A 144179-nucleotide genomic window follows, 5' to 3' on the forward strand; every position below is an offset into this window, starting at 1 on the left:
CTGCAATCTGCATTTGGGGTAAAAATTGGGAGTTCATAACCCACTTCAATCTAATGTATGAAATATGATATGTCAAGAGCTTTGTAATGTTGTGAACAACCAATAAAAAAAGAGGATATACTATCAATCAACAAATATATGAAAAAATGTTCATCATCTCTCGCAATTAAAGAAATGCAAATCAAAACTACTCTTAAGATATCATCTCATTCCAGTCAGAATAGTAGCTATTATGAAGACAAACAACAACGAGAGTTGGTGAGGATGTGGGGGAAAAGGTACACTCATACATTGCTGGTGGGACTGCAAATTGGTGCAGTCAATTTGGAAAGCAGTATGGAGATTCCTTGGAAATCTAGAAATGGAACCACCATTTGTCCCAGGTCTCTTTCTGCTTGATTTATACCCAAAAGACTTAAAATTAGCATACTACAGGAAAAGGTACACTCATACATTGCTGGCGGGACTGCAAATTGGTGCAGTCAATTTGGAAAGCAGTATGGAGATTCCTTGGAAATCTGGAAATGGAACCACCATTTGTCCCAGGTCTCTTTCTGCTTGATTTATACCCAAAAGACTTAAAATCAGCATACTACAGGGACAAAGCCACATCAATGTTTATGTCAGCACAATTCACAATAGCTAAACTGTGGAGGCAACCTAGATGCCCTTCAGTGGACAAATGGATAAAAAAAAAGTGCCATATACACACAATGGAATTTTACTCAACAATAAAAGAGAATAAAATCATGGCATTTGCAGGTAAATGCATGGTGTTGGAGAAGATAATGCTAAGTGAAGTTAGCCAATCCCAAAAAATCAACTGCCAAATGTTTTCTCTGATATAAGGAGGCTGACTCATAGTGAGGTAGAGAGGGTGAGCATGAGAGGAATTGGTGAATTCTAGATAAGGCAGAAGGGTGGGAGGGTAAAGGAGGAGGAAGGGGATTAGCAAGGATGGTGGAATGTGATAGACATCATCATCCAAATTACATGTATAAAGACATGAATGGGTGTCAACATACTTTATATACAACCAGAGATATGAAAAATTGTGCTGTACACATGTAATGAGAATTGTAAAGCTTTCCGCTGTCATTTTTTTAAAAAAATCAAAAAAGTGCTCTCTCTGGCAACAACATTGTTTTAGCCCTTTCCTCACAAAGGTGAATTCTCTTGGTGTTTAGACTATCATGGCTCCAGAAGCAAGGGGTAGTGTAGGCCCCATGGCAGGGGCTGCAGGAGGCAGCTGGCTCCCCAGGCTTTTGCCACACACACATACATCCAAGTCTCCAACTGCATACTTTCCCCACACCATGGCCCAAACACTAATCCTCCAGTGGTGGGAAAACTAATATCCAAGACTGTTTCCTTTCCCTCCCTCCCTCCCTCCCTCCCTCCCTTCCTTCCTTCCTTCCTTCCTTCCTTCCTTTCCTCTTTCCTTCTTTCCTATCTACTATTCTCTAGGTGGTATAGAAAAATAAATCACTTTGATGAATCTGTGGCCTCTTTGGACCTTTATATTCTGCATTTCAATAACAAAAACAGACAGGAAGAAAGAAATACAGGATTGGGTGAGACAGACAGAGCTTTGATTATTTTCCAACCAATGATTAGTTGTGTAATAATGAGCTTTCCTTTCTTATAAAAAGGTGCCAAGGACATGCACTGGAGAAAAGATAGCCTCTTCAACAAATGGTGCTAGGAAAACTGGAAATCCATATGCAACAAAATGAAATGAATGCCCCCCTCTATCAATAGGCCCTAATCTTTATCATGTGGGATTAGGCCCCAACTTCTTAATAAGACTCCTATAGCACAAGAATTAAAATCATGTATCAATAAATGGGATGGACTCAAACTAAAATTTCTTCTCAGCAAAAAAAAAAAAAAAACAATCTGTAAGATGAATAGACAGCCTACATCTTGGAAGCAAATCTTTACCCTTCAAACATCAGATAGAACAGTAATCTCTAGGGTATGTAAAGAGCTCAAAAAGCTAAACACCAAAAAAACAAATAACCTGATCAACAAATAGGCCAAGGACCCGAAGAGACACTTCTCAGAAAATGATATACTATCAATCAACAAATATATGAAAAAATGTTCATCATCACCAGCAATTAGAGAAATGCAAATCAAAACCACTCTATGACTTCATCTCACTCCAGTCAGAATGTCAACTATTATGCATACAAACAATAATAAGTGTTGTTGAGGATGTGGGGAAAAAGGTACACTAATATATTGCTGTCAGGACTGCAAATTGCTGTAGCGAATATGAAAATCAGTATGGAGATTTTTGAAAAATCGAGAATGAAACCACCATTTGCCCCAGCTATCCCTCTCCTTGGTCTATACCCAAAGGACTTAAAATCAGCATACTACAGGGATACAGCCACATCAATTTTATAGCAGCACAATTCACAATAGCTAAATTGTGGAAACAACCTAGATGTCCTTCAGTAGATGAATGGATAAAGAAAATGTGGTATATATTTAAGAATAAAATCTTGTTTATTCAGCCTTAAACAAGAATGAAATTATGGAATTTGCTAGTAAATAGATGGAGCTGGACCATATCATAGTAAGTGAAATAAGCCAATTCCAAGGAACAAAAAGCTGAATGTTTTCTGATATGTGGATGCTAACCCACAATAAGGGAGTAGGTTAGGGAAGCACAGAGGAACTTTGGATTGAACAGAGGTGAGTGAGGTGAGGTAGGAAGGATAGTAGAATGAATCAGACATTATTACCATATGTGCATATATGATTACATGTCTTGTATAATTCTACATAATGTACAACCAGAAGAACGAGAAGTTATACTCCACTTATGTGTGATGTTCAAAATGCATTCTACTGTCATGTATAACTACTTAGAAAAATTTAAAAAATAAAAAATAAATTTAAAAAATTATGTCAGAATCACAGCAAGTAATCAGTTCCTAAAATAATCTAAATTATTTATTAATCTAAGTAATCTAAAATAACCTCTAAAATACATTTGTGATCTACTTCACAGTGTTACTGTGGCTCACTGTAAAGTCTCAATAAATACGAACTCTTAGAATTATGCTTTTTTCTTCCGTTGTTTTTTGTTGTTGTACTGATGGTGGTTTGTGGTACTAATGATAGAACCCAAGAATGCTCTACTAGTAAGCTACATTCCCATCTCCATTTTCCTTTTTACTTTTTTTCTGGAACATGGACTCCTACTGACTCAGCCTCCTAAGTATAATTTGTCTTTTTGAAGAATATACTCTCTGTTTTTGAAGATGTTGTAGAAAGAACATACATGATAATGAAAATATCCTCAAAATTTATTTTCCCATGTAGAACATATTTAGTTTCAACTTAAAATATTCACTATCCTAAACCAAATTTTATTCTCAGTGTCATATTCTATTCACTATTCCATAAGGTCCAGGATGAGCAAGTAAGGAATATGTTATGAAATGGCAGTAAGAGTTCCATGTTCCAGCATATGCTGGAGTGTACCTGTGTATGCCAATGTGATCTTTCAGATTAGTAGAATGAGTTTAATATGAGTGAGCAATACAATATGACTACAGTACAAAGCACTTCTCAATTCAGGCTGCATTATTACAAAGCGGCATCCCCATTACAAAACAGAATGGGCCTCTTCTGTAAGTAGCCAATTGGGCTATTCTTCAACTATCATTTGTTATTATTCATCTTCTATAGGATTATGTTAAGGCAGAATATATCCAAAGAGATGTGAGTAGGATGGTGAAAGTGCTTGAACTGAAGCCACATAAGTTATGAGAGAAGAACTGGGAATAATTAGCCCAGAGAAAACGGTGCTTGATTTGGTCATGGCTAAATATTTCCAGCTCCTTGAAACTCAAACATAGCTACTTTGTCAAAAACATAATTAGATATATTATTTATGATGTTTCATAATCTATAACTCATTCAATGAGTTCATACTATTGGTTATATGTATTTTTATAAATTCTTTTTCCATATGTATTTATACTTGACTTTCATATTTTATTTGTGTCAATCTAGTGCCCACCCTAATGAAGAGTGCTATATTTTAAATTCAGATTCAAAGAATGCATGAACTTTCAGAGTTTAGAGTTCTTGAACTTATTTACCCAAATTGTGATGTGTGTATTAGAAATTACATAGTTTATACCATATAATACACATTTTCCTTAATAATCTGGGATAAATAAACCATATTCCTGTGGTTGGCTAATTATTATATTTTATTTATTTGTTATTTCTTTTTATTCTGCAATTTTTGAGGGGTGTGTGTGTGTGTGTGTGTGTGTGTGTGTATCCTCACTGTGTGGATAGGTTAGAAAAAATATATATTTATGTAATTTTACTTTCATTTAATTGCTTTCTTTTGCATCTGTTTATGATTTAGCCTTGTTTTGACTTAGGTGGGATATAATTATATATAGGTTTGAACTGTTTTGATCTTACATTTGCTCGTTTGTTTCTATATTGGTTTATGTCCTTAATCCCACTTCTTTAGTTTCTCTCCACCCCAATACCAAATTTTCATGCTCCCACTCCTCTTTTGTCTTTTAATTACTTTTAGTTAATTTTTTTTGTAATTCCTTCTTTATAGTCAACATCAGCTACCTATCTCCTGACTCTCTTTTGTTTACTTAGCATATTTCAAACTTTTCTTGCCTTCCTACCCTATTTTCTCTTTACTTAAGAAACTTTAACTGTCTAATAGAATTAGTTAATGTAACTCATACCCCATTCATGTCGTTGTGATTATTGATAGAATACATGACATAGTAGACACCTGCTGTTTAATTCTTGATTGAGTTCATGATTTTTTATTTTTGGTATTGATGGTACTGATGCTCACCTCAACATTCCTATATAGGTGGCAATTATTGCTCTAGATGTCAAAGTGGACAGCAGAAACTGTACATCTGTTGCTAACAGTAGTGCTATTCCTGACTCCCACTTCCTAAAAGAGGGACTGGAAAGTGATCAGGACATTTCAAGATCATAGAGTCGAGATCTCACTGTGGAGCAATACTCACAACTCTGCCAAGTAAGTAACAGCAAATCTCACTCCACACATGATGATCTAGCCCCACCTGAGCCTTCACATTACTTCAAGGGCAGAGAATTGGGGAAACAAAACTCTCAAACCAAAAAACCAAAACCAAAACCAAAACCAAAAAAACAGGTCTCAAGGAGGAACAATCAGAGGGGCATCTCAGGTTGCACATTGGATATCTACTCATAAAGCAGAAAAAGATAACTATCCACAAGAGGACTTAAAATAGGAAGGAGAATCTATCTAAACTGATGCACAAGTCCAACCAAGACTTCTGAAAACATGAGGAAATAGGCCAAGATTTCTCCTCCAAAATTCAGAATCTCCCAACAAAGGATCCCACAGATATGAAAGTAGATGAAATTTCAAAGATTATAAAAATGATTATTAAAATGTTAAACTAAAAGAAGATCTAAGCAATGAATGAAGAAAGCTAATATTGGAGATAAAAGACCACTTCAATAAAGAAATAGAAATATTGAAAAGGAACCAGTCAGAACTCATGAAAATGAAAGACACAAATCACACATCACAATAGCTCAACTGTGGAACCAACCTAGATGCCCTTAAATGGATGAATGGATTTTTAAAAAATGTGACATATATACACAATGGAATATTACTCAGCAATAAAGGAGAATAAATCATGGCATTTGCAGGTAAATGGATGGAATTAGAGAAGATAATGCTAAGTGAAGTTAGCCAATCCCCCAAAAAACAAATGCCAAATGTTTCTTTTGATATAAGGAGGCTGATTCATAGTGGGATAGGGAGAGGGAGCATGGGAGGAATAAAGGAACTCTAGATTGGCCAGAGAGGGTGGGAAAAGAAGGGAGGGGGCGTGGGATTATAAATGATGGTGGAATGTGATGATCATTATTATACAAAGTACATGTATGAAGACATGAATTGGTGTGCAAAAACTCTGTATAAAACCAAAGATGTGGAAAATGGTGCTCTATGTGTGTGATAAGATTTGTAATGCATTCCGCTGTTATATATTAAAAAAGAAAGAAAGAAAGAAAGAAAATTCCACTGGAAACCATCACCAACAGATTAGATTTCATAGAAAACTTGAGTCCTTGAGGACAGAACTTCAAATTCAGGCCTCCAAGACAGGGTAAAATGTCTCAGATGGGGGTATTCTGGCGGCCAGCATGGAGGTGGCAGGACCAGCTGGAGCTGGGGGAGTCACTAACTCTGAGGGAGAAGTCACCCAACCAGCAGGCTGAAAGTCGAGGGAGGGAGCAGAAGCCCCGCGGGGGTGACTGAGCCCCTGGTGGCAAGTTTCTAGTCAAAGTCCAGGCCAGGCCTCTACCTTTAAGGCAGAGTGCCAAGGTGGCAGGAACCCTGCACTCCCCGGAATTCTGAATGCTTTGGTCATAATTGATCCCTGCAATGCTCCAGGACATTCAGCTAGAAGGTGGATGGTCATAGAGCGGTTTTTGGAGCAGAGCTGAGGGCTCTCTGAAGCTCTAGCAATGTCTTTGTGGTTTAGAGGTCTAGGCTTCGGCTTGGGCCAGTCCTTGGGTCAGGTGGGAGGCAGCTTGGCTTCCCCCACTGGCCAAGTCTCCAGCTGCACCATAGATATGCCTGTGGAGGTCTCCAAATCTGTGGAAGACAGTTCACTTCATTGTCGGAGAAAGAAAATTGAAGCCACAGAATCAAGGTTGAGATCAGAGAATACAAGACTTAATAAGTATTGTACTGATCTGGAAAAAAAGGATGAAGCATCAGAGCTTCAAATAAACCTTCAATCTACAAGTTACCAAAATCAGCTGCAACAGAAACAGGTAGACTTCAGCCATCTTCAAGCAAGCCAGATGGCACTACAGGAGCAGACGTTGAGCCTGCAGAAAGCTGCTCAATCAGTACCTTCAGGAGCGAGTGGTGTACCAGCAACCAGCGCACCTTGTTCATTCGGTTATGGACTCAGCCATCATTTGTCACTTTTCTGTGATGATGCCAAGAACTTTAGTGACATAATTTCATCACAACAGGAAATACACAGATTGAAAAATGAAGTTTCAAGACTTGAATGTGAAGTTGGCCATTGGAGGCGTAACACGCAGGTACAAGGAACAAATGACTCAGATCAAAGTGAAATCAGCAAACTACACCATACAATTAAGGTCCTGGAACAAAACCGAAGTCAGGACATGGATCATCACCAACATGAAATGTCCATTTTGCAGAATGCACATCAACAGAAACTGGCAGAGTTAAATCACCAGCATCAACAGGAGTCAAATGACTATGAAGGACGGATCGCAGAACTTGAAAAGCTGTTACACCAAGGTGACTCAGGAGTTACTGTCACTGATCAGTCTCAAGTCTGGGAGATGCAAAACACTATTCAGGTTCTACAAACTGAGAAACTAGAGTCCACAAGAAGAATCAAAGAACTTGAGGATACAATCAAAGTCATAAAGAAAAAATTATCTTCTGCAGAACACGACAGAGATGTCCTGAAGAGAGAAAAAGAGCAGCTCAGTGTGGAAAAGTTGAAACAAGATCTGGATAATGAAAAAGAGAGAGTTCATCAACTTGAGGAGGATAAAATGGACATAACTAAAGAGTTGCATGTACAGAAAGAAAAGTTAACTGAGAGTGCACTGAGCCTCTGTGATTTGCATTTAACCAAGCAGAAGCTTGAAGTTAAAGTCAAAGATTTAGTAGTTCAGCTAGGTCAGTCACAAAAAAGTAGTTTAAACATCCAGCAGGAAAACCTGGAACTTAAGGAATACATTAGCCAAAAGGAAGAGGAACTATGTAGAGTTCAGAACCAGTTAAGACATGCTGTTAATGAAGACTCTAATTTTAAGGATGACTTGCTTAAAGAAGGGGAAGTCAAAATTACAAACTTGAAGCAAAATCTTGCAGAAATAGAACAGCTCAATGAAAATTTAAAGAAAGTTGCTTTTGATCTGAAAACAGAAAATGACAAGTTGATTTCAGCATATGAAGATGTAAGGCAACAGTTGGAAGAATCTATTGCTTGTAACAACCAAATTTCTCTAGAAAAAGACACTATTATGGAGATGCTGAAAAGAGAGAAAGAACAGATACAAGTAGAACTGTGTCAGGCAAAAAAGAGACTGTTGGAAGAGGCAAACAATTACAGGCAGACTATTCAGGAACTCTCAAATGTATGTAATTGTAATACCTCTGCCTTACAGCTTGAACAGGAGCGTGTAGTGCAACTCAGTCAAGAGAAAGACTGTGAAATAGCAGGACTCAAGAAGAATATTGAGCAAATGGCTACTGATCAAAAAGAAACTAAGGAAATATTGGCATCTTGTTTAGAAGAACAGAAGCAATTGATGCAACTTATAAATGAGAAAGAAGTTTTCATTGGCCGACTCAAAGAAGAAAGTTCAGAACTGCAAAAGGATTTAGATAAGTGTTCTCAGGCCTTAAAACAAAATGAAACTTTAAGGCAGACCATAGAGGCAAAAGACAGAAGTCTTAGCTCCACGAAAGAAGAAAACAGACATCTACAAGAAGAATTGGAAAGACTTAGGGAACAGCGGAATCAAGTTGGAGCTGTGGCTGAGCCTCAAACCCTCGATAGTATCACAGAACTAGAATCTGAGGTATCTCAACTGAATGTCATCAAGAATCATCTGGAAGAGGAAGTTACACATTATCAAAAGGTCATTGAAGATCAAAACCAGAGTCAAATGCAACTACTTCAGTCTCTACAGGAGCAGAAGGAGGAAATGGATGAATTTAAATACCAGTATGAGCAGATGAAGGCTGCACATACCCAACTGTTTTTTAAAAAAGACAAGGAAATTAAGAATTTGCAGAAAACCATCGAACAAATAAAATCCCAGGGGCATGAAGAGAGACAGGACATTCAAACAGAGAATGCTGATAGTTTTCCAGAAACAAAAGCTAAAAGCCTTAATATAGAAAATGGGAGTGAAAACCATGACATGTGTAAAGCCAAAATGGAAAAAATTGTGAAAAGAATCAAAGAAGGAGTACTTGAGATTCAACTTTGTAATTCAAAGAATATATCTTTAACCAAACAGATCGATCAGCTGTCTAAAGATGAGGTTGAGAAACTCACTCAAATTATCCAGCAGAAAGATGTGGAGAGACGAGCTCTTTGTGCTAGAATGTCTCCAGTTCCACACACCTAGGATGTCCTTGACCTCCAGCACCAACTCCAGACCTTCACTATGGAACGAGAACAAGGATTATTTGTTAGTATCCATTTAAATATTTCAATTGGCTACAAAGTCACTTCAGGTTAAATTCAATTTTCTAGGTGTTAAATGTAGGCATTTTGAATGGGAAGATCCAAAAGTGTCCCCAACATACCCTTGAGACCAGATGAGCAAACTAGGCTTAATAGTTCTTTATCAGGACTTTTTATTCAACATTGTCCAAATATTAAAACAAAATTACACTTGGAGGGCCCAAATATGAAATTTAGTGGTTCAATTCTAAGATTCTCTTTATCAAAATTCTTTAATCAAAACTTATCCATTTAACTATTTCAATTGGCTACAAAGTCACTTCAGGTTAAATTCAATTTTCTAGGTGTTAAATATGTCCATAAGGAAAATGGTTTCTACACGTTAAGTGTGAGTCAAACCAAAAGTCTTAATACTTTATCAATCATTTCCAATGGAAAAGTTAATTTGTAAGAATGTATCATTAAAATCTGGACTGTTTATCTAAACGCTTCTCTGGGTTATCAAAAAGTATTTAAAATTAATCTTTTTTTATTTTTGTAAATTAAGATAAAAGATGAATCAAGAGTTTCCAGCTTGAGCTGGGTGAAAGTCGGAGAGGAGAGAAAGCAGATTATGTGGCAATTGCTTCTCTGACACCTGTAGTTTCTAGAACCATTAAGAACATTTTTATTAAAATTAATTTAGTATGAAACAAATTTTTAAATATAAATTATATTATAATTAAATATAAATTAATATTATTACCTTTAATTTAAATTTATTTTAATAATTAATTTTATGATAGTTTTATTACATTTAACTTTATTTTTTTGATGTAGCACTTAAAATTTTATTTGTATTGCTTTTTAATTTAATAAAATTAATTTATATTAAATTATAACAATTTATATTTAAAAATTTATTAAATTTTATTTAAATTAATTTAATAAAATATAAAGAAATGAATTTAAATAAAATTTAATATAAATCTGATTAATTAATATTCATTACATAATTTAATATAAATTTTCATACAATTAATTTTAAGGAAGTGTTCTTAGTGGTTTTGGAAGCTCCAGGTGTCAGAAAGGTATTTGTTGTATGATCTGCTTTTTTCTCTTCTCTGATTTCACCTAGCTTGGGCTGGTAACTTTTATCTTTTTTCTTAAGTTACAAAAATCAAAAAGGGAAGACAAAATACCTGGTAGCTATAAATATATGTCATCTTTTCTTCCTTTTTTATTTCATTTTTAAAAAATTTCTCTGTTTCAACTTTTTGTTTTTTTACACATGATAATTAAAATACCTAACATAGAAAAGAAGGCAAGAGCATTAAAAGCTGCAAGAGAAAACCATCAGTCTCAGTTAGGAGTAAGCCACAAAGGCTCACTTCTGGCTTCTAAACTCAGATCCTAAAGAAGAACAAGGCCTAGAATGAGATATTCAAGAACACTCTTAAAGAAAAATTTTGTCAGCCAAGATTTCTAAATCCAGCAAAGCTCTTTCAAAATCCATGTAGAAAGAATTGCTTTACATGATATGGATAAGCTAAAAGAATTTATGATTACCGAAGAAGCACTACAAAGAATACTCAAAGATAAACTGCACAAAGATATACCTCAAAAATAACTCCCAAAGCTCCTAAATAGATGATGACCATGAGAAGAGCAACCAACTAAATGAAGACAGAATTAAATGTAGTAAACAAACCAAAATATCAGAAAATTACAAATGCATATACATAATAACCATGAATGCATCTGGCCTCAACTCCTCAGTTAAAAGACACAGATTAATGGATTGGATCAAAAAACAAGATCTAAATAAAAGTTGTTTGCAACAACCCCTATCACCAGCAGACAGGTCATCCAAGTATAAAATTAATAAGGATTTTTCTGACTTTAATACTATAAATCAAATGTACCTAATAGACATCTACACACTATTTCACCCCCAGACAGCTGAAATGAATTTACCTTGTTCCAGAAGCTCATGGAATCTTTTCCATTATTGATCATATTTTAAAATGAGTACAGCTTGCAAGACCATATTTATTGAGCTCTGCATATAAAATGTGATCATGAATTTGATGTGGTTTGACAGAAACATGTGTTTTTCCAATAGTAAACAAGTATAAAAATCAAGTGTCGCTACAACTGCAGTTCCTAGAACCCATTTTTATTAAAATGTGACTCTATAATATTTTCAGAAACATGGGTTAATGATAAACCAAAATTTTTCTTGCTATATTGCATGATATTCCCTGTAAAGTATATTTTTAATTTGTTACATTAATGTTCCTCTCAAGAATGCTATAAAGCTACATCACATTTTTCCTTAGAAATAAAATAATATACTTTCAAAGGCTTTTGATGACTATTATTGTGGGACCAAAAAGGTAAAAGGTTATAACTTTCAAATATCATTTTCTAATTATAGTGAGCAAATCAGAAAGTGATTTCTCTGTATATTACTGGTAGAATCTCTATGAGGGCTTTCAGTAGTACTTCCTTCACCATCTATTTTTGAAATGCACAGAATCTTCTGAAACCCAATGTGGGACTACAACTTAAATGTTCTTGTGTATAGCCATGACAGTGCCTGGTACAGAGTTAGCACACAATCAATTCTTAGAGAAGCATGGAAAGAAATACATGGAAAAGATGACTATATTAAGCACCATTGATCCATTCCCTCTTTTAAAGAAAATATTCTGGGGCTATGAATAAGTGCAGTTCAATACAACTTAGGTAACAAAGGTGGCCTTTCTTTAGGCATTAGTCCAGAAGTTTTGATTTTTGAAGATCTCAGTAGAATATTAAGACCTATTTTCATTTTAGAAATCATTAGATTATTTAATTGGCATTCAGTAAATTTAGTTTTTCAGTGCACAGACTGAGTTACTGCCACATCCTTTGTGGTGGTACAAGAAGCCTGGTCCTCTCTTGGAAAGCATGCTTCATTATTTGTTTTGGTTAGTAATGGGAAAATAGTCTGTCTCAGCAGGTCAGTGTTACAGAATTGTTTTATATAATGGTTACGTGTACACGTACCTTTGGGAATCTTTCTTGACCCAGAGAAGCATTGCCTTTCTGACCTTTTCCTGACATATCTCATAGTGATATGTATCTGTAGAGCCAACTTGGACCAAGATGATCTAGGGGTGTTCCTATGTGGTAACCCTTGGCAATGTCTCTATTATTTTTATCACTTACCCCTGTTAGAAAATATTCCCTGTTAGAGAAATCTTAGAGATGGAAGTTTGTTTTGAATCTTTAAGCTTTTCAGGAGTACCCTCTAAGACTGCAAGTCCCCTGGGCAGTGTAGTACCCAGTGGTGTGCAGATAAACCAGCTCCTCACAGGCCAGTAGGGAATGTTAACGATGCCGATTTCCTGGGTATAAGCATTTCCTCCAAGGCTGATGACCAGCTACCAAAAGTTGAAAGTTTGCTTGTAAAATTCCTGAATATTGAGCAGTTATCTCTCACAAGCTGGTACAGTTTGGCTCCCGCATGCCACTGGCTTAATTAAGTCTTTATCAACCAACTGCCTGAGGAGAACGATGACAGTTACCTAAGAGCGAGGATTTTGAGAAACAAGGCAATGGAATGTGAATAGGAAGAGAGAGGTGAAAGAAAAGGGAAGGGAGGACTGAGAACACAGACTAGATGGTGTCATGCTGTCTCTGGGAAATGTAGTTGCCTAGAGTTGTACCAGTTGCAGGTGTGCAGGGCCCTTCTTGAACTGGGAGTTGGTTTGAGCCAAGAATTGGAGAGAAGTCTGTCCTCAAGTGAGATGATGTCCCTGGGTTCATGTGTAGGGGCCTCCTTTCTTATATCCATTGTATTTCAGAACAAAGAAAACCTGCCACTTGATATTGCATTCTTTCCAGAAGTAATGCTTCCATTGATAACAAGATTATCTGAAATTGTCAAATACAACTAAAATTAAATCAGTAACCACCTCCTTAAGACAAGCAAATCAGCAAGTTTGTGATTTTAGGGAAACTGTATTTTCATTAACCTTTTGGGCCATACAAGGAGACTGACATCCCTAAAAACTAAGAAAATTGTGGGGTTTATACACTTTTAAATTAAGGTTAAAAATAGAAATATCAACTTTCACTCTCTAGGAAAGGCCTAACCTTGAGAAATTTCTTTTCAAATCATCAGCAGGAATATTTTAGCTCTCTTCTCTCATGACAAGCTTTAAGATCATTATGCTGAATGTTACCATATCCTCAGCACATATTGTTGAGCAATATGATAAATAAATAAGGCAAACTTAGAAAAAATATTTAAGGCAATTTTCCTTATAGAAGGAAAGTAAATTAACTCAGGAATATACCTACTATAAATTGAGGTGTCAAATGCCACGAATAGGTTCATATTCAATGGCTCTACAATTTTTACAATGCTGAACTTATTTGATGCATAATATGTATAGTCAACACATCACAATGACTATAGAAAGAAACTTTCTTATCATTATGTTTACAAACATAATTATGATTGTTATTCATAAGCAGTATAGCATATTGGTTAAGAGCATGAAATTCGGAGTGGTCATACCAGGTTTCAAATCCCTTTTGAACATTGTATGGGATCTTTGACAAATGAATTATTCTTTCAAAACCTCAGTTTCTTTACTTTTTTTTAAAAGAGAATTTTTTAATATTTATTTTTTTAGTTTTTGATGGACACAACATCTTTATTTTTATGTGGTGCTGAGGATCGAACCCAGTGCCCCACACATGCCAGGAGAGCACATTACTGCTTGAGCCACATCCCCAGCCCTGAAAACCTCATTTTCTAATCATCATATAAAGATAATATAAGAAAAATATATGATAAATGCCTGACCCAGAGTGAATCCTCAGTAAACAATAAAAATTAGAAACATAGGATTTAGGTAATATTGGGCTACAGAATACTTTAATGCTTACATGGAAACAAAGCAAATTAAAATGAAACAGTGTTACCTAAATACCCAACATTAAATCATGACCCAATGAGTTACATAATTCATCATCTATCCTAGTGTTAAAATGAAAGCTTTGTTTGTAATCCTGTTTAGAGAAAGTTTTGTCAAGCCCAAAAATGGAATTGAAAAAATGGCCTTTGCCTAAACTTGTCAACTTGAAAGAAAGCAGGAAATCAATGATAGGACAATTGTCAGCAGAGGATTATAGTGTTTAGCCTATTCTAAAGACAAATTAGAAGACTAAAAAACACACAGCAAAACATACATCATTGAGCCTGAGTCCTGAGAACAGTAAACAGCAAGTCAAATTTGGTGCTGTGTTTCTTCGCTTTTCTTGTTTAGTTTTCTTGCCTTCATTTGCTTTAGGACTTGAAGGCACTGGGTAGTCCTAGAAATTGATGTGTGGGTGGCCCAAGAATTTGGAAGATTAGTTAAAAGTCGGTACAGAGGCCGCCTAGACATCTTGGCTTTCTCCTCTACCTTGTGCTCCTGGACAGCAGCACTCCCCTACCATACAAAAGGCAGGAACTATAATGAAGACTCCTACAGCTTAGGATAGGCCAGGAGTGAGACCATACAAGGAAGAGATGAAGTTAAAGTCTACCCCTTTCCTTACTTGGATCCAAGGAAGCTGCCATCTGTGTGTGTGTGTGTATGTATACATATATACACTTCTTGGCAGGAAATTAGCAAAAGTCTTTTTGGACAGTACTGTGCCCAAGACAAGAATATATTTTTTTTTAAAGGAGAAGAAAAGTAAAATATATTGCAATGGAATTGAAATTATGATAGAGAGTTTGGGGATCATAGAAAGCAGCTCAGTTTGGTTAGATACACTAGGAGGGCTGTATAGGAAAGCTGGAGAAAAGGCGGAAGATTAATCTTGTATCATATTATCAAGGTCATGAGATTTTTTCCTGAAGGCAGTGGAAAATTAAGCAAACCTTTGATTACCTTTTATCACTGTGAGGGAATAATTTTTATTTATCTTTCTATCTGTGTCCACAGGGAGCATACAGAAAACTAAATAATTAGTGAGAGAAAATTCATTCATTAAATGGCAATACATACAGGTTGCTGGACATTCTAAGTAGAGTTCCCATCAATTCTTTTGAAAAACATAGTTTAAATATGATGTAAACACATTCTTAGAGATTAAGTCATCTGGCTATTTCCAGATACAGGGCAAAAGCTTTAGAAAGATGGAGCAGAAAGTAACCATTTTTTTAAATTTCCTTTTTCTGTTTTGATTTAAATAGAATATCTTCTTATTTTATTTTATTTTCTGGTTGAATGCAAAGTATGTTCACAACAATTCGTGTCTTCATACGCGTACTTCGGATAAGGATGACCATGGAGTTCTTTCCCTAAAACTTTACAAAGACTTGCCTGTTCACCAGCCTTACCCTAGTGCAAAAATACTACTTTTTTTTACAAGTAATTTTAAATATTAATGGGTAACTTCTTACATGATGTATGGAATCAAAACAAACAGAAAAAAAAAGAACTTTGAAATATAGGGGTGGTACATATAGTTGAAAAACATTTTACAAAAGGACAATTGATATTCCCAGAGAGATAAGAAAAATATATTAAAATCAAAAACTGAAAATGGATAATATTTTAATGTAGGAAATCTTCAAAAAACAAGGAAGATCTCTAGAAAATTAAAAAGTGATAGAAGGTTAATAAAAGTCCACATAAGGTATTGGATATTAGAGAACACTTCCAAAACCCAAAGAAAGCTAAAATAGAAAAAAAGAAGATGGGGAAGTTGTATCTAATATGAACTCTAGGAAGAGAACAAGAGGGCAGAAAAGCACACAAAAAGTAATTTCAGAAAATTTCATGAACAACAGGTATTAGTGTAACAAATGGGAAAGCATATCCACCTGAAATTTTAGAGATTCATAGATAATGAAGCAATGATGAAATCTTCAAAGTTGGAGGCAGTGGAAAACAGGTCATATAAAATGTGCTAGAAAATTCTAACTATCATGTCTCAAATCCTAATGGGAGTAATATGGGAGTACTGGAATTGTAGCTCAGTGGTAGATCACTTGCCTTGCATGCGTGAGGCACTGGGTTTGAATCTCAGCACCACATAAAGATAAATAAATAAAGATATTATGTCCATCTACAACTAAAAATATATTTTAAAAAGAAAGAAAGAAAGAAAGACTGACTAATGGCACTGGCCTTCTTGGCAGCATTAGAAGTCAAAGGGAAAATCATTTCCAACCTAGAGTTTATATCTAGCTGCACACTGTTAGTCATGTGTGCAGGTAGGAAATATTGTAAAAACACTGTTCAATTTTCAAATCTAAAAAAATCTTGCATTCTTTCTCAGAAAGCAACTCACTGTACAATAAGAAGATGTAGCCAACAAAGAGGAAGACATGGGTACAAAGAGTGGCTTTAACCAGGAAAGAGGCAAATGTAATAAATTCCCAGTAAGATAGTGACAGAGTGTCCTAGCTGTGCAGGGGGCCTGGAAACAACCTCTCTAAAATGAAGAGGGAAGACACAGGGTCTAGAAAGAGTAGATCTTATTTTTTTCCTGGCATGGGGACTGAATCCAGGGGTTCTCTATCACTGAGTTAGATCTCCAGCCAGCCTATTCACTCATTCATTCATTCATTCATTCATTCATTCATTCATTTGGAGACAGAGTCTTGCTAAGTTGCTTAGGGCCTTACTAGGTTTCTGAGGCTGGCTTCAAACTTGCCAACCTCCTCCCTCAGCCTCCCAAGTCCCTGGGATTACAGGTGTGTGTCATGGTGCCCAGTTGGATGTCTTTTTTAACAATAGAAAGGAACTAGTAATGTGATAGACTGGTGACATGAGAAGAACTCACAGGTTTGGTGAAGAATTGTGGAACAATTAGAGATAGATACATAAAATAGAGTTATGAATTAATGAAGAGTCCTTAAATAGTACATTGATTAGTGAGGAAAATGAAAAAGTAAAGTATGTAGTAGTAATATATATAAAATAGTATATTAATTATATAGTAATGTGTATTATTTTAATGGAAATATATATAGTAGTATATAATTACACATTTCTTTACACACTGAAGCATACTATCATACTTATGTAGTAACAAGTTAAATAATTAATCTTTATTGTTTATGATACCACTCTATTAGGAAGATGAGAGGAGGAAAATTGATATGTATTTGAGGTGAAAAGGTAAAATAATCCTTACCTTTCATTGTAGGAAGTCAATAGATTATGTCTGAAAAGTAAAGATAACATAAACCAGGTGCGGTGGTGCATACCTATCCTTTCAGGAGGACAGGGCAGAAAGATTGAAGTTCATGGTCACCCAAGGCAACGCTGTCTCAAAATAAAATAATTAAAGGGGATAGGGATATAGCTCACTGGTAGAATACCCCTAGGTTCAGTCCCCAGGACTATAAAATAATAACAATAATAACAATAGTAATAATAAATAAATATTATTTCAAAATATGGGAGTAAATAGCACAAGTCATAGTAAGCAGAGCTTTAGCAGTTGCCTTTAGGGGTTAGGAACAGATGATGGGACACAAGGTTGCTCATTGAAGGATAGGTCCCACAGGTATGTAGCTTCTCCTCAAGGTTGCAGTTGAATCACAGAAGTTAAATCACTTTATTTTGTTTTTGTAATAATATTTGTAGAAAAGTTGTCTGCTGTGACCCACGTGTATGTGGTGCCAGGGATCAAACCTAGGGGCATTGCACATACTGGGGAAGTGCTCTATCACTGAGCCACATTCCCAGCCCTGGTGGTCTGTTTTTAAGGGTATCTTTCTTAACTGCATCCACCTTCTTATATGTTTCTGCCCAGAGAGGTCAGAAAAGAACTCACCTTTCTGTGCCCTGTTGATATCAAGGTTGTGATAAGTAACATTGTTACTGATCAGCTTTCCAGAAATTGTTTCAAACCTTGCTCCTGCCCACTGATCTCTATCCTCAGTTTAAGGAATATGAATTTTTAAATAATACTAACGTTTGTTGTTTTGTTCATACATATGCAAAATTAAAATTTTTAATTAAAGTTTCACACAAGTGATTAAAGAGACATTATTAGTCCATTTGTGCTCCTTTAACAGAATTCCACGGACTGGATAATTTGTCAAGAACAGAAACTTACTGCCTCACTGACCTGGAGTCTGGGAAGTCCAATATCAAGACTCCAGAGGGTCTAGCAATTCTGATTCCCAGGTAGTGCCCTCATTATATATATATAATCACCTAAGATTGAAGGGCAAAGAGACAAAAGAGAACTAAATTTACTCTTCTATAGTAATAGTAGCCCCAGGCATGAGGGCAGAATCCTGAGGACCTAATCATCTCTCAAATATCTTTTTAATATAGTTACAGTAGCAATTAAATTTCAGTAGGAGTTTTAGAGGGAACAGACATTCAAATGATAACAAGAAACAAGGCCTGACAGGCGTTAAGATGATTTTCTAGAACTGGTTTATTTGAACCTCTGCAGAATTTTCTGGTGGGAAGATGGAGGTATGAGAATGGTCTTCCCCACTATAATTATTGCTCACATTCCAGGCAGAGCACAGCACACATATTTCTTCTACAGCCTATGGCCCAATATCAGAGCCACCCCTGCCCTCTGCTCATATCTAAAAACAGCAGAAAACATTGGCTCTTAGAGAGAAAGATGCAATGCATTTAAAATGGAAAGGTGAAGCCCTTAGCTGCTGGGCACAACAGAAGCCTGGCTGGGGCGCAAAGCCAGGAAACTAGACTGGCTGGTCTGTCCCAGAGGAAGCTGGCATCTCATTCACTTAGTTGCTTTTCTTTCTCAAACTGCTTTGTTTCCGTGGTTTCATTTTCATTTTATTTCAGCCATGTTTGTGTACCCATGAAATAACTGTGATATTAAAAAAGTGAATTATCATTGATACTCAGCATATGAATAAACTTTTAACTACAATCTCAATGAAAATTCTATACTAGGGAATAGCCTTCCAGCAGTCCCAGCCGTAATTAATGCCTATGCATCCAGTATGCTCACATGGGCTAGGAATGTCGCTCAGGAGTAGGGCTCTTGCCTAGCACACACAAGGCCCTGGATTTAGTCCAGCACAAAAAAATTAAAAAATAAAGAACAACAATATTTACATTTGTTTGTCATCACAAATACTTTTTTTTGGTGGATAAGTTTTCCTGTCATGTCTTCATATTTTTTTTATTGGTTGTTCACAACATTACAAATCTCTTGACATATCATATTTCATACATTAGAATCAAGTGGGTTATGAACTCCCATTTTTACCCCAAATACAGATTGCAGAATCACATCGGTTACACATCACATTTTTACATACTGCCATATTAGTGACTGTTGTATTCTGCTACCTTTCCTATCCTCTACTATCCCCCCTCCCCTCCCCTCCCATCTTCTCTCTCTACCCCATCTACTGTAATTCATTTCCCTCCATGTTTGTTATCCCATTCCCCTCATAACCTCTTATATGTAATTTTGTATAACAATGAGGGTCTCCCTCCATTTCCATGCAATTTCCCTTTTTTTCTCCCTTTCCCTCCCACCTCATGTCTCTGTTTAATGTTAATCTTTTCTTCCTGCTCTTCCTCCCTGTTCTGTTCTTAGTTGCTTTCATTATATCAAAGAAGACATTTGGTATCTGTTTTTTAGGGATTGGCTAGCTTCACTAAGTATAATCTGCTCTAGTGCCATCCATTTCCCAGCAAATTCCGTGATTTTGTCATTTTTTGGTGCTGCGTAATACTCCATGGTGTATAGATGCCACATTTTTTTTATCCATTCATCTATTGAAGGGCATCTGGGTTGATTCCACAGTCTAGCAATTGTGAATTGTGCTGCTATGAACATCGATGTGGCAGTATCCCTGTAGTGTGCTCTTTTAAGATCTTCAGGAAATAGTCCGAGAAGGGCAATAGCTGGGTCAAATGGTGGTTCCATTCCCAGCTTTCTCAGGAATCTCCATACCGCTTTCCAAATTGGCCGCACCCGTTTGCAGTCCCACCAGCAGTGTACAAGAGTACCCTTTTCCCCACATCCTCGCCAGCACTTGTTGTTGTTTGACTTCATCATGGCTGCCATTCTTACTGGGGTGAGGTGGTATCTTAGGGTGGTTTTGATTTGCATTTCCTTGACTGCTAGAGATGGTGAGCATTTTTTCATGTACTTGTTGACTGATTGTATGTCCTCCTCTGTTGTCGCGTCTACCCGCCGGCAGGAAAGACGACAACAGCAGGATTCTTCTTTAACACACTTTATTGGAAGCTTCCATGAGGTATAGATGAGAGAAAAAAGGGCCCGGGCCCGAAAAAACCACCCCTTATATACTTCAGCTGCAGCCCTGCTCGTACACCATTGGACAAAGAGTGCATAGCAACACAGCAGCAGCCAATAGAATGATAGACCCAGCACTTGCACATAATGCAAGAGACACCCAGCTCCAGCTTGTGCAAAGCAACAAGCACTTCTTGAAAACAGTTTGTTCCAGGAGCTGGACAATTGATACATTGTATTCTAGGGAGTGGCTGAAAACAAAGAACTGGGTCTCAGCCCAAGAATTAGGCTCACGCCCACACAAGGCAGCACAGCAAAATGGCTCTCTACAGTTCCCCCCTTTTGTTTTCCAAAAACAATACAGGCAAGAGTAGAGGTGAATTGCCATTACTCATACTAAGCCTTCAACCAGGAACCTTATCAGACCCAAGCAGGTCAGGACGTTCCCGCATGACCGGTATTGGCTGAATATGAAAACAGACACCACAGATCTTACAAGGCCTTGTGAGCTGGCCTCCTTGACGTGCATAAACTTCAGGGCTGGATCCAAGCCCTGGGGGCCGGGGGGAATCCACTGCCAGCAGTGTTTTCCTTTTGTTTGTTGCACGTCAAAGGGAATCAAGTAGCCCCTGTCTTAGGTCGTTCACTGCCCTTACATTGCTTACCCGTCCTTGGGGAGGCCCCATTCCCCTGTCTTAGGTTGCAGTGCAAGCGTGAAAGTTGCCCGTCTCTGGGTACTACAAGATCAGCTTGTTGTTGCCAAGGCGTTTAATGGTATCTACTCAGCCAGTCATTATTAGGTCTCTGAGGCTGAACTGTGGCTATAAAAATACAACGACAAACAAGTTGGCAACACCCTAAAAGAAAGGCACGGGTCCTAAAGCGATAGAAAAGCACTAGTGTGGAAACCCATCTGCGTGCAATGGCAGTAAAGCCGGCAGAGTGCAAGGGCTTTCCAACACTAAGAGAATAGCAAGAAGAGACATGTCGTTCCCAGTGCAATGTCCGTAAACTTGGGGTGCAACGACCATGTCAAAGATTCACTGTTTAATTTGCGCAAGCCAAACTTGAGGTGAGTTGCCATTTTCTAAAGCTGCAAGAGCTTGTGTGAGCATAGCCTTATCATGAGCATTGCGGGCCTTAAGGCGACAGAGAAACCACAAGCAGAGAACCATACCGAAGCAACACATTGCACCAATCTCTGTAAAGTGCTATGCTTCACTTTCAGGCCCTTGGAGCGTAACAGACCATCTAGGGCCGAGAAAAGCGGACTTGAAGGTGCGGCACCCCTGACACAACAACAAGAAAAACACAGAAAACAAAAGACACAGACGACAAAAAGAACACAGAAAACAAAAGTAAAAGCACACATTGCAGCTGCAATAAAATATGAGGCCTACGGGGTCCCGCTCTCGGGGACAAGGGGTCCGCTCACGGACGAGGGGTCCACTCAGGGACGAGGGGTCCACTCACGGGACGAGGGGTCCACTCCGGGACGAGGGGTCCACTCACGGACGATCGGTGCACCACTCCTGTCGACTGAAAGTTCTGATTTTCCCGGGTTTCGGCACCACTTGTCGCGTCTACCCGCCGGCAGGAAAGACGACAACAGCAGGATTCTTCTTTAACACACTTTATTGGAAGCTTCCATGAGGTATAGATGAGAGAAAAAAGGGCCCGGGCCCGAAAAAACCACCCCTTATATACTTCAGCTGCAGCCCTGCTCGTACACCATTGGACAAAGAGTGCATAGCAACACAGCAGCAGCCAATAGAATGATAGACCCAGCACTTGCACATAATGCAAGAGACACCCAGCTCCAGCTTGTGCAAAGCAACAAGCACTTCTTGAAAACAGTTTGTTCCAGGAGCTGGACAATTGATACATTGTATTCTAGGGAGTGGCTGAAAACAAAGAACTGGGTCTCAGCCCAAGAATTAGGCTCACGCCCACACAAGGCAGCACAGCAAAATGGCTCTCTACACTCTGTGAAGTGTTTGTTCATGTCTTTGGCCCATTTGTTGATTGGGTTATTATCTTATTGTCTAATTTTTTGAGTTCTTTGTATACTCTGGATATTAGGGCTCTATCCGAAGTGTAAGGAGTAAAAATTTGTTCCCAGGATGTAGGCTCCCTATTTACCTCTCTTATTGTTTCTCTTGCTGAGAAAAAACTTTTCAGTTTAAGAGAGTCCCATTTTTTTTTAAAGAGAGAGTGAGAGAGGAGAGAGAGAGAGAGAGAGAGAGAGAGAGAGAGAGAGAGAGAGAGAGAGAATGATGAAGTCAAACAACAACAAGTGCTGGCGAGGATGTGGGGAAAAGGGTACTCTTGTACACTGCTGGTGGGACTGCAAACGGGTGCGGCCAATTTGGAAAGCAGTATGGAGATTCCTGAGAAAGCTGGGAATGGAACCACCATTTGACCCAGCTATTGCCCTTCTCGGACTATTTCCTGAAGACCTTAAAAGAGCACACTACAGGGATACTGCCACATCGATGTTCATAGCAGCACAATTCACAATTGCTAGACTGTGGAATCAACCCAGATGCCCTTCAATAGATGAATGGATAAAAAAAAATGTGCATTTATACACCATGGAGTATTACGCAGCACTAAAAAATGACAAAATCACGGAATTTGCTGGGAAATGGATGGCACTAGAGCAGATTATGCTTAGTGAAGCTAGCCAATCCCTAAAAAACAGATACCAAATGTCTTCTTTGATATAATGAAAGCAACTAAGAACAGAACAGGGAGGAAGAGCAGGAAGAAAAGATTAACATTAAACAGAGACATGAGGTGGGAGGGAAAGGGAGAAAAAAAGGGAAATTGCATGGAAATGGAGGGAGACCCTCATTGTTATACAAAATTACATATAAGAGGTTATGAGGGGAATGGGATAACAAACATGGAGGGAAATGAATTACAGTAGATGGGGTAGAGAGAGAAGATGGGAGGGGAGGGGAGGGGGGATAGTAGAGGATAGGAAAGGTAGCAGAATACAACAGTCACTAATATGGCAGTATGTAAAAATGTGATGTGTAACCGATGTGATTCTGCAATCTGTATTTGGGGTAAAAATGGGAGTTCATAACCCACCTGATTCTAATGTATGAAATATGATATGTCAAGAGCTTTGTAATGTTGTGAACAACCAATTAAAAAAATGAAATAAAACTGTCCCTATTTGCAAACAATATAAATGCCTACCTAGAAAATCTCGTGAAATCTACCCAATCATTAAGCAAACAAGCAAAAAAATTATTTAGAATAAGGATATTTAGCAAGTTCAAAAATCAATCATACTTCTATAATTTAGTTAACTAATAATTAAAATCTTTATATGCTTATGTACACATGCCCATACTGTTTACAAGTAGCTCCTCCTAAAAATGAAATAATTAGTTATAAATTATAAATCTAACAAGACTTGTACAGGATATGTATGCTGAATACTATAAAACACTAATGAAAGATAACTTAAATAACTGGAGAGAGACAGAGTTCATGGATCAGAAAATTTGACATAATAAAGATGACAATTCTTTCCACATTGACTTATAGATGTAATACAATCCAACCAAAGACCCAGAAAGTGTTTTTATATCTATAGACAAGCTGATTCTAAAATTTATATGGGAAGGGAAAGGAGCTAAAATATCCAAAACAATTTATTTTATTTTTTGCCATACGATTTATTTTTATTTTTTTTAGTCCTACATGACAGCAGAATGTATTTTGACATATAATACATACATGGAATGTACATACATCAATCATATTGTCTATTCTATTCTGCTGCCCTTTCTATCCTCCCTACTCCTCCCCTCCTCTCCCATCCTTTCTCTCTATCCAATCTAATGTGACATACTTTTTTTTCTTTTTCTCATCACAACATCATACATGTATTCTGTATAACAATGAGGTTCTCCTTCCATCTTCCATGCAACTCCCCTTCTCCCTCTTTTTCCCTCCCACCTCTCTTCCCTATTTAGTGGTGGTCTTCTTCTCATGCTCTTCCTCCCTATCCCATTTTGAGTCACCCCCCCCCTTATATCAGAAAAGACATTCGGCATTTGTTTTTTAGGGATTGGCTAACTTCACTTAGCATAATCTGCTCTAATGCCATCCATTTGCCTGCAAATGCCATGATCTTGTTATTTTTTAGTTCTGAGTAATATTCCATTGTGTATAAATGCCACGTTTTTTAATCCATTCATCTATTGAAGGGCATCTAGGTTGGTTCCACATGCTAGCTATTGTGAATTGTGCTGCTATAAACATTGATGTGGCTGTGTCTCTGTAGTATGCTCTTTTTAGGTCTTTTGGGTATAGTCCGAGAGGAGAATAGTCAAAACAATTTTTAAAAGAAGAATAAAATTGGAAGAATCATACCACACAATTTTAATATTTATTATGATACTACAATAATGTAAGATAGTGTGATTGGCAAAAGGATAAAAAAACAAATCAATGGAATGGAAGAGAATGTCTAAAATAGACCTAGAGACATGTTGCCAATTAATTTACAGTCAGGCTGCCAAAGCAGTTAATGAAGATGTTGCAAATTTTCCAGTACCATTCAAGTGACCAAGGCAACAGGATCTGATCTTGATTTCTTGAAGAGCAAGCCTACTAACTAACATGAAGGAGGTGACAACAAGCACAGTAGAAACAGGGTATTTGACTAGGTATCCCAATGTCACTCATAATCCACTATAGCAACCAATTACTTTCTCAGAACTAATGGTAACTCTTAGGACTCCTGTGTTTTTTCCTGGTTAAAAAAAATAGGGCATTGAAGGATAGGTCCCATAGGCAGATAGCTTCTCCTCAAGAATGGAGTTGAGGTCTGGGGTTGTAGCTCAGATAGTAGAGCATTTGCCTTGCATGTATGAGGCACTGGGTTCAATCCTCAGCACCATATAAAAACAAGTAAATAAAATAAAGGTATTGTGTCTGTCTACAACTAAATTTTTTTTTAAATAATGTATTGGATCACAGAGGTTAAAGAACTTTATTTTTGTAGTAAAGTGATCTGGGGTGTGTGTGTGTGTGTGTGTGTGTGTGTGTGTGTGTGTGTTTGTCGCTGGTGATCAAACCTGGAGCATACAGGGTAAATTCTCTACCACTGAACCACAGTCCCAGCCCTGGTGGTCTGTTTTTAAGGGAATCTTTCTTACCTGCAGCCTCCTTATCATGTTTCTGCCTAGAGAGGTGAGAAAAGAACTCATCTTTCTGTGCCCTGTTGATATCAAGGTTGTGATAGGTAACACAGCTTTCCAGAAATTGTTTAAAACCTTACTCCTGCCCAGTGATCTCTATCCTCAGCTTAAGGAATATGGATTTAAGAATAATATTAAAATTTGTTCTCTTTCTCATACGTATACATACATAAAATTTTAATTAAGCAATTTTATGCAAGTGGTTAGTCAATTTGTGCTCCTTTAACAGAATACCACAGACTGGATAATTTTTCAAGAACAGAAACTTACTGGCTCACTGCTCTGGAGTCTGGGAAGTCCAATATCAAGGCACTGGAGGGGTTGGTAATTCTGATTCCCAGGTGGTGCCCTTATTAGGTTCTTAGATGACCTAAGGTAGAATGGCAGAGACAAAACAGGGCTAAATTCACCCTTCTATAGTAGCACTAGTCCCACTCATAAGAGCAGAGCCCTCAGGATCTAATCATCTCTCAAATATCTCAATGGCAATTACAATTTCAATATGAATTTTAGAGGAAACGGACATTAAAATGATAGCAAGAAACAAGGCCTGCCTGACAGGAGTCAAAATGATTTTCTAGAACTGGTTTATTTGAACCTTTGCAAAATTTTCTGGTAGGAAGATGGGGGTATGGGAAAGGGTCCTTCCCAGTATAATTGTTGTTCACTTCCCAGGTAAAGCAGCACACATATAGCCTATAGCCCAATAACAGAGCCACCCATGCCCTTTGATTTCGATGGTGCACACCTGTAATCCCAGCAGCTCAGGAGGCTGAGGCTGGAGGATCGTGAGTTCAAAGCCAGCCCCAGCAAAAGTGAGGTGCTAAGCAACTCAATTACCAAAAAAAAAAAAAAACCCTACAAAACAAAAATTGGCTTGCAGAGAGAAAGATGTACTATATTTATAGTGGCAGTGTGAAGCCCTTGAGCAGCTGGGCAGAGCAGAAGCCTGGCTGGGGCACAAAGCCAGGAAACTAGACTGGCTGGTCTGTCCCAGAGGAAGCTGGCATCTCATTCATTTAGAAGTTGCTTTTCTTTCCCAAACTGCTTTGTTCCCATAATTTCATTTTCAATTTATTCCAGTCATGTTTTTATAGTCATGAAATAACTAGCATTTATATGTGACATTTTAAAAAGTGAATTATCAGTAATAGCCTGTATATGAATAATCTTTTAAGCACAATCTCAATGAAAATTCTATACTAGGGAATAGCCTTCCAATAGTCCCAACTGATGTCTATATATCCAAATATATGTCTATATATCCAACTGATGTCTATATATCCAAATATAGTTACATAGGCTAGGAATGTAGCTCAGGAGTAGAGCACTGGCATAACACGCACAAGGCCCTGGATTCAATCCAGCACAAAAAATCTAAAAATTAAAAAATAAAGAACAACAATATTTACATTTGTTTGTCATCACAAATCCTTTTTTGGTGGATAAGTTTTTCTGTCATGTCATCATATTTTTAATCTATGGCTTTATCTTTAGGATCTCAATTCTTTCAAATTCCATTGGTTCCCCCTGCCCCAGTATTTCTAGTTTATTTATAACTATATAACAACAGTGTTTATAATCTAAGCCTGGCTCCCGCAAGGTTAATGAACCACAATTTCCTAGGGAGATGATGGTGATCCAAGCTGTGTCATTGGCAAGTTGTCATCTATTGAATTCAAGAGGTTCTGGACAAACAGTAGATATTTGAGTCCTTTGAAAATCATTAGCCAGCTTGTTCTGGTGCAGCACTTACCGTGGACCTGCCAAGGTAGGCCCTACAGGGAAATACCAGAATATCAATCATGGTTTTTATTCTTGGGGAGCTTAGTCTATATACTTGGGGAGACAAAACTGAAAATCGTGAACTAGCAGCAAGTGCCAAACAATGTGTAGTTCAATGTGAAATAGGGATTTGGGCCCTTGTGCTGTAGTATTTCACAGGAGAGGTATCTATGCTCTTGCATTTTATAAGCAAAGGAGTTGAAGCTTAGGCTGTGCTTTTTAAATGGATGAACTTAGATAGTTAAAAGATGAGGGAAAGGCATTCCAGCATTGCATTCCAAAGAAACAGGACTGCAAACAGGCTCAACACCAATCATCCCAAGGAGGTAACTAAGCTTATGCTAGAGCAAAGGTGGGGTCAGTTCTGGGTCTGAGCTCTAGAAACACATAGGCTGGGAGATTCGAGAAAACAGGGTATTGATTAGTTTCAGCACAGAATTGCTGACATAGGGCATTTATAAAAGTGAAGGAAACTCAACTTTCAGACAACCCTGGTCTGTCCTCAGTGCATCCTGTAGCCTGTTGTAAGAGGAACCTGACCAAAGCAAAGGCCTCCTCAGGCAGTAGCTCAATAAGGAGCCACAGGCAGAGGAGAAAGAGGACTGTGTGAAAGCCCAGTGAGGTTTTCAGGTTCCCTAAGACTGGGAGTTGCTGAAGCTCATTGCATAGGAAAAGTTTGATGCTGAGGCTGTATTAGGAAGGTGGACCTGATAGTGGGGGAAAGACCCCCCAGTGAAGTGGGGCAACTGTGAGTCCAAGATAATGACTGGGTGTGACTGATGGAAACTGGCTGAGTGTGGGCCACGGAGGCAGATGCTGTGGACGTTTCTAGTTTGGGTGTTTGGCAAATGACAGAAGGAATCAGGAAAGCTGGAGAGGAAACAGGGCTCAGGCATTTTGAATACACTGAGTTTGAGATCAATGGTGGATAGTCTGATGACAGAGTTCAGCTGGTAATTGAAATAAGGAACTAGGGCTGTAAGCAAGTGAGAGAGTTGTGATGATCCTTACCACAGAGAAAATGATCAGATGTCAAGGAGAAAAGAGAGATCAGGCAAAATGCTCAGGACCAGAGAAAACAGGCTGGGTCTTTAGTAATACATATAGAGCCTGATGTTTCTACGTTCTCAGATGCATTCTTCATAAGAATCAATGTTAACTGTTGGGAAACACTATAAAAGTTAGTAGCCTCTTAGAGATGAAGTTATGACTAGTAAATATCTGATTTTGAGCACTCCTTCTGTAAAGAAACCTCTTAAATTTTGTTTAACCCTGTGGTCCCCAAGTATATTTTGACTTATATTTATTTTGATTTTTAAAATAATTCTGAAAGTTGCTAATTCCTACGTCCTGTTCTCTTTGCTCCAGTTCACCATGGACTCTCTTTAGTAGATCTCATAGGATAAGACCCTTGTGCTGATTATAATCCTGACTCATGATACAGCCGAGTTGCATGCCATTTATGACTTCAGAGAATAAATATGGACTGTTAAGGGTAGGCTACTACTTAAAAGAATAACTTTCTCCAATACCTACTATTCTTGTAATTCCAGATTTATTGTGAAATGAACAGATATGTAATATGATGTTATCAAGAGCAGCAAAAGTAACAAAAATTGGTTCATACCAATTTATGTTACAAAAGGGAGTACATTTGCTCATAGAACCAAGAAGTCCTAGGACCTAAAGCCCAGATAAAACCAAGGGCTGAACACGTGTCATGAAACCTCTCTGCCCTGGTTTTTGGTTTTTTTTTGTTGTTGTTGTTTTGTTTTGTTTTGTTTTGTTTTGGTATTGGTATTGGCTTCCTGCTCATGATGCAATTCTCCATCAAGTGGCAGAGTGGCCCTGGTAGCTCTAGTTCTTATAACTGGCAGTCCCAACAGAAGCGACTTGTCAGCACAGCATTCATGAAAAATAATTCTTACCAAATGCAATATGGTAATTAGGTCAGACTTAATTTTCTGGAATGGAATTTAAGAAATACATCCTTCATTTTCCAACTATTTGAAGGGCAGAAATAAATACACTAGTTCAGACTTCTTAATAGACTTTCCACTTGCCAGTGTTCTGAAGGAAATCTGTCAAGTCTTTCCTGACAACTCTATGGTGTCATTAGTATTCCATTAGTTCTTCCCTCTAAAAAAAAAAAAAAAAAAAAAAAAAAAAAAAAAAAAAAAGTTTACTAATACTGGATAATTTTCATTTTTTAAGGTTTTTTTTTTTAAGGAATGCATACCAATTGCTGAAGTCCTTACATTTCACATTGCTGGCATGCATTGAGTAACCTTTCCATAAAGAACAACATCTATAAAGCCCTAGTAGGAAAATCCTAGCCTTAAATAGGTTTTGTGTTAGCCAAAGAGAAAAGTGCTGCATTGGATTGTGAGTCAGCATTGCATCAACTTCATGTTGGTATCCAACATCACTGATAAGGAGAAAACCTGACATAACATCATAAACAAACATAGATTCTAGTCTGGTTTGGGTCAGATGAGCCCATAGAATCATTTATAGCATTTAAGAACTGTTTCACAGCAATCAATAGTGGCTGTTACTATAATTCAACTCTCAATCCTAAAATACAATATTTTCTTCTTTGTAGCCACAAATTACTTTTAGGTATAAGAATCAGATGTAAATCTCTCTTACATCTCTGACTTGATAGTGGGAATAAGGCTCAAGATTGCTTTCCAGGAAAAACAGGAACTGACTTCATATTCTGAATGTAGCTCCGATCTCACCCAGACCCAGTTCAAGAATGGATAGATAGAGAGAATATGCAAGAGTGGGTGTGTGTTCCTTTACAAAATAGATTTTGATTCTTCAGCTTCTGAATTTTTCACTCTGCATAATCTTTAGTGAATTTGAAAGAAGCATAGAGATTCACAAGGAGCATAGATTCACAAGGATAGATTCACCTGTTGATTAAAAAAATAGAAATAAGGGAAAAAAGCATTAGAACCTTAAACCCAATGTCTATTTATAATTTATATCCTCAGGTATAGAGAGGTAACTTATCCTTTTTTTCATTTTGAATGTTTAACAATTGCATTTTGACTGTTTAAAAAATTTCTTCTCTCTCTATATATCTACATGTATATGTAATGTATACCTTTATTTTATTTCCTCAAAACAAGACCACTGTCCTACACAGTTCCAACACAGACCTCAACATCAGGAACTTAACCTTGATACAGAATTAATGTCTAATCCACAGACCTTATGCAAATTTAAAATAACAGAAGAATGCATTGCAATTCATATTATACATATAGAGCACAATTTTTCATATCTCTGGTTTATACAAAGTATATTCACACCATTAGTTGACATTTTAAGGTAAACAAAACCTTCAATTCTGCATTTGTTTTTATTAATTTCAGCTCATGGGTTTCTATCTCATTTAATAGACTCACGTATATTGTTGAGCTTATTTGTTTTGATGATCAAATTATTCCAGATTTAGCTATTGGGAGTCCCCTCAAGCCAATTTCCTTGCCCTTTTGACAAGCCTCAATTATTTCTAAATACTTTCTCACTTTGTGGCACAAAAAAAATCCAATTACTTTTATACCTAATATTCTGTACTGCTATCTATTCCATTTCTTTGGGGCAGTTTAGCATTGACTATTAGTCAACCTGGTAATACAAAAGAAGCATTTATTGTATTGCCAACCTGGTAATACAAAAGAAGCATTCTAACTTCCATTTATCCAACTCACTAAGTTAGTCCACCCACTTGAATGGATGTGTACAGCCCCTGACCATGTATGTGTGGCTCATCAGCTTCTCTCTACTGTTTCTTCACACTTGCACTTACCAAGGGATAGGAGACATCTTGGAAGAAGATGCAGGTTAACCATCTCCTGGGAGGACTCTTACCCCTACACATTCTAGAGGCACACAGAGTTCCAGTAAGCTCTATTATTCAAACTTGTGCATATTAGAGGAAAACCTACAGAGACCTAAGATAATATAGCCACTACTTGAGCATTTTTCTGCACTGTAAAAGATAGTTGTATTGTGAAAGAAGCCTAAGAAAAGTATTAATTATAATCTAGTAGGCTTATTAAAGTTTTGGTCAGAGAGAGACAAACATTTTCCTATAGGCTTTAGCCAAGTATTAAAATAATATAATAACTTTTATGTTATGTTATTTGGCACTTATTTATCCTGTTAAATTTAAGCATTAAATTGCTTCACACTTTTCTTGTTCATTTGACTGGAGTTATTATTTCTGCTAACCACAGGAGGGTGTCATTGAGCTTAGAACAGGAATAGTCCCGACAAATCAGTCTGAGAACTTCAACAACTACTGACAAATTCCTGTCATTTCACTGTATTTAGAAATTATAATTAAAGAATATAGTCAATAGGCTAGCTAGAAGTCGTGGGTCAATGTTCTTTCTCATGATCAAATGAAAGGCTTTTATGAACAGAATTCAGAACTTTCATTGAAGTAGCAGAGCACAAAGAAATCTTCCCAGAATTAAGAGAGCCAGATTCCCGCCCTGATGCCACCACTCACATGTGACTTTGAGCTGTCTCTTCGGCTCTCTGAGTCTTCATTTCTTTTTCTGTAACACAAAGTAGATGATAAACTGATCTAAGGGCCCTTCCATGGAAAGCAACAATAAAGACAAGGTCAGAACATTAAAAGTACACCAGGAAGAATTTGTCCATCCCAGCAGTTTGTTTCTTTTATCCACTGCTTAGTAGGCACTAGCTGCTTCTCATATGATCATTACAGCCACCAGTTTAGGTATATGTATTACTGTTCCTACTCTGAGGTTAGAGTTAAGTCATGTACCCAAGGCTGATTTGTCTTCCTAGGTCTCTCAGAGGTCCATGTTTGTGTTCCTTTTCAATAGATGGCTTCTCTAGCACGAAATGACTGGTTTTAATGGAGGTTGTACCTTAGAGAAGAATACAGATAGTTCTCTGCCTGGTAAACCTCAGACCAAATACTTACCAGTATGTGTAGACAATGTAGATGAGGGACCCACGCCAGGAAGGTCTCAGGTGAACAAGAGGTTGGGCCCCACCCAGGAGCAGATCTACTGACCCATAGCCTCTTCCTCTAATTTTCAAGAGAAGACTTAAAAGTACTCTAGAACCCACAGATCTCTTTCCTTTAACCAGGGTGGAAGCAGGATCAAGAAATGAAGCCCCATTCTCTTCTAAACCTTTTCAAAATTGCCAAATTTGCTTCCTTGCTCTGTAGACTCACATAGTTTCTCCTAAAGATGCTAAGTATTTAAAATAGGAACTGGCAAATTCTGCCAACTGTTTTTGTAGGGCCCACAAAGTATAAATCACTTTTCTTTACTAATTTCCAACAGTTGAAATAAATCAAAAGAACCCTATTAAGTGACATGTGAAAATGATATAAAATTCAGAGTTCAGTGTCAATGAGTAAAGATTTATTGAAACACAGCCACCCTTACACAGTATTTTCTATGGTTGTTTCTGCACTACAAGGGTGGTACTGAGTTAATTTCAACAAAGACCCCTAGGGCCCTCAGAGTCTAAATAAAATATTTACTATTTTTTCCTGTACAGAAAAAGTTTGCTAACTGTGATTTAGAATACAGAAGCCAAAAAAATCAGCTTTCTACCTAATCTAATATAATTTTTAAAATACAATCTGCTCAAGTCACAGGGAAGGGAAGAGGGGAAATAAAGAGAGAGAAATAAACATAAATTTATCAAGTTATTTTTCAGGTATGAAGGGATGAAAATTATGTTTCTCTCCCTGGATTATAACAAATACACTTATTCATATGCTGCTGAAGTCACAGTAGTCAACACCAGAACTGTATTTACTGTTGGAGAAAAAAATCTAATCAGGCCCAGAGTGGTTTTATTTTTTCTGCTCTTTGGGAGTAACAAAGCAAAATTCTATGGTTCTAAGAAGAATGAGAAGAATGAAGAGAGAGCACTGTCCACACAGCCTTTAAACATGCACTCTTGGGCCCAGCACGCCTTCACTCAACATTGTCCTCTGTGGGACAGCCCATACCCCATCTGTGTCTCCTCCTACACAGCTGAGGGCTAATGTCTCTATAAGTCCTCTGAGGCTCCAGCCTGTCCCAGCAGAGCACCTTCCTCCCTGCTTGGCATCCCTTGCTCTGATCACACTGTGATCTCTCACTTGGATGCATGCCAGAGGGGCAGGCTTCCCAAGAGCAGAATTAATGTCCTTCTGTGGCTAGTACCCCCAGCACTGTCTGATACCCATCTGGTTGGTGCTCAATAAATTCTTGGTGCATCAGTGAATCAATAAATGAATGGATAATGTATTTGGTTACTTAAAGCTTTCCAGAGGTCCCACAAAGAAATGGTAAAAGCTGGAACATTTTTTTTTTTTTTTGGTGTTTTCTAGAAAGCTAAATCTTTTTTTTAAAATTTTTTTTTATTGGATGTTCACAACATTACAAAGCTCATGACAAATCATATTTCATAGATTAGAATCAATTGGGTTATGAACTCCCATTTTTACCCCAAATACAGATTGCAGAATCACATCGGTTACACATCACATTTTTACATACTGCCATATTAGTGACTGTTGTATTCTGCTACCTTTCCTATCCTCTAATATCCCCCCTCCCCTTCCCTCCCATCTTCTCTCTCTACCCCATCTATTGAAATTCATTTCCCTCCATGTTTGTTATCCCATTCCCCTCGTAAACTCTTATATATAATTTTGTATAACAATGAGGGTCTCCCTCCATTTCCATGTGGTTTCCCTTTTTTTTCTCCCTTTCCCTCCCGCCTCATGTCTCTGTTTAATGCTAATCTTTTCTTCCTGCTCAGCCTCCCTGTTCTGCTCTTAGTTGCTCTCATTATATCAAAGAAGACATTTGGTATTTGTTTTTTAGGGATTGGCTAGCTTCACTAAGCATAATCTGCTCTAGTGCCATCCATTTCCCTGCAAATTCCGTGATTTTGTCATTTTTTAGTGCTGCGTAATACTCCATGGTATATAAATGCCACATTTTTTTATCCATTCATCTATTGAAGGGCATCTGGGTTGATTCCACAGTCTAGCAATTGTGAATTGTGCTGCTATGAACATCGATGTGGCAGTATCCCTGTAGTGTGCTCTTTTAAGGTCTTCAGGAAATAGTCCGAGTAGGGCAATAGCTGGGTCAAATGGTGGTTCCATTCCCAGCTTTCCCAGGAATCTCCATACTGCTTTCCAAATTGGCCGCACCCATTTGCAGTCCCACCAGCAGTGTACAAGAGTACCCTTTTCCCCACATCCTCGCCAGCACTTGTTGTTGTTTGACTTCATCATGGCTGCCAATCTTACTGGGGTGAGGTGGTATCTTAGGGTGGTTTTGATTTGCATTTCCTTGACTGCTAGAGATGGTGAGCATTTTTTCATGTACTTGTTGATTGTTTGTATGTCCTCCTCTGTGAAATGTTTGTTCATGTCCTTGGCCAATTGTTGATTGGGTTGTTTGTTTTCTTATTGTCTAATTTTTTGAGTTCTTTGTATACTCTGGATATTAGGGCTCTATCTGAAGTGTGAGGAGTAAAAATTTGTTCCCAGGATGTAGGCTCCCTATTTACCTCTCTTATTGTTTCTCTTGCTGAGAAAAAGCTTTTCAGTTTAAGAAAGTCCCATTTGTTGATTCTTGTTATTAACTCTTGTGCTATGGGTGTCCTATTAAGGAATTTTGAGCCCGTCCCCACAATCTGTAGATCGGAGCCAACTTTTTCTTCTATCAGACGGAGAGTCTCTGATTTGATATCTAGCTCCTTTATCCACTTTGAGTTGACTTTTGTGCGTGGTGAGAGGAGGGGATTTAGTTTCATTTTGTTGCATATGGATTTCCAGTTTTCCCAACACCATTTGTTGAAGATGCTATCCTTTCTCCATTGCATGTTTTTAGCTCCTTTATCAAATATAAGATAGTTGTAGCTTTGTGGATTAGTCTCTGTGTCCTCTATTCTGTACCATTGGTCCACCCACCTGTTCTGGTACCAGTACCATGCTGTTTTTATTACTATTGCTCTGTAATATAGTTTGAAGTCTGGTATCGCTATACCACCTGATTCACCCTTCCTGCTTAGAATATTTTTTGCTATTCTGGGTCTTTTATTTTTCCATATGAATTTCATGATTGCTTAGAAAGCTAAATCTTTTTGTCTCTATAAGTGAGCTCATTAGTCTCTGACTATTGCCTCACTTAGCAAAGAACTCAGATCAATCTGCCCTGCAATCTTTACTTTTCTATACTGGCTAGTTTGTTGCTCTGGAGTGAATGGGTGTGAACCAGTGTTCAGAACTGAGTTTGGGTGTCCTGTGGCCTCAGTGAGTGGTTTAACCCTTTAGAAGTTCCATTTCCCCATTTTAAACTGAAACTAACCATAGCATAACCCCACAGGATAGTTATGAAGCCAAATGAGATAGCACATGTTTAAGTGCTTCATGAACTATAAAGTAGTACATCAGTGTATGGTAATTATTTATGAAAATAAATCTGTGCAATAAATGGCAGGAAGATTATAGAGTATAAGGAACTAATTTTAAAATTCACAAAAGTGTCATTGAACTAAAAGTTAAAACTTCGGAACTTGTTAAGTATGTGTAATTACCCTCCTGGAGTGAACTAATACTTAATTCCTAACTTAAATAGATTAAAATAAGCTGTCCAAGGAGTTAGATTCTATCCTATCCCAACTAATTTTATCATGGCACAACACTTGTGTGATGATAATTTTCATTTGTCTCTAATGTGTGTGAGCTCCCACCAGTGGTTTATCCTTCTGAGATGTGGAAGCAAATGTAGGCATAAAACTTTTGGTATATTTTCTTCCAGTTTTAAAATTATATGGTTTAGTTGGAGGGATTTCACTCCATTATAGAATATTTGCCTAGCATGTGTGTCTGTGTTCAATCCCAAACACCACAAAAATTAATAAAGTAAAATTCTATGCTTTGATATGTCTTGTTACTACAAGTAAATTCTATTTTGCTACTAAAAGACATTATAAAGTTAGAGGTACATTCCCGCCTCTACAATGAATCTTTGGAAATTATGCAATTAAAGGAAAAATGAGAAATTTGTGATTAAACACTAACAATATCACAAAATTAGCAATATTTAAAATATCAATGAAAAAAATCTATGGTATTCAATATATTCACCTAGAAACACATACAAAATAAAAGTATTCCAAAAGAAATGAAGAATATATGATTATCATTCTAATATAAGAATCCATTTATTCTTTTGTATCTTATTATTGGTTGAATATCCTTTAGCTGAAATAATTGAGACCAGAAGTATTTAGGATTTTGGATTTTGGAATATTTGTGCATACATGATGAAATGCCTTGGGGATAGGACCCAAGTATAAATGAAAAATTTAGGGAAGATGGCGGCGAAGGGAGTGCATCACCCCCGTGTACTGCGTCACTGTGCGGGAGAATGACGAGTTAGAATGGCTAAAAGCTATCTTGTTAGGAATTTCCAGCAAAATTGGGGTGCTCCAAAACCTAGAGGAAGGATTTTCATCGCACGAGAATCAGCTACGGGGGCTCAAACGCAAGCGATTTGTCCGCACGGAGGGTCACGCTGCTTATTCAGCAAATCACCCCTTAGCTAGAGTCTGCGCTGGGAAACGACGAGATAGCAACGCAAAGATACAGCACTGCAGATTCTCTGGGCTCCTGCCAGCTGTGCAATCACTGTACTCAGTGCTGAATTCTGGGTTTGAGACGGGGGAAGGAAGCGGTCCAGTTCAGTTCTCCACACCGGTCAGACCACAGAGGAAGCCAGCGACCACCATCTTGGAGAGCTGACGTCACCATCCCTGTTTTCGACTGATCGCAGCTCATTCAGCTACAGAACAGGTAATTTCAGGCTGCCATTCGCCTGCGTCTCGCAGACAAATTACTCAGGCTCAGTGCTAAAGAACCCGCGGAAACTGCTTCTTGGAGCCTGCTCCTATCAGAACATACACCGAGCCCAGAGCGGCCGAATTCCGGCTCCTGGAACTGCTCTGGCCCAGGGCTAAAGAACCCGCGGAAACTGCTTCTCGGTCCGGGTCCTGCTGAATACTGTGGAGGTAAATACCAACCGAGCCTTCATAGGCAGTGGCAACAGGATTGAGACGGGGCTTGTGAGGGCTGGTCAGGACTCACCTGTTGCTTTGGTCACCCTGCAAAGGGAACGAAATGCTGCCATTTGCATGGGATACCAACATGGCAGAGATCTGATGTCATCAGAAAGCGGCGGAGGAGATAACTTCATCAATACCAGCGGCAACAGAAACAGTTGGTCTCCTGGTAAAGAAAGTGAGTCACATACACCCGAGTCTCTCTCACTTTGTCATCAAGCCAGAGGGGCAGAGCAGAGCCGCCGCCCGCGCCCGGAACAGGCCCAGCAACCCGCCGGCGTGGCAGTCACGTCACCCCATTTGGAGTAGGGGCCGAGCAGAGCCGCCGCCCGCATCCGGAACAGGCCCAACGACCCGCTGGCGTGGTAGTCACGTCACCCCAATTGGAATAGGGGCAGAGCAGAGCCGCCGCCCGCGCCCGGAACAGGCCCAGCGGCCCGACAGTGTGGTAGTCACATCACCCCAATTGGAGTAGGGGCAGAGTAGAGCCGCCACCCGCGCCCGCAAGGTAGGCAGGCCTGTGACTGACCGGCAGAACAGGCCCAGCGGCCTGCCGGCGCGGCAGACACATCACCCCATTTGGAGTAGGGGCAGAGCAGAGCCGCCACCCATGCCCACAAGGTAGGCAGACCTGCGACCGACCAGAGGAACAGGCCCAGCGGCCTGCCGGCATAGTAGACACCTCACCCCAGTTGGAGTAGGGGCAGAGCAGAGACGCTGCCCGCGCCCAGAACAGGCCCAGCGGCCTGCCGGCGTGGTAGTCACGTCACCCCAATTGGAGTAAGGGCAGAGCAGAGCCTCCGCCCGCGCCTGCAAGGTAGGCAGACCTGCGACCAACCAGCAGAACAGACCTAGCGGCCCATCAGCATGATAGACAGATCACCCCAATTGGAGGAGGAGCACAGCCGCTGCCCGCCCTGCAAGGGAGACTTTTCAACTATACAAGAGCAATATAAATATATAGGGGGAAAATTTCAAAAACACAACAGTTTCACCAAGCAGAAAGAAACACGAGCAGTATGAAACGACAAGGAAAGAAAGGACCACAAGCAATGCAGGTCAACTCAACTTTAGAAGGGGTAATAGCTGCAGCAGATGGAATGTCAGATAAAGAATTCAGGATATACACACTTCAGATGATCTGGAGTCTCAAGGAAGACATTAGACAGCAAAATCAGACAATGAAAGAACTACATATTTTATATTTTAGATATGATAGTTTCAGATTCAGGATGCTCAACCTAGTATTCTTGAGTAAAGAGAAAAGTAGTTGACCCTGAACATTGACTACCTAACCCTTGATTAACCAGGGAAGTTTGGGAGTTCTTCCTCCTCTCACCTATTCTACATAAACTGCTAAATTTAGTCATCATAGATAATAGCTCTGAACATGTCCCTCTTGATCAAAAACCTTCAGAAATTAAGGCATTATTAATGGGAACCAATCCTCCTGGCATTCATTCAGTTCCCACACACACCCCCACCCTGCCAGAGCTCACCTTCATTCCCCGCCCCCCAGCACAGCCCACCCGGCCCCTCCCCTGCACTTTCCTCCAGGTAGATCCCATCTGTGGTACACTCCCTTCTGCCACCCCCTCATTCCTCTCTTGCCAATCACAGTCATCGAGTCTCAAAGGTCCATCCCAAATGCCACCTCCTTCATCCTATCCTTCCCATGTATGTCCTCCTCCTCCTCCCAGCTCTAGTCCATGATATATTTGATATATTTGGTGGTTATCAAACAACCTACCTCAATTTATTGGGCAATTGTCTTATTCTCCTTTATAGTGTTTTAAAGTATTTGAATACAGGGACTATGTTTTCCTCATATTTATTTTCCCTAGTTGTCTGTTACATATTACACCTAGAAAATTATCAGTATTTTTTAAAAGAAAATGCTTAATGTCCAGAAATTATTTGTATTAAAAGATTTAAGCTGAGATGCTTCTTATAATAAACAACTATATGGAAATATTTTTCACCTGTTTAAGTGTAGGGTTTCATGATTTTTAGTATATTCTAGAATTATGCAGCCCTTGTGACTAATTTCAAAACATTCTTATCGTTCCCAAAACAAACTCTGGACCTAACGAGCAGTTGCTCCTCATTTTCCTTTCCTCCCCCATCCTAGGGAACCACAGTCTACTGTATTTAAGATTTGCCAATTTTGGTCATTTCACATAAATGAATTCTATAATATGTTATTCTTTATGAAGGTTTCATTCACTTAGTAAAATATTCAGGTTAATCAATGTTAAAATGTATCAATATCACCATTTCCTTTGTTTCTAAATAATATTCCATTGTATGGATTTACCATCTCTGTATCCATTCTACTTTGGGCTATTGCAGATAAAACTGCCAGGAATATTTTTATATATGGTTTTGTATGAGCATGTTTTCAATTGTTTTGACTGTATACCTATAGCAGAATGTCTGGGTTATATGGAAATTCAGTGTTTGAACTTTGATGGAACTTCTAGAATGTTTTCCATTATAGCTGCAGTGCTTTATGTTCTTTCAGTAGTAGGTGATGAGTCCATTTTCTTCCTGTCTTTGTCAACACTTATTATTATCCTTCTTTTTATTGTACACATCCTAGTGAGTATGAAGTGGCTTCTCATTGTGGTTTTGGTTTGCACTTCCATGATAATAGTGATATTGAAGCTCTCTTAAAATGTTTATTAGCTATTTGCTTATCTTCTTTGGAGAAATATCTGTTCAAATCCATTTTTTAATTGAGTTGTCCTGTTTTGTTATCAAAGGTTTTTATATATAACAGTTATCAGATGATTTGCAAATATTTTCTCTTTCTGTAGGTTACATTTTCACTTTCTTAATGGTACCAATTGAAGCATATGTTTTTAATTTTGCAGATGCCCACTTTATCCAGTTTTTCTTTGATTACTTGTATTTTTGGTGTCATCTCTAAAAAAGCCATTAATTAGACGTAGCCACATCAATGTTTATAGCAGTTCAATTCACAATAACTAAACTAGGGAATCAACCTAGGAGACCTTCAATAGATAAATGGATAAAGAAATTGAGGTATATATACACAATGGAATATTACTCTGTCTTAAAGAAGAATGAAATTATGGCATTTCCTGGTAAATGGATGGAACTAGAGACTATTATGCTAAACAAAATAAACCAATACCAAAGAACCAAAGGCCGAATGTTTTCTCTGGCTAGTTCACAATAGAAGGAGGCTAGGGAAGAATAGAAATACTTGAGATTAGAGAGGAGTGAAGGGAAGGGAGGAGGTATGGGGGTAAGAATGATAATAGAATGAATCAGACATCATTACCCTATGTGCATATATGATTATACAACCTATATGTATGATGTGTCAAAATGCATTCTACTGTCATGTATAACTAATTAGGACAAATAAATTCAAAAAAAAATTTTAAATTACTTAATTCAAGGTCACAAATATCTGTGTTTCTTCTAAGAGTTTTATAGTTTAAGCTCTTACATTTAGGCATACGATCCATTTTGAGTTGATTTTTATGTATGCTATGAGGTAGAAATCCCAATTCATCCTCTGCCTATGACCATCTAATTTTCTCAGCACTGTTTTTTTTTTTTTTTCCAAAAGACTCTTCTTTCCCAATTGAATTGTCTTGGCCCTCTCTCCCATCAATGATCTGTTGACCATAAATTTGAGGAATATTTTTGGACTCTTGATTCTGTTTCATTGATGTCTGTGTTTATACTTTATGTCAGTATTACACTGTCTTGATTACTACAGCTTTTTAGTGAGTTAAGAAACCATTAAAAAAAATAAAGAAACCATGAGTCTTCCAGCTTTGTTTTCTTTTCCAATAGTTCTGAGTGTTCCAGGTCCCTTGCATTTTCATTGGAATTTTAGAATTGTTCTTCCCATTTCTACAAAGAAGACAGCAGGTTATTGATCGGGATTAATTTAAATCTGTAGATCAATTTGGGTAATAACGACATAAACAAGATAGAGTCTTCTGTTTCATGATCATGGATACCCTTCTACTTATTTAGGTCTTTATTAATTTAGTTCAAAAGGTTTTGCAGTTTTCAGAGTGTTGGTTTGGCATTATTTTATCCTTTTTGATACTATCATAACTGGAATTATTTTTAGTTTCATTTTTAGATTATTTGTAGCTAGTATATGGAAATACCTTTTTTATGTTCTGTAATGTTACTGAACTTGCTCTAATAGTTTTTGAATGTTTTTTAGTTGTAGACAGACACAATACTTTTATTTTATTTATTTATTTTTATGTGTTGCTGAGGATCAAACCCATTGCCTCACTTGTGCCAGGCAAACGCTCCACCAACTGAGCTATAACCCCAGCCCACTCTAATAGTTTTTAGTGGAATCATTTGGATCTTCTATTTATACAAAACCATGCCATCTGAAAATAGAGTTTACTTCTTGCCCATCTGGAGCCTTTTACTTAACTTTCTTGCTTTAATTTCCCTAGTGAGATTCTTCAGTACAGTGTTGAATGGGTGTGGTGTGAATATCCTATTCGTGCTCTTTCACCATAGGGTGAAAGCATACAATCTTTCAACATTAGGTATGATATTAGTTGTGTTTTTTCAAAGATATCTTTTATCATATTGATGAAGTTCCTTTTATTCCTAGTTTGTTGAACATTTTTAATGTGGAGTACTGAATTTTTCAAGTGTTTTTTATTTATCTATTAAGGTGATATGGTTTGGATGTGAGGTACTCCCCAAAATCTCATGTGTGAGAAATGCAAGAAGGTTCAGAGGAGAAATGATTGGGTTTGAGAGTCATAATCTAAGCAGTGAATTAATCCCTGATGGGATTAATTGAGTGGTAACTGGAGGCAGGTGGGTGTGGCTGAAGGAAGTGGTTAATTGGGGGCATGGCTATGAGGTATATATTTTGTATTTGGAGAGTGGAGTCTCTCTGTTTCCTGATGATGCGAGCTGCTTCCCTCTGCCACACTCTTCAGCAATGATATCCTGCCTCACCTCAATCCTGTCGATACTCACCTCCTGTAACTGTGAGGTCTCAAATAAACCTTTTCTCCTCTACAGGTGTTCTGATCGGGTTCTGACTAAAACAGTGATCCATGTGGGTTTCCCCTGCTTCATTCTGTGAATATGGTTTATTACATTAGTTGATTTTCATGTGTTATGCTAACCTTGTATTCCTGGGATAAAGCCTACTTGGTCATAATGTTTAATCCTGTTTTTATATATAGTACTGGGTCCAGTTTGCTATTATTTTGTTGAGGATCTCATTCCTATACTCAAAAGATGTATATAACCATATATCTACATTGTTCTTATATTGTGTCTTTTTCTGTTTCTGTATTAAAGTAATACTAGCTTTCTAGAATTGCTTGAGAGGTGTTCCCTCATTTTCTATATTTTAGAAGAGTTTGTGAAGAATTTTTAAACACTTGGTAGAATTTGGAGGTGAAGCCATCTGGTCTTGGGTTTTCTTTTGTGGAAAGTTTTTAAGCTGTTGATTAATCTCTGTATTTGTCCTACGAAGCCTGAGGATTTGAGGATGTCAGGTGATAGTAGGCTAGGACCTAGGAATGTCTACTACCACTTATGCCTTATCTCCACGGGATTCCAAACAAGAGGATCTTCCTGCTCACAAAGATTAGCTCAATGGTATCCAAAGTACCAATGTATTTGTTTTCATTTATTAGAAAATGAATCAGTTCTCAGTTACATTCAATACAGGGATAGTAGAAACAGAGAAAGAAAAATGTGGGCCTAAAAAGTCAAAGCTGGACTTCTTGCATCCCTCCTGTGTTCTCTAAGCCATATCTGCTGAAGACCCAACCCGACCACTCCTAAGTGCAAGCCTAGCTAGGTCTCCCTAAGGGAGGTAAGCCATATACTAGTCAGTTCACTTCACCAAAGTGGGAAGCACCAAAGGGCCTGTTACACATTTAATGTACAAGGACTATGCTTGCTGATAAAAGTGTAGGCCAATGAATGTCCTGGTCTATGACTGATTAGATTGGCAATATTTCCTAACCAGATGCTAGGAAGGAAGATATGACAGACAAAAGCTGGGTGAAGGAGCCTACCTTCCTCTTCTATTATAAGCAAAGCTACAGATTGTATGTAGTTTATTCTTCCAGTCTCAAACAAATAGCTTATTTTAAAAAATCATGCCTGTTTATTATTGTGTAAATCATGGAATGGAGGTACATGGAAATCAGCACAGCATAATTCATAAAAGAACCAACTCTGATATTGGACAGAGCAGTTCTTGAACTCTGGCCCTGCTCTGTACAAGCTATGTGACCATGAGCAACTTACTCTACTTCTACAAGCATCAGTTCTTCAGATAAAGTGAGAATGATAAAACTTAGAAGCTAAAAAAAATGAGATTAATCATCCATAAAGCCTATTTCAGTGTGGAAAATATTAATATACAAGTATTCAGTATCATCACAATTTTAGGAATCAGAGATCACAAGACAGTCCTGATAAGTAAAATGAACTCCAGAAGTTAATGACTGACTTGAGATTATACATTTACTTCATGGCAGAACTAAAATTAGAAGTTGAAAAGACAGGTCTATATTTCTAGAACTCTTCCTTTTGTTAAGAAAAGGAAACTGAGGAAGAAGAATTTTAAATAATTTTTTCTTATTATTTTTAGAGCCTCAACCCCTAATTCTCCTGCCCAACTCACTCAGCTCCTTCCAGGAACCTGGTTCTTCGGGCTCTTCCTTTAGAAATGCTGGGCCCATGTGGCCATGGGTGGTCTCCAGAAAATACCCCTGCCCCCTCTAAATGTTAGGCCCCCCTTTTTTTCATGTGGAATAAATCCTTTGGGAAGTCCTCTAGGCTCTCCTCTATCCCAGGAGCTCTGAGGAACCTACAAGCTCCTTTTCTCAGGGATTTGACTGAGACATTCCTTCAACTTCCAGTGTCCTTGTGATCTGGGGACAGTGGACCTTGCTCACATCCGTGGACATGGACACGCAAGAAAGGATGTCATACAGAAACTGAACTCAGGCACAGAAACCCTGCCTCGTCCCCTATTGTCTCCTTGACTTCCTCACCCCACCCACCAGTGCCTGAAGAACATGTCATTCTAATTTGATACTCATTATTTGAAAACAGAAAACCCAACATAAAAATCTCAGCATCCTCTGACCTCTTGTGTACTCTTCATAGATCATTCCCTAGAAATGCACAATCCTTCTGTAGTGATAGAAGAAAGAACCCCAGGGGTTGACTGCTGTACAAAATGGGCTGATAATGGTGATATACAATGTCTGAGAAACCTGCAGATGGGTGAAGAAAGACCTTTGGCATTTCTGTAATAATTACATAATTTAGTTCATTAGCATATAGTTCTATTAAATTTTATAAATATAATTACCAGCATCAATTTAAATTTATTTGAACTAGGTGGTTTGTAAAGAATAAATCTTTAGAGTGGGAAAATATTTATTTTAGCTAACCAATATCCTTCCTTTCAATTTAAAATATTAAGCTGATCTGTGATCACTATAGAATCACAGAACTCTGTTTAAAGAAATCTGCACCTCTATAAGTTTTAAACTCTTACCCAAAAAGAAAAGCATCAGCCTAATATTTTAAACTATCTCTTAAAGCATATTTTTATTCTTGAAGATTCTAAGCCTAAATGCTACGTGTAATTTATGATACTGTTTGTCTTCAGCAATATTCTAATCTGTGGTTGTTATTGCTATTATGAAAGTCATTATAATTGTCCTTCTCCTGCGATGATAAAAACTTTTTGCAGATCTACAGGTTTGAAGAGAAGATTTTGTTGCCTGCCAAATAGAGCAAGAACTATTGTTTGAGACCTTTTATAGACATAGATGAAATTCTTCTTGCCATTTGAACAGTGTTTACATTCAGGAAAGTTCACAGTTAAGTCTTTGACATTCTCTGAAAGAATCTTTTGTTCTCTAGAAAAACATACTTCCTCATCCTTTGAGTCACCTTGTTTTTAGTCACTTGTTTACCTTTCTGAGGAAATAGTGCCTACCTCCCAGGAATGTCAAGGGAAGAACTGTTTCAGAAATAAAACTCCCTCTCCATGAAGAAAGAGGACTTGGTTGCTGGCAGAAAAAAAAATCAGAAATAGTTTTTAAACCTGGACCAGATAAATAATGTCATCTCAAGATTCCAAAATTATTTGAATAGATTTTTTTCCCAAGGATAAAAAAAAAGAGGGGCTGGGGTTTTAGCTCAGTGGTAGCATGCTTTCCTGGCACATGTGAAGCACTGGGTTCGATCTTCAGCACCACATTAAAAAAATAAACAAGTAAAATAAAGGTATTGTGTCCATTTATTAAAAAAAGAGAAAAACATTTTAAAATCATCATGAATGACATTAATCAGGCTTAGAAATATGAGATTCTGCAGAGGGGACTATGGGCCTGATCCAAAGGCATTTTCTGTTGTGTTGGGAAAACTCTTCTCTGCTACGTACATTCTCTAAGACGTGCATAGCTTAATATTCCCTCCTAGTTGGTGGGATCCAGAACTAATTTGCTGATGAGCTTAGGCTTAGTGATACTTAGTTATCAATCCATAATGTGGCTGATTCCACATGTGGCTTCAAAACTGGTTTTGAAGAAGGAAAGGATCATCACAGTTTTAGTTTTGGGGTTTATTTTGTTTGCATCACTAGGGATCGAAGCCAGGGCCTTAGACATGTTAGGCAAGTGCTGAGCTGCACCCCAGCCCAACACTTGTTTGTTCATCACAGTATGTCCATTGCCTGCACAAGACCCTGAACTTAGTGGACACCTAGTAAACATTTGGTATGAATGAAATGAAATAAACATATATTCAGAGTGACAATTTTAAATAAGATTTTTTTTTACATTTTTTATCTCTTTCAAATAATAGTCTTTTAAAGTGCACTTTTTAAAAAATATTTTTAGTTGTTGTAGATGGGCACAATATTTTTATTTATTTTTATGTGGTGTTGAGTATCAAACCCAGTGCCTCACACGTGCAAGGTAGGTGCTCTACCACTGAGCTACAGCCCCAGCTCACTAAAGTGTATTTGTTTTAAGAAAACGCTGCCTATATATAGATTCCATGTGTTAGTGTATTAATTTATCCTTATCTAATTTGCACAAGTGGAAGATTACTTATGGTTTAGGATTATCTTTAGGAATTATTCAAACTGCTTCAGAAACCCTAAAGATGAGTTATTCAAAAAATATATTCTATGAGCTTCTTTTTTATTTTGATTAGGTATATATGACAGCAGAATGCATTTTGATTCATTGTACACAATTACAGCACAACTTTACATTTCTCTGGTTGTACATGATGTAACATCACACCATATGTACAGTCATACATGTACCTAGGGTAATGATGTCCATCTCATTCCACTATCTTTCCTAGCCCCAACCCCCTCCACAACCCTCCCTCCCTTTTGCCCCATCAGAGTTCCTCCATATTTCCCATGCCCCCCCATTATTGATCAACATCAATTTATCGAACATTCAGCCTTTGGTTTTGGGGGGATTGGCTTATTTTACTTAGCATGATATTCTCCAATTCCATCCATTTACCTGCAAATGCCATAATTTTATTCTACTTTAATGCTGAGTAATATGCCATTGTGTGTGTGTGTGTGTGTGTGTGTATACATATATATATATATATATATATATATATCACAGTTTCTTTATTAATTCATCTATTGAAGGGCATCTAGGTTGCTTCCACAGTTTAGCTATTGTGTTGAGCTGCTATAAATATTGATGTGTGGTGACATTACTATAGTATGCTGATCTTCTAATCCTCATTTATGTCCCAAGTTTATGTCCTCATATGGTATCAAAATCTGTGATATTCATGCTCTAGGACATTTCCATTGGAACTGCTTCTTCTCTGTAAATGCTAAACATATGTGTTTTACTACCATTACTAGAAAGCTGGGTGTGTGATATGTGGAGGAAAGGTAAGGAACCTTTCTCTGCCTATTGCTGTTAAGAACTATATATACTTTCCTGCCTTTACTCTTTGTAGCTTCCCATGTGACCAAAGATGATGGTGCCATTTCACAGATAAAGAAAACAGAATGTCAGAGATTACATAATGTACCCAATGTCCTATGCCCAAAAAGTTATATTATCATATGAGCAACTGGGGCAGGCACTGAGTCTGCAAGTCAAAGTCATGGTCAAGATTGTCTTATAAAGCTAATTCAGGCTAAATAAAAATACTGTTTTTAATAACCTTCTAAAAGATATGCTAGCCCTTTGATCCAGGGTTCTTGCTTTCTAAAACACTGAATTCTGTAACTTTCAAGAACAAATTTAATGTTAAAACTAGTATAACATAGTAAAATGAATCTACTAAACCTGGCTTCTGGAATGAAATAAACTGGAATTTGAATCCTCACTTAATTAACAACTGTGAGACAATGAGTGAGTTGCTATACTTCATTAAGCCTTGGTTTCTTGCCATGCAAGGTAGAAATAATCCCTAATACAGACAATTACAAGTATTAGAATAATATATGTAAGGTGCCTAGACAGGGAGGGCAGAAATCATGATGGCAGAAATGAGGGCAGGGATCGTGGTTGTTTTGTTCACATTATCTTCCAAGTGCATGGTACAGGCACATGGTAGGCACTTATCATTAGTACTCATGGAGTGAAGGAATTTGTGAATGAATGGATGAGTGAATGAGTAAATGAATAAGTGCTCCTCAGCAGCCATGAAAATCAGGAAACTTCTATAGCAATTTTAATGAGAGGAAAAAAATGATACACATTTTCCTCTTTGCATTCTTGGAAATGCATTCTTTTTTCTTTAAGGTACATGCAGAAAAACATAAGTAAATGGAAAAAATACATTCAATATCATCCTCTTTTAAAATATTCTTAATTTGTTAAGCAGATAAGTAGAATAGGTTCAATTACAAATCCTAACTTGGAACTTGTGGACAAAGAACTGCTTTTTCCTTGGCACTGTAACATTATCTACTCTCATTTTTCAAGATATCTGTTTCTGGGCTGGGGATGTGGCTCAACTGGTAGCGCGCTCTCCTGGCATGCATGCGGCCCGGGTTCGATTCTCAGCACCACATACCAACAAAGATGTTGTGTCCGCCGAGAACTAAAAAATAAATATTAAAATAAAATTCTCTTCTCTCTCTCTCTCTCTCTCTCATTAAAAAAAAGATATCTGTTTATCTCAAGTCTTGCTTGGAGCAGTCTTGTGGTTGGAAGTGTTTTGAGTCCTCTTCATGCTACATCTTTTGAAACAGGAAAAACATGTTTTCAGGAGTTCAGAAATAATTGAGTTCTCATTCTAGCTGTCAGAGTCATAAAAGGGCCCTGTCAGAATTTGGGCAGAGCACTGAGTTAGTTAGGAAACAGCAGTCTGGTATTTATAATATTTGCAGTAACATCAAACTTCCTGAGTAAAGTCATAAATGAACAGCAGCTCATGAGTATTAAGAAAGAATTGTACACTGTGTGGAATTTTCATACAACCCAAATTTCAGAAAATATCCTTGTTTAAAATCCTGAGTTATTTTTTCTCAATGCCAATATTAACATGATACATACCGGGCATATCTTTACTGATAAATGAATGTTCTATATTAAGCAGTATATTTTTTACCCTCAGAGGATGCAATAATAGCCAAGCACTGTAATCCCAGCACCTTGGGAGGCTGAGGCAGGAGGATTGTGAGTTCAAGGTCAGCCTCACCAATTTAGTGATGGCCCTCAGCAACATAGAAAGACCATGTCTCTAAAGTATTAAAAAGGGCTAGGCTTTGGGATCAGTGGTTAAGCACCCCTGGGTTCAATTCCAAGTTCAAAAAAAAAAAGATGCAATAATATATGATCTTAACATGGCCAAGCACTATTCTAAGTAATTATGTATAAAACCCTTTTTAACCTCTGTGGTGTTAGAGGATATTTCTGAGTAGAGTAATATACATATCTGTTCAGACTGGACGGAATGTGCATTTGATGATCCTAGAAAAGTACACATGAGCAAAGCAAGCCACCTCCTTAGACCATCTTTTCTCAGGTGCAGCATACCTAGGTTTCACATATAGCTTAAAGTTTCACAGGAAGAAATTCTCTGCAAAAGCTTTCCAAGGGTTTTCCCAAGGCTGAGAGCATTTGCCTCACTTCTCTGAGAAAAGATCCTTTAATATAATACACAATAAAAAACATCCAAGTTAGTCAGCTACTGTCCTAAATGCTTGCCTTCGAATTCTGATGAAGTCTGTCACTTCAGATTTACAGGGGAAAGATACTGGAGTTTACCTGAAGTAAAAAGGAGGAAAGGCAAGAATAGATGCATTTCTTTCTCTATGCTTATTCCTGAAGCTGCACTTGCCAAAACACACTCACACTGTGTTCTTGTAGGAGCATTAGCCTTACTAGGGCTCTTTCAGCACACATGAGCACTGTGTGAAGTTAGGAAAAGATGCTGTCACTGGGAGGATGGATTGCAAAAATGGCCCTCTGTGGGAAAACTAGTTAGAGGAAAATGAAGAACTGTCTCCTTTAGACTGCTCTCTGGAGCCTGATGTTGGAGACAATGGCATTGTGTGACTTCAGCCCCACTCACACTGTGAGACCCACTGTGTACTACCCTGGACTGTCCCATTTAGGACACACCAACTCTCCCATGATTCTTTAAGCTCTGCACCTGTGTTAACTCACCCAAAGCTAATGAGAAAATTAGCTTCTCAAGCCCTGCTGACATTGGAGAGAGCCAGAGCAGAAATGGCCCTTGGAAGGAAATCCAGCTCCAGTCAACAAGAAGGAAGCTCCTTTATTCATGTATTGTTCACTCAGTTAACAACTGTCTCTTGAGGATCTACTATGTGCCAGGCATTGTACTAGGTGTTAGCTCTTCAAAGATGAGAAGTCTTTAGTATCCTTATTGTCAAGAACACAAGCAAAAAGAAGTCAGGATGCCTGATGGTGGCTGGGAGTTCCAGGTCAGAGAGATTCAGGATCAGGCAAAGGAGTTCCCTGAACTTCAGAGAAAGGACAAGGCAGGGAACCAAAGGACAGACTCATAGGACATGGGACCAATTGGAAGCCAGTTGCTGGAAGAGGAATGCAAGGTAGGGGACTTGTTCCCTAGTAAGGACAGGGGTAGTCCAACTAAATAGGTGGAACTGGAGAACACCATGCTAACTAAAATAAGGCAAACTCAGAAATTTAAGGACAGAATATTTTCTATCATACATGGAAGCTAGAGAGAGGGAAATAAAAAGAATTTTAAAAAGTGATCTCATGAAAATAGAAGGGAGACCAATAGAGTAGAGGAAAGGAATTGAGAGAGACGGAGGAGGAGGATATAGGGAAGTACTAGGGAATGTAATCTACTAGATCCTGCTATTTCCATGTGCCAATATACCATAATGAATACAGCTTATATGTATAATTATACTAAATAAAATAATAATAGTAGAGGGAAATCAGTACGGTAGAACAAGAAGATCAGTTTGTGGGAGGAGGGGAGGAAAAAGAAAAGTACTGCGGAATGAAATTGAGTAAATTATATTACCTGCATGTATATTATGCATAATTATAATGAACCAATAAAAAATGAGATTAGCAGTAGAATTGGAGGCCATTCAGCATATGGGGACAAGTGAGCACAGCTGTCTAGCCCACCTTAGCCTAGAGCTTAGAGAAATATCTTAAAAAAACAGAACAATGCCTATTCTCGCTTTTTTTTTTTTTTTTTTTTTTGTACCAGGGACTGAACCAGAGGGGTGCTTAACCACTGAGCCACATCCCCAGCTTTTTTTCTTTTTTCTTTTTCTTTTTCTTTTTTTTTTTTTTTTTTTTTTTTTTTTGAGACAGGTTGCTTATAGCCTTGCTAAATTGCTGATGCTGGCTTCAAACCTGCAATCCTCCTGCTTCAGCCTCCTGAGCCACCAGAATTACATGCCTGGAATCTTAATAAAGAGTCAACATAAGAAACATTGAAGGCATTCCCTCTAAAATCTGGAACAAGACAGGGATGCCCCCTATCACCACTGCTATTCAATTAGTTCTCGAAACACTGGCCAGAGCAATTAGACAGACGAAAGAAATTAAAGGCATAAAAATAGGAAAAGAAGAACTTAAAAACTATTTGCGGATGACATGATTCTATACCTAGAAGATCCAAAAGGTTTTACAAAGAAACTACTAGAATTAATAAATGAATTCAGCAAAGTGGCAGGATATAAAATCAACACGCATAAATCAAAAGCATTTCTGTATATCAGCGACAAAACTTCTGAAACGGAAATGAGGAAAAACACTCCATTCACAATATCCTCAAAAAAATAAAATAAAATACTTGGGAATCAACCTAACAAAAGAGGTGAAAGATTTATACAATGAAAACTACAGAACCCTAAAGAGAGAAATAGAAGAAGATCTTAGAAGATGGAAAAATATACCCTGTTCATGGATAGGCAGAACTAACATCATCAAAATGGCGATATTACCAAAAGTTCTCTATAGGTTTAATGCAATGCCAATCAAAATCCCAATGGCATTTCTTGTAGAAATAGACAAAGCAATCATGAAATTCATATGGAAAAAATAAAAGACCCAGAATAGCAAAAGCAACTCTAAGCAGGAAGTGTGAATCAGGCGGCATAGCGATACCAGATTTCAAACTATACTACAGAGCAATAGTAACAAAAACAGCATGGTACTGGTACCAAAACAGGTGGGTGGACCAATGGTACAGAATAGAGGACACAGAGACTAATCCACAAAGTTACAACTATCTTATATTTGATAAAGGGGCTAAAAGCATGCAATGGAGGAAGGATAGCATCTTCAACAAATGGTGCTGGGAAAACTGGAAATCCATATGCAACAAAATGAAACTGAATCCCCTTCTCTCGCCATGCACAAAAGTTAACTCAAAATGGATCAAGGAGCTTGATATCAAATCAGAGACTCTGCATCTGGTAGAAAAAAAAGTTGGCTCCGATCTACATATTGTGGGGTCGGGCTCCAAATTCCTTAATAGGACACCCATAGCACAAGAGTTAATAACAAGAATCAACAAATGGGACTTACTTAAACTAAAAAGGTTTTTCTCAGCAAGAGAAACAATAAGAGAGGTAAATAGGGAGCCTACATCATGGGAACAAATTTTTACTCCTCACACTTCAGATAGAGCCCTAATATCCAGAGGGTACAAAGAACTCAAAAAATTAAACAATAAGATAACAAATAACCCAATCAAAAAATGGGCCAAGGACCTGAACAGACACTTCTCAGAGGAGGACATAAAATCAATCAACAAGTACATGAAAAAATGCTCACCATCTCTAGCAGTCAGAGAAATGCAAATCAAAACCACCCTAAGATACCATCTCACTCCAGTAAGATTGGCAGCCATTATGAAGTCAAACAACAACAAGTGCTGGCGAGGATGTGGGGAAAAGGGTACACTTGTACATTGCTGGTGGGACTGCAAATTGGTGCAGCCAATTTGGAAAGCAGTATGGAGATTCCTGGGAAAGCTGGGAATGGAACCACCATTTGACCCAGCTATTGCCCTTCTCGGACTATTCCCTGAAGACCTTAAAAGAGAGTACTATAGGGATACTGCTACATGGATGTTCATAGCAGCATAATTCACAATAGCTAGACTGTGGAACCAACCTAGATGCCCTTCAATAGATGAATGGATAAAAAATGTGGCATTTATACTCAATGGAGTATTACTCTGCACTAAAAAATGACAAAATCATGGAATTTGCAGGGAAATGGATGGCATTAGAGCAGATTATGCTAAGTGAAGCTAGCAAATCCCTAAAAAACCAATGCCAAATGTCATCTTTGATATAAAGAGAGCAACTAAGAACAGAATAGGGAGGAAGAGCATGAGAAGAAGATCACCATTAAATAGGGTCGAGAGGGGGGAGGGAAAGAGAGAGAGAAGGGAAATTGCATGGTAAAGGAAGGAGACCCTCATTGTTATACAAAATTACATATAAGAGGAAGTGAGGGGAAAGGGGAAAAAAACAAGAGAGAGAAATGAATTACAGTAGATGGGGTAGAGAGAGAAGATGGGAGGAGAGGGGAGGGGAGGGGGGGATAGTAGAGGATAGGAAGGGCAGCAGAATACAACAGACACTAGTATGGCAATATGTAAAAAGTGGATGTGGAACCGATGTGAATCTGCAATATGTATATGGGGTAAAAATGGGAGTTCATAATCTGCTTGAATCAAATGTATGAAATATGATATGTCAAGAGCTTTGTAATGTTTTGAACAACTACTAATAAAAAAAACAGAGCCAAGAAATTTTATTGGTAAATTGTGGAGACCAAATTCACAATTTCAGGGTTTTTTTTTTTACTTCAACATTTAAAGCATTGCTGTAAATATTCACTGAGAATAAATTTTTTATAGGCAAACATGCACTTCCTTCTATCAAATGGGAAATATATGTCAACAAGTGTTGCCCTTGGTGACTGCTGCCAATAAACCATGTTAAATACCCAATGGCATGTTAACATACCTAAGAGGCTGGGTTTTGTATACAGCTTCAGTTATTATAGGGAAGCCATATAATCCTACCAAATGGTGTTCTTAATTACACTGGGATAACAGCCATTAACATGGACTGTCCCAGGAACAACAGAACATGTGGTCAACTGGTTAGTAATCATTTGATGTTCATTTAATTTATTTACAAAGTAGTTTTGTAAGATCCCTTTGGTGATTTGGAAATATAATTCCTAAATATATGACTATGTAGGTCATATGCATACAAAGAAAAGGTTTCCCATCTCTCCTATGTACCATTTTTTAGATAAAACTCTTCCTTGAACTATAATCTATGGTACATTCTGGAATACCACACAGTATGGAGGTAAATTATCTTACCACCTAAGACACTGTAGTTGCTGGGCAGATATCATTCCCTTGTCAGCATCTCCCAAGACTGATGAATTGCTAACTTTTAATAAGTCAAGTACAGAGCAGGCATCTTAAGAGTAATAAGCAATGTAGCAGGACGGACCTCTCACCAGTCAGAAGACATTAAAACTGTTGAAAAGCTGAGCCAGTACATATAAGAAGGGTCAAAATTCCAAAGGCTCCAGACAGGCTATGTATAACCTTAAGCCGGTGCCCCAAATATTATGTTTCTAAAGAGATTTCAAGTAAAATAATCTATTGACACTAGCATTGTCATTTTTCCAAAACCAGTAAGTCTCTCTAAATGCTTTAGAAAGTATTCTTCATAGAATTAATATTTTAGCTTTCTTTTGTTTCATTAGTTTTTAAAGTTACCTTTTTCTGCAAGAACTGCAGGTCTTATTCCAGGAGTCCACTCTTGTAAGTATATTTCTTTCCCTAGAAAATATTTCCAGGCTATGGATTATCTGTGTCTTGCCCATAAACTGAATAAGTCCCCTGCCAGTTCTCCTAGTCCTTTGCTTTACTCAAGTGTATGGCTGAAGACTTAAAAATTATGCATACATACCTTGGAGGAACAAAGGGTAATAAGAAAAGAAAGTGTACTGTTATGTTAGCATTTTGTTGTAATTCCAGTAATTATCAGAGGTCAGGACTTAGTAGGAGGACTTTTCAAACAGATTCCCTACTCTAATTCCTGTTTCTATCTTGTCCTTTTTGTTTTTATATTTTTCTTTCTAAATAAAATAATCAAATGTTTAGGTATTTTGCTTTCAACAAATTAGAAATGTTACTTTCTTAAAAAAAAAAAGCCTCTACATTTTCATTATTGTCAGCATGATCAACTGAATTGACTTATTATCTGGGGAAGTACTTTTGTTTCAATTGTCATCAAACAATTTTTTATCTATAAAAAGTTTCAAAAAAAGTTTCAGACTTTGAAATTTATTCTATCTTCAGAATCTTCTGTCCAAATCATAAATTACTTTTAGCATTAAGTACCTTAATCACTAGATAAAGCTAACCTAGTGTATTTTTTAAATCAGCAGAGCTAGAAACAGAGATTTTTATTTAGCAAGCATAGTTTTTCAATCACTGAATATATGATAGTCTATGTGTTTCAATCTACCAATAGTCTGAATGATTGCTTTTTCATGCCAGATTGATTTCTTTTCCTTCTTAGTCTAGCCATCTTTCAGGTTTAAAACATTCAAGTTTATTGAGTAAAGGGAGTATTCTTCAAAAAAATTTCTTTCCAGTTTGGTTTATGTAAGTCTACCAGCAGGAGAATTTTATCACTCCCCCAGGGTGACTATGAGCCATTGGGCTCTGGCTGCCTGTTAAACTAGTTCTTTTTATTTATGGCATATGTACATAAGGGAGATAAAAAGTTGGTTCTTGTGAGCTTTTCAAGCCTGGACACTGCTTTACTCCTGCTAAAAGTGCTGATGCTGACGTGAATAGACTGTCACAGACTAAAAGGTCACTTTATCATTTTGTTCATATTGAGAAACACTTTAGATAATTATCTGTCTTTTGTATTTAAAGAATAGAAGCACGGGAAGGGGCTGTTTCATTTCCTTGAATTTTCTTTGCTAGGCTACCCAGGGCTCTCTTGAAATTGTAAAACAGAGTGGCCATGCAGTCCTCATAAAGCACATGGTGCTTCCAAGCATGGCCAGACCATGTGTTTTTGTGTTGCTGTTTCTGGAGACCTTTTGTTCTTGCAAACATACCTTGATCAGTGCCATGAGTCTTCCTCTGCATGTGTAAAGTTAATCTGTACACACCAGCTGACACTTCCTCTTTGATATAAACAGTATTTAACAGATTGCATATAGTGGAAGACACACTGTGTAATACAGCTGTGAACCAGGGACTCTTGACTTGGAGCAGCCTAGGGGTTAGCAGTGAATCTAGCTTATATGGATTGATGAGATTGTTGTAGCCCAAAGACACATTGGAGATTCACGGAGTGCAGGTTTGCCTTCTAGGAGGTACCAGTTGCAGGGTAGTTGCCCTCATGTTGGAATACTTGCAATTTGTACAGAAAGTAGCCTTAGGTTCCACTGATCTAGCCTCCTCTTCACAAAGGTGTCCCCATGCACGTGGCTACTGCCAGACCTCCATTCACTCACCTGTCAATCTGTGACTTTCATCCCCTCCTCCTCCTCTGCAGAGTAGTCCTTGCTCATGTTATGAGTAGCCTCCATGTTGCTAAATTCAGTGTGCCCTTTTCAGTCATCATCTTATTGGTCCCTGAGCTGCACTGAACTCAGCACACTGCTTTGAAGCTCAGTCTTCCTTTGGCTTCCATAGTAATCTCATCCCAATTTCCCTCCTGCCTCTCCTGACTGCTCCACCTCAGTCTCCTTTGCAGATTCATTTTCCTCCTGGGCCACTGTCCTTTTCCTTCTAAATTCTCTTTTCAAACAACTTATTTGCTGCCTTGATTTCAGGTGGTCAGTGATTGTCAATTACACAAACAAAAATAATAGAAATGACAGGAATTTACAAAAATGTATAGTAAATATGTAAAATGAGTTCTCTTTTATCTGTTTTATTTTCATAATGTTTTTAATGTGTATATGTTTGAGTGGTACTTCACATTTTTTCAAACCATTCTTAATGTAGCTATAAACAGGTTCCAAGCTAGAAATGATTAGAGTCCTGTCTGAATGCAACCTAATAATTCTGTAGATGAAAAAACTGAAATCCAAAGAGATTAAGTACTTTTCTTAGAAGTCACACAAATGGTTCATGTCTTATTCAAATAACACAATAGCTCTGTGAGGGAATATGGATTTTTCACTATTTAATATATAAGAAAACTGAGGTTCTGGGAACTTGACTCTGGTTTCAAAGCTCCTAAGTTACAGAACAAGAGCTAACTACCAGCCACTGGTTTCTAGGCTGCTGGCATGGACCTTACTGTTTCTCTGCAATTTTAGAAATGTTGCAAGTAAATCATACTTGAAATCTGAAATTATCTTCTTAAGAAAGTCCAACTCACAACAAGTGCAGGGAGTACTTTTACAGCCTGGCAGGATTGTGGGGAAGAGGACAGGGAGGAGGAATTGGAACATAATAAGAATTCTAAGTGTTTATCCAGATGTAAAGACTGAGTTGGGTTTTTTTTTCTTTTAATAAATGCACATGCTGATTACTGGTGAAGCAGTGCCACAATGATGAACACATTTCTCCCTGACGTTCTTCAATAAGGAAAATGAATTTAGCAGGGAGGAGCCTTAAGTTCTTCTCTGGTTATTGGGGTTTTCTATGTGCTCTGGTCAGTTTATTCCGCTTTGACTCAGTGGAATGGGTGGGTTTGAGAATGAGGCATCTCATAATCATGAACCTCTGTGAATATGTGTCATGCACACAGATTGTGGTGAGGGCTACAGAGAAGCTGCATTAACAGAGGCACAGTGCTCTCAGTGTAGACTGTCACTTCACCCCTTGTTTTCACCTCAGCCCCGACTCACTGATGCTCCTTCTGCCTGAGTCCTCCAACCTCCTGTGCTGTCTGACTCTTACTCTTCATTCAAGATTTCCCTTGGCCATTACCTCACAGCCTGGGTTGTGAATTCTTCTTCTAGTTGGCCCTGCTGACACACCTGTGCTGACCTCTGGCTTGGCACTCACCCACTCTCTGCACTGGTTATTGACTAAAGACCACCTCCCTCTCCTGGTGAAAACTCCATAAAGTGTAGAACCAGGTCTCATTTGACTTTGTAGCCAAGCATCTTAGCAGGGTGTCTGACTCATGGCACTGTTTATTAAATAAACTACAGTCATTCATCTTCTCCCTTGTCTGTTTTATTTTTCTGAGATTTCTGTGATCCAAATATATTAAATACAAAGTTCTAGAAATAAACACTGCATATGTTATAAATTTTGCACTGTTATGAGTAGTATGCTGGAATCTTACACCATTCCTCTCTGCCCCACCCAGGACATGTATCATCCTTTTACAGTATATCTGTGAATCCTCTCTGTAGATGCTAAATACCCATTAGTCACTTTAGTAGCTGTTCTTGGCATCAGATAGACTGTTGTGGTATCATAGTGCTCATATTCAAGTGATCCTTAATTTTATTTCATAGTGACCCCAAAGAACAAGAGTAGTGTTGCTGAAAATGTTGTTACAGTATATTGTCATTGTTAGTCCACTTTATTATTGGTTTATTATTAATCTCTTATCTGCCTAATAAGCTATAGCAGAGTTATGTGTATAGAAAAAGCCGTGAATATGTAGGATTCAGTACTATTTGTGGTTTTAGACATCTACTGATCCATGAACCAGATCCCTACAGATAAAAGAGAACTAGTATACCATAGATGGGTAGCAGTTTGACACACAAGCAAGAAGTGAGGCACATGAAAGTCAATCTGATATGTGAGTATAGTTTTAAAAATTAAAAGCTGTAAGACAGCTCAGAAGCAAACACTTTTAGCTCTTTCCACTGCCTTATTTTTTATCCCCATGTCTATCTTTCTTTGACATACTCTCTCTAATTTTTCCACCGGTGTACTTACGTTTCTTCTGGATTCTTCCATTTTAAGGCATTTTCTTTTGGTGGTGATTGTGGAGTTTAGGATTTAGTTTCTACTTTCCCAATCCTACTATGTGATACATATCTCCCACAGCAAATTTTTGCTAGAATGTGAGTTAGACCAGTATTCATGTAAAATGCTACCAATCACCAGAGCTGTTTAGGTCACTTGAGTTACATCTCTGCAACCAACCTCCTCATTTCTAAGTGAAGAAACTGAAGTGAAGATGAATAATTTTGGTCAAAACCAATTCACCTATTATTTTTAGAACAGGGTCAAAGCCAATTATCTAACTCCTAATAAGCTGGATTTTCCATGATAAGCTGCCTTGCAAACAAACTGGTTTATTTTAGGCATATATATATATAAAATTTTGATATATATATATATATATATATATATATATATATATATATATATATATATATATCAAAATTTTTAAAGCAGAATGAACCATTTTGGAGAAAACCCAAACTTAATATGATTATATCAAAATATTCTTTAAAATTAACTTGTTTTATTCTAATTGACCCCTGATGACTTGTTGGAACTAAAATGAGTTTAGATAAAAGTAAAGAATTTGGACCTGGAAAGGATTTTTATGGAAGATGAGGAAACTAGTACCCAGAAAGATTAAAGAGCTTCCCAATGTCACAAACAAGTTAGGAGCCACACTGAACTTTGAATGTCTTTCCTAACTGAATAGGTTTCAGTGTTTAACCCAGTTCTTGCTCTGCTGTATACCTCATCCTCTCAAACACTCCCAATACCTCTCAGGCATTTTCCTCCATTTACCATCTACATCTTACAGACGCCTAACCTCATTTTCTATATCAAACTGAGAAAAATGATAGTAAGACATGTCCAAACAAGACAGAAGTCAGGGGACAAAATGTGTGTCTTAAAACCAATGTTCTTTTAAGCTACTTCAAAAGGCTGCACAACCATAATATTACACAATGTTAGGTCATGGGTTACAATGATGTCAGTGGAAAGAGACAGACATGGAAAAATTCTTGAGTGCCATAAAGAATTACACAGCATTGCAGGCCCTAGGAGGATACAGAGGAAGGTCTGACTGCTACCCTACTTGCCCCAGCTCAGCCCTCTGAAGCCCTGGATTAATTTAGTGTCTCTGTGTTGTGTTTTCTCCTCTCTCTGTATGAAACACTTTTCATTGCAAGCAGCCGTGCCATGAGTACTGTTTCATTGAAAAGATTTTACATTTCTTCAGTTTGTATTTCCAAGCCTTCATATATCCCAATAAATAAATATTAAATTTGTTCTTTTCAGGTTTTCCCATAGTTCTTGGAAGCTCTGTTTATGGTCTCTTAACATCTTTTCTCCATGGTCAACATTATTTTCAAGATTATATATTTTGTCTTCATTGCCTGAAACTGTCCTCCAAATGATCTAGTCAGTTGATGATGCTTTCCATTGAATTTTTAATTTGGTTTATTGATTCCTTAGTTTCAAGGATTTCTGGTTAATTTTTTTTCCAGAATCTCTTTTTAACAAAGTATTTTCTCTCTGATTTCATTCCTTACATCATCCTTTACCTCACAGATTAGTTTAACTATGTACATTCTTATCTCCTTCTCTGACATTTCTTCCACTGTGGTGTTGATGAATTCTGTTTTTATAATATTGTGGTTTGCTTGGGGTGATTTGTCTCCTTGCTTTTTCATATTGTTTGTGTGTCTACCCATCTAATAGTATGGGTCTGAGACAGTAGAATTTCTACCTTGTGGACTTATAATTGTCCCTGAAGTTTTCCAGTACCTCACATTTTAGCAGGAGACAAATAATAACAACAACCAATGCAAACAAGTCACATCATTAAACCAGATATTTCCTGTATGACATCTTCAATGTTAATTATCACAATAAACAGAAATGATATGCTCAGTTGTTGCCTACAATAAAACCAGTTTGTTTGTAAAAGGGTTTACAGTTTCAAATGGTAGACAGGGATAGAACAGAAGTGATATAAGATATGATGATTACGAGGGGGGAGGATAGAAGATAGAAGTAAAAAATTAAAGGAAGAGGAAGTGAGGGAACAAAAGAGATTGGTTGTCAATGGAAGAATAAAGAATCAAAGGAAACTAGTAAAAGAAAAATAAACATATAAAGTAAAAAATTTTTAAATTAAAAAACATCTTGTCTTCAAAAATGTATCCTTGAAAAGTATCTGCCTTCAAAAATGCTAGAAAAAAAGAAAAAAACAAATATATATATATATATATATATATATATATATATATATATATATATATATATATATAAATGTCCAGGAACCATTAAGGGTACAATTAAAGAAAATTTAAAAAGAGGAAAAAAATAGAAAAGAAAAAAATCTCAATAAAAAGTTAAATAATTGTTTCCATTGGAGTTCAAAAGATTCTCAGCTTCTCTTAGCAGTATGATATGGGGTTGTCTGGATTGTGATAATCCACCCTCTGGGTTGATTGCTGTAGTTAGAGAGGTAATCCTGTAGGTGGAACTCCTGGAAGCAGGGTTTAGGCTTAGGTATGCTCCAGACTCTTCTCTAAATTTCAATTGAAGATTTTAAATCAGTATACCTCCAGAGCCAAGCAACTGACAGTCCACACTGGAAGACTTCACCCCAGGGATATCCCTTGGGTTCCATTCGTGTTGTGGAGGAGCCAATTCTTAGTCCACTACATCACATTGCTGAGAAGCTGCCTACCTGATTTTTTTGGTTTCATGCCACAGAGCATCCAGGAAAGCAACCTTCTCTATTCCACCATCTTGAAACTTCCCCTTATTTTTCATTTCTTCTTCATGACATATTTCATTGAGTATGTTTTTTGTATTGCAGGCTTTCTGGTTATGAATTCTTTTAGCTTCTGTTTATCATGGAAGGCTTTTATTTTACCTTCAATTCTGAAGTTTAGTTTTGCCTAGGTATCATAATCTTGGTTGGTATCTGTTTTATTTCAGAGCTTGATATTTCCAAGCCTTCCTGGCTTTTAGGGTCTGAGTTGAGAAATCAGTTGAAATCTGAATTTGTTTACCTCTAAGTGTGACCAACCATTTTTCTTTTGCAGCTTTTAAAATTCTATTCTTATTCTATGTGTTAGACATTTTCAGTATAATGTGTCTTAGATTAGATCTGCTTTGGTTATGTCTATTTGGAGTTCTATATGCCTCTCATATTTGAATTTCCATCTCATTCTTTAGATTTGGAAAATTTTCTAATATTATTTCATTGAAAATAGTGTTTATCCCTTTAGTTTGTATTTCAGATCCTCATCTACCCTAATAATTCTTATATTTGGTTTCTTGATGTTATCCCAGATTTCTCAAATTTCTGGTTATGGTCTTTTAATATCTTTTCTTTATGTTTAACTTTATTTTCAAGATTATATATTTTATCTTCAAAGCCTAAAAAAAAAATCTATCTTCAATGTGGTCTGTTTGTAATGCTTTCCACTGAATTTTTAATTTGGTTTATTTATTGTTTCATTTTCAGGATTAGCTTGGTTCTTTTTCAGAATCTCTATATTGAAGCAATATTTTACTTCCTGTGTTTTCTCTCCGATTTCAGTCCTTACATCTTCTTTTAGTTCATTGAATATTTTAATTTTGAACTTTCTAAATTCTCTCCTGACATTTCTTCCACTGTAGTGTCAATTGAGTCAGTCATTGAAGCATTATGAGCTGTTTGGAGTGGTTTGTGCCCTTCCTTTTTCAGTTGTTGGTCTACTAATCAATTGTATAATTATCTCTTCTTCTTTTAAGCAAGGAACTACTTTGTGAGCTTCTTAAGAGTCCTGGGTTGAACAAATATCCATCTATTAATACTTTAACTTCTGTCAATCCCAATATTAGCACCACTTTGAGAGACGCCACTGAGTCTATGTACTAGAGTCACTTCAGAGCCAAGTCTCATATTCTATCCAATCTTATGAAAGAGGAAAAAAAAACTTGATATTATTTTCCACAGTTCCTCAACTCCAGGTATAAGCTTGTAGTAAATTTCTGGAATAGGTTGAAAAATAATTTCTAAATTTAGTGAAATTGCTATAACATTAAGTAAGGCTTAAAAGTATGGGGAGAAGGATGGGGGAGAGAGAAACAAAAGAAAGAAAGAGAAAAAATAGAAAATAATAATATACACTAAGGTAGAAAGGAGAAAGATGGGAGGGGATTTTTGAGGTAGTAGCAGACAGTGTGAGAGGGAAAATAAGGGGGTATGAGGAGCAAATATAAACTAGAACTAGGAAAACACAGATAGAATTATTCAAAGTAATGCTTTAAACCATTAGAAGGAATACATTCAAATGGGTTGAAGGTACAAAATTGGCTATTAAAGTATCAACCATCAATCAAGTTAAAGAGTGATATATAAAATAAAGAGTTACTTATAGTAAATCATGCCAAGTGTAAAGATTCTTGTAAAATCTTGGTTTGGATTTCATTAGAATTTGGACATTGAGTATATCCATCATTTTTTGGTCATGAATCTCTCCAGAGTTACAGGGGCACAGGAGCCACTTCCCTAATTGCTATGAACAATTGCTGCATCTTGGTTGTTTCTCTTGTGTGCTATAGTTTAGGATGCAGGGCTCTGAAGTATCCCTATGGTTGCTGTGGGTCACAGAGTACCTGATTCCCTCTACAAGATCCTTTTCATGGTGGTATAGACCCTTATGACTGTCTATAAGCACAGATTCTCTGGTTGTTGATTTTCCATGGTTGTTCTAAGGTGCACAAGCATTCCCATAACCTATGCTGCTCTCTGGAGTTCTATAGTAAAGAGACTAGGGTGGTTCACCAGGCTTCTAGTTTCTGCTGCCCCAGGTTATGAATAGTGGTATCAATTTCCTCTGTTGACTACAGCTAGTGCAGAGTCCATCCAGTGCCCAAACAGTATCCTTTTACTCACCAATTGTGACTGCGGGTAAGCTTGGTGCAGTTGCTTCCAGCTGCCTTGAATCACGAAACTTTCCACCTTGACTGATCTCCCTCTGGCTATGATAGTGATCCTAGCACCTTTCCCTTAAACTTCCTGGAGTACTTAGGCAACTTCTTTTAGTGGCCTTTTGCTGACTGCTTCCACCATTCAGGAACCAGACCTCTATATCACTGGATATTTAGGCATTTTCCCTACTGTCTGGGCCCAGTGATCAAGGAGAATGACCCTCTTAATGCATCTTAGGACTCAAGAAATTTCCCATGGTGCCTTCCCCCAATGGTAGTGGTTGGTGCTGGTATGGAACCTGATGGATGTGCTTTCTTCTCCTCAGAAGCTATGCAGAGCTTTCCATCTCTCTCTTGGTCACAAGAAAGCTAAGAAGACCACTGGGGTTAGGCACACTACCCCACAAAATTCTGCTCCACCCCACTCCTCTTGTTCACGTTGAGAGGGAAGGGAAGGGGTTTCTGAAATTTTCAACTAGTATCAATCTTTCTAAGTTCTTTCTATCCAGATTCTTAAAAGATCCCACTGCAGGGACTTCTTTCTGGTTTATTTGTTACTGTCCAGAAGTGGGTAGATGCCTTGTAGATTTAGGAGTATGACTAGTCAGCTGAAGACTGCACAAATTTGCTGTGTACCCCGACACAGCTTTCTATTCACATTTTGGTTTTAAACCATTTGATCTGCTTTAAGAACACTGCTGATCATGTCATACTTGAATTTTTTTCTGCCTTTCCATATGTTTTTAAGTGACTGAGCATTAGAGCTTTTCTGCTCCCCCTCAATATCTCTCTCTCTCTCTCTCTCTCTCTCTCTCTCTCTCTCTCTCTCTCTGTTTGTCTCTCCCTGCTTCCCTCACTCTGGTCTGGGTTCAGAGTTGGGGAACTTGCACTTATTTTCTACTCTGGAAACATATTTTCAAGTCTCTCCAGATCTCAGACTTTGTAATATTGAGTCTTAGAGCATTTATTTTATCACCCAACTTAATTCTGTTTTTCCTTAACTGCCTTCTTTCTGTTATGAGGAAATCAGGAATAACCCCCTAGCTCCCCTTCACCATCTTCTTTTTCTTCCTGCATTTTCTTATTGGTGCATTAGAATATTAATCTTTAAAAGTTTAAAAATAAGAGGCAAAAATAGAAAGGGTAGAATATACAAAAACCTGACAATTTTCTTCACCCATGCTGTTTTAGAATTTAATTAATAGTTGTTTTTCTGTTAATGTTTGGAATACTGAATGTACCCTGTGAGGTAGCAGGAGAGGAACATCTCTGTGCCAGTGAACTATTGGTGTCCATGGTATCTGTGAGTTATGAACGTTTGTTTTTGACAGTCACCTACACATGATGACAACCACATCCCATAAAGATTTGTAACTATAGCATCTTAATCCCATCATTCCATATTTCCAGATTTCCCAAAAATCTTTTTCTTTTGTTCGTATTGAATTTAAAAAGAAGAAAGAGAATAAATAAGCAAGGTATCCTTAATCAAGTGAGAGTGGCTTTCGATGGGTTTTTCAACCCTATAATATTTTGGACAGCCATTCAAACTGCTGTGTTTGGGCCAGGGAGCAAGGAGAAAAGCCATCTCTATATACTTACAGGTAATAGCAGGGAGCCCATCCAGGGCTCAGTAAGGGTTCTGGCCAGAAACTGAGTTGAGGTGTTGGTAAGGATGGAATTTAAGAACAAATGAATGCCAACAGGAATACATGTATCCTGATTCTGTTAGAAGATGGCTCTCTGCTCACCAGTGGTTTGCTGACTGACAATTATAGACTGGCAGATAGGGCGGGAAAGAATCTCACCAGGCACTCAGATGACAACTTATTATGGAGAAAGTTGTATTCAAGTTAAACTGTTAATATTGTGTTGCTGAGCTGCCTCCCATGGACATATTTAGCACATATTTATTAAGGGCCAATTATATACAAAGCTGAGAGTAGAAGCCACTATGCTAGCTACTATTAACAGATAATAAAAAATAGTCAAATATTTGTAAATTGGCATTTTGCCCTCCTTTTAGACCACCCCTGTGGAATCTGTCATGTTAATTTGGACTGGGTGTTTTTGTTGCATAGTTTTGTTGCATCGTTTTGTTGGCTCCTAGTGAAACATCATCGCAGTGAGAAGGTACTCTGTCTGAGACTCTGTAAACTCAGATAACATAGGATGCACAGAATATTCCAGAAACATTGAAATAGAAGGCAGGGGATGTTTTGAGTTATAGCTTCAAATATTTATTAAACAGATTTATCAAGCACATCATTTGTGCCAAAAATCAGCATATACATAAGTCTTTGGGAGTTTATAGGCAGAAAGAAGTAGGAAGGTAAGACCAGTGGTTTGGGTTGGAACTGTGGACAAAGAGCTCCAGCCCAGAGTAAGAGGAAAGGTTGTGGGCTGACTTGAGGAAGCCCATGAGAAAGGATAGAAACCTATCTACACCAGAAGACAGGGCTTGTACAAGACACACCAGGGACCAGCCATTGTTGCTCACTTGTAATGTCACAAATCACCTAATAGGCATTTGTTTTCAGGGCCAGAAAGAAGGCCTTATATGCCCAGGCCCCATCCTAACACCTCTGCCTGCTTTCTAATTTCTAGACTTTCTAAAAAAGGAAAAAAAAAAGACTTCAAATTTCAGTTAGTAATATAAGTACTTAAAAAACGAATGCCTGCTTGGATCAGTTTTATTAGTATGAATGTCAGCTACAATGTAATTTGTGGATATAGTGATCAAAAGTCAGAGTCTTCTCTGCTTTGTAGAGATGATGAGGGATTAAAGAGGGCAAGAGGTCATTGAGTATTTGAAAGCAAATGTTACCAATAGGCCAGGTAAGACCTAAAGATAAAGTATACATTTGATAGCTTTGCCAGAGATGAAAATTGGAAAAGTTACCTATGAGACAAAGGTATTTTTGTCCTGCATTGTCATCGTAAAGGTTCAGAGTCTTTTAAAAACTGATGAATAGCTTTTTATTTTTTAAGCCAGCTGACAATATATGAAAGCTCATCATTCCTAAATACATGTTAATGTGACTTTTATCCTATCTAACTATGAGAGAATTTACTGATCTGTGAATAAGAATAACCTCAGATACTAATATGATTCAGGCAGATGTGGTCAGTACCTTATGATAGCCTTTATTACCACATGTTATTATTTTGCTTCCCCTTATACAGTATCTTAGTAGAAGGAAAGATCCTTTTTCATGCATATCTGTATTCCAGTGAGTAAAAGATACACCTCAAACAGACACAGGAGTGTTTTTGTTTAAAAAGATCAATGACTGCATTCTCCCAGGATTACATCTTGACTATTTATATCATTTTACTGATAACTTTTTAAAAATAAAGAGTTCAAGAAGGAGCCTAAATATAAGGGCCTTGCCTAGACTTACAGGGCTTTACACGTCATGTCCCTTCCCTGTGCTGGCTTTGGGTTGCTTTACTTTGGAACATTTTTATGATTTTTAGATCGTGATGTTGTTTGTTTCATTTTAATTCATAAGTAAGAGGATAATTATTCTTAGAATCACAGTACACTTAACCTAAAAGCAAGTAGAGTGTGTCCACTATGGGAAACACACCAAAGGGTTTAGCTTACGTATCAGGTTCTGTCAAAAGTCATAAGGGCAGTGATATTTTCTGATTCAGAGAAAATTTTAATCCCCTTAAATGAATTCAATAGTGTCTATTTCTGTCATTATAATGACTTACTTCAGTTTTTTTCTAGATGAAACCACCTCTCAAGGAAAATGCATTGCAAATACTTTTCAACACATGCATGACAAAAGACAGCAATTACAACTTTCTGAATGACTACTAGCTCCATAGCACACATCTGTCACCATCAAATAAACTTGTTCAAATGACAATCATTCCTTGGTATCCCTTTTAGTTTCTGTCCTGAATTGAACTATTCAAGCCTTCCTGCCTTGATTAATAGTAGTATTAACCATTATTAATTCATGTAAGAGATACTCTAAAATGGCTTTGAAAAGGCATCAGGAGACATAATTTCCCATCCACCTAGAGAAATATATTCCTTGAGTGTGGAGGACTACCTGTGAGGAGGCACACAAAGAGCAGACCTACAGACACAAAAGTACAAGCAGGCAGACAGGAGGAGCAGAGAGGAGTGAAGTGAAGTGGTGAAGAAGTACAGAAGTGAAGTGTCTGCTCCTCCCTGCCTGGGAGTTTATTAACTCAAAGAACACACACCTCCCATTACCATGACTGTATTCTAATTACTATTTATTTAACACAAGTGCTAGCTAACTTAGATAAGGTCCAGGTTAATACAAACACACAGCCTATCACACTCAAGGACATTACTATGGAAACCAGGTAGTGCCTGCATAGTTATCTTATTACCTCAGAGGGAGATGGCTGGGCATCCTAGGTCAGGGAAGCAGGGTAGACTTGTGAAGGACAATACTATGGCAGCCAGGCATCCTGTGCTTTTGCCCAGGAGTTTCCCAGTAGCTAGGTATCTGTGTCTTTGTACAGAAACTTCCTAGTCAACAAGGATATCACAATCATGAAGTTTGTAGACCCCAATCCCAAACACAGAACTTCCACACTTGAGTACAATAGCATTCATGAGATGACCCCAAATTAGATCAACTCCCCAGATGCCTTGCTTTTAATTCAATGTTCCTAGAATTTTATGGTATGTATTTCTTTGAAATAAATCAGGGTTTGGCTAACAATTGTTTTTGTCAAGAATTAGTCAATTTCCAACATGTCTAGGCCCCCACTTGAGGTCAATTGGGGCTGCCTTGTGGACAATACAAGCAATTCCATTTCCTAATAGATGACATGGCCAGACATACACGTGACAAAGAACACCCTAGTTCCTTTTACCCAATTTATACCCGATGGCTACTACAGTATCTTTGCAACTTCTAAAGCATAATTTTAGAAGTAACTGTGGAGGCTATTGGTAGTGTTTTTTCTTTTGCTTTGGGTCATCAATTTTAGGACTTCAAAGGCTATTCTCTCAGAGGAGACTGGAGTGTGTGAAATGTCTAAAACAGGTAAATAATGTTTGATGAAAGTACAAGACACATTGGAATTTGCTTTACATTCTTCTTCCAAAATTCTTTTATTTTTAAATAACATGCCAGAATATGCACATACAAACACACACACACACACACACACACACACACACACACATACACACAAACACACACACCACAGTGAGGAATGGTGTTCAGAACAATTCTTTCAATAAAATTGTCACTGCTGAGATCATTTTTGGAACTTCTCCTTTATAATTGGCTTGTATAAGAGTCAAACCCATGTAAGAAAACTAGTGTCATTATTTAATTGCACCTGGTTTTGACTAAAACCCCAACTGGTCACCTTATTTACCAGATTTGGAACCAGTGAATCAACCACAGGAGGTCAGTGCTGGGTAAAGTGGCAGGGGAAGTTCCAAAAATGGTCCAAGCAATGACAGTTTCATTGCAAGAACTGTTCTGAACACCATTCCCCATTCTAGTATGTTATTTAAAAAGAAATGAAATAACTTTGGAAATAGGAAAAGCTCTCACAGGAGAGAACTTTGAGACTCACTCTATTTGAATTGCATGAATCATAAATTCAGTGTTAAAAGGAAAGGCAAATTAGAAAAGCTACAAAATACTATAACAAAATTGTAGTTGGTTCTTTGTCATGTGTGTGTCTGGCCATGTCATCTACTAGTAACTTTTAGTATATGTGGGTTTACAGAAATAAATCTATCACTGAGACACATATATATATGCATTTTATGTTTTTGTTTCCCTGTACATTTTATATAAAGCTACATCTCTCAAAGTAGTGGAATTCCTTTAAAAATTAAATGAGTAAATACATGTTTATGGGGTGAGCTTCATCAATGAGGTGGTGAGTTTACCATTTTCCCTATCTCATCCTTTTTTAAATATTCACAGCACATTCTGCACTAGGAGAATTATGAAGCTAAAACCCAGCTCAAAGAATTTCTTAAAATTTTACTTCATCTCCTTCCCAAAGGGATGAAAGTTAAATTTAATTAAATTTTTGCCAGACACAAATAGCATCTGTCATAGATTATGAGATACCTTAAGGACTTGCAGGAAAAGAATTCTTTCTGTCATGCAGTTACTGGTTTTGGTCCCAGGATAGTGAAAATGTTTCTTCATTTTTAGATTTTTAGATAACAATCAACATAGGTAGTAATGAAGATGTGAGCTCCCACAAGGGAAGAAGGATCCAGACAACATACTCCATGTGGGTGGCAATACTTGGGGTAGTAGAACAGGTTGATAGCATGGACGTGGCATTCTTGTGGGTCAGGCTTCCCATCAGGCCAGTACCACCTCTGTCCCCAGAAGGCTCAAGGGCTAGATGTGCTTCTTTGCCTTCCCCATTATTCAATCAATTATTCAATCTTACCCTTGGCTCCAGTGTGACATCAAGACATAGAAAGAACTCTGCCGTTTTAAGACCTAACACAATTCTCACTCATTAGTGAAAGGGGGATACTAACTGCCTCACCAGGTCATGGTTTGGACTGAAAAAAGATTTGATAGTAAAGCAGTGAGCTCAGGGGCTGGCCTGAGAATGATAGCCATTGAAGTGTTAATCCCTTCTTTTAAACTGTGTGCACTTGGGTTTCTGCCAGAAATCTACAGTATATTCTTTCTTAAGCAACTGATTTCAAAAAGAAGTAGTCCTCGTCTTCCATATCTCAAAAATGAGTGTGATGAGAATGCAAGATTTTGAGAGAGGAGGGTTGATTGCCATTTGCACGGATGCCATGTGTAAGCAAACGAGTCTGTTCCTTCCTCTTGCCTGCCAGACTGTACCATTGTTCTATGACTGCTATCTTCCTATTTCCTCGGGCAGCTGGAGCCAACACATCTGCTGGGCCACAGGAATAGGGCCAGAGTGTGCACTGCCTGAGCTTATCTGAGCCCTGAGGAGAGCTGGCAGGGACTCCAAGCTTCACCTTCCTTGAGGATGGTCTGCACCTCTTGGCCTTGACAGCCTGGGCAGGAAATGGGTTTCTGTGCTGAGACAATGAGCTATCAAACAGGCTGTTCTGTTTATTCATCAAGCAGCTCTTTAAAGAAAGGCTATTTTTAGAAATGTCCTTTGATCTGGAAGGTAGTATCAAGCCAACAAGATTTAATCCATATGGAATGCATTGAGGAACTAGCAGGCCAGATGTACGCTCCCCAGCAGGGGACTGCTCCCAAGTGAGAGTTCTTATTTACTATTCAATTTGCATCTACTGGCTCCAATATCTGTCCAGATGATACCTGTGTTTCCCCTTTTACTTTTCAGTTGATCAAGAGCCCTTGGCTTGAACTTGTCTTTTGATCTTCGTCATTTTTCTCCCTCAAAATTCTGTACATTGAACTTAGCTCTGGCCCAACAAGTCCTCAAAGTCCCCCTCCCTTGCCTACCTCCCTTGCTCACCTTGCCCCTTAACTCATGGACTGGTTTGGGATGTCCAAGCTTAGCTTTAAGGTTATTCCTTGTAGTCTCAGAACTCCCAACAAGAATTTCCACTTTAAAAGTACAAATTGAAAGCTCTGGGAAGTAGAAATCATGAAGAACTCTCATATCCTTTGTACCCCAGGGTGACTTTCCCTAGGGGCCATGTGACTCCTTCTGGCCCTCACTCACATCAGCCTCTACCAGTTGCAAGTCCTTTCCTCTTATCTCCCAAATGATGACCTCTGAGTACCTAAGAAGTGCTGAGCTCCAGTTCACCTCCCCACATAGCTAAGAACAGCCTCTGGAGGAAGGGAATGAGGTCCCAAACACACCTTCCCATCAATAGCTCAGTGTCACTACCCAGTTCCTGTTCCTTCTGCCACAGGCTGATTGTGAATGGTAGCCAGGAATCACACAAATACAAGAAGTAATTTTCCACCACCCAATTCTAAATAAAAATGTACTAAGATGTGCTCCAGTCAAAGGATGCTGTAATTAATAGGCTGTTGTCATGGTAGTTCCCAAAAGACTTTCATAAAGGAAGTGGTTCATGCTAAGTGTTCCTTTTTAATTTATTAGACATATAAAGTTTCAAAGGAGAAAAAAAATGTATTATAATTTAACCGAAGTCTAAAAGCATTCAAATTTTCTATTTGACAAATCTAGAAATTACCTCTATTATGGAAATTTTAAATAATAATTATAAGACTGATAATTTATATAGCTCTTATTTTTTGCCAGGTACTTTTCTAGGTACCATGAAGTAAGTCATATTAGTATACCTGCTTTATAACTGAAGAGACTGAGACACAGAGACATTGAGTAAAATTTCCCCAAAGACAAAGCTATTGAGTTGGGGCCAGGATTCAAACTCAGGCAGTCTTTCTTAACTAGTATAGTAAATAATATGTACTTACTGTACTGTACAATACTGTTCCTCAATACTGAAGTGTCATCCTGAGTTCTCATGTTACCTGTGAGTGAATAAAAGACACTGGTTATTAGGATTCTTATAAAGCAAAGGTAATAAATCAGTAGCCCAAAGACCAAATATGTCTAGTAGATGTATATATTTTCTTTGGTCAATGTAACATTTTATTGATTGATTTACTGATTGATTGATACCAAAGATTGAACCCCAAGATGCTTAACTACTGATCCACATTCCCAACCCTTTTCATTTTTTCTTTTGACACAGAGTCTCACTAAGTTGCTTAGAGCCTTGACAAGTTGCTGAATTTGGCTTTAAACTTGTGATCCTCCTGCCTCAGCCTTCCAAGTCCCTGGGATTACAGATGGGCAACACCATTCTTGGCCAGTGTAGTATTTTAAAGTAATTTCATTTGGAACATATGTAGCCAATGTCACCACCACTTTTTAAAATACTACCTACTAGACTTATATCCATTTAATTTTCATTTTTAACATAAACCATTCATAGAGGATTATTATATGACATATATGTACCAGTACATAAACTTGGATTTATATTGGATGACTTTTCTGAAGCTAATAATGTTTGTCCATTGTATATTATTCAAAGCTAAAAATAAAAATTGACACAATAATTAGCTTCAGATCTTAGCTAAGCCAGAAGTCATCATTAGGTCTCTTAACTTCTCTGTGTATTATTATTCATTGTTTTCAAAACAAAAGAAATTTTATCTGTAGTTTCATGTCTTGTGGGAAAACAAGGTAACATGTGAAGGAAGAGTTGCTTAATTAGCAAACATATAGTAAGTGTCCATAATTTCAAGCCTTTATTATACACATGTATATATTAATTGTTAATAAATATGTTAATTGTACTTATATATACACAAATATAAATTATATATATATATATATGTATACATGATATATGTACAATTATATATACAATCATATAAATAATTATATGTGCATATATAAGTGTATACATAATGATAAAATATATATTATTTGTAAATTATATATAATTATATATAATTAATGTACCTTACAGAACTATCTTTTTTAAAATTTTTAATTTGTTTTAATTAGTTATACATGACAGTAGAATGCATTTATAACAATTTTATGTATCATACAGAGATGGGATATAATTTCTCATTTTTCTGATTGTACATGTTATAAAGTCACATCAGTCCTGCAGTCATTTATGTATATAAGGTAATAATGTATGTTTTATTCCACTGTCCTTCCTTATCCCCATATCCCCTCCCCTCCTCTCCCTTCACTCCCTTCTACTTAATCTAAAGTAACTCTGTTCTTTCCTAGTGCCCCCCCTTATTGTGAATTAGCATCTACATATCAAAGAAAACATTCGGCCTTTGGTTTATAATGGATGGAGTTGGAGAATATCATGCTAAGCAAAATTAGCTAATCACAGAACTATCTTAAAGCAGTAATCCAACTTTTAGTTTCAGACTTAACATCTGATTTTCCTTGTTTCTTTCCAGGGGAACACACTGTAAGTCTGGGAGGGAAAAGAGGTCCTTATCAGCTCCTGAACCACTGGGTTACAGGTGTGCACCACCACGCCTGGATACTTCTCAGAACTATCTTAAAACCATAATCTAATTTTTGTTTTGTGGCCAGGTTCAGACTTACCATCTGGATTTTCCTTGTTTCTTTCCAGGAGGAAGAGACACTGCAGGTCTTGGGAGAAAAGGAGGTCCTTATCGGCTGGATGCAGGTCACACAGTGTACCAGGTCTCTGAAGCTGAGGATGACGTGGTTCCAGAGGAGATCAAGAGAGCTGCAAGAGAGATGGGCCAGAGAGCATTTCAACAGAGTAAGTGTTCACTTCACATCTACAACAGTGCTTTTGACTAACACACACATTTGTACACACACATGTACACTTGCATGTATGCATATACACAGGTGTGTACACACGCATACATGCACACATGCATACACATTGTTAGGTGCTAAACTCACGAGGTACAGAGACTGTACCCTCCAGCTGTGCAGACAATGGCAAGATCAGTGGTCCAAAATGAGGTAGCACCCATCCTCTGCCAGGATTTGGAAATGAAACAAAGCTAAATGAACAGGGGCACCAGAACAGAATGTACAATATTGATGATGGAGAGAACCAGCTTGCCTGCACAGGGAAAAAAGGTAAGAGCTGGGGAGAGAAGAGCAATGAAGTTGGTTGGGGATGCCTTGTTGACATGTGGGGTCTTTGAAACCAGGCCAAGCAGCCTGTGGCCTTCAGATGTTCCACAGCTGTTTAGGCCACTTCATTACCCCATCTAAAAAATAAGAAGAGTCCACTAGATACTTTCACTAGACTTCCATGTATGTTCTTCAGCTAATTGAGAAAACACCAAAAGAACAAACAATATATCCTTTCTGAGGGACTTGGTAGCACTTTGGGAAACAGATTTATATTTTTGTGCTCAATGAAAGGAGTTGGGCGCAGTTAGAAAAAGGCATGCTCAAGTGCATGTGAATGATGAAATTCCTCCCACATAGAACATCTGGTATTTCATTACATGCTGTGCTTTCACATCCTGCAAGTAAACAGTACAGAACAATAGGGACAGAAATGCATGTCCCGCCAGCCATGCCCTCAGGAAAGACTGTGAGCCTCAGGATGGGCTTGAGAGGCAGAAGTGTTGCCTGCTGGCTTCCCAGGTGACCTCAGACAGTTTATTTATACTTGCTGAGCCTGAATTTGCTCTTCTGGAAACTGGAGACTTCCCTCTCCCTTCCTCTCAAAGAGATTATTAGGACAGATAACTATTTTAGAGGAATTTCTCAAAAAGAGGCAGAAGGAAAATTATACTATAATGAAAAGTCATGTTAGAATTAAAATAATTGCTCTGTGTTTCATATTAATAGTAAAGTATCCATTTAGGAAAAGAACCAAATGATTAATATGTGTCATTCTTCCCTCCCCAGCTAGCCAGTTGCTATAATTGCCCCCTCAGTTCTTCACAGGTAATTATCCAGTCTGAATGTTTGCCTCAGTGGACAAGCAGGTTGCTCTGGCACACAGATCACTTGCAGGGAGAGAGGTAAGCCTTGCACCTTGTCCAGGTGCTTGGACACAAGTATGCAACCCCTCTCTGAGTGCCACTAGTGATAAGGAGCCTGGTTCTGTTGAGGACCATTGCCCTCCAGGGGAATGAGGTCAAGGGGCCTTGGTAATAAGACAGCTGAATTAGTGGATATAAGAGAGGAGATAAAATATGGAGAAAAGAATTAGAAAACCATATCCCTCTATTAAATACTGTAGAGAAGATTCCTAGTCTAAGAAAATGGTAATACCATAGGGTGGTTGAAATCCAGAGGAGGTGAGCAAGAGTGAAAAAAGGGGAGGGAAAAAAATCTAAATACATAAAGATCCTAAGATGGAAAATTTTTCTTTAACTCTTTATTATGGACTTTTTCCAGTAGAGAAAAACATACAATTATCCTATGAAGATGACCCCTGCAACTACGAGAAGACAGTGGTTCACGATCTCCCTGGAGTATCTTGAAACTAATACATGATATTCTATCATTTCATCATCAAAAACCACAAACACAAAACACTGTTTACCATGCCCTTAAAAGGTAATATTCTTACACAATTCATAATGGTACATCAGAGAAGGTCACTATACTAGTTGCTTCAGGGTGTGAAACCAAGAAATTAGCTATACAGCAAGAGAAGAAGGCACTTAACTGGGAATTCATTTGTGTATTCAAAGCAGATCTTGGACTCAGGAGGTTGGATATAACAAAATGAAGAAATTCCCTGCTACTGGCAGTTGGTACCTACTAGTGAAGATCCCCCCCCTGCATTAAAATAGTGGAGGGATACATCTATTAAAGGAACCCACATTTTTAGGAAGTCTAAGGTTTGTCAGAAATCAAAGACACTGTCCCAACTAACCTGAAAAGTGTCCTGCACAATATCCTTGTGTAGGAAAGAAGTTGCATCTCTCCCAGATGTCAGGGAACAGAGGAAGGAACCATTTTGCAGCCCTGGTGCAGGGGATGGGCAAATGAGGAACCGAATCCTGGCAACTGTGCCTGTTTCTAAATACGTGTCTGGCAAACCCATATCATGTTACATAGAGTGTGCCTAAGTGACTAGGAGAAAGTAAAATGTGTAGAGGGGTTTATAAAGGGAAATATGGGTCAGGGAAATCCACCCAACTTCCCCTCTCCCCCAGACTGGCTGCTTGAATGATTGGCTGAAAGACAGGCCTGACTAGGAGAGATGCACATGGCTGGGAGTTTGAAAGGGTGTTGTAGGAAATGGTTCAGAGTCTGAACCCAAAAGTCCAGAAAACACAAAGTTCATGACTGACTGAGAGGAACAAAGTTTTGCCCCTCCACTACACAAGTGAAACCCAGGTGTTTTTCCTGGGAGATAGTCCCCCAGTGTAATCTGGCAACTGCTTAGCTCTGGAAGTGTACTGATTTAAAATCTTTAGAACAATCACCATTCAATGAGGAACCTGGAGGTTACCTAAATCTCAACTCTGCCAACCAGGAGCCAGGCCTATGGGATTTCCCTTCACACTTCAGTAACCCCGCCTAACACTCCGGACAAAGAAAGCCAAGAATCTTTTAACCCCAGTGTAAAAAAGTTTTCATTGAAATCTTTTTTCCCCCTATTTTCTGCTCTCTGTTCAATTGTGACTTGAATGGTTCATTGACACTTATACATATTTGTATGTTTCTTTTTTCTCATTGCTAGCTTTTTTTGAAGGCATTTATTTTCATGAATCAGTATTTTGAAGACTAAGATGTTTGATTAGAACATATCATTTTTTCTCTCACTTATCTGTTTCCCTTTCTCTCTTTTCCTCTGATAACAGCCAATCTTTATTCATCTCTTTCATGATTTATTTTTTACTACTGCTTTCTTTCCTCCTACCTCACAGTCATCACATCCTATATCACTTCTTATCTATCACTGATCGACACTTAAAATTGTAAACGCTTATGTAAACTTGCTGTTTTTACTGTGGGCAATAACTGACCACATCATTTCTGTTTGTTGTGATGATTAATGTTGTGAATGACAAAGCAGGAAATATTTGTTTTAATGTAGTATATTGTTTGTATTGGTTGTTTTTATTATTTGTCTCCCCCTAAAATGTGAAGTACTGGAAAACTTTAGGGACAATATAAATCCACAGGGTAGAAACTCTATTGCCCCAGACCCATACTTTTAGATGGGTAGACAAATAACATGAAAAAAAGCAAGGGAACAAATTGCCCCAAATAAACCATGATACTCCAATAACAGAATCCATCAATATCATAGTGTCAGATAGTTTAGAATGTACATAGTTAAAATGATCTGGCAGGCAAAAGACAATGTAAGGAGTAAAATCAGAAAATATAGAGAATGAAAGATCACTTCAATAAAGAGAGATGCTGAAAAAAAATCAAGCAGAAATCCTCAAAATGAAGGAATCAATACACCAAATACTAGATCACTTGGAAGACAGTTTCAGGCAATGAAAACAAAAATATATACTCTTGAAAATAAAGTTGACCATGGATAAAAGATGTTAAGAGAGCATGAACAGAATTTCCAAGAAATATGGGATAATTTGAAAAGAACAAATTTAAGATTTATTGGGATAGATGAAGGCTTGGAGAGACAAATGAAAGACATGCACAATCTTTTCAATGAAATAATATCAGAAAATTCCTGAAATATAAAGATTGAAATGGAAAATCAAATATAGAAGGCTTACAGGACCCAAAATATACACAGTTATAGCACATTAGTGTGAAAATGCCTAACATACAGGATAAAGATAGAATTTTAAAGGCTACCAGAGAAAAATGACTGGTAACATTTAGAGGGCAACCAGTCTGAATCTTGGTTTATTGCTCAACTCAGATCCTCAATGCCAGGACATCTTAGAATAATATAAACCTAGCTCTGAAAGAAAATGGATGCCAGCCAAGAATACTATACCCAGCAAAATTAAGCTTCAGAATTTACAATGAAATAAAAACCTATGATGAAAACAAAGCTAAAAAGAATTCACAAATTCACAATACTCAATAAGGTATTTCATGAAGAAGAAATGAAAAATAAAAGTGAAAACCAGCAAAGGGAGAAACTACACTAGAAGAATAGTCATTCAAAGGAAGAACTAACTCAAATTAAAAACCAGATATAAATCAATATGACAGGAAATAAAAATCATTTCTCAATAATAACAATGAATGTAAATTACTTAATATCAATCAAAAAGTATGGACTGACTGATTAGGCTATCTCCAAGAAACTTACCTTATGGGCAGACATTCACAGACTGAAGGTAAAAGGATTGCAAAGAAAGCATATCATTCATATGGATCTAGAAAACAAGCTGGAGTTTCTATCACCATATCAGATAAAGTAGACTTCAAGGCAGAGTTAATCAGAAGGGACAAAGAAAGACATTTGAACTGCTTAAGGGAATTATACATTGACAAAACAAAACAATTATAAATATTTATACCCCAAACAGTGAGTATCTACATACATCAAACAAACCCTTATCAACTTCAAGAATCAACTAGACCACAACACAATAATACTGGGTGTCTGAGTAACTTTAACACACCTCTCTCATCACTGGGTAGATTCTCCAGGCAAAAACTAAAAAAAAAAAATTTTAAAAAGCTATAGAACTAAAACATACAATTATTAATTAATAATTTAGACTTAACAGGCATATATAGAATCTTTTACCCTTGAATGACTGAATATACTTTTCTCAGCATCACGTGGATCCTCTCTAAAATAAACTATCTCTTAGGTCACAAAGCAACTATTAGCAAATACAAAAAATAAAGATGATACCTTGTAGTCTCTGATCATAATAGAATGAAATTAAAAATGATAAAATAAAAAATAGAAATTACTGTAACACCTGGAAAGTAGATATACTAGTGAATGGCCAGTGGATAGCAGAAGTAGTCAGGGATGAAATAAAAAATACTTAGAGGTAAATGAGAATAGTGACACAACATATCAAAATCTCTGGGACACTAAGAAGGCAGCACTAAGAGGAATGTTCATTGCATTGAGCTCATTCATTAAAAGAATAGAAACTCAACCTAACATAACATTATATCTCAAAGCCCTAGAAAAAGAACAAATTAACATCAAAAACAGAACAATAATTTAAATCAGAGCTGAAATCAGTGAAAGTGAAACAAACAATCCAATAAATCAACAAAACCAAACTCTTAACAAAGCTAATAAAGAGACAGCAAACTCAAATTGCTAAAATTTGTGATGAAAAAGGAAATGTCACAATGAAAATTTATACTCCAGTAAAATAGAAAATATTGAAGACAAAAATTTATAGAGACATACGACATACCCAAAATGAATCAGGAGGACATAGAAAATTTAAACAGATCAAATTCAAGCAATGAAATTGAAGATGCCATCAAGTCTTCCCAGTGATACCACCAGTGATGAGAATCAATCAGGGCCAAGTTTCATTTCCCCAGATATTGGAGATTGAATACCCAAGAAATGCCAAGGGAAGCATAGAAAACAAGTTTTATTTAAAGGATGGAATAGACAGACTTCTGGGAGGAAGAAGAGGATCCAGAGCTGCTATCCGAGGAAGTGGGGGTGTCCTGCCCCTTATATACATTTTAGAATTCCTTTGTTCTCATGGCCTCTCCCCCCAACCAATTCCTGCGTGTGTGATTTGTGACCAAAGTGACTCTTAACCAAAAGGTGGTCCAAAGGTAGAGTGATCCAAGAGTGGGAACAAAGCCACCCAGGGATCCAGGCAGGAAGGGAGCATTTATTAACAGCCCCTGTAGGGAGGAACAATTTCCTAGAGGCAGGTCACTTTGACAACAGGTGGGGAAGAAGGGGAAGGGTTATGGAGGTATTAATATTTGATTTCCTTTCCTTTCAAACCAGCCCCTATCTCCCGAGTTGTACCCAATTATTTATTATCTGCACTGACTGCCTTTTGTGCCCTGGCTTCAGTTCCCCCCCACCCCCCGAGAATGCAGCTCTAAGTGCAGTTAGAGGAAAATGGACAATGACCACTTTGGCTGCTTCAAGCTGAGAGGAGCTAATATGGAACAAGCAGTTTGGGTTTCCCTCTTAGAAATGTTTTGGGTCATTTGAGGGGCTCATGGCAAAAGCCTGGTTCAGAAAGAACAGTTTGTAAGGTCATCTGTGGGGTGAGTGCTTCTATGAGAGAAACAAAAAGACATCAGTACTGGAATGATATTAATACAAAATAAATGTTGCTGCATCTGGAGCATTTCAATGAATATCATGATAATGATAGAAACCAGTAATTTCTCACCAGGAGGTGAAAGAGCTGAGAAGTTGTTCCCATAATGTTGGTAAGGATATGTCCTCTATTTGGAAATGTAAATCCTTGACATTGCCAGAGTTATCAGGAATGGAAAAATAACACTTAGTTTTTATAATGTCACAGATGCTCCAATAAAATGTAGTTAAGCTATGTAATGTCATCTGATTTTTATGAAATTTTTTTATTGTCATAACCTCTGTGCTTAGTATAAATCCCTTTACTTTGGGCTAGATAATCATATTAGCAAACACTAATTAAGTAAGCCTTTGTAGGAGGTCATGAAGACTTATAGGCCTTAAATCGACTATTGACTAAAAATTCTGACTTTGATTGTCTCTTTTGATATTTATCAGGCACTCCTGTTTAAGAATCCCTCTTTTGTAGGGCCTAGTCCATGTGTACATTAAGTTATAGAAAAACTATTATTTCTCATTTTAAGTGCCCAGGGATGGCTATGCTTTGGCTATAACTGTTTTTGCTGGGTATTTAAGGTCAAGATGGTCAAATTGACCTTATTCCTATCTGTTGTTAAAAGTCAGCTGAGTATCCTCAGGGGGTCACTCTTGGTGAACTGCAGAAAAGTCTCTTAGCTCTCTAGTGCAATCTGCCAGGATAGGTCAAGGTCTTGGTTACCATGTGCCTTCCCTTGGAAGCATTAGGCATTTCATTCTTCAAAGATCCTCTTACTTTGCAGCATGTGCACTGGTTTTCTGTTCTAAAGGGTCTCAGTGATTCAACTGATTGAAAGGTCATGTGGCCCAGAGTTGCAAAGCCCTTAGAGAAGACCCCTTATTCCCTTGGTTTAAACTGACTTAGAGGGCAAGAGTCAAATATTGGCTACTTTTTTCTTGGCCCTTTTACCTCTTAATCTTTGCTTTATGAGCCTTAAAGTAAGAGTACTGAGTTTTAACTTTAATGTCTGTAACTTTACATTTATTTACACCTTCTTTTTAATTGGGGTCTATATTAGTACTGGAAGTTCCTGTCTATCTATAGATGATGGTTTATTACTTCAAATTACTTAGGTTGTTATAGTAGAAGTTGTATTTCTGTAAGACACTAACAGACAACAGTTAAAGTTCACAAGGAAAACACACAATGAAATCAACAAGAACAAAAACATACTGAACTTGCACAACAGCTGTGAACCAAGGAACACAATTTTATAATCCCAAACTTTTACTTTAAACTTTAGCTTGAAAAATTGAAGTTTATTAAAATGTTTCTCTAAGACATATACTTGGGATATATGACAAAGAAGCCAGTAACAATCCCATTATTACACCGATGTTCTTATATTAACCAAGTTTAGCTTTCTAAGAAAAATTTAAACTCAATAAGGGAGTGGAATACTCTAAAATAACAGTTGCTGTTTAACTAGAGTTGTACAAACTCTAAATACTTTAAGACTACTTGCTCTAAATAATAAAACTTAACAACACAAGAAATTATCTTGATAGATAAGAATAGATTAATATTTTAAGAAATTCTTGTTGCTTCAACCCTTAGAGAATTAAACTTTGGTTTAATTCAGTACATTAATATTTGACCTTAGGGAAAAACCTTGACTAGGTTTAACTGATTGTCTTACTTATATACAACCAACTTAGTTACAACAAACTTTTTTTTTTATTGGTTGTTCACAACATTACAAAGCTCTTGACATATCATATTTCATACATTAGATTGAAGTGGGTTATGAACCGCCAGTTTTACCCCAAATGCAGATTGCAGAATCACGTCGGTTACACATCCACAATTTCCTATCCCCCACTATCCCCCCTTCTCTCCCCTCCCATTTTCTCTCTCTACCCCATCTACTGTAATTCATTTCTCACCTTGTTTATTTTCCCATTCCCCTCACAACCTCTTATATGTAATTTTGTATAGCAATGAAGGTCTCCCTTCATTTCCATGCAATTTCCCTTTTCTCTCCCCTTCCCTCCCATCTCATGTCTCTGTTTAATGTTAATCTTTTCTTCCTACTCTTCCTCCCTGCTCTGTTCATAGTTGCTCTCATTATATCAAAGAAGACATTTGGTATTTGTTTTTTAGGGATTGGCTAGCTTCACTAAGCATAATCTGCTCTAGTGCCATCCATTTCCCTGCAAATTCTATGATTTTGTCATTTTTTATTGCTGCATAGTACTCCATTGTGTATAGATGCCACATTTTTTTATCCATTCATCTATTGAAGGGCATCTGGGTTGGTTCCACAGTCTAGCTATTGTGACTTGTGCTGCTATGAACATCGATGTGGCAGTATCCCTGTAGCATGCTCTTTTAAGGTCTTCAGGGAATAGTCCGAGAAGGCCAATAGAAGGGTCAAATGGTGGTTCCATTCCCGTCTTTTCCAGGAATCTCCAAACTGCTTTCCAAATTGGCTGCACCAATTTGATGTCCCACCAGCAACGTACAAGTGTAACCTTTTCTCCACATCCTAGCCAGCACTTGTTGTTGTTTGACTTCATAGTGGCTGCCAATCTTACTGGAGTGAGATGGTATCTTAGGGTGGTTTTGATTTGCATTTCTCTGACTGCTAGAGATGGTGAGCATTTTTTCATGTACTTGTTGATTGATTGTATATCCTCCTCTGAGAAGTGTCTGTTCACGTCCTTGGCCCATTTGTTGATTGGGTTATTCGTTTTCTTACTGTCTAATTTTTTGAGTTCTTTGTATACTCTGGATATTAGGGCTCTATCTGAAGTGTGAGGAGTAAAAATTTGTTCCTATGATGTAGGCTCCCTATTTACCTCTCTTATTGTTTCTCTTGCTGAGAAAAAACTTTTTAGTTTAAGTAAGTCCCATTTGTTGATTCTTGTTATTAACTCTTGTGCTATGGGTGTCCTATTAAGGAATTTGGAGCCCGACCCCACAATATGTAGATCGGAGCCAACTTTTTCTTCTATCAGACGCAGAGTCTCTGATTTGATATCAAGCTCCTTGATCCATTTTGAGTTAACTTTTGTGCATGGCAAGAGAAAGGGATTCAGTTTCACTTTGTTGCATATGGATTTCCAGTTTTCCCAACACCATTTGTTGAAGATGCTATCCTTCCTCCATTGCATGCTTTTAGCTCCTTTATCAAATATAAGATAGTTGTAGCTTTGTGGATTAGTCTCTGTGTCCTCTATGCTTTACCAGTGGTCCACCCACCTGTTTTGGTACCAGTACCATGCTGTTTTTGTCACTATTGCTCTGTAATATAGTTTGAAATCTGGTATCGCTATACCGCCTGATTCACACTTCCTGCTTAGAATTGCTTTTGCTATTCTGGGTCTTTTATTTTTCCATATGAATTTCATGATTGCTTTATCTATTTCTACAAGAAATGCCATTGGGATTTTGATTGGCATTGCATTAAACCTATAGAGAACTTTTGGTAATATCGCCATTTTGATGATGTTAGTTCTGCCTATCCATGAACAGGGTATATTTTTCCATCTTCTAAGATCTTCTTCTACTTCTCTCTTTAGGGTTCTGTAGTTTTCATTGTATAAATCTTTCACCTCTTTTGTTAGGTTGATTCCCAAGTATTTTTTTTTTTTGAGGATATTGTGAATGGAGTGTTTTTCCTCATTTCCGTTTCAGAAGTTTTGTCGCTGATATACAGGAATGCCTTTGATTTATGCGTGTTGATTTTATATCCTGCCACTTTGCTGAATTCATTTATTAGTTCTAGTAGTTTCTTTGTAGACCCTTTTGGGTCTTCTAGGTATAGAATCATGTCATCTGCAAATAGTGATAATTTAAGTTCTTCTTTTCCTGTTTTTATGCCTTTAATTTCTTTCGTCTGTCTAATTGCTCTGGCCAGTGTTTCGAGAACAATATTCAATAGAAGTGGTGATAGAGGGCATCCCTGTCTTGTTCCAGATTTTAGAGGGAATGCCTTCAACTTTTGTCCATTCAGAATGATGCTAGCCTGAGGCTTGGCATAGATAGCTTTTACAATGTCAAGGTAAGTTCCTGTTATCCCTAGTTTTTCTAATGTTTTGAACATAAAGGGATGCTGTACTTTGTCGAATGCTTTCTCTGCGTCTATCGAGATGATCATATGGTTCTTATCTTTAAGTCTATTGATGTGGTGAATAACATTTATTGATTTCCGTATAGTGAACCATCCTTGCATCCCAGGGATGAATCCTACTTGATCATGGTGCACAATTTTTTTGATGTGTTTTTGTATTCGATTCGCCAGAATTTTATTGAGGATTTTTGCATCTAGGTTCATTAGAGCTATTGGTCTGTAGTTTTCTTTCTTTGAGGTGTCTTTGTCTGGTTTCGGAATCAGGGTGATTTTGGCCTCATAGAATGAATTTGGAAGAGCTCCCTCTTTTTCTATTTCCTGAAATAACTTGAAAAGTATTGGTATTAATTCTTCTTTAAAGGTTTTGTAAAACTCCGCTGTATACCCATCCGGTCCTGGGCTTTTCTTGGTTGGTAGTCTTTTGATGGCTTCTTCTATTTCATCCATTGATATTGGTCTGTTCAAATTGTGTGTATCCTCCTGACTCAGTCTGGGCAAATCATATGACTTAAGAAATTTATCGATGTCTTCACTATCTTCTATTTTATTGGAATATAGGTTTTCAAAATAATTTCTAATTGTTTTCTGTATTTCTGAAGCATCTGTTGTAATATTGCCTTTTTCATCCTGTATGTTAGTAATTTGAGTTCTCTCTCTTCTTCTCTTCGTTAGTATGGCTAGGGGTCTGTCGATCTTATTTATTTTTTCAAAGAACCAACTTTTTGTTTTGTTAATTTTTTCAATAGTTTCTTTTGTTTCAATTTCATTGATTTCTGCTCTGATTTTAATTAATTCTTGCCTTCTGCTACATTTGCTGTTGTTTTGCTCTTCCTTTTCTAGGGCTTTGAGATGAAGTGTTAGCTCATTTGTTTGTTGGTTTTTCCTTTTTTTGAGGAATGACCTCCAGGCGATGAATTTCCCTCTTAAAACTGCTTTCATTGTGTCCCATAGATTCCAATATGTTGTGTCTGTATTTTCATTTATCTCTAAGAATTGTTTGATTTCCTCCTTTATGTCTTCTGTAACCCATTGATCATTCAGTAACATATTGTTCATTTTCCATGTGATGTAGGATTTTTCCTTCCTTCTTTTATCATTGATTTCCAGTTTTATTCCATTATGATCAGATAAAATGCATGGTATTATCTCCACCCCTTTATATTTACTGAGGGTAGCCCTATGGCATAATATATGGTCTATTTTTGAGAAGGATCCATGTGCTGCTGAGAAAAAAGTATATCCATTTGATGATGGTTGATATATTCTATATATGTCAGTTAAGTCTAGGTTATTGATTGTGATATTGAGTTCTATAGTTTCTTTATTCAACTTTTGTTTGGAGGATCTGTCCAATGGTGAGAGAGGTGTGTTGAAGTCACTCATAATTATTGTGTTGTGGTCTATTTGATTCTTGAACTTGAGGAGAATTTTTTTATGAATGTCGCAGCACCATTATTTGGTGCATAAATATTGATAATTGTTATGTCTTGTTGGTGAATGGTTCCTTTTAACAGTATATAATGACCTTCTTTATCCCTTTTGATTAACTTAGTCTTGAAGTCGATTTTATTCGATATGAGGATGGCCACCCCTGCTTGCTTACGAGGACCGTGTGCATGGTATATTTTTTCCCATCCTTTCACCTTCAGCCTGTGTATGTCTTTTCCAATCAGATGTGTCTCCTGGAGGCAGCATATTGTTGAATTTGTTTTTTTAATCCATGATACCAGCCTATGTCGCTTTATTGGAGAGTTTAAGCCATTAACATTCAGAGTTACTATTGATATATGGTTTGTACTTCCATCCATGTTTGATTATTTATCCTTTTTTTAAAAAAATTAGTTTGTTTCTCCATGATTATCTTTCCCCTCACCCTCTGTCTTTACTGAAGCACTTCCTACTGATGGTTTTGGTTATTGTTTTTCATTTCTTCCTCGTGTAGTTTTTTTGCTCAAAATGCTTTGCAATGCTGGTTTTCTGGCTGCAAATTCTTTTAACTTTTGTTTATCATGAAAGATTTTTATTTCGTTGTCATACCTGAAGCTTAATTTTGCTGGATACAGAATTCTTGGTTGGCATCCATTGTCTTTCAGTGTTTGAAATACATTGTTCCATGACCTTCTTGCTTTCAGTGTCTGTGATGAAAAATCTGTTGTTAACCTTATTGGTTTACCCCTGAATGTAATCTGTCTCCTTTCTCTTGTAGCTTTTAATATTTTCTCTTTGTTCTGTGTATTGGATATCTTCATAACCATGTATCTTGGCATTGGTCTACTGTGATTTTGTGTGCTCGGTGTCCTGTATGCATCTTCAATTTGTATATCTGTTTCCTTTTTTATTTCTGGAAAGTTTTCTGTAATTATTTCATTCAGCAGGTTACTCATTCCCTTGGTTTGAATCTCTGTACCTTCTTCTATCCCTATGACTCGTAAGTTTGGTTTTTTTATGTTATCCCATAACTCTTGGATGTTTTTCTCGTGATTTTTTACCAGCCTTTCTGAGTTGGCTAGACTCTTTTCAAGATGATATATTTTGTCTTCATTATCTGATGTTCTGGCTTCTACTTGCTCCACTCTGTTAGTGATACTCTCAATTGAGTTTTTAATTTGGTTTATCATTTCCTTCATTTCTAGAATTATTGTTTGATTATTTTTTATAATCTCGATCTCCTGATAAAGATGCTTAACTTCTTCTTTTATCTGTTTATGTAATTCATTCTCAATGTGTTCTTTCGCTGCTTGAATTTGCTGTCTTGTATCCTCTTTAAGGTTCCATTCCATCTGTCTAAGGTGTTCATTGAGTTCTTATATGACCATTTTTCTGATGACTCTAAGTCCTCCTGAATATTTAGGTTGTCCTGCACTGTTTGTACTCCTTTTCTTCCTTGCTTTTTGAAGCTGCTCATGTTACTTCTTGTTCTGTTTGACTGATGAGTTACTGTTTACTCCTATAAATTTATTAGATGCTTGGGAGGAAAGGTATTAGAAGGGAAGGGAAGAAGTCACTAAAGAGAATGAGAGTAAGCAGGTAGAATTCAAGGAAGGGGGGATAAGATAATTGAAAAGAAATGAAAAGACAAAAGAAGAAAAGAAATTGGAAATAAAAAAACAAAAAAAATTAAAAAATAATAATAAAAAAATTAAAATTAAAATTAGAAGAAAAAAATTTTAAAAAAGAATTGTAAAAAAAATTTAAAAAAAAAACAAGAAATAAAAATGAAAATGAAAGAAAAACCCAAATCAAAACAAAAAGAGAAAAGAAAAAAAGAAAAAAAAACTAATAAATGCAGTCTTAGAGTTTGATTAACTTCTCTTCCAGTAGGTGGCGCTGTGCCCACCAGGCGAAGTTTCTCCTGTCAATACGCGGGAACCAATCACTGTGCAGCAGCTCCTCCTCCCAGACTGGGCGAGTCTCCAATCCTGAGTGCCTAGGGCCTCCTCTTGTGTCTAGTCACTTCCCACTTTTCCTCTAGCCAGGCCCCTCTCACGGGTGCCGCTCACCACAATACTGGCTACACGCCAGGTCTGCTGCTCCCGGGAGCCCTGTTTTCATGAACGACTGGGCACACTCTTCCAGTTTGCCATTCCCTCAGACCCTAAGTTTGTAGAGCTTGGGGCTGAGAATCCTCAGCGAATTTTACTTGCCCTCCAGTAGCCACGCCCCCAGTAGCTGGTGCAAGAGACCTCAGCTGTCAGCACTGGTGGGAGCGGTAGTTCCGCGCCGCGGGTCCTGCACCACCTCTGATTCCCTCGGGCTGGCTATTGCGCTCACGGGAGAGCTGGGAGGGGCCCTTAGGGGAGAGCTGGGAGGGGCCCTTAAGTTTTCCCCCGATGTGTGGAGAGGGAAGGCTAGGGAATTACACACCTGTAGCCGCAGGTTTCAATGAAGTTACCTCCTCTGCCGCAGTCTGATGACGTCAGTTCTCTGCCATGGTGGTATCTCTTGCAAATGGCAACAGTTCGTTTCCCTTTGCCGGGTGACCAATGCAACAAGTGGGTCCTTACTGTCTCTCCCAAGCCCCGTTTCAAACCTGTGGCCACTACCTATGAAGGCTCGGTAGGCATTTACCTCTGTAGGATCAGAAGGGCTGACCAGTTGTTTCAGCCGGATGGATTAGTGCTGAGTCACAGCTGTTTGTCTTCGGGAAGCAGGCGAACGGGAGCTTGAATTCAGCAGATCCGGGCTCAGTGTGTGTTCTGAGAGGCCCAGACTGTTCGCCCCAGATCCAAGTCAGCTCAGCATTGCCTAGTGATCCTGCCTCACAGCAGGCCAGGCTAAGGGTATCCCAGCTTCTTCTGCTGTCCCCCCACAACAACAAGCTTTAACTGATTGTGTTACTTATATACAACCAACTTAGTTACAACAAACTTTTTTGTAATTTACTTTCCTTTTGTAACTTGCTTAGACATTTTACAACTTTTTCCTTTACCACAAAAAGATTTTCTTATCCAGAAACATTTTCCTTCTACTTTCCATATTAAAATATATTTCCACACCCAGAACCTTCTAATATCGCTTTCCTAGATTGACCATTTTTAAAATTTACATTCTGAAAGAATTTTTATGAAATTTTTGAATTTAGACAAATTACTCCACTTTAATATTTTATGTTTTTATGGTACTTTAATTGAAACCCAGCTGAAACTTTTTGTATTCTTTGTATATAAATTATACCAGATAGAACCCTAACACTTAGTAACATTGTTTTAGTGAAGACACAGAAATAAAGCAATCCTAAACATTTTTTTCATTTACCTACTTATGAACACACATAAAATGTTTAAATACATTACCTTATGGAATTTAAGAAGTTAAGAGCACTTGATTTTATATTTAGCATTAACACTTTAACTTTGTAAAAAAATCAAATGCCTCTAACAAACACATTTATGGTTATTAATCCCATTAATGTGAAATCTAATTTATTTTAAATGTAAAAACAAATATATCAGACAAGTGTAGTGAACAGCACTAACCATCTCTTCCTTGTTGAAGAAAATTCTTAGAAACAATGGATATTACATTCTAGACATTTCATAAAACCAACACTCTGACCACCTAGAAAAACTTGTGAGTTAAGAATTTTAAAGAGATCTTTACTCTCATCTGTTTACCTACTTGAACCCCTTTTTAAGGCACTTGAACTGAAGGGTTTTGGATCCATTTTTCATTTAAATTTTAATTCATGAGCACTCATTTATCTATATGCCAATTCTGATACCATGTACATAATATATGGACACAAGCATATGTAGACACAACACAATATACAAGACAATTGTGCACACATATACAAAACAAACAAGAAACAAAGATATTGTAGCTTTTTGGAGGTATATCTCCACTGCAATGCTACAGATGTTTATTAAAGCCTATATTATTTATTAGACTTATTCCCAACATCATCATGTCTATGTCCTACTTAGGATCTTGTAAGAAGAAATTTCCCAAGGAATTTGAGAGCTAACCCCTGCAATTGGCCTCTCAACAATGGCAGAGTGTAAAAACTCTATAATTAGATGAAATAAAACTGATCAGAAAATATTTTAATTTAGGCATGCAGAAGCCATAAGACCATAAGCTCAAATATAGATTTTTTTTAAAAAATAGTTCTTCAAAAATGCACAGCTGTTAATTACTCTAGAAAATGACCATGCAGAACATTTTTATCAGACCAGAGTTTACTTTTGGCTTAGATTAGAGTGAGTTCTGATATTGAAAGAATGAGAGAGAGTCTTGAAATTCTTAGGTAAAAATTTTCAAGGTAAAAAAGTCTTGACCATTTCATTTTTCCCTCCCTGTGCTGAAGTGTTTAGGGAGAAACTTGTTGAGAAAGCCACAAGCAGCTTGAATTTAAAAGTGACACACTTTTTTTTTTCCTTCTGGTCCCAAATCTGCAAGCATTTGTGAACTCTGCAGGCCTCCACAATTTTACATTTCAATGCAGGCCTTGGCAAAATAGAGATCTGTTAAAAGCTAAGTAAAGGAGGCTGCTGTTTTGAGTAAAACCTCATGTATACAGCATTTTAACCATTTTTTAAATTTCCTGAGTTGGTAATCAGGCCAGGTTTGGATGCAGAAAATTATGAGACATCATCTCTCATTACTTTTGATGATGAGGCTCCCTTCCTGAACAACATGAACACAACCTAGCAAAAGAAAACAGGACCTGTAAATGCAGGCACCAAGGAATTATCTCTTTGGCTAGAGTATGTCCCAGAGCCTCTAGAAGTCAGCAGTTTCTGCCCCTCCTTCCATGTATGACCTCTGGATTTAACTGCTGCCTTACAAATTTGTTCATGACTCACGTGCTTTTTCAGGAGTGGCCATGAAAAAGATTCAAGCCTCTGGATTATCCTCCCTTACCACATGAATTGTGAATCCCTGGGAGAACATGGGACCCTGTTTGAAATAAATCTTTATCTGTGTTGAACCTCCCACTAGTTAATGAACTTTTGGGAGGGAAAATTTGGCCTCATTTAGAATGAGGGATCATAGCTTAGTCTAATTTACCTTTTTGACACAATTTGGGTTTTTTAAACAAGGTCTGAAAAGTCGTTAGGCCTGCATATTGGAACCTTGGATTGTTTTTTTTCCTTTTTATAGAACAGGCTGAGCTGTAGAATGGTATTCTAATTTATATTTCAGTCTGATGGCCATGATTCTCTATCAGAGAGTTGGTATTGAGACCATGTTTGGCAGCAGAACAAGACTAGGAGAAAAGGCTGGAATAAAGAGTTTGCTCTTGTTGTGGGTATAAATCTCCCTATCTCCCTTTTGGCAGTCAAAGAAGTTAGTGGAGCATGGGGAAATCTCTACAGACTATGAACAAAGGGAAATCAGGCATTTCCTTCTGAACCACTAAAATTATACAGTTTAGAATTCCTTTGTTCTCATGGTCTCTCCCCCATCCTGCATACATGACTTATGACCACAGTGACTCATGGTGGGCCAAAGGTAGAGTGCTCCAAGGTGGGGAACAAAGCCACCCAGGGGACCAGGCAACAAGGGAGCGTTCATTGAGAGTTCCTGAAGGAAGGAACAATTCCCTGGAGGTAGGTTACCTTGACAGCAGGTGGGGAAGAGGAGGAAGGGATCTAGAGGTATTAGTATTTGATTTCATTTCCTTTCAAACCAGCCCCCACCATCTCCCAGTTGGACCCAATTATTTATTATCTACACTGCCTGCCTTTTGTCCTCTAACTCCACCACCAACACCACCTACACCACTACCACCACCAACAACAAAAACAGATTCTCAGCCAAGTTCAACAGATTCTCAGCCAAGTTCTATCAGACCTTCAAAGAAGAACTAACACCAATCCTCATAAAATTATTCCATGAAATAGAAGGAGGAAACCTTTCCAAAATTATTTTGTAAAGCTAGTATCACCCTGATATCACCACAAACATAGATGCAAAAATTCTTAATAAAATACTGGCAAATCACATCAAAAACATATTTTAAAGATAGTGCGCCATGATCAAGTGGTGTTCATCCCAGGGATGCAAGGTTGGTTCAACATACAGAAATCAAGAAATGTAATTTATCACATCAATAGACTTGAAGACAAGAACCACACGATTATCTCAATAGATGCAGAAAAAAAAGTTTGAAAAAATACAGCATCCATTCATGTTCAAAAAACTACAAAATCTAGGGATAGCAGGAACACCACAGCATTGTAAAAGCCACATATGCTAAACTTAAAGCCAACATCATTCTAAATGGAGAAAAAAAATGAAAGCATTTCCTCTAAAAACTGGAACCAGACAGGGATGCTCTCTTTCACCACTTCCATTCAACATAGTCCTTCAAACTCTGACCATAAGAAAAATATTAAGAGGATACAAATAGGAAAAGGAGAGCTCAAACTGTCCCTATCTGCCAATGACATGATTCTATATTTAGAATACCCAAAGTAGGTGAAAGTCCTCTACAATAAAAACTACAAATACTAAAGAAACATTGAAAAAGTCCTTCTATCTCCCATGTTCTTGGCTAGGAAGAATTAATATTGTCACAATGGCCATATTACCAAAAGTGCTATACAGATTTAATGCAATTAAATTAAAATTCCAAAGAAAGCAGTCATGAAATTCATTTGGAAAAAAAAAAAATGAGACCCAGAATAACCAAAGCAAACCTCAGTGAGAAAAGAGAAGCAGGCAACATCACCCAGAACCTTATGCGGGTTGACTATAAACTGTATTTATGGACACATGTGCACTATGTTAATCCTGCCTCTTCACAATAGAAAAGACAAGAGATCAGTATGACTTCCTACTGGAAAACACAAAATATAGTACATTAAATGTTAACACAAAATCTCCTCTATTTATGTGTGTATGAAAGAGACATAGACTTTGGAGACTGAACTGCATTCCTAGTCCTTTTTGTCTTTATTATTGTTTAATTTTAATCTGAGTCAGGTTCTCACTATTGTGTGAGGCTGCCTTTCAGCTTGTGATCCTCCTGCCTCTTGCCAAGTCATTTGGGATTACAGGCATGAGCTACCATGCCAGGCCAAAATTTGCCTCTTAAAATTCTGTAACAGGAAATACCAAACTCTTCTCTTTCTTATTTGCTTTAAGGAAAACTTTTGTGATCAAGTAGCACTTCCTGGCACTTCCTGGTATGATTCTCCATGTAGGATAAGAGGCTAAGAGGTAACCAGACTTTCATAAAGAGAAAAGAAGACAAAGGCAGAGGGGGATTCAGGGGAGAAAGCAAAGAGCAAGACTAGAATCACAATGTTCAAACCACATTTGAATATTGAAAAGCAGATTAGTCTTTGAAATTCAGTTATTGCTTGCAGAGACACAGGATGAAAGCAAAAGTGTGTAAAGCTGTTTCTGACATCTCATTGGTTTTAGGAAGCAAATACAGCTAATCACTTCAATAAGCAATGGAGACACTAGTCAGATCTCAGATTTACCTCCTGGCCAAAAGCAGCATAGCTCTATCAAGTATGTATCCCAAACAATGACCTTCCCATCCTTACTTTGTGTAAAGTTGTTACCTATCTTCTCAAATGTGCTTAGAGGAAGGAAAACACTATGGATTATCAGAGCTTGATTACATCGACCAGGCTATAATAGCAATGTTACCCAATGAAATTCTCTAAGGATAAGAACCCTTTCTTATTTGACCAAGTGTTGGGATAGACTAAACACTCAATAAATAGTTTAAAATGAAACTGAATCCTCTTTTATTTTTTTATGTAATAAAAGGGCCATACAAGAGAGGATAAGGACACTTAGAAATACCATCTAGGTGTGCTGAAACCCAGGCCTAGGCCCTTACTTCATGAGGTAGGAAAGGTCATAGTTGGAACACTTTTTCTAGGCAGCATTACTGAGCCTGTCTTCACCTTGATACTGAAAGCATCAATTCTGTTTCAGAACTGGTGTCCATACTAAACTAAAGGTGATGAGTCTGGAGTCCCTTTCCTATATCACACTTCAGAATTTGACTGATTACTGCTCAAATGATACAACTTCATTACCACTAAAAGCAAGTGTTCCATTACAAATTCAATCACTCTTTTTAAAAATAATTTTTTATTTATATATGACAGTGGAATGCATTACAATTTTTATTCCACACATAGAGCATAAATTTTCTTGTCTCTGGTTGTATAATAAATATATTCACACCAATTCATGTCTTCATATGTGTACTTTGGATATTAATGTCCATCACATTCCATAATCATTTCTAACTCCATGCCCCCTTCCTTCCCCTCCCACCCCACCAGATCTAGAGTTATTCCTCCCACTTAAAGGGCTCATTGTGTGCTTGATCCTGCATTAGAAAGAAAAATACAAATGAATAAAATATGTTCTGTACCTTTGCAAGCACTAGAGACTAGTGGTTAAAACAAATGTAAACTGAAATCATTTCCACAACACAATAATTGATATAATCATGGTGCTATGGAAACAGAAAGTAATCTTCTCTTTTCTCTTCTCTTCTCTTCTCCTCTCCTCTCCCCTCCCCCTCCCCCCCCCCTCTCTCCTGTGATTCTAAAGCCTCTGACTTTTGACTTGAGTTTTGACAATTAAGTTATGGAAAGGAGAGAATTTTCTAAGGAGAGAATACACACATAGACATTAACCACAAAAGATATGACCTGTGCTAAACACCGCAGGTAGCTGCATCAGAAGTAAAAACAACCAAGGAGGAAAGGGTGTGATCTTAAAAATGTTATATACAATGCCACAGGCAACAGGAAGCCATCAAAGGGCTAGGCATGTGTGGCAGGTAGGGTAATCTCTGTGCCCACCAAAAGATGTGTACAATCTAAACCCCAGAACCTATTAATATATTGCCTCATGTTGTAAAGCAGGAAATATGGTTGATCAGATGATCTTCAAATGAGGAGATTATCCTGATTACCCAATTGCAATGATCTAATCACATGATTCTTTAAACTGAATAAGGAAGATGAAATGGAAGAGTCAAAATATGAGAGGCACTCAACCCACGTTACTAATTCTGAAAATGAAGGCAGGGGAACAAAAGCCAGGGACTCTTGGTGGACTCCAAATGGATTCTAGAAAATGAGAATTTCCTCAGCAAAGAGCGAGAAAGCAAGTAGGACCCTCATTCCTTTAAGGTAAGGAATTGGGTTTTGCCTACAAACCAAATAAACAAACAAATAAAACAATCTCCTAATTCATAAACATGGAATGCCTTACCCTGTATTGCATCTTCTTTGACTTCCTTCATCAACATTTTATACTTTTCACTATTAAAGGCCCATACTATATGTTGTTAGAAATACAGTTGAGTACCTTTTTGGAGCAACTGTGTTTTTAGCTTAATTTCCACAAGTTTATTGTTCCTGTAGAGAAATAAAATGGATTTTATTCTGAATAATATTTATTCTGAATCCTGCTGAACTTAAGTTCTAGGAGTTCTTGGAAGCTTTTAAAAATACTTGCTGTGTAAAATCATGTCATATTCAAATGGGGACTGCTTTCTTTCTTGCTCTGTGATTTGTGGCTTTACATTTCCTGTTCGTGCCTTAATGCTCTGGCTAAAACTTCCAGCACTGGTGAATAAAGGTGTGAGAGTAGGCATTCTTTCTTGACATCCTTTCACCATCAAATAGAATATTAGCTACACAAGTTTGATCAAATTAAGCTCTATCAAATTAGGCTTCCCTGTGTATGACTTTCCTAAGGCAGCCATAACAAAGTACCACGAAGTCATGATTTAAAACAGTACATCCTCTCATTCTTCTGGAGAATGTATATCCAAAATCACAAGGTTGTTATCAAGGACATGCTCCCTCTAAGATTGCTTCCTAACTTCTGGTGAAGGTGTCAACCCTAGATATTCCTGTTCATCAGTCACCACAGGAACATTGTCTTTACTCTTATTATGAGGAGGCTTAGGTAGAAATTGCTACCAAGAGAAGATCTTCTTGGAGATTTTCAAATGAGGAACTTAATTTTCTTAATGGTCACTGGACCATATAAATGTCTGTGTTCTTCTGGTAGTCCATGCATTTAAACAAATTGATCTACTTCATCTAAACTGTATAGTTGTGTGTTTAAAGTTGTTGAGTTGCACTAATCATTTTTTGTTACTCTCATGTTTTCCCTGAGGCTGCATATATTATTCAAAAAAGAAAAGCAGGTTTATTTAGCTGTCACTGTAAAAATGAGATCTGTTTTATTCAGGGTTTGTGAACATGAATGACACATCTGGATTTCTAGACCACTAATGATAAACTCCTATGGGAATTTGCTCTGACTACAGCCACCATCCCCACTTAACTGAATTTGTGTTCAGCAGGCAAAAAGAGTCCATAGGAAGTTGTGGAGCAAGGAGGCCCTGGGGAGAAGAGGCATCTAAGACCAACAGTGGAAGTTGTAAGGATGGATCCCATGGTTTCAGTGCTAATTGATGGAAAGGCCTCAAAAAGGAGCTTGGCATCCATATGTTAAAATAATTGAGTAAGTGAAACATCCCTTCCTTCCTACCTAGAGTGGGAGTTATACTGCCCCCAGAGAGAGGCTAACATCTGTTTCTAGGAGCCACAGGGAGAACACCTGCCTGACAAGTGCCAGCCTGGCCAAGTGGCAGGCCTCAAGGAAAACGCCATCCCAGGATACCTTCTTCTTCTGCTCCTGAGAACAGGCCACACAAAATGCAAAAAGGCGTTCCTCCTCTATACTGCCTCCCTCCCATCCTCCAGGATCCCTGCACACCCCTGTGACTGTCCCAGTGTGGGCCTGGAGTTGTCACCTGGGCCTGGGCTTCCTCCCCAGGACACTCCTCCATGATCCTCAGTAGGCCTCTCCTGCTTCCCAGAACCTCCTGCACATTCTAACCTTTCAGGCAGCTCTTAGGCAATCACTTCCCTAGGCCAAGGTTGGATCCCAAAATGTCCATGTCCTGGCTGCACACCTGGGAAGTGACTTAGAGGGATTATCTTAGAGGGTTTTACCACCATTGGGATTTTTTTCTCTAGAAAAAGATGCAAAGAGTTTCTCTTTAAAATGCTTCCAAATATCTGATAATTTCACAATTGGGCCATATCAGAAAAGGGCAAAGTACTAAACTGACACATGTGACATGCATTTGTTTTTTAAAGGTATCCCATTTTCTGACCACTAAAAGTAATAGCAGGAAGAAGCTGCCAGAGAAGCTCTGGGGGCACAGTCCTGCAGAGCTATCAGGGATGGAAGGTGTTAGAAGCTTTCAATCTGGCTAACCCAAGTATTTCCCATTCTTCCTTTGTACACACTTCAATTACAAACTTTGGCATAAAGAGAACCCAAAGCAAAGAGCAGTTCCACATTGGTACACTTTGCTTTTATGTAAATAGCATCCATAAGATGGCTTGTCATCTCCACTCCCCAAACTCCATGTGCTCCTTTCTCTACTACCCTCAGCAGGGGCCATGAGGAGGTTTTGGGTGGTGAGGCAACATAGCAGGTGGTAAGGCACACAGTCATCTGCTCCAGGCAGGCCCACCCCTACCACCTGGCCCACATCTGACTTCCCTGCAGACAGTATGAAGGAGATGATGCTGTAGAACACTCTAGGGTCTCCAATGCCTTCTCAGATGTGATTCTCCAACAGTTGGCACCTACCCACTCCACACGTCTTAGTGAGGGATTCCTTCTGCCAAAGACCACTAGCTCAAAGCCAGTCATGTCTACACTGGCTCCAAAGCAACATCTCCGTACGACTGGGTTAAAGACAGCAAGGTTCCATTGGTTCTAGGTCAAAGCAAGTGAGTGCTCATCTACACTGGCTAGAGGCAAGAGACCCTCTACACTAGCTAAGGCAACTGAATCCCCATCTACATTGGCTAAAGCCAAGCAAGTTCCCTTATACACTTGCTAAGATGAGTCTTTATCTACACTGGCTCAAGGTGAACAAGTCTTATCTATATTGAACAGGAGAGAAAGGTACAGTGATCCAGGTCTTGGAGAGGATGTCTGTTGGGTTCCAGACTTCACTCTGAAACACCTCCATTTTTTTTATATCAGCCTTCATTTTTAATCTTTGGAACATCAAATTTGACTATGCAATTTGAAAGAGACAAATTTATTAAGTATTTCTGCTGGGCCTGGTGCTGCATGCCTGTAATCCCAGAAGCTCCGGAAGCTGAGGAAGGAGGACCACGTTCAAAGCCAGCCCAAGCAATGGCAAGGGGCTTAGCAACTCAGTGAGACCCTGCCTCTAAATAAAATAGGGTTGGGGATATGGCCCAGTGGTTTAGTGTCCTTCAATTCAATCTCCGATACCCACTCCACCCCCCGGAAAAAAAAAAGAAGTACTTCTGCTATCCCAGGAGCATGGGATAAAGGACAGAGAAGAGCAGGATATAGGTAAGTATCCTAGGGAGAATTGTCTCATCTAATGTTTCTTGCAGGTCAGAGCAAGGGAGACTCATGATGTCCAGGAAGATCCAGATGTACTCCTGGCTGGAATCCATGCGGAGAAGCCCGAGCCAATATTTCCACTCAGTCCTGCAGCTGTTTGAGTCCACACAACCAATGCCTTGTAGTGATGACAGCATCCACAGAACAAAGGGCCATCTGGCTGGCTGTCTATTGGTTTGGTCCATCTCAGCTCTGAGTTCACATTGGAACAACCCTTTTTATGAATCTAGCACCTTTCTGCTCTCCTTGCTTTGGAGCCACATTTCACTAATACAGCAAGAAATAGCACAGTAGTTGAAAGCAGATGGTGATCCCCCCCAGTCACCCTCTTCCAGCCTTTTCTGTTGCCACGTGAAGGAACCATGGTGGCATCTTGGGAGAAATTGCCCTCTTATGATGATGATATGCAGGGTTGTTGCTTATTGGACACAGAGTCATGCTGGGAAGCTAGGCTTGGAGTGGGGGTCTTCTCATGCAGGAAGCAGAGTCTAATAGAAGGCATGGTGGCCCTTCTGACACTCTGCTGCCCTGACCATTTGGGTCAGGTGGCTGGTGTTCATAGGGCAAAGGGAAGGTATGAACAGTAGGCTCACTTGCACTCCTCTTTGGGAGGACAGGGAAATTGGAAGGATCAATGGGGCATGGGCAGGGTACAACCCTCCTTCACCCAGTCTTCATGCAGCCTGTCCTGGCTTATCTGGTGCTGGACCATGTGGTGTGTAGCCATCACATCATCGAACCTTCTTTTGGACAGAGACACTCCAGAATTATATGGGTCATAACCTGTGTCCAAGAGGATTGTCAATACTGTGGGGTCTGAGAGGTTGGGGTGGGGCACATTATGAAAGGCTATGTACTTCGCAACTTGATTTGGCCATGTGTCCTCAAAGACTTCCTAACAAAAGCCTTGCTGTGGTGTCCACTGTCAGTATTTCCTTGATGAGTCTTTGTGCCTCAGCGGAGACATGCTGGGGAAAGTCCAACTCTGGGAACAAGATTTGTCTCCTTAGTACTGGCCACCCTAAATAGGCAGCTCCCTATCAACATAAAATACAGAATGACACCCAGGCTCCAGCTGTCCACTGGGGGGTGGGAGGGTATGTACTTACCCCTGGATGACTTCCAGGGCAAGGGACTGGAAAGTGCCCCAGAACTTGGTCATCTTCTGCCCAGGCTTGAACCTGATGATTGTGCCAAAGTCAATCAGTCTGATGTTGCCTCTGGCATCCAGCACAATGTTCTCGGCCTTCAGGTCTCAGTGCAAGATGCGCATCTTATGGCAGTAGCACATGGCATACATGATCTCCCTGAACAGTCTCTAGGCCTTCTCTTCCTGCATGCCTCCAGGCAGAAGGAGGTGATGTACCAGTTCTCTACCTGCATGCTTCATCACAGTGTAGACATTTTTACAGCTTTCAGTAACCTGAAAGAGCTGGATCACATTTGCATGGTTCAAGGTCATCATCGTGTCTATTTCAGAGCAGTCCACCGAGTTCCTCTTTCCCTTTGGCAGGAGGTTCATCACCACTACTGTCCCACTGCAGAGATGGTGGGATAGTTTCACATGACCAAACCCCCCTTGCCCAGTGTCCCTCAAGACCTCATAATAAAGAGGCTTCTCATGAGAGTAATGGGGTCCCTCAAGACCTCATAATAAAGAGGCTTCTCATGAGAGTAATGGGGTCCATACTAATCTGACTATTCTTACTGTTCTTCCTAAGCAGGGACACCAACTAAGGATGCTAACTAAAAAAAAATTAACAAAACAAAATCAAAAAACAAGAGAGAGAAACCCAAATCAAAGAACCAATCTCCAAAGACCACAACCACTCAGCATGCTATCTGGGAGTTCAACAGGTCACCACCAAGAACTTCCCATGCTTATGGACAAAAACCCAACCAGAGCCATTCTCTTATATATCCTGTGTTTAAAATTTTCTCAAATTGGCTCCTTATGAGGTCAAAGCAAGAAATAGCCAAATCATGCCTGGGCATCACCCCCCATTGGCCATCTCCCTTTGGGTCTACAGGACTTTTCCACTTTAGAATAAAAATAAGAAAGTACTCCAGAAGATTTTTCTTCAATAGGCTTTGGAAAATGGTATTTATTTTTCAAAAATTAAAATTTGTACAGTGCTTCAATGAACTTTTCTAAAAGTCTGTTATAATTTTGGCTTTGAACAACATCATCATATCTACACTCAAGGTATTTGACTTCTTTTTCTTCCAACACTAAATAATGGGTGTCAAAAAAATGGTAGCACCTCACTCACACTATGATACTATAACAAAATGCTCTGTTCCCTAAAACATTGTAGAGCACAGTATGCACACCTATGAGGTTGAGAGGGAGGAAGCGTTCATCATAATTTCCCCCATAAGATCTTCAGCAGATCTCTCATTAGAAACACTAGAGTACAAAACATTCAAAGTGATAAAGGACAGATCCTGGAAGCCAAGACAAGATCCTATGGACATCATGGAAGGTCAAATCATATGACTGGGTCCGATATTGAAACTCTTTGATATATGTGGTAGAGCTTGATTTATAGGACCCAAGCCGCTTTTTTATCTGTGAAAGATCTGACAAAGAGAAAGGCGCACGGACCTGGATTATACCATCTACCCCAGCACCTTGAGTAGAGGATCCAGAGATGCAGGTTGGGTAGCGGCAGCCCGTGAACATGTGGCAGGAGGAGAGAAGGATGGAGGGGCTGGAGGGACAGTTGCTGTGGAGGCTTCATTAGAGAACTGTGGCATGTCAGGGGCTCATCCGCTGTATAGAAGAGGTGAGAGCTAAGAAAATATTTCTTTTTGGAGAGATCTTTGGACATTCAGTCCCTCAGAGGCAAATTCAGCCCTGATTCTCCACACAGTGCATACACTTGTTACATCAGTAAATTGAGAGGTGGAGATGTGCAGGGCAGCATTCTCCATATTATTGAAATTATTCTGCTATAAGTTTACATCAGATTGGAACCCTCAGGAGAACTGCCAAGAAATTCCTGGAGAACATACCTGGATGGGAGTTCAAATATTTCACTACACATAACAACTAGATAGGAGAGAAGATAATCATACAGGGATGCAAGTCAGAGTGAATCAAGAGCTTGCCCTGTTCTATTTATAAAGGCACAAATATTAGTGAAGTAGCAGCCTGGCTGGTTGTCCTTATGATGACACAAGTCCCAGTGAACCAAAAGCCCACTGTGCAAATAAACCAACAGCCCACCCTGCTGTCCACATAAAGATACAAGTCACACTAAACTAAATGTTCGCCCTATTCCCTTATAACCTCTTTTTAGGTAATTACCACATAATGCCATTTTTAAAAGTCCTTATTCCTGAGTCTGGGATTAGAATTTAAATATATGTTCCCTATTTCTATTTGATAATTTTTATCCATAGGTGTTAAATTTTATATTTTCTACATCAATTTATACAAACATGACTTCCTGTGCTTGTCAATGAAGTGCATTATATAGGGATTGTCAAGTCTATATTCATGATTAACTTTGTTCAGCCAGTCTTGGGTTTCTTCCATTATTTTATTTTGGCACTGTCTTTTCCAGTTTAATAATGTGCTTTTATCACCTTCATAGAATAAATTGTGAATTGTTCCATGTACTACTTGCTAGAAATAATTGCATAGAATTAGCATTAATTATTCTTTAAATGTGTGGCAAATCTCCAGTAATATCATCTATACCTGAAAATCCTTTTGGAGATTTTCAAATTAGGAATTTTTTAATGTTCATTGGACCATCAAAGGTTCATGTTCTTATGGTAGTTCATGCTATTCCAAAAATTGGTCTATTTCATCTCAATTGTAGTTTGTGTATTCAAAGTATTTTGATTGGACTAATCCATTTTCCATTATTCTCAAGAAATGTCTAAGACAAGATACTATAATTTTAAAAAGAGTTTTACTTAGCTCAGGGTGATAGATGCCAAACATCCAAGCCCCATGTGTTTGCTCTCTGCTGAGATTCCAAAGAAGAATGGCATCACGATGGTGGGAGCACATCCACCACACAAAGGAGAAATCCCAGGGTGGGGAGGGAAGGCAGAGTGCAGGTACCAGGCTCATTCTTTTATATTAACTCATTCTTCAAGAATTAACTGGGGTCCTAGAAGAATATCCTAATCCCATTCTAAGGATAATGCCCAAAGATCCAATAACCTTTTATTTCATTCCCCTCTTTTTAAAATTCTTTTAAATTTTTAAAATTCTTTTTAGTTATACATAATGGTACAATATTTTGATTATACATACATGTATTATAACTTCCCATTCTTGTGGCTATAGGTGATGTGGAGTTATGTTGCTAGTGTGTTCATATATGAATATAGAAAAGTAATATCCTATTAATACAGAGTAAAAACAGAGTATGGTTTTAAAAATAGAAAAACAAGCATAAACATGACACATCTATTAAAAATTTGGTACAAAAAATACATGAGGGACTACTAACAGGTTCACCACTAAGCACCACTGACAATAAAGTGACAAAAAGTTTTTTTTCTTTTTTCTGTTTATATTATTTTGAGAAACTTGGATTTTTGATTGTTGGTACAATACTCTCATAATTTAAAATTTCTCACTGAATAGTGTTTTCCTAGTACTAAAATAGTTATCTATAACTACTCTCCTAGGAATCACTAAAACAATTCCAAATTCTTATGTGAGATAAAAAGAAAATAAGGTCTCCTTAAAAGCAAAAATAAAACAGGAAGATAATAAGGAGGCAAACTAGTCTCAAGTCTCTTTTGCTCTGGTGGCATGTGCAAAGACCTAGAAATCCAATCTTTCCCCTGTGGTAGCTATATCACACACAAGGAAAAGGAGATATGACCTTGAGCCTCCATCAAGCCTAGAACATATGGGCAAAAAGCAAGACTCTCAAGGGCCATAGGAAGAAGGTGAAGTGGAAATAAGCCTGTCTAGTAAAGGCAGACTAAACAAACATTCATTCTTAGAACTCACAGTACAAGCCAGAAGTGCCTGTGTGGAAAGGAAAACAAACTTTAAAACAATTTTGGGGGGAGATCCAATATGGTGGGCTAGAGGGAGGCTGCATTCTGTGTCACTCTAGGACCTGGAATTCAAGTAGTGTGAATACTGATTAGAAGACCCACAGTGGCTGCTCCCATGCAGGAATCATGGCCCCTGTGCCACACAGGTCTCCAGGCCTCAGCATCAGTGCAGTACTCCTGGCCACTCATCCATGCAGAATCACCAGGTGCCCAATTAAGACCACTGGCATTAGCACCCACACATGAACTCCAACCACTACCCCCATTTGGAGCCCAATATACCAACATGGGGATCCCCTGGTCACTTCAACCACTGCAATAGTTCCCTACACCTTGGAACAGCACACTGGGTCCAGAGACAGTCGCCAGCCACGATACTGCATACCACAGAGCTGCATCAATGAACAAGCCACATAACACCAGCACCCAGCTCCATCAGACCTGAAAGCAGCCACCTCCATCTTGGGTCACCTTCGTCACCATCTTTAGTTGGGGCAACTCCCAGCTTGGGACACCAGCTGGGGCTTAGAAGCAATATCAAGGTACTGAAAGTCCCCAATTCTCCCCTCAACTCTCCCACTCTTTCACCACTTCTATTTAACATACTTCTTGAAATACTAACCTGTTGAGAGCCACAACCAAGACAAGATGGTGCCTGGCACTTTGCTAGAAGGAGTGGTTTGAGAAGTAATGCCAGTGAGCCATTAAGATGATGGAGATTCCTTAATGACTAATTGATGTATCAGATGATGTTAATTGAAACAAGCTGTGTATAATGAGTTAGGTATAAATACCTCTGCTGTCCTACAATAAAGCGGCTCCCGATGTTTCAACCTTCACAAGTTGCTTGTCACCCCCCAGCTATTTTGCCCAGCCAGACTGTGGCACTAGCCAGAGCAATTAGACAAAAGAAATTAAAGGGATATGGATAGGAAAAGAAGAACTCAAATTAGCACTATTTGCTGACAATATGATTCTATACCTAGAAGATCCAAAAAAATCCACCAGAAAACTTCTAGAACTAATAAATGAATTCAGCAAATTGCCAGGATATAAAATCAACATCCATAAATCAAAGGTATTTCTGAACATCAGTGACAAATCCTCTGAAAGAGAACTAAGAAAACTACCCCATTTACAATAGCCTCAAGAAAAAAATAATACCTGGGAATCATCTTAACAAAAATGGTGAAAGACCTCTAACAAAAAGTATAGAACACTAAAGAAAGAAATTTTAAAAACCTTAGAAGATGGAAAGATCTCCCTTGTTTTTGGATAGGCAGAATTAATAATGTCAAAATGACCGTACTACCAAAAGCACTATATAGATTTAATGCAATTCCAATCAAAATCCCAATGGCATTCCTCATAGAAATAGAAAAAGCAGTCATGAAATTCATCTGGAAAAATAAGAGACACAGAATAGCTAAAGCAATCCTTAGCAAAAAATGTGAAGCAGGTGGCATCACTCTACCAGACTTTAAACTGTACTACAGAGCTATACTAACAAAAACAGCACGGTATTGGCACCAAAATAAACTTGGAAACCAATGGTACAGAATATAGGACGCAGAGACAAACCCACATAAATGCAGTTATCTCATTAGACAAAGGCACCAAAAACCAAAAATTGGAAAAAAAAGATAGCCTCTTCAACAAATGGTGCTGGGAAAACTAGAAATCCACATAAAAGAAAATGAAATTAAACCTCTATCTCTGACCATGGACAAAACTCAATTCAAATGGATCAAGGACCTAGAAATTAAATCAGACACCCTGCACCTAGTAGAAGAAAAAAATAAGCCCAAATCTCCATCATATCAGATGGAGGCCCTGATTTCCTTATAGCACTCCTATAGCACAAGAAATAAAATCAAGAATCAATAAATGAATGGAGGGAGATTCCCAAGATGGCCGCGAATAGAGTGCATCACACCCCATGTACCGTGCCACTGCACAGGTGAATAACGAGTTAGAACGACAAAAAACTATCTTGTTAGGACCTTACAGCAAAATGGGGGTGCACTGAAACCTAGAGGAAGGATTTCCAGCACCGAGGTCCAGTAATTGAGTCTCATACACGAGCCAACTGTGCAACCGGAGATCCGGGCTGACTGATCCTCGAGGCCCGCCCCGCGGCTACAGACGGCGGGGAGCCGCCAAGAATCGACCAGCAAGCAGGGAGAAATGTTGCTGCAGATTCTGTGGAATCCTGCCGCCTGAGCACTCACGGAGCCCCGGGCTGAGTTCGGGATTTCAGACGGGGAAGGAAGCGGTACAGTTCTATCCCCCACAACGGAAACTCCACCAAGGAAACCAGCGGCCACAACTTGGAGAGCTGAAGTAACCACCGCCACTCTCCGACAGATTGCAAAAATAAAACAGGTGCGTGTTACTCAGCTCATCTCCCATACAGTGGGGAATTCGCATAAAATCTCTCCTAGGCTCTCGGGGGAGGGATTATCAGAGCAAGGCTGCATAAAGACGCGGGGAAAACTAGAGACACCCGACCTTCAACTCCCCCTCCCTTCAGCGGGGAAAAGGAAACCTGTATTGAAAGCGCAGGGGGAGGGGCAAGCGGAAAAAATCAAAACAATAGAGTGCCGGGGTTCTCAATAGCCACCCTCCACACCCAAGAAATGGCAGGCCCAGAGTACAGTTTGAACTGCCGAGAGGCATCAATCAGGGGAAATCTGGTCTAGCAGGAGAAACCAGGACTAGCAGGAGAAACCAGGGGACTAGAGGCCAGGCCCTAGCGACTGGGCGGCTGGAGAACTCACGCCCGCCAGTGAAACTCCACCTGCTGCCTGCGCAACTGGGCGGCTGGAGTCCCCACACACACACACTGGCGACCGACCACGCGACAGGGCGGCTAGAGATCACCCGCCCACCGGTGACAGCCAGCCCGCTGCCCATGCAACTAGGCAGCTGAAGACCACACGACCACCGGTGACCAATCATCCGCCCGCTGCCTGCGTGACTGGGCGGCTGGAGACCACCCGCCCACTGGTGACTGACCCCGCTACTGGGCGGCTAGAGATCACCCACCCGCCGGCGACCGATCGCCCACCGGCTGCCAGTGCGACTGGGCGGCTGGAGACCTCCCGGCCGCCGGCGTCTGGGAGCTGAAACCAACCAGAGACAGTCCAGTCCCACCCCCGCATTCGGACACCCCGGCAAGGAGCCTGGGGCCCGCCAAAGCAGAGAGGTGACGTCACTGGAGCTCGGATGTTGGAATTCCTTCCCAGCAGAATCCACTTTAGCAGGCATAGTCTACCAACACAAAGGAGAGACAACAGAGATAAAAAACCAAAACAAATTTATAGAAGAGAGCAGAAACACAGCAATCAAATAGAGCTGGAAAGTAGCGTGAACATCATGAAAAAACAAGGGAAAAAAGGAGTACAAACAATGCAGGACAACTTAAATCTACAGGAGGACCTAGAAGCATCAGAAACATGGATAGGGAAAGAACTCAAGGCATACCTAACTCAGATGGAAAGGAATATTAGAGCAGACATGAGACAGCAAGTCCAAGAGACTAAATAATATGATATTGAATGATCAATGGATAACTGAAGAAATCAGGGATGAAATGAAAAAATACTTAGAGGTAAATAAGAAGAGCAGTGCAACATATCAAAATCTCTGTAGCAGTTTGAAGGAGGGTCTAAGAAGAAAGATCATTGCATTGAGTACATTCTTTAAAAGAATAAAGTCTCCAGATAAGTAAACTAACATTATACCTCAAAGCCCTAGAAAATGGAGAACAAATTAACACCAAAAGCAGTACAAGACAGAATTAAAATCAGAGCTGAAATCAATGAAAGTACAGCAAAAAAATTCAAAACTTCAATGAATCAAAATGTTGTTTTATTTAAAAAGTAAATAGGGCTGGGGATGTGGCTCAAACAATAACGTGCTCGCCTGGCATGCATGGGGCGCTGGGTTCAATCCTCAGCACCACATAAAAATAAAATAAAGATGTTGTGTCCACCAAAAACTGAAAAATAAATATTAAAAAGAAATTCTCTCTCTCTTTCTTCTCTCTCTCTCTCTTTTAAAAAATAAAAAATAAGTAAATAAATAAATAAAGTTGATAAACCCTTAGCCAAGGCTATGGAAAAAAAAAAAGAAAAGAACTCAAACTTGTAAAATTTGTGATGAAAACAGGTATATCACCATGGACTCAGACAATACAGACAGTAATTAGAAAGTACTTTGAAAAATCTATCATCCAAAAGAATAGAAAATCATGAAGACATCAACAAATTTCTAAAGATATATGACCTACCCAAATTAAATCAGGATGACATGGAAACTTTAAACAAATCAATTTCAAGCAATGCAATTGATGATGCCACTAAACCTACAAAAAAGGAAAAGCCCAGAACTGGATGGATTCTTGGCCAAGTTCTATCAGACCTTCAAAGAAGAACTAACATCAATACTTATCAAATTATTCCATGAAATAGAAAAGTAGGTAACATTTCCAAACTTACTCTATGAAGCTATTCTAACCCCGATGCCAAAACCAGACAAAGACCCATCAAGGAAACAAAACTTCAGATCAGGGTTGGGGATGTGGCTCAAGTGGTAGCGCGCTCGCCTGGCATGCGTGCGACCCGGGTTCGATCCTCAGCACCACATACCAACAAAGATGTTGTGTCTGCCGAGAAGTAAAAAATAAATATTAAAAATTCTCTCTCTCTCTCTCTCCTCTCTCACTCTCTCTTTAAAAAAAAAAAAAAAAAAAAACTTCAGATCAATATATCTAATGAACATAGATGCAAAAATTCTTAATAAAATACTGGCAAACTGCACACAAAAACATATTTAAAAGATAGGGCACCATGATCAAGTGGGGTTTATCCTAGGGATGGAAGTTTGGTTCAATATACAGAAATCAATCAATGTAATTCATCACATAAATATACTTAAGAATCACATGATTATCTCAATAGATAAGAAAAAGCATTTGACCAAATACAGCATGCATTCATGCTCAAAACACTAGGAAAACTAGGGACAGTAGGAACATACCTCAACATTGTAAAAGATACATATGCTGTTAAACCCAAGGCCAAAATCATTCTAAATGGAGAAAAATTGAAAGCATTCCTTCTAAAAACTGGAACAAGAAAAGGATGCCCTCTTCTACCACTTCTATTCAACATGGTCCTTGAAAACCTAGCCAGAGCAACTAAACAGAAAAAAAAAAAATTAAGATGCTACAAATAACAAAAGAAGAATTCAAACCACCCCTGTTTGCCAACAACATTATTCTATATTTAGGATATCTTCCCCCCACCAAAGAAAAAACCACCAGAAAAATTCTAGAACTCATAAATGAATTCAGAAAAGTAGCAAGAGATAAAATTAACACCCATAAATCAATTGCATTCCTATACATCAGTGATTAATCAACTGAAAGATAAATCAGGAAATCTATCCCATTCACAATAGCCTCAAACCAAAAAATAAAATACTTGGAAATCAATCTAACCAAAGAGGTGAAAGACCTCTAAAATGAAAACTATAGGAGACTAAAGATAAAGAAGTTGAAGAAGACCTGAGAAAATGGAAAGATCTCCTATGTTCTTGGATAGGCAGAATTAATATAGTCAAAATGGCCATACTCCCAAAAGCACTATACAGATTTAATGCAATTCTTATTAAAATTGCAATGATGTTCTTCATAGAAATAGTAAATATGTCATAAAATTCATTTGTAAAAATAAGAGACCCAGAATAGCCAAAGCAATTGTTAACAAGAAAAGCGAAGTAGGAGGCATCACAATACCAGACCTTAAATCATACTACAGAGCACAGTAACAAAAACATATGGTATTGCCACAAAAATAGACATGAAAACTAATGGAACAGAATAGACACAGAGACATACCTACATAAATACAGTTAGCTCATACTAGACAAAGAAAAGAAAGCCTCTTTAACAAATGTTGCTGGGGAAACTGGAAATCCATATGTGATATAATGAAATTGAACCCCTCTCACACTGCACAAAACTCAACACAAAGTAGATCAAGGACATAGGCATTAGACCAGAGAGCCTTCACCTACTAGAAGAAAAAGCAGGCCCAACTCTCCATCATGTTAGCTTAGGAACAAACTTCCTTAACGAGATTCTAAAGCACAAGAAGTAAAATCAAGAATCAGTTGTGTGGGGGGGGGGGGGGCTGGGGTTGTGGCTCAGCAGTGGAGCACTCTCCTAGCACATGTGGGGCCCTGGTTTGTTCCTCAGCACTATATAAAAATAAATAAATAAAATAAAGGTATTGTGTCCAACTACAAGTAAAAAATAAATAAAAATCAATTGTGATGGTATCAAACCAAAATGTTTCTTCACAGCAGAGAAAAGAATCAAGAACATGAAGAGATAGCCTACAGAATGGAAGACAATCTTTGCCACTTGCACTTCAGGCAGAGCATTAATCTCTAGGGTATACAAAGAACTCAAAAACCACATAATAATAATAACAACAACAACAACAACAACCACCCAGTCAATTAATGTGCAAAGAAACTGCACAGGCACTTCACAGAAGAAATACAAATGGTCAAAAGAAAAAATACTCAACATTTCTAGCAACTAGAGAAATGCAAATTAAAACTACATTGAGATTCCATCTCACTCCAGTCAGAATGGCAGTTATCAAGAATACAAGCAACAATAAATGTTGGCGAGGATGTGGGGGGAAAGTTTTACTCATACTTCACTAGTAAAACAACAAATTGCTGCAACCACTCTGGAAATCAATATGGAGATTTCTTAGAAAATTTGAATTAGCACCATCATTTGACCCAGTTATCTCACTCCTTGGTCTATACCCAAAGAACTTAAAATCACCATACTACAGTGATGTAGCCACATCAATGTTTATGGCAGCTCAATTCACAATAGCTAAGTTATGGAACCAAACTAGGTACGCTTCAACAAATGAATGTATAAAGAAACTGTGGTGTATTTACACAATGGAATATTACCCAGACTTAAAAAAGAATTAAATTATGGCATTTCCTGGTAAATGCATGGAACTGGAGACTATCATGCTTAGTGAAATAAGCCAATCCTGAAAAACCAAAGGCTGAATGTTCTTTCTGATATATGGATGCAGACATGCATTGTTGGGGGAGACAGAAGTTCATTGGAATACACAAAGGTAAAGGAAGGCAAAGGAAAAAAAATGGGAATAGGAAAGATAGTAAAGTAAATCAGACATAACTTACCTATGTTCATATATGAATACACAACCAGTGAAAATTCATATCATGTATAACCACAAGAATGGGATCCTCATAAGAATAAGTTATACTCCATGTATGTATGATATATCAAAATACACTCTACTGTCATGTATATCTAAAAAGAATATAAATTGAAAAATTAAAAATTAAAAGATAATATTCTTTACTATCATCAAATAATTAGCTTTAAAGCTATATTTCACCACTCTGGGAATGTAGAGAATGAGATTAAGTTCTGCCATTTATGCTTCTATAGCACTCTGTACCTTTTCTCCATAGCTGTTATCAATCTTTCCCTTAGTGTTATTTATGTGAGTAATTGATTGTCTCTTTACTGATTATGAATTTCTTAGGAATAGCACTGTTTGATGGCAGACATCCGTACATAATTTTAGACTGAATAATATATATATATATATATGTGCATAAAAGTTATAGTACCTTTATCAGTAATCCCTTGGTATCCACGGGACATTATTGGTCCCAGGACACCATACCACCACCCAAATCCCTTCTAAAAGGTAGCTTAATATTTTCATATAGTAAATGTACATCCTTCTGTGTATTTCAGATCATCTCTAAATTACTTATAATACCTAATAAGGGTAAAAGCTATGTAAATAGTTGATATACTTTATTAATTAGGAAATAATGATGAGGAAAAAGTCTGTAAGTGATCAGTAGAGACATAGGGTATTTTTCCTTCAATATTGTGAATCCAAGATTAGAGAATTGGTAAAAAAAAAAACATAGATATGAAGGGTCAATTGTCAATTATAATAGTATCACCCTTTAGTACTTGATTCAGAGACTGGCCTATTATAGGCAGTTCTCATCCTCAGGCAGAAGGTCCACTCATTGCCTTGAAGAGCCTAATGGTACTGATGAGTTCCTCACATCATCAGCACAGCATTTAGTTAGCATCCATTTGAGTCTGATTTTAAGCCAGACACTGGTTCCTACATGTCAAGAATTGATCAATTCAGGCAGAACAACACAGGGAAACAAGAATGAGGCGTGCATAAAATATAAAAGAAACATTACACCAACAAAAAAAGTTAATGAAATAGAGAAAATTACATGTACACACTTAGAAAAGCATTTAGGATGGGCTCTAGCTGTGGAAATTGTATCAGCTACCATTTGCAAAACTAATCAGCCTCACACAGTAGATTTCATCTAATGTATGTTTTCCTCATAATTAATTTAAAATTATAGTAGTTAACTCTAACCTATAAGAAAAAGTAAAATGAGAACCAAAATTCCCAGACTCTTATGTAACAATAAATATACCCTTTAAAAATATACTGTGCCAACAAAGTGCAGTTTATCCACAGATTACTAGAATGTAAAGCAGCTGTGCCCTGAAGTTTTGACTGGAGGTAAAGAAGCAGAATGCTATATTTTCAACTAGTTTTGTGGGCTTGAGAATATTAATAATGAGAAGCTTATCTAATCCAATAGCTACATTTTCCTGAGTTTTTTTCTTCATTCCCTGTTTCAGTCTTTCAGAATTTGTGACATTTTAAAAATACATTTTAGGTCCTATTTCTGAAAGTTGACACAATCTGCAATATGATTTCCAGATTTTCTCATAATTAAAACAGCATGTGATGTGTTTTTAGGTGCTCCATGATTGCATCAGAGCTGACTTGCTACAAAGACCACTCTGCCCCAGGTGACAAAACTGCCTGGTTCCTTCCCTTAGTGGTGTGTGTGTGTGTGTGTGTGTGTGTGTGTGTGTGTGTGTGTGTGTTACCTCCCCCATATTCTCTCCCACCTAACTACGTCCCCAACAAGAACAAGCTATGTCTATATTTTTTTCCAGTTAGCACAAATCTCCTTTCTTTTGTGGAGAAAATATAGACTTCTAAGGGATGATAGGTACCATATCCTTCAGTATTCACTGTGCCCAGCTACTGTCAGCCTTGATACTTGAGATCTAACTTAATCTAATGAAAATTTATACAGAAGTTTCAGAGATTGCTAAAGCTAAACAAAAGAGGCATTGTTATGAGGTCAAGTCCTGGATACATATTCCTTCTTGTTCTTCAGAACAAAGTTAATAAGATTTATTGGGGCACCTTGGAATGCCAACTTGGGAAACAACCATAGGGATATTTTAGTGGTGTCATCTGTATTTATCCTTTGATAGATTTTTAAAAAGTGTTTTGTAATAACAATTATTGAGTGCCATTTTGAGCCAGGCATTTTGCACACACACGCAGAGCAGTTTAGAAGATTGTGTTATAGTTAGGCTATATATGCATTCATTATTCCATGACCTAGTATTAGCACCTTGTGTATTTATAGACATGCATGGGAAATGTGTGATTAAATTAGTCATTATGGCTACAACACTGTAAAACTCGAGAGGTCCTCAGTGAAAGAACTTTCTACTTAAGATTAATTCAAGAAGCCACATCTTAAATAATCACGAATCTTGCTTCATCATAGTAATTCATTTGAACCTAGTTTGAGCACATATTATCTGTTAGGTATCATGCTAGGCATTGTACCCAAAAATGACCCTAAAAAAGTCCCTTATCTAAAGGAATACAGACCCTAGCTGGGGAGATAGGCGGCAGGCAGTGATAGCTAGGATAGTAAACGCTCTGATGGAGGAAGGAATGATGAAGGAAGGAATGAAGTGGTCCTGGGGCCAAAGCAGCCTTCTTAGAGAAGGCAGTGATTGAGTCTTGTTGGGTAAATGGGAGTTAGTAGACAAAGAGGCAAGGAAAGAATATTCTCAGTGGAAAAGAATCACATATAGAGGCACCAAGGTATGGGTTCACAGGGTATGCAGGGAACTGCCAGTGAGCTAGTGGGGCTATAGCAGAAGCAAATGGAGAAAAAAAATGATAGAAAAGGAGCAGTGTACAGAGAAAGTAGAGTTTCAAAGCCACAGTAATATTGAAACACAACTCTCCTATTTAAAATACATCATCAACAATTTTAGAAAACTATCCTATAGGGATGCATAGAAACACAGTAACTTACTTTCTTTGGGCCTGAGCAGTTCTCTTGGTCAACCAAATATATGACCTCAGTTTTAAAAAGCAACCTGTGGAAAGCCTTCTAGGAAATCTGTCACATGAACTGACCAGCTGCTGACATCACAACATGTCTTTGGGATACAGCTATGGTGGATGATAGAGCAATTCATACTGGCTCATGAGAGCCAGTTGTGCACATTCTAATTCAGTGTTTCTGTTGGTAGCTTGAAATCTATTATACTGGTAATATTTATACAATAGAAATCAGCAAATATGTAGTACAAATCAGAGTGTGTGTGTGTGTGTGTGTGTGTGTGTACGCGCGCGCGTGTGCGCGCCTGCATGTGCTTGTGTAGGGCAGGAGGTTCCTGGCCAGCAGACTGTTACTCATTCACTGGCCCACTACTGGACATTGAGGCATCACTGGGGACCTCACTTCTTGCCCCTTCTCCTCCAAGTCAATCTGAGTTTCTGAAGAATTTCCTACAGTTTTAGCAGTAGGTGAATAAAAGTAAAAGACCCATATTAACATGCTGTAAGTTCTTGTCTTCTTTTGCCCCTCTAGTTTCAGACTAAAGGAGATCTAAAGGAGTGAATAAGATGCCTTAGCCTATGAAATGTGTTCAGGTGATGTTGGGTGGCAGATGCATTCCCTCTGAATCATCTTGGATAATTTATAGGTAATCTTCCCTTTATGTCCCAAATGTGGATCTATTCAAAAACTATCATAAACAGTTAGTTATCTGAACCTTAATCCACCAATCAGAAAAAAAAAATCAGTGCCAAAGTGTGTGCATTAAACTATGACCTCATCCCTATGTCTTGCCTAGTTAGCCCTTCCTTCTGTCCAGGAAACAGTAAAATTGCCATGAACCCTAGCAGAGAGCCAGCTTCCTCATTTCCCTCATGTAAGATTTTGGAACATCTCACCTCTACTGGAAATTCATAAATAGAATTGTCTCTGTATAAATAATTTTATTCACTGTATAAATAATACACTGTATAAATAATTTAATACACTGTATAAATACTTTTATACATACTCTGTATAAATAATTTTATACACTTCACTCCTTCCTCCGTCAGAGCATTTACTATCCTAGCTATCACTGCCTGCCTCCTATATCCCCAGCATTCTGGATTGTCCAGGTAACTATTCTCTATCCCCCCACACTCCCTCATACTGCTTTGCACTTGCCCCTACACTGCCTGACTCTTTTAGGTTTCACAAAACTCTTATACCAGTTGATATTGCTATTGCTCCTAAAAATATTAAAATGTCAATATTTCATAAGCAGAGATTGTTACTTCTGGTCAATTTGCACAAGTAATTTAGGAAGGGCTGAGTCTTCTCTAAAATTATACAAAGCTAGGTTATTGTGTCTAAAGAATAAGGCAAAGCCTGAGATCAGGGGAGTGGAGGAAGGGAGGGTCAGTGCCAAGACATACATGCTTCTCCAACCTGCTCAGTAATCTTGAGTCCATTCCTTGAAATGTTTGAAGGTGACTATATTTGGTTTTGCCCTTTCCTCTTTGATTCTTCTTTGTAATTGTTCTTTTGAGGGAAATTTTATTATCTTTTATGAGGCACTGGAGTTTGAAGTTCTTTGATGAAGATTTAACCCAACATCTTCACCCAAAACTCTGGGAAAGCCTCATTTTTAGAAAGCTATAAACTGTGTCAGGAGATAGGAAAAGTTCTATCATTTCCAAGAGGATATAAATGTCATCGTAGAATATCTCCAACATAATGATTAGTCAGATGCCTAAATTCAAAATCTGTGGAATGTAAGAATTAAACCATTTTTTTAATATTGTTTAGTTGTCAATGGATCTTTATTTTATTTACTTATATGTGGTGCTGAGAATTGAACCCAGTGCCTCACACATGCTAGGCAAGCGCTTTACCACTAAACCAAAACTCCAGCCCCTTAAGCCATTTTCTTAAAAAAAATCCATATACTGCTATTTAGGATAAACTTGCATGGGTTTGTATGTAAACTATGTAAGCAACATAACACTGAATGATTGAATTTCCTTCCACAGTCACCCACTTAACATTGTTCACTTCCCTGGGCATTGGGGATGACTGGGCAGCTTCTAGGAAGGTTCTCAGCTCCAGGACAAGGCAGTAGTTGACTAAGGGCTAAAAGGATTGCTCAGAGATGGTGAGAGTATTCATACTAAGATGAAGAATAAGTGTAGTTTAATCATTCATTCATTTCTTATATTCCTAATTCATACCAGACATTTGGGACAAAAAATAATAATACTAAAACTCCCACCTTCAAAGAATGAACTCAAAGAAGACAAATGACTTCTTATGTTCTGTAAAGAATTTTGTGTATGATACTAAGGGACAAACAAGGGAAGGTTTTACAGAGAATATAATGCTTATATTCACTCCTGAGAGGTGCTGAGGAATTTCCCAGGTAATTACATGGTGAGAAATTTCAGATAAATGAAACATAATGTCCAATATACAGGGAAAAGGGAGAACAGGGTGAGTTCTGAGAAGAGCACAATTGAGCAGGAGATAAGGACAAGAAAGAGGCTGGCAGAGTCCTGGACTCCAGGTCATGAATAGCCCTGGATACCACAAGTACATACAAATGATACTAGTTTCCACCCTGTGGGTAAACAAACCATTAGAGGATTTACAGTACTAAAAAGAGATACAGAATAGATCTTTAATTAAAGGAATTAGATTCCTTATGTGGTATGAGTTAATGTCTTGACTGATTTTCATTAGTTGCCATGCTATAGATACTTTTAAAAACATCATTGTTTTTACTTCCCACATCAACAACCCTTTAAAATAAATGGTACTATGTTTATAAGATCGGCCTAAAGGAGAGAAGTCAGATCCTCCACTGTGTCTTTTCAATATCTCCCAAATGATGATTGGGTAAAGATTAAGATTAGCATCAAGGAAGGATTCTTCTGCCAAACACCACAGCCAGGATCAGAAAGCAGAGTCTAGTTCAGCTTTCAGCTTTCAAAAAGAAATGGAAGAAAACTAGAAAAGGCAACAAATATGGTGAAAAAAAAGGCTGGAAAACAAAGAAATACCACGTATTAAAAAATGCTGAAGAGATTCAAGATGGCAGATAACAGGAAGATTGCATTTCTAATTGCTCTTGGCTTGGGATTCAAGCCATGGGAGGACTGATCCTCAGCTATTATGGTTTGGATGTGAGGTGTCCCCCGAAAGCTCATTGTGAGACAATACAAGACGGTTCAGAGGAGAAATGATTGGGTTGTAAGAGTCCCCTGAGAGGGATATAACTGAGTGGTAACTGAAGTGACAGGGTGTGGCTGGAGGAGGTGGGAATTGGGGCATGGCTTTGAGTATATATTTGTATCTGGTGAGTGAAGTTTCTCTCTCTGCTTCTTGATCACTGTGATGTGAGCTACTTCCCTCTGCCACCCTCTCCTGCCATGATGTCAGCCTGACCTCTAGCTCTGAGGAATAGAGCTGTCCTTCTGTGGACTAAGACCTCTGAAACTGTACATCCTCAAATAAACTCTTCCTCCTCTATAATTGTGCTGGTTGGATCCTTTAGTCACAGCAGTGAAAAAATCTGACTAAAATATCAGCAAAGTGGGTGAAAGAGGGATTTCACAATCATTCAATATTGGACAGTCCAAATATCTTAGAGAATCAGAAATCTGGGTATATTAAAAGAAGAAAGACCACATTGGAGCTGAGCCAGTTGCTGCAACAGCTGTAGCAGTGCTGGTTCACCACAGAGGAAGGAAGAACATAGAGGAAAACACAATGGGGTGGGGGTGGGCAGTCAAGATGGTGGAGTAGAGGAGCTTAGTATCCAAGCTGCTCCATGGCACAAGACCAGGAAAACAGACAAACAGCATTTCTTTGAGGTGGATGAAAAAAAGAAATCCTACTGGGAAACACAATGCACAGATTTGGTACAGAAAAACCTGAGCTCAGAAAAGCAGCCATAACTTAGCAGATCCAAAAGCTGCACTGTGCACTGGTACTTGAAAAGTGCTCTGTTTCCCAGCTAACCACAGAGAACCCAAGTGAGAGCCATCCTGAAGTGGCCATTCTGTAGCTGCTGCTGTGGAAGCCGGGAGATCAAAACAAATACTGCCACCACACTGTTCCAGCAGGCACCTACCATGTGGACTAGGATAATACCTAGTGAGTGAGAAAATTGTACCCAGGGGAATTTGATACTGAAAAGTGAAAATGATCCCAACTTGCTTCTCCTTTGGGTCTGATGGCTTCCGAGACCAGCTGAAATGGGTTGGGAATCTGAACAGGTGGATATGAACGTACTTGGGACTAAGTCTGAGAAGGCTGTGTTCATGGGCTGCAGAGTATGTGGAAGGATTGGCTACCCTGTTCCACAAGTAGAATTCTAGGCAGGTTCCTGAGATTCAGACTCCTGTCAGAGATCCACAACTGCCAGGCCCTAGAGGTATGTTGATCTAATCTCTCCAGAGCAGACACCACCCAACAAACCCCCTGAGGCCTGATTAGACTGAAGCTCCAATCTATGAAACTTCCTTCATAGGACTGTATAAACAGTCTAGGAGTGCATCCATCTGGTCTGGGCAGACAAAATTCCAAAGGACAGTACTTACCATTCCATCCTACCTTATATTGTTGAAAAGGGAAGCTGAGACTTATTTCCACCTCAGTCTTAGGCCACTCCAACTGGCAGCTCAGAGAGCAACACAGAGGAAGGGGTTAACCGCCTCCAGGCCTCGCTCTTGCTCTCAGTACAGAGCTCAAGAAGGAATGGAAAGACAGACAGTTGAGCGTAGACAATGACCATCCTTTATTACTATCTTGACCACCTTAGTAGAAATTATTTTTTCATTTTTCAGTAAGAATCTTTTACATGTGTGTCTGTGTGTGTGTGTTCTTGCTGTGCTGATTGGTTCATAGATATAAATACATGTAAATATTTGTTTATTTTTCTCATTTTTGAATTTTTATAATGTAGTTATTTTTCCTTGCCTTATCTTTTGAGGATTAGGGTTTTCAATTTGTATATTTTGGTTTTGTTTTGTATTGGTTTCATTTTTTTCTCTTTTCTCTTTCTCTCTTTTATTTTGCTAACAGCCAAATTCTCTTTCTCATTCTCTCTCATTCTCTCATCCTTTACTTTGTTTCTCCTATTTTTCTTTTCATTCCTTATAACCATCACCTACTATATCTCTTCTGTATTTTCTTTATTCATGTTTTGAAATTGTAAACTCTTTTCTACCTTCCTTGCATATTTTATTTTCTTTTAATTAACTGTATTTTTACCATCTTTTAGAACTAATTGGTTTATATAGCTTCTGCCCCACCATTAATGTTGTTGTAATTATTACTGGTATGAATGACATAGTTGACACCTGTTGTTTGCTTCAATGCCAGATCTAGTTTATTACTTATTGTTTTTGGTGTTGGCAATTGCTGATCCCACCATTTCTGGTTTTCATGGTAAGTAACATTGTAGATGTCATCATAGGAACCAGGTATTTATTTTAATCCCGTATATTTTTTGCATTGGTTGTTGCTTTTGTTTCTCCCTACTCTGTGTAGTGCTGGGAACCTACAGGGACACTTCAAGTTTTCAGGTTAAAGACTCTGATACAGAACTTAACCAAAAGACAGTATGCCTTTCTCCACATCAGAATTAATGACTTCAGTTATACTTTAATACAAATAGAAGAAACAAAAACCCAAACTCATGACCAAGCCCCATGTAGAAAACAGGGGTCCCCTAGGTCCCACCTATATATATCATCTGCTATAACAAAAACAGAAGTAACACAAAGACTATGGATGCCATACCTACAAGAAGGTCTCAATCTAGATCACTTTAGGATACTTAGGCAAGTGAAGACCATGCCCTAAAAAGGTTGACACAGAGTGGAAAAGAAAACCATCCAATACAGCATAAAATCCAAAATAGAAATATAAGAAATCTGGAAAAAAACAAGGTAACACAACATCTTCTAAAGTTCATAATTCATTATCAACTGACCCCAAAGTTATTGAAGTGGATGAAATAATAGAGTTAAAAAATCATTTTAGAAATGATTAATGAATTTTAAAAAACACAGAAAAACAACCAAATGAATTAAGGAAATCAGTACAGGATATGAATGAGAAATTCAATAAGAATATAAATACTGTAAGAACCAAAAATAAATCTTAGAAATGAAAGACAATAATTCAAATAAAACATTCAGTTGAAAGTCTCTAATAGAGTAGACAATGCTGAAGACAGAATCTCAGAGCTAAAAGAAAATAAGTAATAACCATAATTAAAATATATAAGAACTCTGGAACATTAAAGAGGCCAAATTTAAAATCATTAGAATTGAGGAAGGTTGTGAGATGTAGACTAAAGGAATGAGTAACTCTTCCAGAAAATAACAAAAAAAATTTTTCAAACTTTCAAAATGAAATGGGCATCCAGAAACAATATAGTCAGAAGCCCAAACAGACAAGATCAAAAACAGATCTTCTCCATGACATATTATGATTAAAATGCCTAACAATAGAATGAGAATAGAATTTTTAAAGCCTCAAGGGAAAAACATCAGGTGGCATTTAGAGGCAAGCTAATCAGAATCACTTCCTATTTCTCAGTACAGACTATAAAAGCCAGAAGGGCTTGGAATGATGTGTTCCAAGTCCTGAAAAAAAAGTAACTGTCACCCAAGACTACTAATATCCAGCAAAGCTATCCTTCAAAATCAAAGATGAAATAAAATCCTTCCAAAATAAGCAGAAACAGAGAATTCATGACTACCAAACCAGCACTAACTACAGAACTTGAAGAAATACTCATACAAAAGAAATGAAAGGAAAGCGAGAGAGAAGGGAAATTGCATGGAAATGGAAGGAGACCCTCAGGGTTATACAAAATTACATTCAAGAGGAAGTGAGGGGAAAAGGAAAAATAATACAAGGGGGAGAAATGAATTACAGTAGAGGGGGTAGAGAGAGAAGAGGGGAGGAGAGGGGAGGGGAGGGGGGATAGTAGAGGATAGGAAAGGCAGCAGAATACAACAGACACTAGTATGGCAATATGTAAATCAATGGAAGTGTAACTGATGTGATTCTGCAATCTGTATACGGGGTAAAAATGGGAGTTCATAACCCACTTGAATCAAAGTGTGAAATATGATATGTCAAGAACTATGTAATGTTTTGAACAACCAACAATAAAAAAAATAAAATAAAATAAAAAATAAAAAAAGAAATGAAAGGGCTGGGGATGTGGCTCAAGCCGTAGCGAGCTCGCCTGGCATGCGTGTGGCCCGGGTTGGATCCTCAGCACCACACATAAATAAAAATGTGTCCGCCGAAAAACTGAAAAATAAATATTAAAAATCTCTCTCTCTCTCTCTCTCTCTCTCTTAAAAAAAAAATAAAGCAGATGGGTAATAAACACCACATGTTAACAAAACATCCAAGCTGTACCTTTAAGATGTAGAAGCCTAAGGGCGCACTATGGTAATTCTGTTATTACTGTAGCCCTCTTTACTCCTTATTTAAAAAAAAAAAAAAGAAATGAAAAACAAATCCCAAAGCTCACAAATGAACAAATCTCATTTGAAGAATAGCTAAGTGTTTTAGTCAGCTTTTTCCCTGCTGTGACTAAAAGACCTGACCAGAACAATTGTAGGGGAGGAAAAGGTTTATTTGAGGACAGTTTCAGAGGCTTCAATCCATAGACAGCAGGCCTCATTCCTTAGGCTCAAGGTAAGGCAGAACATCATGGTGAAAAAGTGTGGTGGAGGAAAGTGGCTCACATGATGATCAGAAACAGACTCCACTTGACAGATGCAAAATATACACCCAAAGGCATGGCTCCAATGTCCACTCCTCCAGCTACGCCCTACTCACCTTCAGTCAATGCTCATCCTATCAGAGGATTAACTCACTGATTGGGTTAAGGCTCTCATAACCCAATCATTTCTTCTCTAACCCTTCTTGCATTGTCTCACACATGAGCTTTTTAGAACTATTTCACATCCAAACCATAACACTAACCAAATGAGAAATAGGACCAAATTAAATATTATAAATAAATAAAATGGCAGGAAATAATAAACATCTCTCTGTAATAACATTAAATGTAAGTAGTCTCAACTCTTCAGTTGAAAGACATAGACTTGCAGAATTAAAAAAACAAGTCTGTATGTTGTTTGCAAGAGAACCATCGTACAGGCAAACACAGCCACAAGCAAAAAGTAAAAAAAATGGAAATTGATATACCATGTGAATGGAGCCTGAAAACAAATATGAGCAGCTACTCTCATATCTGAAAAAGCAAACTTCAAACCAAAATTAATCAGAAGAGACAAAGAATGTCACTTCATATTGGTAAAGTAAACAAGGAGAAGACTCTCTCCTCTCTGCTGCTCTTCCTCTCCTTTCTGCTGCTCTCTTCTTCTTCTTCTTTTCTTGCCCTTTGGGCAACCCCCCCCCCCATAAAAATATCTTGGTTGAAAAAAAAAACAAAGAAAAGAAATAAGAAGATATAACAATAATAAACATTTATTCCCCAAATGTGGTTGAAAATAATTTCATAAAAGAGACTCTACTCAATTTGAAGCCCCAGATAGACTCCAACACAATAATACTGAGAGATTTCCACATACCTCTCTTACCATTAGATTGGTCATCCAGACATAAATTCAGTAAAGACTCTTTGGACCTGAAAAATATTATAAATCAAATGGACTTAACAAACATATGTAGAATATTTCATCCAACAAATACTGTAACTTTCTCCAAAATAAACCATATTATAGGGTACAACACAAAAAATTGACATAATTCCTTGGATCTTATCAGATCATAATGGAATAAAATTAGAAATCAACAAAACAAAACCCTGCAGAAACTATATAAACACATGGAGATTGAACAACACACTTTTGAATGATGAATGGGTGATAGAAAAAATCAGAATACAAATTTTAAAATTCTTATACTCAAATGAGAATAGTGATACAAGATTCTAGAACCTCTGGGACACTATGAAGGCAGTTCTAAGAGAAAAGTTTATAGCTATGAATGCCTACCTAAGAAAATCAGAAAAATCCCAAATAAACAATCTAATCATGCATCTCAAGGCCTTTGAAAAGGAAGAACAAACCAATTACAAAACAAGTAGAATGAAAGAAATGATTAAGATCAGAGCAAAAAAATCACTGAACTTGAGAATAAAACAAAGATTGATGAAACAAAGAGTTGGTTCTTTGAAAATATAAATAGATAAAAAAAACCTTAGTCAAACCATCCAAAAGAAAGTGAGAAAACCCTAAATAATAAAATTAGAGATGAAAAAGGAGAAATCACCATAGACATCTCAGAACTCCAGCAGATCACTGGGGACTACTTTGGAAAAAACTCTAATAAATTGGAAAACCTAGAATAAATGAATACATTTCTAGACAAATATAATCTGCCAAAACTGAATTAAGAGTATAGAAAACCTAAATAGACCAATAACTTGTAATGATATAGCAGCAGTAATAAAAAGCTTTCCAACAAAGAAAGCCCAAGACCAGATGAATTCTACCAAACCTTTAAAGAACTAATGCCATTACTCCTCAGAATATTCCATGAAATAGAAAGGGATGAAACACTTCCAAATTCATTCTATGAAGCCAGTATCATAACAGAACCAGCCACTCATAACAAAACAAGATAAGGACATCAATAAAAGAATACTACAAACCAATTTCCCTGATAAACTTAGAGGTAAAACATTAACAAAATAAGTCATATTCAACAACAGAATAAGAATATTGTATATCACAAACAAGTTAAATTTTATTTCAGAGCTGCAAGAATGGTTTCATATATGCAAATCAATAAATGAAATTTATCATATAATTAGAATTAAGGAGAAAAATCACTTAGAAATCTCAATAGTTGCAGAGAAGACCTTTGACGAAATTCAGCACCCATTCATGGAAAGAAAAAAAAAAAGACAGTAAAGAAACTAGGGATAGAAGGAAACTGTTGCAGGCTGTGTGGACTTTGTCAGCATCGAAGCCTAGTGAATAGGAACATCTGGTGTCTGGGAACTTCCAATGGATATTTCCTCAGTGTAAAACTGCCCAGAGGCATTGTGAATTCCTATTCTGCTCTACCATGTCCTACACTGCACCTGAGATGGGTGGGACCGGCCAAGATGTCAATCAACCTGCTGACTGTAAGACATCACAAAGCAAGACCCCACCCTTGAAACCTTATCCCTGCCTTTGATGTACCCCTTTAAATAAACCACTGGAGCCATTTTATTTTGTCTAGCTGTAGCACCAGTGTGGACTAAACCTAACAGGGGCTCCACTTTTGAAAATATCTTTCCGACTTTTAGTCTTTTGTTCTTCATTAATTATTCTAGATTTTAATCCTCAGATGGCTTCGACCCTCCTCAGCAGGAAGAAGAACCCCCCCCCCCAATAAAATGTTGGTTGTCACCCCATAGGAACCTACCTCAACATGCAAAGGCTATGTATGAGAAACCCAAAGCAAACTTCATAGTAAATGGAAAAAAACTGAAAGCATTTTCTTTAAAATCTGGGAAAGACAAGGAGGTCTGCTCTCATAACACCTGTTTAATATAGTGCTAGATATTGTAGCTAGAGCTATTAAGCAAGGGAAGGAAATAAAAGGGATAAAAATAGGAAAGAAAGAAGTCAAATTATCACTGTTTGCAGATGATATGATCCTTTACCTAGAATGTCCAAAGAACTTCATCATCATCATCATCATTTAGTGGCTGATAGTGCCAGCTCTGGAGCCAGACAACCTGGATTCTATAAAATGGGAATGATAATAAGGCAATGGTGAAGATTAACCCTGATGATATACATAAAACAATTACAATGGTGCCTGTCATAGGTCATCCTGTCTGAAGGATGAGCTCCATCACTACTTTCATTGTACTAACTAGGACTCATCAGCCTGGACTATGAACTAGATACCCAGTCAAGTACTTCATATTCATTGTGCTATTTAATTTCTATCATAATCACAAACAGCCTTCAATGGGAATAGAGATGTTTATCTCAATTCTCATAATCCTATGAAGACGTTTTGCTCCCACTTTATACGTAAGGAAACTGAATATCAGAAAGATGGCATAACTTGTCCTGGGTTATATGATCAGAGAAGCAGACAGCTGAGCCCAAAGCTCAGATTCCTATTATTTGTTAGTTCCATATTAATATCTTCAGATTCTATTATTCCACAGTGTGTGTGTATGTATCTCTGTATGTGTCTGTGTGTGCATACACACACACACACACACACACACACACACACACATATGGAGAGAGAGAGAGAGAGAGCCATAAAACATTTTGCATTGATATCCAAATGACAACACAGTATTTTCAAATGCTTCCCTTGTTAAAGTTTTAATTCACGGGGAATAATTATTCTCAAATGCGCTTTCTAGTCCTCAACTTGGAGAGAGAGAAAAAGGAGAGCTACTTAAAATACTGCTGATGACCAACAATGGACAAGGCCTTGTGTAGAATATGAAATTTTAAAATGTAGCCAAAGCAAAAAGGCTTCAGTTTGACTTCTTCTTGCCATCTTCTGCCAGCCCTGTGTGGCTCTGGTTGACTAAAATCTTCCAGCTGTTCTGAGGTTGCTTTGTAATCCAAGTAACCATGAATATTTCCTTGGTGAGCAGCACAAAGTCTGTCCAGTAGCTATTGAATCATTTGAGATGACACCCCAAATATTAACCCTGATGATATACATAAGACAATTACAATGGTGCCTGTCATAGGTCATCCTGTCTGAAGGATGAGCTCCATCATTACTTTCTTTGTACTAACTAGGACAAAGCCCAGTTCAGCCCATTGAAACACTGGTTCTAGGTGGCAGGGGCAAGATTTGAGGAGCAGAAGGTGCCATGCCACTCATGTTAAGGCCTCCTTCATGTGCCTGTGTCACAGTATGATTCATTCTTCTCAATTAAGGTAGCTACTACCAGTGAGCTTCCTGGCCTCTTGGCTCGATTGTATGTAATATCACAGAGTCCTGATAATTGGACCTTTATCCTCTTCTGAGTCCAGAAGAGGATAAAGAATTCTCTCATTAGAAATTTCTCATTAGAATGGTGGAGTTTATAAATACTTCAATTATACTTGCCTCAGAATCTCAGTCTTTGATTGCAGTCCTCCCTAACAAAATATCCATTCCCAAAGCCACTGATTTTAATCACATCACTCTAATATTATTCTGATCTACAATCAGTAATTTCATTTTCAGTCTAAACTAAATTAGCATTTCTTGATTATCTTAGGAGAATAGGATCTCCATGAACCAGTAATTATGTTCCTTTTTTTTTCTTCTAGTGATTCAAAATGAACTTTGGTTCAAATAAGTGGGGATTTTGGAGCGTGCCCTGCGCTTGGCAATAAGGGCACAAATATTGGTAAGATACTATCCCCATACCAAGAATATTCTAGTCTTGAGGGGCAGAGAAGACAGACACCTAAACAGATCATTTGAGCTTACTATAGGTTCCTGGACAGAGAGATGCATAGAATGGAGCAGAAGCCCAGAGGAAAGGCAGTCAGGGATAGTGGTGAAGGAAAGGATTTATGAGCTGAGTCTTGAAGGACATAGGAGTATTAGCCAGACAGAGAAGGGTGAGAATAATGCCCCATCCGTGGGCACAGCAGACAAAGATACAATGGTCTGTGTGGTCTCAGGTGAGAGCTGAGAGCCAGCCATAGCAGGATACACTCAATGTGAAATGTAAACAAGGCCAGGAGACTGAAATTAGGTGCCATGTAAGGAATTTAGGTTTTCCTCGGAGCATCCACTTGGCTCATATGTAAAACAGAAAGCATTTCCCATGTCTTCTATTTAACCTATAACCACTGTTTCATTCAGTAGACATTGTTATGTATCTATTTTGCCTCTGGGTTTTTGCCTTCAATGACTAACCTTCTAGGGAAGAACACATAATATGGTAAATTCCACAGAAAGATGAACAAGATGCTGTGGATATGTAAGCAAATGTGTGAGTCATTTTTGAGCTGGAAAATTGGGAGTAGAACTCACAGAGAAAGTGTCATTTGAGCTGGAAACAGGAAAAAGGCTTGGCTTCCAATGGCAACTTACTTTAAAGGATAGAAGGGGACAGACAACATTGCCAGTGCTTCTCAGTCCTTCCGGGGGAGGGGCCAGGTTTTTTCCATCCAGCATAAATAATACTTTTATAAAATATAATAGAAATGAATTACTGGAAAAAAAGACAATGGCATATAAACATAGCATATAAATCACAAGCCCCAAATTTTGAATATTAGACTGAACAAACATAATGTTTCTTTGTCCAGTTGCCACACAAGTTTTCTTTTGCATATTGCATCATTGAGCAGTCACAGTGCTTGAAAACTGAAAGCAGTTGGTGAATCGATACTCTAGGGGACAGATTTGAGTACCAGTTACTTGGAAAATGGCAAGTATTTCAAAGTGACTAGTGTTCAGAGTTTGGGGATGGGCTTGGAGGCAGAAACTAGTGGAAGAGAAAGCTGAGAGAACAGGAATCCCAAAAGGTCTTGAGACCATGCTGAGGCTGATGTGTCTGCAACCAGGGAGGAGCCATGAAGATGCGTGAGCAAAGGCATGGTTTATCTTCTTCAGGAAGTGGTATGGCCAAGGGCAGAGAAGGTTGCAGAGAAGTGAGAGGTGAAAGCCAAAAATCAAATCATAAAATTATTTTAATTATTCAGGTGAGAACCTGAAATAGAGGTAAATTAAGTGAAAATGGAAAAGGTGTGACAAATTTAAGAAACATGTTAAGAGTTCAGACAAGAAGGCAGTACTGACTGTGGAGTGAGGGTTGCGGGGAGATTTCAAGCCCTATAGGACAGTATAGGGGACACAGGAAGAGGAAAGACTTGTGAAGGAAGCACATGTTTGCTTTGGATGTTAGTATGTTTTCTCACTACTAAGATACCTAATCAGAAGTGTCAAGCATGATACTTGAAGTTTTTAATATGTGAAGTTGTCTTCAGGAGCAAGGTTAAGATCAGATAAGGTTACATGTCTGTATGGATAACTGTACTTATATTTTTGTGGGTTTTTTTGTAGGGAGCAGCCCACCCCAAGAATATGGAGCAGAGAGGGCAGAGGTGAAATCAGCCAGGTCAAAGAATGTCTGCCTTTCAGGGAAGGCAGCAAAGTGTCAGTTCCCTTTTGTAGTTCATCAGTGGCTTATCTCTCAGCATGTGGCCTTAGTGGCCATGAGAAAACCTTTTGACCCAGGACAACCTGGAAATAGATTTCTGATTCCCCAGCTACATGAGCACGAACATCTAACCTGGTCTTTAACAAACAACGATTAAAATTATTAGAACATTAAAAAGCTATAGATAGTGAAACCCCATGTATGTGACAATAGGGATTTTAAAAGGGTGCTAGTGACAGGTGAGAAGCTTTGAAGAATTTTTATCAAATACAGTGCTTTGTCAAACATAAGAATGGAACTCCTAACAAAGAGAACTGCAAAATCCCCCTGAGAAATAGCATCACTACCAAGTGAGTCCTAAGAGTAACTCGTTCATGTTCCCTGACTGGAGAGGCAGGAAAAAGAAGAGAGTTCTGGAGCTGGGGAGAAGCGCATCACTTCAGCTCCATCCTGTCAGCGCCAAGGAGCAGCACTGGGAGGAGGGAGGAAAGAAAGGTCTAGGTGTGATGAAGAGGCTGAAAGAGGCAGAAAACTGGAAGGGGAATAACACTGGGAAAGGGGCCAAACCAGCCCCAACCAATACTTGGCTTGAAGACCAGATCGCACACAAGCCAAATGCTGAAAGTTGGCCTCACTGCAGTGGCTTTTCCAAACAAAATAAGAAATGATGTGGAGATGAAGTTCTCAAGCTGGGGCTTTCCACAGTTCCAACTCCTTCCCTGTGGAGTTCTTGAGCTAGGAGTATAGATTTAGTTTAAGATGCTCAGAGAGAATTCTAATAGTAATTAAATGGAAAGTGAATGCAAGCACAGACAGAGCATTCAGTCGTTCCTGAGCAGTTTGTATAGCTCTCTCATCAGTGAAGGATAAGGACACAGAACAAATGAAATAGCATGGGATCTATGAAAAGATTCTGCTTTGAAGTAGAGTAACAAGCATTCAAGATAGTAGAAGAAGGGCTGGGGATGTGGCTCAAGTGGTAGCGCGCTCGCCTGGCATGCGTGTGGCCCGGGTTCGATCCTCAGCACCACATACAAACAAAGATGTTGTGTCTGCCAATAACTAAAAAATAAATCTTAAGATTCTCTCTCTCATCTCTCTCTTTAAAAAAAAAAAGATAGTAGAAGAAGATGCTGCTGAGCTGAATATTTTCTTCAGAAAATTTAAACTGTTTGGATAACATCTGCTTTGTGTTCTCGTAATTCAAAGAAACTTGTAGTATGTGCAATAATGCATAAATTTAATAGAATGAAAGCAAAAAGGAAACTAAAACTGTTGTGCTGAAATTTAATTTACGTGAATAGTAGAAAAACTCAATCCATCCTTAAGTCCAAGTACTAATGTGAATGAAAAATTATTTCAGATCAAAGAGGAAATAAAGTCAGAGATTGAAGAGCTGGTATACAGAGCCATGAGCCATCCCAATAAGTAGTAGAGTATGGGAAGTGCACAGTGAACATTTGGGAATGAACAAGGAAAGTCCACCAAGAAGGACACATTAGCAATAATTAAAATAATAACCCAACTGTACTGAGCTGAAGGAAGGCCTAAGTCTATGGATCAAAAGAACATTACTGAGTACCAGACAAATTTAACAGAGAGAGAAGTACCACAAGACAGTTTCATGCTTTTTTTTTTTTTTTTTTTGTCTTTTTGTTTTGGTACCAAGGATTTAACTCAGGGGCACTTGATCACTGAGCCACATCCCCAGCCCTATTTTGTATTTTATTTAGAGACAGGGTCTCACTGAATTGCTCAGCATCTTGCTTTTACTGAGGCTGGCTGGGTTTGAACTCACAATTCTTCTGCCTCAGCCTCCCGAGCTGCTAGGATTACAGGCATCTGCCACTGTACCTGGCCTTTCATGTGGTTTTAACATTTCAGAAATAAAAAAAAAAAAACATATCCTAAAAGCATATAAGCAGATGAAAACAAGCTATTGTCCGGTAAAGAGAAATCAACGTTACATTAGTTGTTCCTGAAACACTGAATGCCTGGAGAAAGTAGAGGAATGTCTGCAGGATTTAGAGGGAAAAGTTATGACCAAGAATTCTGCACTCAGCCAAAGTGCAAGGGTGACAGAAGGACATTTGCAGATGTTCAGAGGCTGCAAAAATGTTACTTTTAAGTACCCCTTCTGAAAATTATTTTGAAATAAGTATATGACTCTACATATGTATACACACGTGTAAATATTCCAACCAATTAAGAGAAGAATTGGGATTTCTTAAGCATAGGAACCTGTGTAAAAAGACCAGCAATGAACATGGAAAGCAGTTAACCACAGAATCAGCTCTAAATAATTGTGTTAAGTTTAAAAGGAAACTTCAGTATCAAGAATCATTTGGAATCATTCTTTCCAAAAATATACAATATAAAAAAATCATACATTGAATAACAAATAGGGCCTAAATCTTCATATTATTTTAAAATAAAACAAAAATCAAGAATACTTTTGGCTAATTCTGTTGGTTTTGGTTAATTAAGTTGGTATAGAGGAGGACTAGAAGGAGTACAAGTGTGATACTTAACGTTACATATGGAAAAAGCAAATATTTTCATTCTTGGAATTGATTAGAAAAATATACATTTAATCTGGTTTTTTAAAGACTTAGTTAATCATGTCACCACTTTTTTGTGCTGTAGTTTCTTGCAAATTGCAACATATTATATAAAATTCCTCTAATTGCATTAGAAGAGGGGCGTGACAGGAGAACAAGGGTGGGAATAGGAAGGCCAGAGGGGGTTGTGTGGTGGTCCAGTTGGGAACTAATGCTGGTGCATGTTGGGATGTGCAGATGCTAGAGAGGGTCAGATGCTGTCAGGGAGTGAGAGGCTTTACCAGTGGAAAGGGGGAAATCAAGATGTCAAGGTGAAAGAGGAATCAAGATGTCTCCTAGGTATGTGGCCTGAACAGCTAAAAAAGTAGTGCTGCCCTTTGCCTTTTGCTGAGGTGGAGGACCTGGAGAGAACAGCTTTTTGGTGGAATCTAGGGTTCTGAACTTGTTAAGTTTAAGATGCCTATTGTAGATGCACACCCATATGTGTGGCTCCCAGCTCTACTGAAGCACAATATTTACTTCTTGAGATAAAAGACCTGAAGTGGGTTTTCTTCATAAAAACTGAATGCAAAATGACAGTAACCTATCACCCAAAGTAATGATTTAGTACCACATCAATGTCCAGGGGTACAAACTCTTTTAATGAGAATCACCTTTGTTAAGTACATAAATCACCATTTTCCCTCACAATGGGGTGTTACTTTAAGAAAAAGGAATTCTTTGGAATAAGAAGAATTTCTTTGCATACTCTTTAAAAATGAACAAATATTTAGTAAGATATTTTTAACTGCTATGTCAAAATAATAAGAACAAGTAACTTTTTTACTTCTACCAAATAATTTGTTATTTTATAGGTACTATCAAAAGAGTTGCTTCATCTAGTAAAAAATTTTGTTCAAATGATTGACTGAACATGGAGAAAAGTTACAATAATGGAAGTTAATGTTAAATGAGAGAATCGATGTTCTAGGTGTCCTCAAAACATCTATTTATAGTTACTTATTCACCTGACAAATAGTTATGGATGATCTTCTCTGTCCATTATTGTACAAAATGCTTATATATCTTCTGAGGGAATAATAGAACATTATCTTAACTATAGAGTTTATAGGTGAAGGAAGTCTTCCCTAATCAGAACCCAAATATGTGAAAAATTTAATCAGAATGTTTTCAGCGCTGAAATCACAAGACACTATCATAAGCCACAAGATAATTGGTTTTGGTCAATTTTATTCATTCCAATGTCCTCAATGCCACAAATGTGCTTATTTGTGTGTGTGTGTGTGTGTGTGTGTGTGTACACTTTTTGGTTAACCAAGAGTTCCCAGAAAAAGAACTAACCAGAATATACAATTCTCTGAGCATTTTAATTAGTTTGAGTGTTATTTATGTGAAAGTAATAAAACTATATTTCTTTTTTAGAAGGGCCATAAGCTAGACTTTTTAATAGTACAACCAAGTTTTATATATAATGAGTTCTCATTAGTATAAATGTATTATATAATACAAAACAGATGGATATATTTACAAAGATACTTTCCTTTATGCACCAGGACTATATAATGAAAAAAAAGTTTGGTCCTTGTTGTAAGTAACATGTATTTAAATACAGTGTGAACTTATTGTTTCTAAAAGTATTTCAATGAGTCTGATAAAAATACAGAAGCCTTTGCATGCACATTTCAAAGTAATAAATATTTCTGTTCAGTCCTCAACAACTTTTTAAAGAGCTCTCTCTCCAGCCCATGGCCCATAAGCCTTCTTCTTGTTTTAAGTTTTAAAGTGTTGGTGAACTGCATAAATGATAGAAAATGAATTTTCTTCCCTTATTTAATGGCTATTTAATTACTTGAGAACTAAAGGAAAGTGCTACTGCTATAAAAATGTCTTTGTGCCCAATAGCTCTAGATCAAAAGGCTTTCAAAACAAAGGCGACTGATTCATGCTCCTAAAAGTATCAGTGACAAGCATGACCAAAAGTAATTCATTTATTGCAAATAAAACTTAAAATAATGGGATTATATTGCATACCGACCAGGATGATTTAAAAAATTAAAGATATCAGTATCAAGTGTTGGGAGAATATAAGCAAGTGCAACCCTCATACACTGCTCATGGAAATGTAAATTAGACAAATGATTTTGGAAAACTGATTAGCAATATTGACTAAGGCTGACCATATTTATACTCACGTGACTCAGAGCTTTCGCCTGACAGAAATACATAGAGTATTTGCTCCAGAAGGCATAATCAAGAATATTTATTCTGCATGACTTTATATTAGGCCAAAAATGAATACAGTAAAAACTGTAGATACGATTGTAGATAGAATAAACTGTGCAAGTCATACAATGGAATACTGTTATATCTGTGAGAGAGAATAAAGAATTGCTACATACAACATAGCTAACCCTCAAAGGGATAATGTTGAGCCTAAGAAGCTAGAGACAAATGAGTATGAACTGTTTGATTCCAGTTTTATAAAGTTAAAAAACAGGCAAACTGAGTCAGTGACTAGAGGTCAGAATAGGGGTTACCTTTTCAGAAGGAGAATAAAATTCAGAACAGGGCTCTGGGAGGCTTCAGAGGGATAAGTGGTTAAATGGTGTTTTCACTTTAGTTCATTAAGATCTGCACTTAAAATTTCTGTACTTTATTATAAAGTATAATGGTAAAAAGCATGTTTATTATAAGTGGGTTATATTTAAATTTAAAAAAATTGACAGAAGAAGAATGGGAAGAGGAAGGGAGGGAGAGGAGGAAGAAAGAAAGGGAGGAAGGAGGAAGGGCAAGAAGGGGTGGCAGGTTTATTGGAAAAAAACATATCCCTCTCCTTCACTTGCACTGAAAATTTTTCTAAGTCATTTTCTTTTATCGGTATATGAAAAGGGGGAACAGTTTTCATGCTAGAGAGTTCTTCAGGGTAGTTATCATGATGGGAAAGGAAGCAACAATAGAAAACGTAAAATCCCTATATTCTTACGTGGTGATGAATCCAGAGATGGCAATTTTGATATTCTAAGAAGAAAATATTTTAAATTCTTTAACCTCTTTACCAAGAGCAATAATAGGAACAGGTGTCCATTTTATCATTTTTACGAAGCATTAATTATTAGCATGAAAACCAAAAGAAAAATTCCACAGTGCTCTTGAACTCATTGTGTAACAAACTCCATCTGGTCGTGGCTGTGTTTCTCTTTATCCCTCTGCCACTTCCATCAGTGTCCAAGATCTATGGCACCTGTCATTCCCTTTTTGTGCCCTTAGTCTGTTCCTGCAATCTCTGGACTCTTAATGCTGGTCAGGAATTGAAATCACTAAGTCAGGACTTCACAAACCTTACACAGGAGTTAACATTTGTTCATTTTGTGATCTTGAAGAGCTGCCTCAAATAAATTAGCCTTGAACACCAACAACTACCTAAGCAATAAGATTTCTTTCTCACAAATCTACTAAAGATAATTGAATAGAAACATATTCTTCTGGTAAATGATAAATGCCCTAGTATATGTTAGTCACATTCAAGAGTATCTAAAATAGCAATAATCAGACACACAACCTTGATTTCACAGTGCCATCCTTCTCAGGCCCCCTCCCCATACAGAAATTAGGATTTAACTCCTGTCTCTTCTTTCTTGTCATTCCTGGAATCAGGAGTGGGTAATCCCTCAGACTGCCAGGATAATTTATTCTTGGAAACACCACTATGGATGACCATTTAGGTACCTTTCAATGTGACATTCTGTGACTCTTGGAGGTACCAAGCTGCAGAGCTCAGGCTTCTAATGCCTCTCATAGATGAAGACAGACTCTCACAGGATTGTCAAATGGAAAAACAAGTAGTTAAGAAAGTAAGAGAACATGGTCGCAGTGGTCAACCATCATCAAAGTGGCATGGAAGTTGAATTTTTGAGTTGGGTCTTTGGGCAATATGGAATTAGTATCAGAATAAAATTATGTAACATGTTTGATAATAGATGCACCACTGTTATCATCAAACAATGGTTTTCTAAGTTTCATAAATATGTTGACAAGGCAATGATCCTGAACACTCCCTACCCAATCCTCCTAGCTGCTACATGCTTTTATTAACCCATGACAATCTCACTGTTGCACAAGCAGCACATCGAGTAATTTTTGTGATTTTTAAATTCAGATTGTAATTGTTGTAAAAATAAATTCTTTGACTTTTAGAGGTTCCATCATCTTACATAAATGAAGTATAAAATACTAAAATTCTAACTATAATTTGATTCTCATATTTTGATGTTTCTAGAAACAAAGCATATCTCATAATCTTGTTTATATGCATAAAATAATTTACCTATTCTTTCCTCTTCTTTATCATTAACTATCTTCTAAGTCCACCTGATCTAGTTTTAAGTTTTGGGGCAAAGTATTATGTGAAAATACCTTAGAAAGGTAATTCAGAAAATTTCAGAATATAGAAGATCAGAGATAGAAATGCATGCAGGGTACAAAATGTTCACATACTGTTTCCAGCTGTTTCCATTTGCACACTAAGACACAGAAGAACTTGAGTAGCAAATTTCTTTTCAAAAGGAAGACTTCTAAAGATCACGTTTTCTCTGGGCTTGCAGACAATGTTAACAAGTTCAAGCTGATTATTTTGATACCTAATAAATTTTCTAAAAGCACTGAGACAGAAAATTCATAAGAAATGCATCACCATTACCTTTCCAGATATTGAACTTTTCCCCAGGGGTTCATTTGCATACTATCTTCCTGATCATATGCACGTGTTGAGTGAGTTCATTTTATTGTTCCATAAGTTAAAACAATTAAAACTAACAAAATCCACACAAAGGGCATTTCTTTGTCAGCAGAGCAGAAACCAGTCCATTTCTGCAGTTGAGTTTATGCAGAACCATCATGGATTGAAAAGTTCCCTGGTATGTTTCCTGTTATTCATGTAAAAAACTGTGTCAAAGACCCTGCAGAACTAGTTAAAATAAAGACTTATATGTATGTGTTTGTGTGTCCTAGGCTAAAAGAAAAGAAAGGCAGTGGCTAAGACACCAAGCTACTGGGGAACTAGATGATACCAAGAGGACAAGTAGCTTCATAGTTGCATAGTTTAGAATTATTTCTAGAAACTTGCTTTCTTAAGTTGTATCAAAACATCATGAACCCTGAATATGGCAACCAAGGAAAGTATGTTTAAAAAAAAGATGATTATAATGATGATAATGAAGAAGAAGATAAAAACATAAATATTACATTTATTGTACATGTTAAGGTCTCAGCAAGAAACACAAGGTACACTCAGACTGAATAATTTAAGTAGCAATGAATAGAGAGAGTATTCACAAAGATAGGGATGGATTTATGAAAGCCAAAAGATTCACTGTGGGAACCCAGGCTGACATCAGCAGGGATCTGACTCTGCCCTGAGGTCTAACACACTGAGCAAGAGAGCAGTTCTGGAATCTGGAGAAGGTAGTTCATGGAGCTGTGGTCTTTGGTAGAGGTAGAGACCACCCCTGGGCAACAGCAGAGAAAAAGCTGAGGTAACAACCCACCCCCAGCCTCTCACTCTGATCTGACAGTGCCTCCCCTTGGCAGAAACCTCTGGAAGCCAGTAGCCAAGAGAGCTGCCCATGTGGCTCATAGACCCACTCCTGGGACACAGAGCAGGTGCCCTGGAAGGGAAACTGGGGGCACCCCGTTGTCTCTGAATCCTAGAGTATTCCTCAGGTGAGAGCAATAGAGCCATCTTGGTGGTTTTCTACTATTCTGCACATTTAAAGATCTGTGTCCATCACGGGATTTAAGAAAAAATTTTTTAAGAGAAAGAGAGAGAGAATTTTTTAAATATTTATTTTTTAGTTTTCGGTGGACACAGCATCTTTATTTTATTTTATGTGGTGCTGAGGATCGAACCCAGCGCCCCGCACATGCCAGGCGAGCGCGCTACCACTTGAGCCACATCCCCAGCCCCTTAAGAAAATTTTAGGAAATAAGGAATTCTCCTTTAACTCTCATTGTGTTAAGTCAAGTTTCAGTTAGCTATAATTTTGAAAACTTTGCCATATAATGGCAACAGAGTAAAATATTCAGTCTCTTGATTTCCTATAACCCTACATAACCAGAATTGCCAAGTTCCCACTGAGAGCTGGGGGAGCAGTGCCTGGAGAGAGCAGGAAGAGTCCATCTACTTAAATGTGTTCTCAGAGAGGATCTGGTGGTAATTTGGGGAGTCCTTATTTCTGTGTCACTGGGATGAGTCAACAACTGTGTTCTTTACTGACTCATTGTGGTCAACAAATGTGGTTGGATACATATGAAATTGTGAGTAGTCATGGAAGCATGTGTGGCACTATTGTTAATATGAACAGATGCAAACATTCTTTTTAAAAAATGTTGAATTGACCTCAAACCATTATCATCTAATACCCATAGTTATTTTCTTGAAATTACTGACTTTGCTCTAAGTTTTCAGGCATGTCAGAAAGTTTATAATGAAACAATCTGGTATTTTTCTTTCTTTGTTAGTAAAACTGACAAATAAGTTTTTTAAAAATTCTGCACATTGGCAGGTAGAAGTCCAAAATCAAAATGAATCTCTTAAGTTTCACAGTTAATAATTGCTTCTATGGTACTGGTACCAAAACAGGCGAGTGGACCAATGGTACAGAATAGAAGACACAGTAACCAATCCGCAAAACTACAACTATCTTATATTTGATAAAGGGGCTAAAAGCATGCAGTGGAGGAAGGATAGCATCTTCAACAAATGGTGCTGGGAAAACTGGAAATCCATTTGCATCAAAATGAAACTGAATCCCTTTCTCTCGCCATGCACAAAAGTTAACTCAAAATGGATCAAGGAGCTCGATATTAAATCAGAGACACGGCGTCTGATAGAAGAAAAAGTCGGCTATGATCTACATACTGTGGGGTCAGGCCCCAAATTCCTCAATAGGACACCCATAGCGCAAGAGTTAACAACCAGAATCAACAAATGGGACTTACTCAAACTAAGAAGTTTTCTCTCAACAAAAGAAACAATAAGAGAGATAAACAGGGAGCCTACATCCTGGGAACAAATCTTTACCCCACACACTTCAGATAGAGCCCTAATATCCAGAGTATACAAAGAACTCAAAAAATTAGATAATAAGATAACAAATAACCCAATCAACAAATGGGCCAAGGACCTGAACAGACACTTCTCAGAGGAGGACATACAATCAATCAACAAGTACATGAAAAAATGCTCACCATCTCTAGCAGTCAGAGAAATGCAAATCAAAACCACCCTAAGATACCATCTCACTCCAGTAAGATTGGCAGCCATTAAGAAATCCAACAACAACAAGTGCTGGCGAGGATGCGGGGAAATGGGTACACTTGTTCATTGTTGGTGGGACTGCAAAATGGTGCAGCCAATTTGGAAAGCAGTATGGAGATTTCTTGGAAAGTTGGGAATGGAACCACCATTTGACCCAGCTATTCCCCTCCTCGGTCTATTCCCTAAAGACCTAACAAGAGCATGCTACAGGGACACTGCTATATCGATGTTCATAGCAGCACAATTCACGATAGCAAGATTGTGGAACCAACCTAGAAGCCCTTCAATAGATGAATGGATTAAAAAAATGTGGCATTTATACACAATGGAGTATTACTCTGCAATAAGAAATGACAAAATCATAGAATTTGGAGGGAAATGGATGGCATTAGAGCAGATTATGCTAAGTGAAGCTAGCCAATCCTTAAAAAACAAATGTCAAATGTCTTCTTTGATATAAGGGGAGTAACCAAGGACAGGGTAGAGACGAAGAGCTGGAGAAGAAAAATAACATTAAACAGGGATGATAGGCGGGAGGGAAAGTGAGAGTTAAGGGAAATTGCATGGAACTGGAAGGTGAGCCTCAGGGTTATACACAATTACATATAAGAGGAAAGGAGGAGTAGGAGAAAAATTATATAAGTGGAAGAAACGATTTATAGTAGAGGGGATGGAGAGAGAGTAGGGGAGGGGAGGGGAGGGGAGGGGAGAGGGGACAGTGGAGAATGGGATAGACAGCAGAATACATCAGTCACTAGAAAGGCAATTTGTAAATCAATGGAAATGTAACTGATGTGACACAGCAATCTGTATACGGGGTAAAAATGGGAGTTCATAACCCACTTGAATCAATCTGTGAAATATGGTATAATAAGAACTATGTAATGTTTTGAACAACCAACAATAAAATAATTAAAAAAAATAATTGCTTCTATATTTCTGTTTGATGCTATTTTCATGTTCTAAATTGCCAAGTTGGGGGGAAGCAGTAGTTCACTAACTTCAAGGAAAATTGAAAGCTTATGAAAGACAAAAGACATTTTGAAAATATTTTCCTTATTCTTTGCCAGACTCCATCTCACATAACTTAGTTTTTAAAATCTGACATTTCTTGCAGCCTACGTGGGAAATGATGTTTAAGTGACTGAGTAACAGGTATAAATAAAATTGATGTTGGCTTCCCTCCAAAATAACAGACTCTTGCTAGAATTACTGACTTTGAGGCATGGAGTGAAAATGACATGTTGAGGCTCGTGTCTTTCCAGATTATTTTAAGGCACCAGTCTCCAAAAGGCAACTTTACTAGACTAGATTGGGCCTTGCAAGGCTCTATTCCAGAGGAAAATCTTTATCATATGATCCTAACTACCATATGCAATTTCAATTACTGAAATACAATCCACAGGCACCTTTCCATAAGCCTGGACAACCCTGTGCAGAACTGAGCCTGCAGCTGATCTGCTCACTTCATGACTGGCACTCTGGGGCCTGTGTGAGAACCCAGGATTGCAACCACTGATAACTTTCTGATTCACAAGCTTTTTCTGTCACTCTCTCCCTCAGAGAGCCCACAAGTGAAACCTAAGTGTCTGCACCTGGTGGTGGATGTGTCTGGCAGCATGTATCACATTATGGAGTGGATAGCCAGCTTGAGTGCTCAATGGAGGCTGTGTGTATGTATGGTCGTGGAAGTTTTCAAGAACTTTAAGAAGTTCAAGGTAATTGTATGATCTAAGGATGATAAGAAGCATCCTTTACCACATCTGCCCAGAGTGAGCCCTGAGTTATGGCATGATGATGATAGGTGCATGGAGACTTCATTTCCAGGCAGACAGAAATCTCCATCCTCTTACCAGCTCACTTGCCAGCAGAGAAAGTGAGACATTTGCTTCATCTGCTCTAATAATATCATAATTTAAAGGACTGATTCCTTCTGATTACTACCAAAGAAATTCCACATTGGGTGACAGTATCCATAAGGTTCAGAAAAAGGAACAGCCACTTAGAAGCACCAGAGTCTGTTGCCACTGTAACACCCATACCCACACACCGTTGCCCAGTCACCAGACAGACAGCCTTCCAAGGTTTGAGCTCACCCCCAGAGCGTGCTGTTCTCAGCATCACTGTCCCTTTGCACATGGGCAATGATTCTACAGAAATGAATGTCTCCCCAGCTGACAATGAAGATGACCACCCTGGCAGAAAAGCAGCCTCCCATTTAAGCTATTTCTATTTTGCTCTTGCAGAGTTTGATGCACACCCTCCATTTCAGAGGTTTGAGAGTAGAGACTAGATTTCCCCAGTACTGCTGTGTTATCCCCTGATAGAAGCCTACTCGTCTGCTCTTAATCAACCACAGAGAGCACCTGCTCCTCTGGCCCTTTCAGAGCAAATAACCTTGTGTTACCATGGTTATCACAAGCCATGCAATTATTATCAAAAGTTCAGTGGAGAGAAATGGTGTATGTGGGACATGTAAAGGACACAGAGTCTATTCATAGATACTCTAGACCTTATTCTGGGTCGTACCTGTCCTGAGAAACAAGTAGTATTAGTTCATTCACTGTTTAGCTTGACATCCCACCAGCACCTCTGGTTGCTGCCTGGGTCATGGCTCTGTGTTATGCCTCATACAGCAAGAAGCAGATGGATGAAACCCATCATCTCATTTACTTTGAGCTTATTGTTAAGCGTACTGCCCACTGTATCTCCCAGGGTCCCTTGTATGAATGAAGTTCTGCAAGAGAAATCATTTTAGGATTGACTGCTAGGGAAAGGGCAGCTTCAGACAGTGAAGCTGTGGGTTGGAAGACTTTGCACAAGTACAGGATACTAATACAAAAATATACATGGACTTTTACCATGAGGAGTAGCTCCATTTCCCGTGAAGAACTGGAATGGGTATTCTCTTGTAAATAGTGAAAACCTTGGAACTGTTCAAGATTCCTTCTTTGTCCCAGGAAGCTTAGAGCCAAAGTCAAAGACCAGTTATGACAATTTTATTTTGTCTTATGTCTTGAAGACTGGTATTTAGCTTTTTCCTCCCCTTGACCCTTCCTTACCTCAGATGTAAGTTTTTCTGGCTTTTAAATTTTTACTTTTTCATATTTTGTGGGTCAAAGGAGAATATTTTTAAGATTATTTATTTAAAAATATTTTGGGGGCTGGGGCTGTGGCTCAGCAGTAGAATGCTCGCCTAGCAAGTACGAGGCCCTGGGTTCGATCCTCAGTACCACATAAAAATAAATAAATAAAGGTATTGTGTCCAACTACAACTAAAAAATAAATATTTAAAAAAAATATTTTAGATCCTCTTTAGTATATAATGGAGTTTGATTTCCCAAATCACTTGGACCACAGATGACCAATGGAAGGGCTAAAATCCATCTTATTAATATAAATGGCTATATCACACCTAGTGTTTAAAAACCTATGGATTTAACTTGCCTCGGTATCACAGCTATTTCCAGAGTTCCTGACAGATGTTCCCTGCACTTTGTCACATTGGAGCCTTTGTATAATCTTCCTACCACCTCTACCATATGTCTGAGATTTGAGTGACCACAGGCCACCCAGTCTCTGGTAAGCCTCCTGCATCCTCCTCTGTAGAGGACAAGAAGAAGATGGGTTGGAACTACTTATGTTCTGTGAGAGCTTTATGTAATTAAATGTTTGGGGATTTAAGTAAAGGTACACGTAGTATAAAATGTGAAAGGGACAAAAGGAGAAAAAGTCAAGAATAAGTCTCTGCCTACCCCTCTCAGTTCTGAGCTTCCCTCTCTGATGGTGATCAATGTTAGTGGGTTTTTGGTCTCAATGCATATGTTTCAAGTGTTTTCATACCCATGCACTATGTTTTGTATCTTTATGAACCTATCCAATTAATTTAACCTCTCTGTATTTTCATTTGTGAAAGAGATACAACAACTAGGGATAACTAATGAAAAGATAGAATTTACTCGGAAAATATAAAATGAGGCAGGAATGGGGATGGGGTTGTGGCTCAGCAGTAGAGCACTCGCCTCACACATGCAGGACCCTGGGTTTGATCCTCAGCACCACATAAAAATAAATAAGTGAAATAAAGGTATTTTTTCCAACTACAACTACAAAATAAATATTTTTTTAAAAAAATGAGACATGAACTGATAACAACTTGAAGAGCTCCTAATGAAAAATTTATTTCTTCAGACCAGGATGGCATCAAATGTGTCATCTTTAGGAATTCCACAATGTGATCTGAGACTCCTCGCCCCTAGTTCCAGATGGATCTTAATGTCTTCCTGCAATTATCCTTCAGTAGTAAAGGTGTAAAGTGTGTATTTGCTTTGAAACTTTCAAAAGCCACTGGCCTGGTATGGAAATCTAGTCTTCCCTTCTCTTTTGGCATCTGCTGTTTTCTTTGGCTTAGACTCAGCTGCTGAACTGTGGCTCATTACTGTCCAGCTTCAGTGGCCTCATTTGGAGTCTGTCTCCACTTTTTACTTCATATTAGCATAACCCAGGCCAAACCACAGGGATCCTTGAGCAAAAATTACTGACAAGGAACCAGGTGCAGTTACATATGCCTGTAATCCCAGAGGCTCTGGGGCAGGAGGATCATAGGTTCAAAGCCAGCCACAGCAATTTAGCAAGACTGTAAGATCTTGTCTCAAAATTAAAATTTTTTTAACAAGGAAGGGGGCTTGCTGGGGATGTAGCTCAGTAGTTAAGTGTCCCCTGGGTTCAATTCCTGGTACCAAAAAATAAAGAATTACTGAGGCAGGACACATTTTTAAGCCATTTGGAGTTTTTAAGTTTTTTCATAATTGTCCTACCAATAGACTTTGGTCATTTCCAGGAATAGAGTTCACAGTAGGTCACTTAAGACAAGAGCAACATTATTTGCTTATAATCAGCATAATTTTTAAAGTTCATAGAACACTTAAACACTGCATGAATGGTGAAATGGTAATGCTTTATGAACCATTTTATTTTAGTCAAGTTATTTTTTTCCCCTTTACCTTCATTTCTAATTGGTTCCTCACGATTTCCCCCCAAGACCCTAGGAATGTTTGCACTCTAATATTACAGTAGATCTCTTTTTCAGAATTCCTTATGATTTAATTTTTTTTCAAAGTGTGCAATAACACAAAAAACTATTTCTTCACAGAGTTCTCAAATAGTGACTCCAGAAAACAGATTTATTCAGTTATTAAGAATATGGAAGACTCTGCATCTAATAGAAGAAAAAGTTGGCCCTAATCTCCATCACGTGGGGTTAGGCCCCAATTTCCTTAATAAGACGCCTATAGCACAAGAATTAAAACCAAGAATCAACAAATGGGATGAATTCAAACTAAAAAGTTTTTTCTCAGCAAGAGAAATAATATGTGAGATGAGTAGGGAGCCTACATCCTGGGAACAAATTTTTACCTCTCACACATCAGATAGAGCTCTAATCTCTAGGGTATACAAAGAACTCAAAAAGCTAAACACCAAAAAAAACCAAATAAACCAATCAACAAATGGGCCAAGGACCTGAACAGACACTTTTCAGAAGAGAATATACAATTAATCAACAAATATAAGAAAAAATGCTCATCACCTCTAGCAATCAGAGAAATGCAAATTAAAACTACTCTAAGATACCATCTCACTCCAGTAAGAATGGCAGCCATTATGAAGTCAAACAACAACAAATGCTGGCGAGGATGTGGGGAAAAAGGTCACTCATACATTGCTGGTGGGACTGCACATTGGTGCAGCCAATTTGGAAAGTAGTATGGAGATTCCTTGGAAAGCTGGGAATGAAACCACCATTTGACTCAGCTATTCCACTTCTTGGTCTATACCCAAAGGACCTAAAAACAGCATACTACAGGGACACAGACACATCAATGTTTATAGCAGCATAATTCACAATAGCTAGATTGTGGAGCCAACCTAGATGCCCTTCAATGTATGAATGGATAAAAAAATGTGGCA

At 38.0% G+C, this 144179-nt stretch overlaps 1 protein-coding gene across 1 annotated transcript; it reads right to left on the minus strand.

Moving 5' to 3' along the window:
- Positions 1–26032: 26032 nt before the first annotated feature.
- On the minus strand, positions 26033–76628 carry LOC308656390 (uncharacterized protein; the record flags this gene model as incomplete). Its single annotated transcript, XM_081307426.1, has 4 exons — positions 26033–26120; positions 72502–72558; positions 74177–74288; positions 76458–76628. 4 exons carry the CDS (start codon positions 76626–76628, stop codon positions 26104–26106), a joined length of 357 nt encoding a protein of 118 aa, XP_081163552.1. The 3' UTR covers positions 26033–26103.
- Positions 76629–144179: the final 67551 nt, after the last annotated feature.

This window comes from Spermophilus citellus, assembly GCF_964194105.1.
Source record: "Spermophilus citellus genome assembly, chromosome: 1".
In the NCBI taxonomy this organism is placed as follows: domain Eukaryota; kingdom Metazoa; phylum Chordata; class Mammalia; order Rodentia; family Sciuridae; genus Spermophilus; species Spermophilus citellus.